The sequence below is a fragment of the Falco peregrinus genome, chromosome 11 (genome assembly GCF_023634155.1).
Source record: "Falco peregrinus isolate bFalPer1 chromosome 11, bFalPer1.pri, whole genome shotgun sequence".
In the NCBI taxonomy this organism is placed as follows: domain Eukaryota; kingdom Metazoa; phylum Chordata; class Aves; order Falconiformes; family Falconidae; genus Falco; species Falco peregrinus.
In genome coordinates this window covers 27382166-27521419 of record NC_073731.1, presented here as the reverse complement: position 1 = coordinate 27521419, position 139254 = coordinate 27382166, and the positions used below count along the sequence as shown (strand labels likewise).

Below are 139254 nucleotides of genomic sequence, written 5' to 3'. Positions count from 1 at the left end.
CGGGCCATGCTCCTGCCGACGTCGCTGCCTTACACCTGCCGGAGGGCGGAAGAGACGGGGGGGGGGGGGGGGGGCGGCCGCCCCGCTCAGCGCACGCCCCCCGCCGGCACCTGCCCCCAGCGGGCGGCCCCTGCCCCGCGCGAGCCGCCCCGACCCGTGGGGCCAGCTGTGTCGTGTGTCCGTCCGTCCCCCCCCCACCCCGCGGCCGCCGAACGCCTCCCAACCACCAACGAAAGGGGAAACGCGCAAATAAATAAATAAATAGGAATTAAACCTTCAGCCGGTCGCGGAATATTAAAAAATACAGGGTTTGGGGAGTGGGGGGTGATGGGTTTTTTTGCCCACGAATTCAATAGCGCGGCGGCTGCGAGAGAGCAACCTCCCGCCGGCAAGCGCCGAGAGCTGGCTGCCCCCCCCCGGCCGCCAGTCACCTGCCAAGTGTTTGCAAACCCCGGCCGGCAAACATCGGGGGGCTGGCACCCCCCGCGCCGCTGCCGCCCGGCGGGGACCCCCTCGGGACCTGCGGAGCGGGGGAAGCGGGAAGGCAGCCCCCGCCGCCCGCCTGCCCAGCCCTCGCCGCCGCCCGCCGGCGCTCCCCGACCCGCCGGCAGCCGCAGGCAAAGCGGCCTTTATCGTGCAAAAAGGAGAGCCCGGATAAAGTGCGAGAAAGCAACAAACTTTTTTTTTTTTTAGAGGGGGGTGTTTTTTTGGGTGCCGTCTTTCTCTTTCTGTGGAACTGCTTCCCCCAAAGCCGCCTCGCTCCCAAGCGCCTCTCACAGGCAAACTCATCTCCCAGACCCAGAACAAAATGGAAACAATCACGAAATGCAGCTCTAGTCCTTTTGCAAAGGAGGAAAAAATAAATTGCGAAAAATAACGCCGAAAAAATCGCAAGGAACTCCAAACCATGTGGGTGCAAACGAAGGGGGAGGCAGCGGAAAAGTTTGCACTCGAAAACCAAAAAATTGCGTTGGGTTTGGGTCGTTCCTTCGGCGAATTTCTTTCCCTTTTTATTGTTTTTTATGCAATAGGAAAAAAAAATATGGTCGGTGACCAGAGAAAAGAGACAAGATGGTGAAGCTGAGCAACAACTGTGGGGAGCAGGGGAAGGAAGGCAGGAGAGTTACCCTGGGCTGGCGAGCGGCTCCTCTTTGCGGCCGCTTCCCAGCCCCGATCCGGGGGATGTCGGGCTGAGGAGGCAGCTAAGGGGCTGGGGAGGCAGCTGGGGGGGGTCTGGAGCGGGGGCGAGGGGAGCAGAGGGGGGCAACGACCGCGCGAAGCGGAGCCGGGGGTGCCGGCGGAGGGAGCCGCTCCGGCTGCGCCGGGAAGGCGGCGCGGCGAAGGGGGACGCGAAGCACCGCCGCCTCCCGAGCCCCCCAAAAGTTTGTGGGGAGGGTCGGGGGAGGGCGGCGGGGTACGGCCGGGGGGCGGCGGGACGCGGGGGGCGGCGGGCGCGGCGCCAGACTTACCCCGTCCGCTGGGCGAGCGCGGCTGCCGTGCGGGAGGGAGGGCGGGAGGAGGGCGGGCGGGCGGGCGCGAGGAGGAGCCGGCGCTGCTGCCGCTGCTGCTGCTGCTGCTGCTGGCGGCGGCGGCTCGGAGCACAATTGAAAGATGGCTGCCCGGGGAGGGCCGGCCCGCCGCTCGGCCCCGCCCCCGCCCGCCCCGGGCCCGCCCCCCCACCAATGGAGCACAATGGAGGGAAGGCGCGGCCCCGCCCGCCGCCCCGCCCCCTCCCTCTGCGCCGTGTGTACAAACACAAAAGGCACGCCGCGCGCGCGAGGGGGATTCCCCCCCCCTCCCCCTCCCGGCGGGGGCGCGCGAGGCCACGGCGGGGCCAGCGGGCGCGGAGCGGGTTGGGCGGCATCGCAACCCCCCGGCCCCGCAGCCCCCCGCGGCCGGCACCCCCGCTCCCCCGTACCCACAGGGTGGGCGGCAGGCGCGGCGGGGGCACGGCGAACCCACCCCAGGGGAGAGGGGCAGGGGCCTGCCGGCACCCGGTTGGCGGGTGGGCTAGCGCTGCAGAGCAAGCTGGGCCTACCTCTCACCCCCACCAAAGCACAAGGGGCCTCGGCGGCGACCCCCTGAGTCCCTCTTACTGGTTCGGGGGGGCTTGGGGGGTTGGGGTTTGGGTTTTGTTTACGTAGAAGCAACGCCAAAATTCTCACTGGCAGCAGGCCCGTCGGAGCCAGCCCGGCAGGGGTCTGCCGTGGAAGTGCCATATTCCTCACTCTGCGAAATGAGAGCTGAGCATCAAGAGGGGACCACCGGGGTACTTCTGACTTGGAAACAACTGCAGGCACAATGGTTCACAAGGAAAACCCGATGCTTGGGGGCGAAGAGGAGTCTCGTTCGCTCTATCAGTGCTGTCAAACTATTTCAAGTTTGCAGTGCAGCTATTAGAAAAGCGACTATAACAAGTTTAGCACTGTCATCGCCAATGGATCCCGTCCAGTTGTATCAGCTGCCATGTTGTTTAATGGGAGGATTCACTCTTACTTCATTTTTTAACACCAGAAACAAAAAGCCCTATGGGGAAGTAACCTCTACTCTCACTGAAGAGTCACTTGCAATTTTCTTAACCATATTTCCACTACAGAGCCTAATTCTGTACTCACACAAACTGGTGCCACCATCTTGTCTGCCATTTAGGTATAAGAAGGAGCTGTACTTGATTTGCAAAACCTTTATTATGGATGATGATGTAATGCAGTTCTGTGCGGAGACATCCAAGCTACCTCCAGCAGCAGTAGTTTAGCTGTGTGAGCAGAGCAATTCACTTGGGGCTAATCAAACCTGATGAGGGAAGGAGTGTTGTCACGAGCAGAACACCCTGCTAAATTAGATATAGGCAGCTTTGGTCCTCAAACAAATACAACGGGCTGCACCACACAGACTACTGTAGACATATACCTCTGGCACTACAGTGAGTTTATGAGAGGTGACTGTCAGGAAAAAGAAACTGCAGAGGATTTTTGTTATACTTACAGAAGAATTAGTGGAGCCATCTATCTATTGGTAGCGTTTTATGAGAGAACAGCACCTTACTGGACAGCCAGAAAGGGAACTCAAAGCTGCACAGTATTATACAACAGAGGATTTGCAAATACTCTGTGAACTCCAAACGCTGGGCACCGAAATCGGCATCAATTCCCAACATAACACACGCATCCCATAATGAGCAGCTGGAAAAGTTAAAAGCTATTTCCCAGCTGCAGGCAGCTGCCCAGAGATTAATAATTCATAATTATCCCTGTTAGCTTTAACTCCGAACGCGCCGGGACGCCAAGCGGAAGCAGCCGTGCTCTCCCCGCTCCGCGCTTACCCCCCACGCCCCCCTCCCGCAGCCAGGCGCCGCTCCCGGCGGGACCCAGGCAAGGCGGGACGGAGCGCTGGGGTCACCGCCGCGACCCGGAGGCGGCGGGGCGCTCGCCGACACGCGCGGGCGGCACCCGATCGCGCCCCACTGGCGCGGCGCCCCCTGCCGCTGGCCCGGCGCCCGGCGCCGCCATTGGCGGGAGCGCCCTGGAATTCCATGACGTCGCGGAGGGGGCGGGGCGAGGGGCGGGGCGAGAGGGGCTGTCCCGGCCCCGCTCGCTGTCCCTTCCCCCGCGGGGAGCCCGGCGCGGCTGCCCGGCCCGCTGCCAGCCCGAGCCTTTTCCGCTGGGCCAGGGGGGACCCTGCTGCCCGTCTGTCCCCTCCAGGCCCCCCGCCGCTGCCTGCCCTACCGCTGGTAGTTCGGACCCATCTAAACGCTTAAGAAACACCACAGGCAGGACGGAGGCGTGCTGAACGGCCCTCGCTGAAACCCACCCAAGCCCAGCTACGGAAAACCGACTCCAGTGTTACCAACTTTCGCACCCTCGTTTCGCCCTGGCTGATTAACGCCATTAAAATCCTGCTTTTCCAGGACGACGGGAACAGCTACGACCCTGGGGCAGCCCTCGAAGCTTTACCACCAATGCTATTTGTGTGCCAACAGGACGCTGAAGGAAGAGCTGGCCCAAGACTTAAAAAGACTCCAGACGTTCTTCTTTCCCTGGCAGCGCTGATAAGGGTTGGCTCCTCCTTTCCAAAGGCCTTTATCTCTGCAGACCACAGGGATCTTCCACCCTTCAGTGTTTGTAAGTGGCCACGAAGAGATCTAACCTAATGAGATTCCACCGGTTTAATCAACAATAACATGCCAAGGACGACTGCAGTACCTCATCCTCACCCGGCGTAACCACCGCTGCTGCGAGCATGTCCAGACTGCTATGGGAAATAAGATTAGGATGGAAAACAGCTGGTCTGGATCAGAGCCAAAGACGGCTCAAATGATAATGGATAGAAAGAAGGAACATTCGAATCAGAAGTTGTCCAAGATGTTTTTAGCACCTTTCACAGAAAGTACGTAGCCCTCGCTCAGCAAAGAGAGGCAGATTTCCACAGCTCATACACAGTTCGGCTGCCCAGGTAGCATACATTTTCCAAAATACTCTCACCTTCATCTTGTTGGGAAACTCTCCCTCTTATCTTGCCCAGGAGACTCTGGGCAGAGGAAGGCAGCCATTTTTCCTATCAGACCGGATTAGTTGCAACTCACTGTATCAAGCTGAAAATAGTTTCAAAATTGTTACTGGGGAAAAAAATTTGTTGCTTAGAGCTAAGCCTTCAAGCTCAAGTCCTCCAAATAGTGGCTAGTCAGGTTCAAATGCCAGTGTAAGGCACTTGCTCGGTGGGCCCAAGAGCTAACAGATCAACCCCAGTAACATCACAGACTGCACGCAGATCTAGAAACAACTGCAGCAGCTGCTTCCCTTTGCAACAGCACAGATTACAAACCCCAGAATAAAAGACAGCAGAGCAGATTAAGTGTGACTTTTCTGAGGTTATCCGGACAAAGGAGAATAAGCGAGTCTAGCACATATGATTGTTTTTAAGCAATGTTGCAGGTATCTTTCAGAAATGTTTGGAAAAGGTTTTCCACTACAAGAGAGATTCACAGTTTGTCCCCAAACCCTAAATGCTCTCTGATCAAAGAAGTATTTCCTTCCTATCCTGCCCCAAAAGCACAAACTAAAAATCCAAACGACTTAGTCTAGTTTCAGCTCAACAAAGAAAGGTCCCAAGGTCCCCTTCTATTACCCAGGGGAAGCTGGGGTTGTTACTCATTTTATGCAAAAAGCTACTCAGATATTTAGTGAGGGAAGGAGTATAGAAGACTGGCTTTATGTACAATGCTCACTTGACTCCTACTTCCACATATCTCCTTCCAGGCCCAATTCTCCCTTCCTGTTCTTGAGATCCATCCCTCTTCTCTCACTCATCCAACCTCCCTTCAGACTCAAGCTCTGCATCCTCACTCCTATTCCCTGTCCCAGCTCCCAGCCTGCCAGCCATTTTACAATTTCATATTCCCTACACACCCTCCTTGATCCAATGTATTTGCTCCGGCAATTTGATTTTTCTTCCCTTTCTCTTTGTTCCTATCCCTATCTTTCCACCCTCTTGATTTTTACACCAAACCGTTCCCACCTTCCCCTAATTTTTTAGCCAGTCCCAGCCCCATAGCTGTGTTTCCTTCTGCAGCTCCCAGGCCAGACAGCCTTTCCTAGCCAATTCCAATTCCATCCTTAAAAGTCCAGTCCTGGCTAACCGGCCACCCAGTTTCTGGCTGTGGCTGCTTTACAGTTACAAATTCTCCTGGAAATTGAAGAAAAATAGCAATACAAAATGCTTCCAAGTTTTTAAACTGTCTTCCTTTTAAGATGATTTTTGGCAGAATGAAAAAATTTGTAACCTTAACTTTGTATTAACGGTATATTTTGGTGCAGTTTTAAATGTATTCCTAAATAATCATGTACATAAAAGATGAAAATACACTATTTCCAGTGATTTTACTAGGAAGTTACCAGGGGTAGGAATCACTGGCACTTAGGAAGGAAAGTATAAGTTGTTTAAAACCACAAAACAATTCACAATAATTTTGTCTCTGTGTAAATGGCTTTTTATTATTATTTGTTTTGATGCTTCTCTGTCATGGATTTGTATACCATGGAAGTTACAGCACTGTGATAGCAGCCATTGTAACACATGGTTGTTTGACATGCTGTATTGCCTATTACACCACACACTGCACATACCTATTGTTTGTATTATTTATACTGTCTGTTGATACATAGGCAAAAAATACACTGGCCAAACCTAGCAGCTGTATAGTACACTTACTTTATAGAGACTGGCACCTACTAAAAATACAGATAAGAAGTTGTGTCATAGTAGTAGGCACAGCTTTTTCCTCTCTTTCATCTATTTTCATTGTGTCTTTTAATCATGTATTTTGCCTTTTGCAGTTCTCTAGAATACTTCATATATATTAAACGCGATGGCCTCGCTGTTTAAAGAAAACTCTTAAACAGGTGTTTACTTTTAAGCACCTCTCAAGCTCCATGGACTTCAATGGAGGATACACACTTTTAAATTTACATGTGCTAAACTGTCTCCCTGAAGATTGATCCCTAAGGGAAGTCCTCCTGTTTAAATAATAAGGAGAGAGTACATGTGCCACATGAAAAAATTATTGGAGAGTCTGGGTTCTCTAGGAAAGCTTAAAAGAGACAGCTACTTTAAAATGCAAAATTATCAGTCCTATGAAATGTACTGCACACTTTGAGCATTACATATGTGCAGGAGTTTCAGAACAATCTATTTTGGAAACACTGCGTTTTTCTAACATCTCATAACCCAAGAGCAGTAAATCTGTTTGGGGTTTTTTTTCTCCTTTTTTTTTTTTTTTTTTTTTTAAATTTACAGTTTTAACGAAAAGTTTTTCCCAAAAGGAATTTCAAGGACAAAGTTCTAAGTGAAAATAAGGCTACAATAGCTCAGAGAATAGGATACAGATCTCCTGGATTTTGCTTCTCTTTTTGGAATACCGCTAATTTTTAGGAGGCTTGATGAGTTTGACCCTGCCTCTACCTTTGGGGTTCCTCTCCTGCAAAGGCTTACCAAGCGCTTTGTTTCACTGAGTACATGCCTGCTTTTATATATGGACTCCTGGCTCTAATTCCCTATGTATCATTCAGGATTCTCTTATTATAATCTCATTTGTACTGCTTATTATTAACATACATGCACTGCTGGAACTCATCTCTTATCCTTCTAATGAGGCCCTACAGAACATGAAAGAGTAAATAACATTACATAAAACAGCACCAGTTTTTTCTGTTCCGTGCTGTAGTGAGTTTCTTCTGGTGGAAAGAGTGCTACACAAAAAACCTGTAAGAGCACCCTGTAACGACATCCCAAGGCTCCACTCCAATTTCAATCTTGTTTGCTTATTTGGTTATAATAGCTTTTTTAATATGGTTAATATTTTAATATCCTTTTTATATATAAAAAAAATTAAGTCCATTGCCCCTTAAAGACTGGAAGTTAGAAAGATCTTTAATTGCCTGATACACAGCTAAGAAGAGTTCCAGGTACCCAAGATGGTTTTTTTCTTATCAGCTTTGAAGGGCTTGCACACAACAGTTCATTGTCTTAAGGTGGAAACAGGAGTTGAAATATTACACCAGAAATGCAGTATTCCTATTATACTGACACTATAAAAATCCTAAACAGAAACAGGGATAGCTTTTTAAACAGCTGTACTCTTTTTTATATCATGTTTTCATTTTGCATGACACACATGCTTAATAATGGATAATTATATTCTCATTTGTTTCAACGTATGTGGCTGATAAAGGAAAATGACAATAAAAATAGCACTACATGTTTACACAGTCACAGATACACCCCCTTGTCAAGAGAACTTACTGACTTCTTTAAGCTTCTGCCTCCTCTTCTTCCATTTCTCAGGACAGTATTATGCTACTTTTCTTAGACAGATACTATCAGTTTGGAGTGCACTAAAGGGTTAACTGAAACAGAAGCTGAGTCCTAGCACAAGATAGGGAACAGCATACAACGGATAATTGTGAGGTTATTGTACAGCCTTGCCAAAGACTAGAAATTATATGATATGACAAGGAGTATCTGTAATTTTTAGATAAAATAGGATCAAATGTCATAATGTATTTCAGAGATATGCTGTGAAATTTAATTATAAAAATATGTCTTAGGCATTGGGTGAAAGGACTGGTGGACAAGTAAAAAGAAAAGGGAGTTTATTCTATGTAATAACACAAGATTTTGAAATTTACCATACCTGCTTGAGTTCATTTGCATTGACAGACACATTTCATGTGGGCTTTTGCAAGATTTTCTGCAGTGTAAGGAAGTGCAATTGTTCTGGGGAATATTTCTTCCTAAAGTTACAGTATGATAAAATTATTAAACTCACTTTAGCTCTCCGGGCTCTTCACACATGGCTAAGTTATCGTAACAACCTCTTCTATCTTTTTGAAGCATTGTATTGTACTGTGGAAGGAACTGGATAGCCCGTGGGCTTCATTCTAATGGAGACTAGTGTAAAATCTTTTATTTCCAGTACTTCTGTGTTGATAGATTCATTAAAGCTGCTAAAGAGAAACAACCAGCACAAGCTCTAATTGGTTGCCAAATAAGATCCTTACTACTACAGTGATTTACTTGGAGCTCCTGTTGTAGAAGAATTTCAGCTTGCTTATTTGCCCCAAGACTCACACACGGTAGAAAATAAAACCCCTGCAGGCTTGCATTAGGGAGGGAAAAAAAAAAGGCTCACTGTTTTCCACCACCCATTAGGCTCACATTGGCCTCATTTTGCAGTGTTGTTCTTGTAAAGGATGTCTTTTTATGCACTGATGCAGTATCTAGCCCATGCTGACACTGCCTTGAAAGGCTCTATGAGCTACTATACTTGACAGAACTAAAAGAGTAATATTATTTATTTCATTTCTCTGCTCAGTGGGGTAATCTCATGAGATTATGAGTCTCTTCTTCATGAGGGCCCTGGGGATGGCAGTCAGAGCTGAGCTTCACTATAATTCAGTACAATGCAAACAGCACAGACCACAGTACTCTGGCTCCAACAGCAAACAGCAGCCAAAATACCAGGTATGATGTCCAGTATTGTAATTTATTTGGAACAATATTCTGTAGACTTGTTTTTAAAATAGGTCCACTTCTTCCTTGTAGAAGCACAAAGGCAAGATTGTCTTGAAATGGCATTAATGCTTCCCAGGCCTCATTTGTCAAAGCCAGCTGAGGAAGGGTCTCAGAAATGAAAATACTATTCTGAGGTCTGACCCTAGCAGTTGTGAAGTGTTCTGCCACATCCCATCTTTCTTAACAAGTACTCCCAAATCTCAAAACCCACTTTCTGGAGAACTAGACTCCTGAGAGCAGAAAAGGGAAAGAGAAGATAGAGTGGCAGACAGTATATCTTAAAGCGACAGCAAAGAACATTATTAAGTTATTTTCAGTCTTAGAAGACTACAGAATTTTGCAGTTTTTTAAAGAAATGAGAGCTTCCTATTTTCCCAACATTCTTCATAAACTCATACATTCTGAGGACTATACTTTAATATACCATATTGTTTATGTCCTCCTCCTCTTCTCAAATTTGCATCTCATAAGGCATCTCAATGTGAAAACTGCAGTTGCTATTAAGAATAGTGCTTAATATTAGTGCTGCTCATTAGTTTCCTAATGCTTAGAAACAATTCACATTCAAGCTTTCTAAAGAATAACTAATTTGCCCTGACTACTCATTGCTGAATATCTACAATCCCATCTGAGAATAAAAAGATTCACAGGTTTTTACCACTTCTGAAAATCAGGCCTTTGACTACATACACAGACATGGGCACCCCAATTAGAGGCTATTTTTTTAAAATCCTTTAAAAATGCCTGTATACCTGCTTTTACGTCACAAAGATGACAGTGCTAGAGGCAGAATTAGAAGTTCCTCGCTCCCAAACCTGTTCCGACCACACATCTCTTGTGACAGAGAAGAGAGGCGGAAGCAAGGGTGCAAAGGGACGATGTGGCAATAAGTAGTTCCTTCTGATCAAACAATGCCTGCCGAGCCTCACTCTCTTCGTGGGTACTGCAAAGCCACTTTCACGGGGCCCAGCTGCTTTAAAGGTGTCCAGCAATCCTTGCTGTGTGGGAAGAATGTCAGGCAGCACCAGTTCTTCCTATGTAACTTGTATGTCAGCTGCTGACAAAATTCCCTTGTAAGTTTTACAGTGAATTTGGGGAGTTCTAGTAAAAGCCCCAGATCCATGCAGACAGGTGATAATACCAAAATTTCATATTTTGTTTTTGAATTCTAAAGAAAGCGTCAGGCAGTTGCGCTTGCATAGACAAGCTTGATGCCCTAACATCTCAAAACCCAGCAAAACAAACAAACAAGCAGCAGAAGGTAAATGAGAATGCACAAATTTAGCATGTGCTAACATTGCACGATTCTGGCAAATCTCATATTCTGCCAGGACTCGCTACAATTTTTGCATACTAAGTTCTGGCACTACTACTGAAAGCATACAAGTGATTTTAAAATACAAGCCACAATCTAGGCAACTGAAGTAGAGAACATCAGTTGGGTTCAGTATGGACTGCAGGGCACGGATCTCAAAACAGGCAGAGAAGCAGCACCACTGGAAACCTCAGCATCAAAGAACTACAGGAAAGGTTGCCAGCCTGTTTCCACTGGACTACAAGGTTTTCAAGCACAGCTCCCTTGCTGGTACTCTGTCCCACATCCAATGGAGAGGCTGTTCTTACGGAGAATAAACCCCCACTGTGACAGGGAATAATTTATCAGATGCTACCGAAGTTGACATTACGCACTTCATTACATCTTGAAGTTACACCCTTCAGCCTAGCCCTGATCCACAATGGACAGCTAGCATTCCTGGGAGCCACTGTCACTTCCCACCTGCAAAAAGCACATAGTGCCCTTCCTCTTTGGTTCACTGAAGAACGAGCTGGCTGACTGGCAGTGCTAAATTTTGGTATGTGGCTCAGAGGGCCAGGAAGATCAGTAACACCACATCTGCAATATTTAAGATTCTTGGTTATGAGAATCACAAGACCACTTGTATGTAGAGCCTTTACAGGTAAAGGGCCACCCTCACAAACCATGCCGTGAACACACATCGGTGCCATGCCCTGTTCTGCAGATGTGAGACATAGTTTGAGTGGCATGAAGGCTCCTCCTGACAAACTTCAGTTCCTGTAACTTCCTGTAACTTCCTGCTGCAAAAGAGCAACAGGGAGAAAAAAACTCAACCGTCATCAACAAGGTTTTCCAACAGCGAATTTCACATACTGGCAAGACTTTTTCACAGCCATGCTTCCAGAAACAAGCAATCTGACATATTCTGACACCAGGATCACTTCTAGGCCAGAGCCCAAGTCAGACAGGAACATGAAGGAAGAAATTCACAGCTGTATCATTGCCATGTTGCTAATATTCAAATTAACCATGTGAGGACATGATTTTTCCAGGCGTCACATATATATGACTTAAGAAAGATCCTCAAGGGGCATAGTATACTGTATTAAAATTCCTTGTAGATGACACATAATTACCTCTATTTTGGAAAGGATTAGAAGAAACACTGGAGGGGAGTCCAAAATATACCAGTGACATTCCTTAAACATCATACTAACAATTTCATTTCAATTGGATGGGTGCAAAAAGATGTTGTATAAACAAAATGGCAAACCATTCCAATATCGAGCCAACAAGAAGCTACGCATGTCTGTAATGTTACAATGTCAGTATTATCCAACTCAAACTTACTGTATAAAACCACAAAAACCCAAGCACTTTCCATAAAAATTATTTGTATAATTTCTTTTAAAGAGAAACAAACAAAACCCTGTATCCATTATTATTTTCTAGGTCCTCTTTAAGCTAGCAGAACATTCCCTACAGAAGCAGACAAATATTACTATTTCAAGAGTTTGAATGTAAATTGGACTTATAATGATCCAGTCAAAAGGAAGCCATGTCAAACTCAGCACCCAAAGAATGAGGCCTCTCAGGGCTAGAGGCTGGATCTTTTAACTTGGGACATTTCACCCCCAAGCCAATGGAGCTCTGAAAATTTACATTAGGTGAGGATCTGACTCATAACATTTTATCAAGGATCAAATGATCAGTGACATGATCTACTTTAAACAGGATTTATGAACACCCATGGCCTGCCACAGACTGCTAACCATGTGTTATCTCTGCTGAACGTAACCCAAAATGAGGGTTTACCCAGCTTGAGGCACTCCGCTTTAAATTTCTGTCTTTTTGGACCTGTCCTGTGTGCTCTCCCTTTTGTTGCTGTCCTTTTCTCCAGTTTCTTTGTAGAACCTCCCCAGGTAAACCGAAAGCAAGCAGATGTGGGTGGGGTAATGTAATCTGGGAGCTCCTCCCAACTACTGGAAATGCAACTTTAGTTCTAGCAAAGAACATTTCCAAATCAACTTCCATCTCAGTTGAAAACCAAATGAAGATACCTGATTATTCCCACTACCACCCAACCCCTCTGGAGCTTCAGCTCATTGTTTTAGGGTGAGTACAACTTTGGTCTAGGAGCTTCAATTGTTGCAGGGTCACAATGAAAAACATTGCAAGGGCATGCAATGTTGGCTCTCTCCTGTTTCTTAAAAACTTTAAGGCATGGGGGTCTGATAGATAACAGAGCTCTACCACGTACATAATACACATCTCATACCATATGCTCACTCTCAGCTTTGGATTTTTGCAAAGTTGCCAAACATTCAGATGCCAATTAAGAAACTAGAATCCAGTCCTTACACAGAGATTAAGTAATTCAGCACAGTGTCTCTGCAAGCTATAATTAAAAGCAGTTAGCTTCATTAAAGGGAGAGCAAAAGTAAAGAGGCAGAGACCTATTTTTGGTATTGCTTTCCTATAAAATATACTGTACACTACAACCAACTCATTCACTGCTCTACAGCTGTATTCAGTTAAAATTAATCAAACAGACTAAATCTCAGTATTCAGGCCAGCAGATCAGAGGAAACACACACTTAAGGAAATCCTAGAATCTGAAGTATTAACTTCTATGGTACTATCTAGGTGACCAGTTAGCTAATTAATTTCAAATGATTGCTGCCAAATTTAAAATTGTTTTTAACAACACTAACAAGGCTGACTGTGCTGACGATACAGCCTAACAAAAAGGGACCTTTCTCAGGTTTGTTACATACACACCTGCAGAGCAATCCATGTTCCTTCCCTGAAAGGACTCACAGTTTAAACATCTGTGCATAGGACGGAGACAAAGATATTAAGCACAACAAAGGGACTAATGTGAGGGCAAAACCAGTTTTACAACTATTTAAAAATCTTGATTACATCTGAGTATCTGCACTACTACCAACTGTGTACTGTAAGAAGAATAAAATAGAAACCACAGACTTCTTAGGAGCTTGTTATCTAGGCATTCACTGTGAGACAGTAAGTATATTTAACAGTAGCTATTTTATTAATATAAGGATAATAAGTAATGTAACATTTGCATTTCTCCTCCACCTGCTCCCAACCCTGTATCAGGTATCTTAACACACTGTCTCTACCCATTGCACTGATGACACAGAAACTGAAGCAGATGACTATTGACATTTGGCAGGAAGCTGCACTTGCAAATATCAACTTAGATTCATTACGGTTAATTATATTTTTGTCAAACAGTATGATGTCACAGTATCTGAAGTAAAAAATGTTCCCTAATATCATACAGCATCTTAATTATTGTCCTAAGAACAAGCACACAAAGGTAATCCTATCACGATCCTCCATGCAAAAATAATATGAAAGAGTGTAAGACATTTAAGTTTTGCAGATATATTATCTGGAACTTACACTTTGGGATACCATTAAAATGTAAAAGAAAATATATCCAGATGAGCCAATCTCCATATATAGAGTAGTATGTGACCAACTGCCTAGCAGACAGAAAACCCATGCTTAAAAGACATGTTTTTAAATTCTTGAAGTGACTTTGGTGGAAAAAAATTACCTTTGTTACTATCTCTGCACACTTATAATATTCTAAAAGGAACATACACATCTGTTTCAAATTTTAAGTAGCATCTTTCACCCTCTCTCCTTTATGTCTAGCAACATTTTTACAGGTGAGAAACATTGAACTCTTATCAGAGCAACTTTTGACCCATCCTTTGTTAATCTGGGTACCTTGTGAACAACGGTTTTGTGTTCTTCACTCCCACAGGCATCTTTCACATACAGATTAAAGTCAAGGGCCGATGAGTACCTTACTCTCCTCTCAGTAGTCTTGCATAATTTGATCTTGGTCTTGACAGACCGTTAATAAGCACTATAAAGCACTGCTACTACTATTAAAATGGAATATACTGGAGGACACCATAAGGGTGAATGAATGAATGAATGAATGAATGAATGAATAGCAGCATTACGACAGTTACATGTCTGATGGTTCCAGATAAAGATACTGAAAAAACTGTCCTCCCTGTTAAATCAAGTAACAGATTTTAAGCAGAAAATATTCCAGTCTACCACACTGCATACTACAGGCCACAGCACCACACCTAATAATTCAGGCATCACACACATGGATATCATAATGAAATAAGAAAAGAACGGATAGTCTCATCTCTTAAATTATGTTAGGATAGCAGGAAGCTTTAAATTCTAGTCTTGGTCCTTCCACTGACTTGAGAAAGTAGTATAACCAGTGTGCCTGAGTGCCACTGTTTTAAAAAGTCAGAGTACTTACTTATCCCACAAGGATACCGTCAGGTTTAATTAATTATGTCTGTAAAATCCTTTCTAAATGAAAAGTGACAAGCATGATTTATTAACTAAGTCTAAAACACCACTGCAGAATCAGAGACTGATAATTGTTTTATCCAGAGAATAACATTTCTAATAAAATACATTTCAAATGGGAAATTATAGTAACAGCCTTTTTGACTTATTTAGACTTTTTTGTGGGGCTTGGGGGCACACTTTTGATAAATTCTAGGAACAGAAGTGTAATCAAGGACATGAGATACAGGAACACTCACCCACTGACATTAATGTGGCACCAGCTAAACAGCATTGCATAAATCACGAGAATGGGGCCTATATACCTAGCATTGCTGTAGGACCAAGCTGAAAGAAAACTCCTCTGCCTATTAGATGTCACTTGCTTGTAGCCTGACTGTGCGCAAGGATCTGCACAAGTCACCCAGGTATTGACACCCAGAAATGGAGAGAGTATGGCATTAGTAGACCAAAACTAGCTGTAAGGTGGCAATGTATGATCTACAAAGGGGCTGATTTATCTTGGTGTGACTCCACTGCTGTCAGCTCTCGTGCTCACAGGAGCATCACAGCTCTAGCATGTATCTGCAGGCAGAATCCAAGTGTCAAGAGTTATGAATGACAGGTAACTGTCATTGATGCACAGCCCTCGGGGTGCAGTGGGCCCTCCTTTTTGGTCCTGTTTTCCGTATGATGGCAGCTGTGTTAGCTAAGGTACTCCTCACTGGGAAATTACAATTCAGTCAGTGTTCACTAAGATCAGGAGTTCATTAGCACAGACAGAAGAGTAGTTCAAAACATTCAGAAAAGGTATGGATCAAACAACTTGTGAATTGCACTGATTCAGCACATCCACTGGACAGTCCCATGACCCAACTCTTTCCTGGACAGCTCCGCCTATTTGGCCTGTAGGGGCAAGCTCCACACCCTCAGCACCAATAGCAGGAGTTTCAGAGGAGGAAATGAATCATGCCCTCGGAATGCAACTGAAATCCCACAGACCTAAGAAAATACTTATTCATCTTCATATGTATATGTGCATACCTCATACACTGCCAATAACATTTCAATCAGATATTGCATATGAATAAAAAATTATCCCATATCTAGTGGAATTTAACATTAGGTGGTATTCCACAGATACAGCACGTGATTCCAAATGAAACAAGCAGCACCACGTGACTTAAAATACATAAATGAATTTGGGCACGATCCAGCACAAACCAAGCTTTTCCAGGCTACACAGGCATCAGGATTGAATGGTCGCACTGTGGTAATATGAAGCATAATTCAGAAATACTGACTTGTTATAGAAAGTAAAGACAGTAAGGTATTGCCTACATTGGGTCAAAATGCTTTGTGAAAATATTTTAGCTAAAATTAATATAGTTTAAAAAAGGGTGGGCGAAGTTTGGTTTGTGATCTGGCCAATACAAGGTCATGGGGAGATGCCCTTAATTAAATTATTACTAATTTATTTACATTTGCAAGTGAAGTCACTGCTTCTGGGTCAAGTCACCTCTCTGACTCTTTGTTTCCCAGCTTCCTCCTTTTTTAGCACATTGATTTAAGACAGCCAGGCACGAGAGCTACCTCTCCATGCACACACAGGCCTGGCCAAGCAGCATGGCTCTTTGGCAAGCAAAAAGAGTGGGACAGCCAAGCAGCTCAGACACCAGCCTCATCTTTTTAAAGCAGTGTCAATACTTAAGACCTGAATTTAGCTGTATGCTCTGACATAGGCATCTACCTCACTTGCCAACAGGGGATTTTCAGGGTACCAGATGCCACCCTGGCAGGGGAGTCCCCCCTGGGGCAGAGGGAAGAGCTGAAGTGGGCAGATTAAGCCATGAACAATAGTCCTTGCCCATGTTGCTACTGCACAAAAAGGCACTGCAGGTAACATCGTTATTTGGAAATAAGGTGACAGGTGTATGGGGCTGCAGATCTCGGGACAGCCCAACCACATCTTCACTAGCGTTTGCAACAGTTCCCATCAGAGACAGCTGGTAGTGACCTACCTTCAAATTATCTGCTACCTGGATGGTTATGCTGGAAGACATGGAGAAGATCTGAAGCCACCAAAGAATGCAATAGTTACATTGCCTGGATCACCATCATACCTCTGTATGTGCCTTTCCCTGGAGAGGTAAAGGTATGCATTTTCTTCTAACCAGTTCGTCTCCTGCTGACAGGTAGTTACTGCATGTCATGAAGAGTTGAGTGTGGACTCCTGTGCCAGCTCAACTTTCACCCCCGTTTAAAAATCTGTGTGGCTCTGTAACAGAATCCGCCCCAAATAACAGAGTTTGGGCTCTCTCTCTGTCCATACACTAAAATGCACGTAGGAGTAAGCAGGACAAAGAAGGCACAGAGTCCATCGTCCTGCAAGTCCTTACATGACATTTGCACCATATTGGATTGGACAATTAACAGCTGCATGTTTCCATTCCATTTCTTAGACTTGCAGTGCTTTGCAGTAGCAGCACTGCCCCTTTCCAGCTGCCTGAGATGGTATGATTATTCCCATTCTGCTGCTGCTGCTGCTGCTGCCACTACCACTAAAACAGCAAAGCAGGCAAGCATGTTGGGAGCCATGGTCCATTTTGCCTGCTGTTACGTCCTCACAGAGGCGATGTGACAGGTTGTAAAAAGCCTTTACAACCTGGTAGGCTGCACAAAGCGATCTGAATTAGAATGATAGGGCTCTCTTGTGTGGAAAAGGCAAAGGACAGAAGCTGCTTCCCAGGATGGCTCCTTCTATCACACTGGGAAGACAGGGACGTTTCTCTGAGCAGCACACTCCAGACAAAGAGTGCTCAGGGCCATTTCCTACAAGAAAATACCAGGACACGGTCATGCGCTACCATCCGACCTGTTCCCTCCTCCTAGGTGAGGGTGCTGTGCTGCGGTGTTTTCATTCCCAAAGACTGACCACGTGCCTGGATTCTCATTTACATGTTTAAAAATGACAAAACTGGGCCCTAAAAGGGCTGAAATGTCAGACTGGCTCCAACGAATAAAATATAAAAAAATACAGGCTGCAGGTGTAAAAACGATAAATTGGGTCCCTAAAAGGGCTGAAACGTCAGACTGACTCCAAAAGATAAAACATAAGAAACAGAGGTTGCAGGTGTAAAGGTGATAAACTGGGCCCCTGAAAGGGGTGAAAGATCAGGCTGACTGAAAGACCAGGAACACAAGGTACTGTGAGTCCAGTTTGAGCCTCCAGCAATTATGAAAAACGAAACAAAAAAACCCCAAAGGCAACAAACAAACAAAACCCACCCCAAAAGCAACAAACAAACAAGACGAACCCACAAACCCGGCCACCCGCCGCTCGGGAATCGGGACACAGCCCCAGGCCGGCGCTGCAGCCGCCAGCCCTGTCAGGCCGCCAGAGGGGAGAGGCCGCCGCCCCGCGCGCCGCCCGCCCTCCCGCCCGTCACGGGCTCGCGCCAGCCCCCGCCCACCCCCGCGTCACGTGACCGCGCGCCGCTGGCGTCACAGGCGCACGCGCGGCGGCGGGTGGAGGAGCGATGGCGCTGCTGGTGCGGGACCCGCTGGCTCCGCGGGCGCGGCCCTGGCCGCTGCCGCCCGGCGGGGGCTCCGTGCGCCGCCTCCGCCGCGACCGCGCTCGGGCGTTGGTGAGTGAGAGGCGGGAGTGAGGGCGCGGCCCGGCCCGGCCGGCCTGCGGCCTCGGGGCGCGACGCTGGGGGGTGCGGGGCTGGCGCTGGCGGCGGCCGCCGGTGGGCCGCGGTGGGCCCTCACCCCTTCCCCGCTCGGCCCGGGGCCTGGGGCGGCCTGGCCTCTGCCGCCTGCCCCTCAGCGAGCGGCAGCCGTCCCTGGGGGAGAGCTCTGGAGCGCCGTGTTTGTATTTTGCGTCTATATATATATATATGTATATATATATACACACACGTATACGAAAAGTATCAACCGTCAGCGTTCTACAGCTCAAAAACCGTGGGTTTTGCTTGTTTTTACCACACAGTGTTCGAATGCTTCGCATGAGTTTTCCCACAGCTCGGCTTTTCCCCATTCGTGTTGACAAGCAGATTTAGGCTATTTAATTCTTTGTTCAACAGGAACTTAAACAAGCACCATACAGAATGTTTATGCTTTTAAAATCGTCTGATTTTTGTTTCCCCTCTGATCCTTTAGGAAGGAAGGGAACGTTGCTCCTTAATGATTTTATTTATTAGAATGTTTCATTTTCAGTCAATATGACTCAGTTTTGCTGTTTTTTAGAATATTCCTGAAGAAAGCTTGTATGTGAAATGTAATGGACGACTGGTTAGTGATGAAGACGTATTGCAGAATGGAGCCGTTTACAGCCTGGAACCAAGACTTTGTGGTGGCAAAGGAGGTTTGTTGCTTAACTGCTTGCAATTGATTAGATTGTTAGGTTGAAAACCTTCTGTTATACTGTGGTCTACAGCGATAGCAGCAGTCCTGATATATTAGCAGATTTCTTGTCCTGTGGGTGACTGTGATGTATAATGTCTCTGACCTGAAACCCAGAGTCTGTGTGCAGAGTTGGGAGGGGACTGGGAGAGCTGCAGCTCAGCTAACAGCTTTGCTGGCATAGCTCTGCTTCACATCCCTGGTCAGCTTAGTTCTATTAGTAGGAATCTGTAACATGCATCAAAGTGACTGCAGAGTTGAAATTGTGTTTAAAAGCGCCTGGGTTCTTAGGCTTCTAGGTGTCATTTGTGGTTGCTTAGGACAAATATTGCAGGTACAACTAACTAGCCTGTAATTTGAGTATGTTACATGACCTAATTGATTTTGCCTTCTCCCATTTGGGAAAAAATGTAAATGACAAGATTTCAGTAGCCTAAGAACTAAAGAATTCAATGAAAGCTAGACTTCTTGTGTTGACAAAATATTGTTACTGAAGATGCATATTAATCGTGTAAAAGGATGCAGCCACCGACAACGTGGGCATTCCGTAGAATGTCCATGGAACAATGGAATGGTGAAGCAAGTTTAGCAGAGTATTTGAGTGCAGTTGTTTGTTTGTTTGCTTTTTGAATCCAGTTCTCAGAATTTTCCAGCTGTTGTGCTAAAATGCTGAATAACTGTGCTGCCTTGCATCAGACTGCAGCTCAGCTTACTTTGCCTTCTTCAGTTTTAGATAGAACTGGAAGTAAATAGTGTTCTTACAGCTCATTAAGTGGTATGGTTTCTTTAAGTGCTGTGAAAGTGGTGTGTATGGTAAAAGTTAATAGCATAGGATGCTTCTTCCTCACCTGTTGTCAATCAGCTTCAGTTATCCCGGGATGATACAGGATAGGTATTCTGGGATTCAGTTTGTGTTACTGATGTGCCATTGGGGTCAGTTTAACTTTTAAAAGCTTTGTCTGCTTTCTAAAGTGTTCCTTTTGTTTTGACTTCGTAACTTAAAAGCCTGATAAAAACAGGCAAACACACACAGGTCACAACTATTGAGACTGGCTGTATGATCTCAAGGGAGTACAGATCACGCAGGCTTAGAAGAGTACTAAGCATTTTATTATCAGACCTAATCCAGCACCTGTGACCTTAGTGAATGCATTGCTGTTGATTTTTGGGAATATACCTGGCTGGGTGTAGCAGCTAGGTCCACATTCTTCAGAATGTAAAATTCAATAGCATTTTCCATGAGCTGCAAAAATTCTCCTTGATAATGGGAGTAATTGGTTTCATTAGCTGAACACAGTACTTTTTCTGCCTCATGATACAGTAGGCTGGCTGGATTGGTTAGTTTCTAATGCTCCTTAAAGGTACCTTTTGGCGCACTGAAAAGTATAGATTTGTTCAGCTTCTAGTTAAAAAACAGTGCTTGGCACTTTCAAATTGCTTGAAGGATTATATTAATATTAATTCACATTGTGTTTCTTTGAGGTAATTAAACAAGTGTCTTTCTCCAGCTGGAGATGGTATAAGGTGGGACTGAGTGAGAGAAATGAGTGGTCTTGCCTATGAGTAATTGGTGGAAGAAGAGTGAATAGAAATCAGCATAACATCATGATCATCTTGATGAAGTGGCTAAGGCTATCTCCCAAACTTTATTTTTTGTTAAAATTTTTAAAAGGGTATTTTAAGTTTGGCAGGTGCTTAAGGGAGAGAAGAATCCAGGCTAAATGAGAAGGGATGTTATCCTGAGATGAAAAAGGTTTCAAATCACTTTGCTGGGGGAGTCCAGAAATAGGCTTTCGTGTTGAAGTGCTGCACAGGTTCTAGTAAGTCTGGAGTCAATCTGGTGTGGTATCAGGAGCACAAAACCAAACCAAACCAAAACCCAGAAAAAGATGGGTGGTAAATGCTGGATACTTTTTTTTTCACTTAGTGCTTCAGCATTTCACCCAATGACAATTCTGCAACATGTTGCAACTTTCAACTTGCCCTTTATTTCAGTTGCATTGAGAGAAAGTGTTGAATTTACAGTATTCTTTTTCCATAATTACTTGTTCTGTTGTGCTAGTTCATCTCCATTTGTTTCTGTTTAGCTAATTCTTGATTACTTTTTTTCTCAGGATTTGGATCTATGCTGCGAGCACTTGGTGCTCAGATTGAGAAGACAACAAATAGAGAGGCTTGCCGAGATCTCAGTGGAAGGAGACTTCGAGATGTCAATCATGAAAAAGCGTAAGGCATTTTCTTCAAAGCTGGAATTATAAAGTAAACTGACCATGTTAACTGTTAAGAAAAGAGGTCAAATGACAGGTTGTTGTAGCAGTGAAATTTTGAATACCAAAAAGAATAAAAGTGAAATCTTGAGCACAGATGGCCTCCCAGAATTCTTCTGACTATAATTATATTATTGTGAAATAGATGTGATTGTACTGCAGCCTGCTTCTGAGAGGCTGTTCTGTGCTTCTTGTATTTCTCATCTGCAATTCTCACAGTTCTCTCTGAAGCTGCAAGACTGTGATATTGGGGATGTGCGACATTACGCTGTTTCTGGCTTCCAAAATAAACTTTCCTTTCTTCTCTATGGCAGAATCTCTGTGTATTCCTTCAGTAATGCCCCTGGGTGCTGTTAGTTGTCTTTTCCCATTGTCTCCCACCCTAGCAGGTGGTAGAAGCATTCAGTAATAGCAAGGCAACAAACTGATATTGTATTATGTGCTGGAAGCACTCTCCTTTTCATGGTTCTGTCACCTGCAGGATGGCTGAATGGGTGAAGCAGCAAGCAGAACGGGAAGCAGAAAAAGAGCAAAGGCGCTTGGAAAGGCTGCAGCGGAAACTTGCCGAGCCAAAGCACTGTTTCACAAATCCGGACTACCAGCAGCAGTGCCATGAAATGGCTGAGCGACTGGAAGATTCTGTCCTTAAAGGTATTGCAGTTTAACCTCGCTCTCTCTCCTCACAAAATAAAGCAAACTAAGTCCTTATAGCCTCACTCCAGTATGACTTCTTTTTAAAAAAAAAAAAAAAAAAAATGCTGCCAATAGCTCTTTAATAGAACTTAAAATTTCATTCAGTTGAAAATTTCTTGGACTTAATTTTTCCTCTTTGCTGCTTCTCTTAAATTGCATTGAACAGCATAACACAGATAAAAGTGATGCTTCATCTTGCTCTGCTACAGTGTCATCTCATAATAAAAGCAGAATTCTGTGACAATAGTGTTGCTAGTTCAACTGGAAGTACATAATAATTCTCAGTGAAATGATAAATTATAAACAGGTCTTAATTTAAAAACTAGAAATCTAATCTAATTACAAAATACCTTGTTTCACTTGCTGTTCTTTGTAGCTATCCGTGGATTGTTCCCTTGCTGGCAGCTGGATAGTGAAACTTAAGGCTGAATGGGATGTAGAACCTGAGTGTTCAGTTCAGGAATCCAATTTTAATTGATTTTGTGCCTTAGGTAAAGTCACATAGGAAAGCTTTTGCTGCTACTCAGTTTATTTTGAAGCTTTGAATCTATGTAAATGTGCACCAATAGTTACTATTTTCAGTTTGTGTTTTAAATTGCATCTGAAATTAAAAGGTAAGTAGAATTAACAACATACGTGAATTGTGTACTGATGAAGTATACTTCTAACTTTCTTTTGAAGGATTGCAGGCTACTTCAAGCAAAATAGTGTCACCAGAAAGTGGTGATAGTAGGAAGCGTCCAGGTGAATCTGGAAAGAATGGAGCAAAACCTCGAAAAAGAAAGTGTTTTTGGTAAGCATTATGCCTTGTTTTTATACTCAAGTATTAAGCCTTGAATAGGATGAAAGGTTAGGTACATACAAGTAAACAACGTCTTATTTGACATGTAGACTTAAATAGGAATAAGAAAATTGAACTGATAAAATCAAAGAACTGAAAGTAAATGTTACTGTATTCATGTAATTCTGTCCCAGCTGGAGCAGACAAACTTTATTTGCAAAAATAGGCACACTTCTTTTGCCTGCCCCCCTTCTAATATGGTTATATTTTACTACTTCCTGCTACCCGTTTTATTTTTTCGTTAATTACATTTACAATTAACTTAAAAATTTTAATTTTTTTTTCCTCCTGGCATCTTTTACCTAATGTAACATAAAAGAGAAGTCTTAATGATTCCAGTGGTGTTTGGAGCAGCAATAGTAGCACACATTTCTGTATTGGGAATACTGTAAAAAGATCTCTCTTTTGGGGGAATGTTGGGTCCTGTTCAATGCTAGCGGCTCTTCCATTTACTAAACTATCCTAAATAGCTGCTGGAGTAGTTCACTATATCTCTCTGAAGTGATTTTGGAAGGAGAAATGTAACAATTTTTTTAACATTTTTTTTTTAAAAAAATTAATAGATTATTATTAATTTTTAACATACTGCTTGTGCCAGGCTGGGATTGGAAGGATTGGATGATTGTGACAGTTCAGACTGTGAAGATGAGAGTGAAGATGATTCCCCTCATGCATCTGATGGAAGTTGTCCATCAGGCAGCAGATACGATGAAAATGCTGGCAATACAAATGAATGTTCAGGCAGCTCTGTGGATTCGGTAGACGATAGTCCAGGTACCAGTGCAACTGAGAAACCACTAGAGCAGCCAGATGGTACTGGAAGAGATCTGCAAGGAGAAGCATGCACAGGTGGGCAAACCGAAATTCCAGCTGAAGAAAATGGTAAAATGGCAAAGCCCCCAAAGGAAGAGGCCCAAGAAAAGAATGAAGTAACCCAGGCTCTGAAAGAAGAGGAGCAAGAAAATGTTTCTTCTAAGGCACAGGAAACGAACCAGTTACAGAGCACAGTAAGTATGAGGTGGTACAAATTATGATACATCTTTGTCTTCAGCTGCTTTTACCCAATCACTTTTCCCTTTGTGGATTGCAGAAAAGGGGAGTGGGATTTGTGTCCTATGACTTCAGTGCATTAGATGTACATGCTTGGATTAGAATCATAATCTCCCCGAGAGGCTAACAGAATCTCCAAAGCTTGATTCAGAGCACAAAAAATCCCAGGGTTAAAAGGACAATCAGCCTAACTGAAGATGCACCATACAACTTAAGAAAATGCAATGTGGCAAGTTAGTAGAAACTGCAGCCAAAGAAGGCTCTCTGTTGACAGTGCCTCCATGGAAGAAGTTAAATTGTAGTATGGTAGAATTCTCCTGAGAGATGCTAAGTAGAATGAGTCAAGGAACAACTTTATGAGATAAAGATTTTAATAGTCTAGAGTTTCTGCTAAGATGCAGTTGCCCTTGGCTGTCTAGTATTGTGTTTCCTGAGATCCATGATTTTTCTCCTCCTACATAAATAGATACACTCTGGATCCAAAACTCTTCATTGGAAGGGGTGCGGGGAGGGAAAATAAACTTCTTCTGTAGCATGAAAGTTTCTTAGCAATACTTTTGGACACATTACCAAACACCGTTGAATTTGACTAATCTTATTTAGAACATAATTTGACCTTAACATTTATCATTTACCTCAATGTTTAAATTAGAAGTTGTTCAGAGTAGACACCCCCTAAACCAGTCGGCTGATCAATTTTACTTTTTATTATAAAAAGACTTGAGTTTAGTTCATAGAGAACCCTAGTAGTCTGGTGCAAATTTCAGCTCTTCATTGACCACCATTGAAAGCAGCAGCCCTGGAGAGACAGGATTAGTGTAAATGATGAGCTTCATCTTAACTGCAAAGGATGGACGGGTGGGCTTTAAATTGATCATCTGGTATATCCGTGGTGAAAACAGGTCTGTACTGCTGCCATGCTGTTACCTCTGCTGGCACTCTGTGTTGGTGTCACCAGCCCTCAGCCAGATCAGGAGCAGCGCTGACCCGCAAGGTTCCTTCTGTGGTGACTGAGAGGAGGATGGCTGGGATTTTTCTGTCGAAGAGGCTTTGGATCAGTCTTCCAGCCCAGAGGGAATGTAGCTTTTCCTACTGAATTGATGAAAGCCCAAGTCCTTCAGCGCTCCTTGTATAGTATTACTATTAAAAGTTTTTAGGGGTAATGAATCCAGGCTTATTCCAGCCACATTTTATATTATTGCTAGGTTTTTTTAGGGGGGGCTAGGGAGTTGCTTGGATTTTCTGCCTTTTCAGCGTGACCAGGAAGTCTGCCATCAGCTGCCAATGACTGAGTTCTGATGAGTGAAAATTTTGATACAGTTAAACGGGAAAAAAAAGTCCAAGGATATAATCTGATAAATTAGAACTTTGACATCTACTGTACTATTAGAGTTGGCAGATTTTGAACAGGATGTTTACCCTTCTTCACTGTTTACCTTTTACTCAGTATTTGTGAGACTCTATTCCTAGAACAGGAAACTCCACCAATGCTGTGGCAGATTGTTATTGCAGGTGGAAATATTTTTGTAATAGTCCTTGATGGATTTTTTTAAAGTTGGATGAGAATAATGAGGCAACCAGTCTTTTGTTTGCTTAGCAGGACAAAGGTTCTAATTCTGCTAGCATTAATTGTTTTTGCTGAGTGCATAACAGAGTGGTCTCATTCCCACTGTTGGTATTACTTGCTCTGAAGTCTCTTTAATAACTCCATCATGGTATGTACTGTAAGACTAACATGTGTGCTTAAGTATTGAAGGGAATGGGGTTAGGTTTTTGTGTCCTTTTTAGTGTGTTAGTAAATTCCGGCGTTTGAATGATCCAGTCTTTGTCCATGTTCTTTTGTGAACAAGGCCCTGGGCTTGGACTAGACAGTCTACAGGGGTACCTTTCACCCTTGATTATTTTGCGAATATACTAATTTCCTTTTAAGATGAGATTTTAATCCATTTTCTTGTGGCAGGATGAGATGTGAACTTCAGAACTTGCTTTTTTTGTCCATTTTACTAAAAAGAGGGTGCTTTTCTATAATTACAGCGTAACTGCATTAGGAATAACTATTCATCCTTCCTGCTGCTGTTGGGGGTGTATCGACTATATTCTACCTTGGGCTAAAAAGGGGCTGTTAGCTTTGCCGTGCCTCTGGAAGCCAAGGTTAAACTACTGAACTGCTAGGTGGGATGGTGGGCTGCTGGTTTTATTTCCATTTTCTTGGGAGTACTTCTCTGGGGATAAAAACAGTGTCAAGCATTTTGTCTCCAGAGAAATAGGATTAAATGCTGTGACTTACTTTATTTTACTTCTTTGGCACTCCGCTATTGCAAGTAGATTGTGTTAACTCTAGTAGAGTAACTTTGAAAGTTCAGCTGTGTTTATATCATTTAAAATGACCTGTGCTTCTGTCTTGGAGGCTGTGTACATGGCAAGCCGAAGCAGACCTGCAGCTTATCTGGACATGTTAGATTGAGCCTTTGACTAGCTAGCAGGGGCACTGTGAGGGGTAGAATTGTAAGACACAGGGTACGAAGCTCATGTGAGCATTCACGCCGCTCTTGTCTGTGTTGTCTCTGCTAAGATTTGCATGTTTCACAATGCCACTGCTGGCTAGCTTCAGTTCCCTTGTACGTGGTGCAATACTACTTTGTCTGGATAGCCTAAGTACTGCTAATAATGAGAATATCCAACATAATACATATTGAGACACTGCTCAATTTTATTAAGTAATGAGGAGTTTGAGATAATCCTGATTGAAGGTCTTCTGTTAGTTGAAGCATTCTGTCTCCACTTGTTCCTCCTGGCCTAATCAGGAGGAAAATAATAATAGTCTGATGGGATGTTTTTCTCTTTGCAGGAGGTGGAACCAATAGACCTACTGGCATTCAACTCCGCTGTTGAAATGGAAGCCCTGGGTTTAGATCAGCTGAAGATGCAATTGATGTCTTTAGGACTGAAATGTGGAGGCACTTTAAAGGAAAGAGCAGCAAGGCTTTTTTCAGTGAGAGGTCTGTCTAGAGACCAGATTGATCCTGCCTTATTTGCAAAGCCCTCTAAAGGGAAAAAAAAGTGATTAAAAAAAAAAAAAATCTATCCATGTTCTTTTAAATTTTTCTTACTTTGTGGTCATTCTGTACTGCCATATGTAGTTCTTTGGCATCCCTGGATAGCATTTGTGTCTGTTTGTAATGAAGTTTGATTATCGTAACAGGGAGTAAGTTGCTAGATAGTTATGCGTTTAATACGTTCAGTATCAAAGGAGTGAAACTACTATCTTTTGATAAGCTTTACAGGTGGTTATAATGACTCATAATGCGACAGGTAGAACAAACTCTGTACATGGAAAGAAATAACCTGATTGTTTTCTGGAAAATGGTTGTGTGACTGTCATCACCTATTTTAAGAAAAGTAGCAATTCTTTCTTAGCTTTATATTGAATCTCCTTCAATGTGCATTCCAGTTAGCACACAACTATCAAATGAGAAACATTGAACTTGTGATTCAGGCTTCAAATCTGAAGTTTCTTTAAATAAAAATAACACTTTTTTTGTTTTTTAATGGATGAGGTCTGCATAAATAAGTATGCTGTTCTGTAAGTGCCTGTGGGATGTTGGGTATCAGTATGACACAAATTATTAATGCGTGTAAATACTTCTTTTAGAAGTTAAATAAGGATATTTACTTATTTTGCTCTGGAAAAGTATCTGGGGGCTGGAGAAGAGACTATCACATCCTTAAATTATGAAAGAATAAAGTATGCTTGCTGGTGGCTGTAGGTTAGTAAGATAACAGTGACAATCTGAAGCTGAATGGGAAATTTAGGAGGTGGGTTTTAATTCTTTTTCTATGGTAAAAGCAATGGAATAGTCTCCCAGGGACCTAAATATCTCTAGTGCTGGTTTATCCTGGAGCAGTGTCGGACACCTCGGGCTTTGGAGTTGTCCTGTGAGATGGGGAGGGCAGCGTGCTGGCTGCCGCCTCTCCGGTTTGAGAGGCTTCTATAAGGTGTTTTCAGTGCCTTGGATTTTGGATTTTACCACCATATGTGGGAGATTAATATGTTTACGATCTGCTTATCAGATTTTCTTGTGGAGACCCTTGAAAAATAAAAAAAATTATCTTCTCTCCTGTTCTGGCACCATACAGTCTGTTGATCTGGTTTGGAGTTTGGCTCATGAAGTTTTGAAATGCTGTACTGGCAGGAAATGGTCTTCAGACGCGAGGGTGTCAGTTCGCTCGCGTAGCATTTTCTGGTGTGAGCAGTTTGGATCTGGCGTTTCAGTCGGTGCTGCCATCTCTTACCCTCTCTCTCCCGAGAAGCCGTTTTGTTTACGCTTGGGAGCTTTGGATGGAGAGCGGGTGTTACAGCTCGGGGCGGGTTTATTCCCGCCGGGCTCCGCAACCCTGCAGGGGCACCCCGGGCTCAGCCTGCCCCCCAGCCCTGCTGCTGCCTCCCGGGCACCGTGCTGCACAACGGGGCTCCGTGTCCCCTGCCCCTGTCCCCGCCGTGCGGGGTGGTGGCGCTCCCGTGCCGGCAGGTGGCGCTGCGGGCCCGGTGTGCCCGGTTCCACAGCCGCCCCCCCTCCCGGGTGCTGCGTACGGGGGAGCTGGGGCCTTACAGAGGACAGGGGTAGCAACTGGGGAGCGCGGAATTTATTTGTGATGCAGCAGCTTGATGTCCAGGCAAGTCAAAACCACTTCGTGTGCAATATTTCTTCTATCCACAAAATCGATATGAGGCAGTTTACCTATTTGCAAGTATATTCTTAATGTGGTTAAATAAAAGTCCTTGGTATCCTTTCAACTGAGTTCTAAATTCACACCCACCAGGTAAGCTTTGTTAGCATCCCAAGGAGGTAGGAAAAGGATGGGCAGGCGTTTGCAGCGGTGGCAATTACACTGTCATACACAAGCCTGGCACGGTGGATCCGTTTACACAGTATTCTGAAAACATTCATTACAGTTGAGGGCTTGAATTGTTGAAGCACATTTAAACTGTTCTCTGTTGCCTACATGTGGGATCCAAAAGTAATGAACTTAGCATTTTGCAGCTTACCACTAGCAAAATCTGGTTATATGACATGCAGTGGCTTAAATACAGCAAGTAATATTGTAGGTAAGAAGATGTTTGGTCTCAGTAAAATACTTGACATGTCTGACATTTTCCAAGATTCCGTTATAGATTAAAATTTGGGCACAAAAAAAAGGGTGGGGGGTGAGGATGGGAGAGAGCCATTAATTAAGGCTCTGCAAATCACATCTCACGGGGATTGTGACAGGACAAGCGGACCCTGGGTAGAAAGGAAATGGTTTTGTTTACTGAGCGTGTTTCATTAGGAAACAAATGGAGGGTACCTGGGACGTCACCTCAATGTAATGAAGTTTTGCTGGCGCAAAGGTGTCTGCTGGGAATGTTGCACGCTGGCAGCTGTCCCACTTGGGCGGCAAGCCTTCCGCCTGCTTACAGCCAGCTCTCGGGAAGGCACGGACAGCGGTTGGGTCAGGAGAGCCTGCAGCTATAGGAACACACTCAAGCTCCTCTGTCGCATGGCGAGGATGGTGTGGGCCAGGAGTGAATGGGCCAGTTTAATTACATGTTTTGGCAGCAACTTTTACCTAAGTTATCTCCCCTCGCTGCGACTGCACTGTTGCTTCGCTGATGTGGCCATTTCTAAGTCTATCCCATGCGTCACCTATTCACCTTGTTTTTTTAAAACCAGATCATTTCCCTGATGCAGCATACGATGTGGCTCTTAACGAATTTGTGCCAGTGCAACTGAAATAAGAGTTACAGAGGGTAGGGAGTAAATGCTGGTTGGTGAAGGGGAACTGAGATACTTTAAACCAGCAATAGTGCCAAACACTTTATTAATCAACTGTGTCTTCAGTAGTGCCAGAATTAAAATAAGTATCCCGCATCTGTGTTAGAGGGCAACAGCTTACCTGGACCTTGAGCCGGCTCCATGTTTTGGCACATTTATCTGGAAGTTGTTTAGCTCCTGCTGAGCTAAGCGGTAACAAGCACTTGCTCCGGGATATGCCCACATAAAGCGTTACCCCAGAGCCGTAATGTATCTGGAGAGCCAGACATAGGGACACTCGCTGGCAATGCTAGTTTCACATGTCTGTAGGGCATCCTTCAGAAGATAGCTGGATACCAAACAGGTCTTGGACTGATCCTTCAGCAGAACAGAAACAAATAGGTGAAGGGCTTGAAGCTTTCTGAAGAATTTGGGCAAAAAAAGAAGTCAACAAATACCAGTTAAAAAAAAAATAAACTGAAACCATTCCAATGTAGTATGGGCTATTTCCATAGGGCAGAATGGCCTCAGAATAGAGATGATCTTTCTAGTCCAGGACCAGAGGATAATGCAGTTTGCAGTACCCTGGCTGTATCTTCCTTTTTCCAAGGATTAATGCAGCTTTGGATTTCAAAAGTGTTTCTGGTTGCAAATGCACCAAAACTGTGAACATCTTTCCAGGGAAAAGGTTCATGCTCCCACACAAACGCTTCCCCAACACACAAGTGGTGTGACTTACAGAATTCTGAAGTGTCACTTCAAATACATTTAATATAAACATATAGAAGATCTAGAGCACTGCCTCGTGTTTCTCTTGCATTTCAGAGTTAGACTGAAAAAAAAATTAATTAGTGGAAACTGGCAGAAACCTGAGGGAGGGCTTTTCCTCACCTCATACAGATCCATCTATACCCTGGAAAGAAATATAATTACATATAACACAAAAAATAGCAGGGAACAAGGTAGGTCGTGGGGAGAAATGTGGAAGTTGGGAAAGATCATCGCCAGTAGACCCAGCAACAGCTGGCAGCCTTCAGCCACAAGGCTCCTTTCCCACACAGTCCTCTGCAGCACGGACAAGTAAACGAGGTACTAAAAAACCCACTTCAGTGTTTTGACCTAAACACTACTTTGCTCGAGTGTGCACGATTTTCCTTGGGTTTTCTGAGCCTGACAGCTTTTGCGCTTGCTGCTGTAGGTGGCACTGAGCAAACGGCGAGGATGTGTCCAGTTTCAGCAGCGCAGATGAAACCCTCAGCCCTCTGAACCAAACACCCGCCTGGAGATCCTGGCTCTGTCCCACAGTACGCAGGCACACAGCGCTGCTTATGTGATGTTTACATCATTCTACCTATTGCAGAAACAACCAAAATTAATCATTTTAATCCCCATGACATTCATTCTTATCCAAGGTTTTGCTTTCTGGACAATATGTACATTTTAAAGATCGGTTTGTAGCTATGCCTATTGTCAGGAAGATGCTATTGTTAAATCTTAAAAGTTCCTCCAAAACATTTAACCAGAGATGTTAAAGAGTGCACCCTACTTGGTTAACACAGCCACCTCAGCTGGCTTTGCTTTCAGTTACAGCTGAGCAATTAGGGTGGCTTTGCAGATTACCATACCTAATGGCACCTGAAGGTAGGGATGTGGTAATTAATCCGACCTCCTCCAGCTGTGAGGAGGGGCTGAGCAGGCACCGCTGCTTCCCAGCACTGCCAGAGGCTGGGCAGGGGCTGGCTGCTCCAGGGTGGTTAGTTTGGGATTAGTCCCAGCAGCTGTGCCTGCTTGGGAAGCATCCCGGTGGCCTGGACGCCTGTGCTGTGTGTCCTGCTTCTCCCCGCTTGGTTTGCCAAGTGTCTCTAACCAGGGCACAAGGAATCTGGAATTTGCAGGAAACTTGGAGCTCGAAAAGGAGCAAGATGCTCTTGAAAGACCTGTCTGGGATCTATGGAATGAAGAGCAGGGTTTACAAGGAGCCAGCCCGCTTGTGAAATATCTGCTGGAAATACTACAGATCACAGTGATCTGAGACAGTTGTCTGGTGGTTATAGATGGCACCTTATGGCCTGTGTCATTCTGCACCCAGCACCCAGTGACTAGCTGAAACCTCCTAAGGGTGACAACTATGGACCACTGGGCTGGAGGGTGGCAGTCATCTGAGACGTAGCGACTATGAACAGATTGCATTCATCTGCAGCAAACAGAACAACTTTTAAAGGGGATGCAGGTACTTGGATGTTCAAAGGGGTAGATTTATCATCACTGAGAAAATTAGAAGAAGGAAAAATCTAAACAGAAAACCACAAATAAACACCAGAACCTCTAACACAAAATTATTAAATAGGTGGGGGTTTTGGTTTTTTTTTTTAAAAAAAAAAGGTCCTGATTTAGCAATTGTCAACAAGGATACTGAGGGCTGTGGACTGATGATGTGACCTTACACTGCCCGGTATCTCCAGGTAACGTACCCTGCCATGGTTAAGAACTGTTCTTTGGCCATTCTGTACCTGCTGGTGTATCTGTAGGAGCCCCAGCACCCACGCAGCTCAGGAGTGCCCCGTACCCCCGGAGCACAGCCCAGAGGCAGCCTGGTGACCAGCTCTGTGTTTGGTTTTGCAGCGCGAGCACTGTGCACGCTGCTGTCCCGCACCCGCTCTGGGAGCCAGCGGAAGCCAGGTCCTGGCTGCAAACCCAGCGCTTTGCACAGCAGGTAATTGCACTTGAGTTAGTGGCAAAAACTAGATGGTGAGACTGTTAAAAGGCTCCTCTACAGTCCTGCAGGATCTCCACCCCCCCCTGGTCTGTTTGCCCCGGGTTCCCCTTTCCCAGACTCCAGCTGGTCCCAGCCACAGCCGGAGGACCTCCCCTGATGGCCACCTTGGCCGGGATGTGGATTGGGCATCTGCCTTCCCACTTACACCGGCAATTAGAAGGCTGCCCTGAAAGGCAAAGTGTCAGACACTCTTGGTAGGAGTTTGTGAAATCAAAAGAAGGGGGAGGAAAGAGAGGGAGAGGGAAAAGGGTCTCACCAGCAGGGTAAAGCCGCAACTTCTCGTGGGTTTTGAAAGAAAATGGGAGAGCGAGACTGGTTCAAATGAAACCGTGGAAGGATCAGCCAGAGCAATGTAACTCAGCTAGCAGTGGCATTTCATACGGCTTGACACTTGTTCTCTCTCCTGAAATGTAATGATAGTGGAGGGAGAAAGTGCTGTGTCCTGCCCGAGGCTCTCTCATAACAAAAGCTTCCATGAAACCAATAGATTTCCTTACATCCAGCTCCATTAAATACTGCAGGACGCCACGGATCACCCTGTGGGCTGTGCTCTGAGGGCAGGTCAGAGCTCACGCTCGTGATAAGCTTTAACTCAGATGTGCTGCCACTGCGGACACTTACACAGGAGTTTAACTTACGTGTGGGACCATCAGGGCTGTTGCAGCCTGGGTTTATCTAGATGATAAATCTACCCCTTTGAACATCCAAGTACCTGCATCCCCTTTAAAAGTTTTTCTGTTTGCTGCAGGTGAATGCAATCCGTTCATAGTCGCTACGTCTCAGATGACTGCCACCTTCCAGCCCGGTGGTCCATAACTGTCACCCTTAGGAGGTTTCAGCTATTCACTGGGTGCTGGGTGCAGGATGACACAGGCCATAAGCACACACCTCCCTGAGCACTGCCTGGGTGCTCTGCACTTGCAGTAGCGCAGGAGGATGCCTGATGTTTTAACGCTGGTTTTGCCTTAAAACTCCTTCCCAGCTTTTGAAATAATTTCTGATTATATGTGAGTCATTACACTGTTGCACTGCTTTTCCTTTTTTTTTTTCTTTTTTTTTTTACAGCACAACATAAAAGTTAATGCTGAACCGTGCTGCCGCCAGGTACGTAAGATTGTTCTGCCTTTCCTCAGAGATGGGTGCTGCTCAGACGGAAAGGATGACATGACAGCTTGACAGCCTTTATACGCGTTACAAGTTGTACCGGTACAAAAGCAGCGAGGTAACACACAGAAGCTATCATAGCAAGTGCAGCCTGGATTGAAGATGACAAGCTGGGAGATAATTACCTGCAGCACGGGGATGATGTCTGAAAAGGCCCCAGGTGAGGCAGTATTTCATCCACAGCCTTCTGCCTGAAGTTTGCACTGCAGAAATCTCTGGAGCCTTCCCCACATTGGCCCGACCTCTGAGCCTGCTGCATTTTCACTGCAAAGCCAGCTGGATTTCAAGGAGTAGTGTTCTGTGCCCCCAAAAGTTGGGTGTTTCAATGCAAATATGGGTTAAAAACTAGCCGCAGCATCTGTCATTGTCCTGGTTTCAGCTGCGATGGAGTTAATTTTCTTCTCAGTAGCTGGAACAGTGCTGTGTTCTGGATTTAGTGTGACAATAACGATAACACACTGATGTTTTTAGTTGTTGCTAAGTAGTGCTTACTCTAAATCAAAGACTCTTCAAGATTCCCATCCCTGCCAGTGAGCAGACGCACAAGCAGCCGGGAGGGAGCAGAGCCAGGACAGCTGACCCGAACTAGCCAGAGGGATATTCCACACCATAGAGCGTCGCGCTCAGTGTATAAACTGGGGGGAGTTGGCCGGGGGCTGCTGACCACTGCTCAGGGACTGGCTGGGCATCGGTCAGCGGGTCGTGAGCCGTTGCATCACTTATTTGCCTTGTGTTTTATTCCTCTCTCTCCTTCTCCTATTTATTAAAATTATTATTATTACTATTATTTTTACTTTATTTCAATTATTCAACCATTCTTATCACAACCCACAGTTTTACCTTTTTCCTGTGAGCGAGCAGCTGCGTGATACTTAGCTGCTGGCTGGGGTTAAACCACGACGATCATACTGAGACAACAGCACAACTGGTTCATTTTCAATTAAGAAGCTTAATTTTTCAGCCACTTTAAAAGATGACGGTGATGCTGTGCACAGCCAGGGTAGTGAGGGTCTCTGCGATACCAAGAGTCCCAATGGGCGGCTGCACAAGGGACGGGGGTACAACCTGTGGGGACAAAGAGATGGGGACGGGAGATGCCAGGTGTGGGTGCTAGTGATGCCCAGCCTGGCGTGCCGCCACCCAGGCTATCCATGGTTATAGCTTTCTATAAATCACCTCTTCCCCAGGACTCCGTTCTGTGCTGACCACCAGCCTCATGGCCCTGGCTGGGACCACGCACCGGGCTGGAGGGCTGTGAACACAGAGGGGCGGTAGGGCTGAGGTGAGGGGGGAGATGCTGTGACATCCATGAGGCTCCCCTAGCCATAAACAAGTGTCCATGCTGATGGCAGGGCTGCAGGGCTTGATCACTCACAGATCTGAGCCCTGTCCCTGCTCTGCAATACCCGCAGTTCTTTCTCCCAGCAGTAACGCTGGGTCTCCTTGGCCACTGCCTCCCCCTCCCCATCTCCCCCGGCTGTCACAGCCACACCGCCCCACCACTCGCTCTGATGTACCTTATATCCACAGGACAGCAGAGCAAAGGGAGCCAGAGACAAAGCAAGGGGAGCCAGACACAGTGCAGGATCCTGGCGGAGGGGAGCAGAAGTTGTCCACCCTTGTGGATGAGCAGCCCTTGTCCACCCAGCTGGTCCCACAGTCCGTCCCTGCTGTGGTGCTCTGCTCCCTGCTGCCTGCACCAGCCTGGCCCAGCTGCACAAGGTGGGATTCCTCCCACCTGGTGGATGGCGCCTGGAGTCCCAGTGGTGGAGGCTGGAGGGAAGCCGAAGGTTAATGTTCTTCATTCTCAAGCAGGAACCAGTTCAAACACTTTCTTCCCCAGGAGCTCCAGTGGGTAAATCGTTGGCTTTGTTCTTCCTGGCGATAGCTGAGCTCCTGGCCTTCAGGCTATGCCCTGCCTGAGCTGGGTGGAGAGGAACTGGGGCTGAATGTCGGTGACATTAAGAGAGATGCTACATAGTCATGAGAAGGAAATGGCCCGAGATTGATCCAGCTGATCCAATGCTGATTCCAGTAATCCATGGTGCCGCAGCCCTGTGCTGGTGACTGGTCAGTCTGTGCTTCTGCCTCGTTTTTCTCCCCTTAAAGCTCTTCTTTTGCCACAGGTGTCCACACACGTGAGAGGTGCCAGCCTACCCACAGGATGCCTGCCTGACCTCAGACCTGGCATCTCAGCCTTCCTGAGGAATGACCCAAAGCCACCGCAGAGCCCAGCGGGTCCTCCCTCTGGGCCGAGGCCCATGGCCACCGTGTCTGGCCAAGCTCATTTCGGAGTCCTCCCACCAGCAGCAGGTTCAGCCTGGGTTGGGGGACCACATCCCCCAGGGATGGAAGGCAGTGGCCACTTTCCCCCCAGAGCCACCAGTACCTCAGCAGGTTATGAACCGAGGAGAGGAGGCTGGCACGGAGTGTGGAAATCAGGAGCTGTCATCATGGGGGACACCCTGGCCTCCAGGTTTTCCCTTTCACAAAGTGTTGGCTTCAACTCTGCAGCAGCTCAGGGAGAAGCGCTGGCAGTGTGGGCTCTGCTCCACCTGCCCATTCAGCCCAGTCCCTGTCCCTGCACGAGCAGACAAGCTTTACCAGAAGCAGATGGGATCACACAGGTGCCTGAGAAGAGCTGTTACTGTGTGTATGTTTATAGGAACTGGGCACTGGGGTGCATTCAGAAATATGACAGATTTTTTCCCCTCCACTTCTAGTCCTAAGAATAAAATATAAGCGACCACATGGCTAATTTAATAATTGCATTTTATTGTTTCCTTCGAGTTTGGAAGCCTGCAACATTTGGAAAATATTCCTAAATTGAAATAACTGTAACAACCAGAAAAATAAGGGTCCAGTTCTACAAACTGTTACTCATGAGCAAACCTAAGTCCTAATATTCCCATTGACTAAGCCCACGGTGTAGGGACCAAAAATATAATCCTTTGAATTCCAGGTAATATTTTATGTATGTATATCTATGTATATATGCATATGATAGAAACAGATATTTGTATGCTTCTTTGAGATCTAGACAGCATTTTATGTACATATATGTGTATATGTAGACAATATGTATATATCCAATATGTATGTAGAAAATACATACATATATTCATATACTATATATATGTAGGGGGGTGTGTGTGTATACAATATATACATGTAAGTGCTTCTGCTCTCCAATTCACCATAAACATGACTTGGACAGACAAGGGCCAAACCAGGAGTCTAAGACTGAAAAGCTGAACCCATGTGTCACTTCTTCACCTGGTGATGGTCACTCCTCTCCTGCCTGTAGCTGTTTGCAATACTCTGGGGTGGGGACTGAGATGAATTGGATGCAGCTCCATCAAATTACATGAAATTTGGCTAGCATCGAGGGGGCCCCGAGAAGTGTTAGGCACTCCATAAGTACCCCTACATAGGTATATGCAAAGGTGGATGCTCCTCTGAGCCCATCTATATGGACAGTGCCTTTAAGTGCACCCTCTCCGCGGGGGTAGCGAGGCGCGTGGGAGATGCGCAGCCGCAGGTGCTGCTGAGCCTTGCAAGGTGGGTATCTGGGCCCCCCCCCAGGACCTTTATTGCTGGCACCAGTGCTGAGAACCGGGGTGGCTCTGGGCAAGCGAATCAAGGGACGGGGTGATAACCCCATCTGGCTGCCTGCATCTCACACCAGTGCCATGCCGTCCATGACGCAGCTGCACTTCTCAACGATCATGTTGGGAAACTCGGCTGCTTCGATCTCCGTGCGGTTGCCCCTCTTGACAAGGTACATCATGGGGAGCGGGGAGCTCTCCACCACGGCACAGGTGCGCTCCCCGTAGCCAAAGTGCCGCAGCGGGCTGGGGGGCTGCAGGCAACCCCCTGAGCACCGGTAAGCCTGGTACCCTGCGGGCTCAATGATCCAGTACTGCATCCAGGTGAGCTCACGGAAGTTGACATAGTGTTTCTGCCGGCAGCAGGTGGATTTTGCTGTCACCGCCTCCTCCTTGCAGTCCCCAGGGCCCCTGCGCCAAGAGAGAAACAAAAACTGATGCCGTAAACTGGAAACTGGGAAGGTGGGAGAAATAATCCTCTCCCTGTTAATAACAGAGGCGGGCCCCGAGACATGAAACCTGGGCCATGCCTGGGTTTCATTTGAACATTCAGACAACAAATACGGGAAGAGGAGAGGTGTGATTTGGCAACAACTTCCTAACTCCTCCGTTCACAGCGGTGTACTTGTGAGGGCAAGAATTGCACGCCCTGGGTCAGCACACACAGTATGATAACTCAGGAGCAAAGTTACAATGGGGACAGCACCAATTTAGGTTTCGTACGTACCCATAGTCTTCCAAGTTGAGGGTGTAAAGCACCAGTTCAGGTTTGCCTAGGGCTTTATCCTTGGGGTCCTGAGAGGTGAAACGCACGGCTTTGGCCATTTCCAAGGCATGGCTGCCTACCCTTTCTCCTTCAATCCAGACCTCCAGGAACATTGGCTCACGCCGCTTGTTTCTCAGCCAGTAATGCACGGCGGGCGTCACATCAAAGTTCTTCCAGCCCGACTCACGTATAGGAATCAGCCTGCGCGACAGGGGCTTGGCATTAGAGAAAAGCCGATCTGATAAAGCTCAGGCTCGCGGCACTGTTACTGCAGCAGAATAATTTGCTTGCTGTAGATTGTCATGTGCTTTGATTACATGATAATTTTTGCTGAGAGCTCTGGGCGAGCACCCACAGCAACTAACTCACACCTCAAAAAAGAAACACACAGATCTAACAGACACCGAAGGGCTAAATAAACCCCTTTGTGCATGCTCATGTTAAGGTATTCATTCATGCTCATACAGAAATATAGCGCTGCAGGACTATACACAGCCTCAGTATTAGTGACAACAGCCTGGTGAACCCCGCTACTCCCACCTGCTCCTCTCCTGGCTGTGTTAAAGCCATAAGTTTCTACCCACCCAGAGAATTGGTTTGATGTCTAATTCTGCCTTCAAGGGTTGTAAAACTTCCACAGAGCTCAAGGCTACAGAATCAGATGCTTTTTACATGATTTACTTATTTAAACCAGCTAATGAAATGGCCAATGGAAAGAATACGAGCAGTGAGTTAGAGAGAGAAGTGAACAAGGTGGAGGGTTTTAGAGGGGAAGACCTGGCAGTACACGGCATTGTTTGACACAGCAATAGATTATTTCGATGAATCATCATATATCACAGTCTTAACCTAATAACTGCTCTTAGGGACTCATTCTGGCTTTAAAAGCTATAGGGCCTGATTCTGTAGATGTCACCCCATCAGACCGACTGGAGGCACAAACACATGGCACCCGAACCTGGCCAGAGGACCCGTACCCATAACTAGAGTCCTGCCTCCAGGAGTGGTCCCTTTCTTACCTGGAGTCTATCAGGGAGGTCCTGTTGGTCCCATCGTGCTGCCGTTGCACCCAGTACACGCTGACTCTGGCGTTGGAGACGGGCCTGTGAGACTGCTTGGCAGGCAGGTTGGCTCTGTCCAGAGGCTTTTTGAAAAGTTTCAGTTCAGCCATTGCCACTTCGCTGTTTTCAGGTATTCTGCCCTCCATGTCAAAGATCAGGTTCTGGCGCATGGTGGTGTCAGAGGAGGGGACTTCTCCTGCCATGCCTTTGCAGGGGAACAAAAAAGACAGCCTGTCATTGCCATCCTGGTGAGCAAAGCCCCCACACTTTGTCCACAATTATCATCACAACACACCAACACAGCCTTCCAGGCTCCAACACCAAGCCCCCACCACTAAACACACCTTTTCTAATGCATGCTTGTACCAGTGTCTTGCAAATGCCCTAATTCTCCTATGCGTTGAGTCTCTGCAACCTGGAGGAAAGAAATCTCCTATATAATTTGGCCCCAAATTGAGCAAACCCCATGCATCTCTTTGTGGCATCTCTTTGTGCCAGCTCTGGGCATGAAAGCAGGAATCTGCACCACTTGCAATGAAAGAAGTGTTTTCATTTGCTGCCCAGGGTGCTATGTATGGCTTTTGAAAGTGAAACAAGCTCGAAGCATCCTTGCATAGACACTATAGTGTCTGTACAGCTGATATCCTCCTTGATATTTTTCCTAGACAAAAAGAGAAAAAAAAAAGATGGGGGAGAGTGAATCATTCTCAAAGAGTGTGATTCATATTAGAGAACTTTCTGGAGTTTTGACCCAAAACCTGCAAGGTCTGAACTTTCTACTGACTTTTTTTTAAAAAACATCATTCTTCCACCTGCCCAAAATGTTGCCTGGGTGCCAAGGCTTTTCTCTTCTATTGAGCTCCAGCAGCAGCCTGCCCTTCGCAAGGAGTGTGGGACTCCCTCTCCAGGTGCAAGGAGTTATTAGTGCGTGTTAATCTTTAAGATGCTGTAACATGCACCTCTTCTCCCCAGCTCAAGCTTGGAGCCAGACCCAAGCCTCATTCCTGCCGTGGGTTTGCTGCTGCGTGCCCTGTGTCAAGCCAGGCGAGCATGAGCATCTTCCCTTGGCAGGGCACGGTGCTTTGTGAGGTCCCAAGAGCGAGGGCAGAAACGTTACCTGCATTGCCAGGAATCCCCCTGAGGATGCCAGCCAGGCTCGGCAAAGCTCGCCGCTTCACCCTGTGGCGCTTCAGCATGGAGATGTATTTGTTCTTTACGTGGTCTGGGATAACCAGGTCCACCAAGTCTCTCTTATGAAGTTTAGGGACCTCGGAGAGCCCCAGCTGCTTCAGCAACACCTCCTTGAACCCTTCCTGGTTAAACGCTTGGACCGTGATGACCAGGCAGAGCATGCAGAGCATCCGGGCGAACCCCACGTCCATCCTCCTCCGTCAGCAGAGCAGCTGCCTGCCCGGCAGAGGTGAAGGGGAGATCTCGCCGGGGCTGTTCCCAGCAGAGGTGTGGTGGCAGGCTGCCTGAGCAGGACAGAGGTGCCCTGCGCTGGGGTTTTATAGCCATCCTCGTCCCACTGGCACAACAAATTCCACAAGTGGGGACGAAGCAGAGGACTTAAAAGGATCACTCCCCTGTTGGTAGACACATGCCAGTTTAACACCTTCATCTAATACAAACTTAATACAAGCAGGTTTAGGGGACCTTCCAGATTCCTTCACGGGGAAGAAGTTTCCATCCTTTCTTAATGCCCTGTAAACTTTTGCCTAGAAAACCCCTGAGTGATCAGTGTGTCATGTTCAGCCTAGGTCAGGGAGGAAACACATCTGCAGAGTACCTTGCTTTATGTACCGCACATATGATTCTTAAAGGAAGCATCAATCTTCACCACAGGGGACTTGCTACCTAAAATAGCCAATATCAATCAGGAGAATAATGCTTTAGCTGGAAGTCCATCTTTATGGCAAGCATTAAGAAATCATTTAAAAACTTTATTTTGGGGGTAGTACCACTTTGATCTCTGAATATTTGTATCAAGTGTGTGAATCAGGGCAGTGAATCACAGCAGTTAAATGGTTTATGGCCTTTTACGCCACTTCTGAATCACGGAAGGTGGAAGATGTACAGGCCTGACATTTTAGAAAAATGTCCCATCACTCTTTATGGATTCCTGTGGGTTTCATTATACTTGTGCTTAAAAGAAGGTGGCTTTATATAAAGGCAGATCACCTTTCAGTGAACACGAGAAACCACTCTGCTTTTCCAGCATATGGATGAAGAATATTGGTATTTTGAACACTATTAACCGCCACAATAGAGACCTGTCTCTGGAGAGTGAAGCTGACCTGGAGGCTGGTGGGGCTGTTGGATGTTTGCCTTGAAGTCAACCTTTAAATCTGCAGCTGACATCCTTTGCTTCCCTGGCCTTTGCTGGTGTAAGATGCAGAAGTCTATTTTTGAAACCAATCCCAGGAGAAGTAGATGGGAAAAAATAAAATGTGATCAATAAAAAAGTGTAGGAGCATGGCACCTGGGGCAGATTCTCATCCCCTCCAGCAGTAAGGCATCTGAGCATACACATACACGTCTTCAGCATCAAAAGTTCTTTGGATTTTATATGTCTCTGTAAATGATTTAAAATCGATTCGGTTTCATCCAACGTTCAGGCTGAACCGTGTGCCCCATGAGAGGTCTGGCTGGAGGACCCGGTGTAATGAACTTGTACAAAAGCATCCTGCTGCTGTTCATCCCTCATTAAAACACATGTCAGCCGAGGCAGACTGTTTTTTAGGCAAATGCAGGCAACAGAGCCTGACTAAGCCCTGCTGTTACTGCTCATTTTGTCTTTACAGCCTCTCAAGAAACTTGTCTCCTTAAACATGATAAAGCCTCCATTAGGTGTGGAAGGGGCACCTTGTTTAGTTGAATTGAGTTTTAAGGTTAAAACGGAAACATGGACTACAAGGTAACGGTTTGCGCATGACCCAGGGGAATACATCCTTTAATCTTTCCCCTCCTGGAGCATCTTTCTCTGAACAAATCAGTATTTTCTTGCTATATTCATTCCCAAGACACAAATAGGGAAAACTACCCACTTCATTGGACCACCTCAGCTTCAACTCATGTCAAAAAACTCCGCCTCTTGTGAATAAGAGGAGGGAAGCCTTTGTTTGCTGAAATCTTTGTGACCCTCTCGGTCCCTCAGGAAGGGTCCGTACCCCTGGCTGTTCCCTCTGGGCTGCCTCCCCAGTGGAATGGCACAGCACTGATTCTCATGGGGCGGGACAGATGCAGCCAGGTGATGAACTGCTTCGGAGGCTTGGGTTGCAAACTGCATCTAAGCAAAGTTTTCTTCAAATAGGCTCCGGAAGTGTTGGCTAACTCAGTTCCAGAAGTGAATTTGTTATGTTTATATAGTGACAGTCACTTGGATAAAATGGCAGCTCACAGATTTGTAATGGTCTCTCTCTCATGTGAAAAGACCCAACCCTGTAAAACTCTATCCATCCAATTAGTCTTCACTGCAGAGAGTGGTCCTACTTTGTAGTGAGGGCTCTTCAAAACAACATGATAACATGAAATGAAAATGCTTGATTGCTCCAGCAGCACCCAGCTTTCCTGGATCTGGCTGTGATTCCTCCTGTGGCTGATGTCTAATCGAAAACAGGACTCTTCACTGTTCAATGTGTATTGGAAAGTGATTTATGGGCTCCACACATAAAATTATTGATCAAACACAGTTGAAGCTCAGCTAAGAAGAAAACAGAGGATGTGGATTGTAGGCTTTTCACAGGAGAGTGATTATCTGGCCCAATTGGAGGATTTGCCATTCCTCCTTTGTCATGCAAACAAGAAAAAGTCAGGAATTTTATAATAGCTCTTTTTGTGTAATGTGTATTAGAACCTGCATGGCACATTCAAAATGTCAAAGAGAGTATATAAAGAGGCTGCAAGGGATGAAGTATCAGCAACTCCCAGTTTTAATAAAAGCCAGTACTGAATGAAGCGAGAATCTCTGTATTTAAGCTTTTAATTTAGTTACAAATGGTTCTCTAAGACATTTGCTGGGCATATCTATGCAATGATTTTTGGTAAATAAATCCAATGGGTTCAAAGAGAAAGTGTGAAAGGCTTAGCCTAATTATGTACCTACTATTCTGGGAAACAAGATTGTTTTTACAGAACACAAGAATGTATTACAGTCGGGCCCATATTACAACAGCCTTTGCTTAAATGATGTGAAGGGCAACAATTCCTGTGTGCTCCAAGAAATGCCCTGATTTCTGCAACAGTCTTACCTTACAGAGATGGGAGCACACCTCTGTGTAGATTTTGGTCTGGTTTTGCCCAGAGTCTGGGTCCTTTGAATCTAGGAATGTGGAAGTAAAAATAGTAGTGGTTATGATGCAGATATAAACTTGGCAAGTTAAAAAAAAAATCAAGTAGAAGTTCGGTTTCATACTCTTCTTGAGTCTTAAGCACACCGAGTCTTAAACAAAGCTTACAGAACACTGCAGAATAGGCTGTTTAGGTGAGGTTTCAAAAGTGGAAATAAACTGGAGGCTACGCATGAAGGCATGCCGTCCTCGCGCTGCCCCACCAGCACACCCCACCAGCCACCAGCCAGTGCTTCAAACTTCATACTCCCGCCCGCACTTTAAACCTAGGCTACACACCTTTAAGTGGGATTTCACAGGCATCTTTGGCTTCCTTCCTGACCGGCACAGCCTGTGCTGGTGGTGGGACCTCCCTGCAGGGATTGGCCCTGTATCAAAAAAGACAGCAACCGTGGAGCTCACCAAGCCCACCGCTGGAAAGCTGCCCCGCAGCCAGCGGCTCGATTGCACTCAATCTGGGTTTATACCAAATTTTGAAAGAGCGTCCGAGGCAAAAGGCATTTGCATTTCCCATCTCCCAGGCTGTGCAGCAGCTTCAGGGCAGGACGAGAGGGTGGTGTCACCCTGAGAGCAGGAGGCAGCCGCCGCCAGGCTTGTGGCTCAGCCTGCCCGGGGTGCAAGCATAGCTCGGGGTGCAGCACAGAGCAGTGCTTGCCCCCGCCAGAGGCAGCCCTGTGTGCTGGTGTTGCCTTTACGCAGGGAGAGAAGGGCAATGGATGCCTCACTCTGTCCGCCCTCTCTGAGTCCAGCGCTGATGCAGAATGAACGGTGGTAATTCCTCACTAAGACTCTACTATGCCCACAGAAGCAAGACCTTTGAGAAATTCCTCTGGCACAAAGAGCAAGTGAGCAGGCCACAGAGTTATTATCACATTTGTTTGCCACTTTAGCTACAAATGCTCCGATTTGTCTTTAGCTACAAATGCTCCGATTTGTACTGTATTTGTTCCTTGAAAATGGTGTATGCCTGCTGAAAGATACTGGGAAACTATCTTGCCAGGGCAGCGGCTTTCCATCCTCCTTTATCTCCAGAGACAGCTACTCTTTCATTAGGGTATGAATAGCTTGCTCAGTGTATAGAGCCAGAATAACAGCACCCAGGACATCTGTGGGGCTGGTATAGCTCCCTGGAGTTTGCATGCGTGCTCCCCATGGCCTCAGCCTGCTCTGCAAGAATTTGGCATGGAAAAGTTTCATAAGGTATGGTCTGATAAGACAAGACTTTCAGCTTTTATCTGGCTCTCAGGGCCAGACTGAAAACAGCAGCGCCACTCAGTGCAGACTGTTGATCTGCATTAAATCCTTTCTGCTTTGTTCCAAAAAATTAGCCCATTTAATTTTTGTGCCAAAAGGCTTTGTGATCGATCAGGTATCGCCTGACTTACCTGTCCTTACATACACATTTCCATGCGTCCCCCCTCAGTGAGCATGAAATCATAAAATGGACTTCACAACTGTATTGTGAACTCTGGCTAATCCAGCTCTGGGAAATATAACTGTGTCCCATGTCTGAGCCGAACCGTGTTTATTCTGAGCTGATGGCACACAGATTTCATGCCAAAGACACTCTAACCACAGACTCGGCCCCTAACGTTTGCTCTGCCTGCCAGTGAAGGAGCCAGTTTCAGCAGCCAGTTTTGTGGTGCAAGTAATGGTCTGTTTCATCTATACAGAAATTATCCAATTCATTTAATCTAGGCAAGGACAGGAGCCTGCTTTTCCTTGTTAGGTGTCTAGGCTAGGCTGAACTGGCTATCTCCAATGGAAATATCTCACAGTTCGTGTCCTGTTGGGTTCCTTTCACAAATACTGGTGGTGAAGCCCCAGGCAGCAATGGGGATAATGATCCCTTATGCATTTATCCCACAATGTATCCAGTATAGTAAACCCCCCATTTTATTTGAGAGAGATATTGCAAACCTGGTTTGATCTTGAGCTAGGTTCATGTGACTTCTGGTGTATCTTAGATTGCATCAACTTAGGCGTGACTTCCATAGGCACGCTTCTACTCACAGGCTTGTTTTGGTCAAACAGCTCAGACAAAAGGCCATCTGTTTAAAAAGGAATGGATAAAATGTCCAAAGTCCCACCATGTCCTTGGTCAGCTGATGTCAGCTGGCTTGCTCACAGGGTTTGTGTTGGCAGCATTTGCAAAGTGCCAGTGTTCTGGCAGAAAAGACATCTTCAAGATATATATATATATATATATTTTTTACAGAAAAGCAAACACAACTGTTTAAATATAGCTTTTTCTGTCCCCTCAGCAGTCTCCTCCCCACTGCCCTGGTCTGTGCCTTGTTTGTAGCTGGGGAAGCAGGATTTGTTATCACTCTGATGGCTACAGAAAAGGCTGCTAGCAAAGCCACTGACGTTTAGCAAATGCTGTTGTATCAGATAAATAAGAACATGGCCCTAACTCGCTTGCTTTACACCACAGTCCACTTCATTAAGGAATGCCCCCACTACTGAGAAATAGCTGTATTTTGTAGGAGCACCACTTAATTTTCTAATAAGACCCCATTTATCTGCCTGGTTAAAATGTGGCTTCCCCCCCACCCCTCCCTCCTTTGCAGCTGTGTGTTTCCACTGGAAAAGATTATCAGCTTTTTTTAAGGGTCTGGTTTTCCTGCCTTAGCGATGCGAGTGAGAGCCCCCGCCCAGGCTCTCCCTGCCCTTGGCCGGGCTTGCTGCCGAGTTGGGCTTTAACCAACGTGCACCAGCAAATGTCACCGTAAGAGCTCAATGTGGGACCCCCTCAGCTGTCTGCCCCACAGCACGTCCCTCTGGCAGAAGGGAACCTGTATGCGAGAGAGGTGCCAGGCACGCTGGAGCAAGTGTGCGAGCTGCAGGTTTTAGGCCACATGGTGCTATCAAGAGAGCTGGGCTCCAGGCTGACACAGCTTTCGGGCTGAACCGCTCTATGGGCTTCTGTATGGACTTGGTGCATGTCAGCTGATGAGCCCCCGCCGTGCCCGGGGGGCTGCGAAGGCCAGCAGCGCGTGGGTGGCTAGTGTCAGAGCCAGCGTGGCCAGCAGGCCCGGGGCAGCGGTCGTGCCCCCATGCCCGGCACCGGTGCGGCCGCCCCTCGAATGCTGGGCTCGGTGCTGGGCCCCTCACGGCCAGAGGGACGCTGAGGGGCTGGAGCGCGGCCAGAGCCGGGCAGGGGCTGGGGAAGGGGCTGGGGCACAATCCTGTGGGGAGCGGCGGGGGGAGCTGGGGGTGCTCAGCCTGGAGAGGAGGGGGCTCGGGGGGGCTGATGGCTCTCCACAGCTACCTGACACGAGAGGCTGTAGCGAGGCAGGGGTCAGTCTCTTCTCCCAGGTAACAGCCTACAGGACAAGAGGGAACGGCCTCAAGTTGTGCCAGGGGAGGCGTAGGTTGGATATTAGGAAAAATTTCTTCATCCAAAGGGTGGTCAGGCATTGGAACAGGCTGCCCAGGGAGGTGGTGGAGTCACCATCCCTGGGGGTCTTTAAAAGACACGTAGATGTGGTGCTTAGGACACGGTTTAGTGGTGGGCTTGGCAGTGCCAGGTCAATGGTTGGACTCAATCTTGAAGGTCTTTTCCAACTTAAACGATTCAATGTCCCATAGCTGTTACAGATTCTGTGCCAAGTTTGTGTGACAAGTGGCCTTCCAATAACTGTCAAATGCCCTCATTTTCCTGTCATGCTAATACACTTGGAATGCTATTCATATTGCATCTGTGGCAGTAAGTAGCCTGGCTTAAGTATGGATTGTATTTCCCCCAGTTAATTTATTAACTTTAACTCTAGTAACTTTTGCTTCACTGAACAGACTTTCCTCTTTTACTTAGAAAAAGAGAAAATGAATCACTTTTTCCCGACTCAGAGAAAGAATAACGCTATATCCTAGCAGCTTTATTTCTGTTACTAGAAGAAGCTGCAAAGGCAGAAAGATTATGAACTACATGTTAATGAAAGTTGAATAATTTGCATTGCTGACTTCGCTGGAAGATTTTTTTTTCTGCAGGCCAAAAATAAAGATGAAAGGCCAAGATGAGTGAGATCTAAAAGGAACCTCTTCTGCTAAGCATTGAGAGCTGTCATGCAAAATAGTGATTTGTTAGTGTAGTGCAATAAAGAAAAAGGGCTGTTCCTTGCAGAGAAAATTACAAAAAAAGGTGCAAGACTGCAGAAGACAAAATTAAGTCATAACATACACAGAGATGACAAGATAGAATCGATAAATACTTTAGATGTATCTAATTTGGTACATCAGATGGAGTGCAGAGTAACTGCCCTAAGGCTTCCGTTAGTCCTCACTGAGATATTTAAAATTACCTTGGGCAGTGCCTTAGCAAATACACTGATTGGAAAAAAGATACCTGCAACAGCAGGAAAATTAGCTAAACTACTTATATATTTGTTTTCCATCTGTAACATCTCCTGCTAAAGTGACTTTGGGACTATTGTGTGTCAGTAGGTTTTACACCATGGAACCTAGATGTATTCAGTTTCAAAATAATCACTTGCACATGGCTTTTTTCCTTGATGTTAGCAGCACACTAGTGCCATGATCAGGAGGATAATGAAGTGGAATTCTGAATGGGTCCAGCAGCACCACACCTGCCTGCCAGAGCTGTGGTGACCTGGGCTGATACTGGGGAAGGATGTCTGAGAGGCTTCCGGGGGCGGTGGGAGATTCAAGAGGTACAAAACAGTCTTCTTGGAAATGACGATCTGGATCAAACTATAAACCCTCATCCCGATGCTTAATATTCATTATTTTTAAACAGAAAGAGAAAGGCTTAACTGGCTGTAAATGTTGCATCAAACTTTGCAATTATCTTTTTTTGTCTTCACCGTTCTGCCGCCTCTTCTGAGAATGGTCTTAAAGGGCTATAGAGTATCTGAAAAGCATTTTAAAAGATTTTAGACCTGTTAATAAAATTTCAAATCATTAACTCATTTTTTAAAACTTAGTGAGCTATTTACTGTTTATGCTGATATATTATTTACTCTGTTCACTCCATTCCCCTTCTGTCTAGATTGGGTACCTTGTCACACCTGTGATAATTGCATAATAACAAATATTAAAATAGTCCTCCAATTTTCTTTTGCCTTCAAACAGTGCGGCAATGTTCAGAAAGGAGTGTGTGTGGATAGAATTCTACTCCAGCAGTTACTACAAAGCTGTTTTCACTTAAGTATTTATATTATCGTTGTATTGCTTTTGTAACTTTTTTGGTATGTTATTACTTTTTAATGAAAAAGGCTTCAGTAGGAAAGAACCGGAGAAAATACAGTTCCTTGTGTATTTGATTCCAAAACAGAACACAAAAGGGTATTTTACTTCATAGCAGAAGTTAAATTACGTAATTTCCTGCCATGTACTCGTATCTATGTAAACAAGGGGTATAAAGTCTTGGATTTAACATGGCCCTTGTAAAGAGTAAAATAAAGCTGTGTGACCTGACTAGTTTTAATCCTTTTAGCATTCATACTACAGGACCCTGGGAGATGCATCATAGTCATTTGATTTTAAAAGGGAATCCAGCCACACTTGGCCAGGTCACTTGAAGTGTGAAACACAAACTTCAGTTGTTTTTTCCTCCTTTTCTTACCTAGCCATTTGCTTATTCAAAAGCATTAATCCAGGAATGGCCAACATTTCCTTATAGCAACCAAATGCATTTCTGAAGCTTAATTTTGGATTCAACATGAGATTCTGCAGGGAGTGCCATGCATTTGAAACTGGTATCTGTCAGTTTTCCAGGCTGAAGAACTATAGTAAAGACATGGTGACTAAAACCTGTTTTATTTGTGCAGCATGGTGTTAGCTTCAGTTGCCAGTAAAGAATCTAGGGTCTCTTGAGAAACCATATATGTGAAGATTTTCAAAGGCACAAAAAACAATTCAGAATCCATTTTTCATTGATTTGAACAAAACTTGGGTGCCTAGTCCCTCTTCTCTGCTTTGATTCTAAAACAGAGCCAGGACTATTTCACCTCTGCGACAGCTACAATCGAAGCAGAGACATAGATGACCTGGGAATTAATTTGAGATACTTACTCAGTTTGACCAGATCTGTTAGAACATCCCCAAGGCAGGCTACAAGAAAATGGTGTTTTTGATGAAGTTCAGGTTCTGCAAATCCAATGGAAGGGATTTGAAAATCATGATGTGCAGCAGGCTTGGAAGACTGGCTCTTAAATCTCCTCGGAGGCTGCACTGCTTGATTTGCTCTCAGTCCCTTGTGGCAGGAAAGCTTACCTCTGGACTTCACCATGTTCCCAGGCTGGTAAGTTCTTAAACACATGCTGTCCTAAATAAGAAAATGCTCTGATTCATAATGGAACACGAAAATATGCTATTGCCTGGGCTTGCCTTGAAACTGATCCAGAAACCACGGCAATTACAGAACACAGTTGTCTTGTTTCCTAAGGAAAGTGGATGGGAACTGCTTTCTTAACACAATTGCATGTCCTCTGAGAAATGCTCTCACTGTGATAATTTGAATAATAAGTTCAAGGTCTTACATTGACATATGAAACTCCTCTAATCTTCACAGGAACTATACTGCAAAGGAACTGCCATCAGCCTGGCCCACTGTTCCCCAGAGCCGCTGGCAATGTGGGGCCTTAAACCTCTGGTCTGCTCGTCTCAGAGCTCTGCGGGTGGCAATGCCAGCTTACATCTGCTCTCAGCTGTGTCCTTACAGCCCCAGGAACTGATCCAGACAGGGTGTAAAAGACAAGGTGCACTGTGTTGGGAAGGCAGGAGGAGTGTGGCTAGCTGCTGCCAGTCAGTGGGGACCCTTTCTTCTGTCCTGGGGTCCATCTCACTCCAGAAACTCCCACAGAGTGCCAGTGCCACTTTACAGGACTGGCTTTTAACTCCTCCCAAATGAATTCTGATCACTCACTTAATTTTAATCTGGCACGTGATCTGAATATATAAACATCTGCTTTACTGAATCTGAGTATATAAACATCTGCTTTACTGAAACTGTACAGAATATCAATAGGAAGGGAAAGCTGAAAAGTTTGGGCTTCCTTCCCAGTTCTGTCCCTGAGTCAGGATAATGACCTTGAGCAAGTTGCCTGGCCAAAATTTTCAAGTCCATATTTAGACACCAAAATAAATAACCTGATTTTCAAAGGCACCAGCCGGCCACGGCTTCTATCAACAAAACCTTAATCACCAATCTAACAATTGCTGTACATAAAGTATCTTAGTAAAACAAAGAGATATGCCTCTTGCCATCTGTTACTGCTTACTTACAGGGGAGAAAGTTCTCCACTGATCCATGGAATGCCCATGTGTTTAATCTCAGCTTGCAGTGACTACTTTACTTTCCCTTTTTACACAGATCAGGCCACACTCTCACTCATGAGGCAACTCAAACATGCCAAGTCCAGCTGGAAATGATGCAAGGGAATACCTTTATACCCTTTATATACACTTGAAAGGAGAAAGATGGAATGGAAGGAAAACCCAGTGATTCAGAGAAAATAAAATCATCACAGAAAAGGAAATATGAGAAAGGATGAATGGGAGGAGGAACTAGACTACAATGGGAAGAGGAATGAAAGAGTGGATAGGGAGGGATAAGAATGGCAAAGTCAGAAGGTATGGCGATAATTCGTTCAGCAGGTGGTCACGTGCTAAGGCATGGGCAGTATTCAGGCAACTCTTCTGCTTCCCTGAAGTGGAGGTGCCAGCACGTGCCCAGGGAGGACCCACATCCACAGTCATGCACCTGGAGCTGCCTGGATGCTGCTGCACCCCACCACTTCCAGTCATGTTCTAGTAAGGCCAGGCCCTGGATGCAGGATCTTTCTCGCTGGAAAAAGCCATGCTGCCCTTGGTCGTGGCTGTTTGCCCTTGCAATAGCTCTTCACGGCTTCCTGCTTAAGCCACTTTGCATCCTGTCACCAATTCGCCCCAGACACTTGTGCCTCACGTACCTGGCACCTGACCCCCTGCTTAGGCTCACCAGGATCATCCTGCTGTCATTAGTGGCCCCCCGTGCTCGCCCACCACGGCGGCTACCTGCAAAGTAGCCAAGTCACTGCTGTAGCAGAAAACGTTACAGGGACCTTCTTGGCTCTTTGCAAAGCCAAAATCTGGATTTAACAGATCAGGTCTATTTCTAAAGGCTGAGACACACAAATCTACAGATATAATTATTGGGGCAAGCTCCTAGGCAGAACACAGAAGCTAATAAAGTGTAACTCTTAGTTCTGCTGCTTTGGGTTTTCTTTGAGCTAACCTAACCTGAGATTAAAATAAAATCAAAGTTCTCTGAAATCCTCATATTCTGCACTCAGATTTTTTTTTCATCTGTAAATCCAGAAGTGGGAAGGGGTAATTCTTGCCCAGTGGGAAAAAAGATTACTCATTTTAAAAGTACTTTAAAAATAATTTAATCCAGATTTCTATTCAAATATATTCTTATTTTCAAAAAATATACTTATTGAAACTATAACCATGTATATTAAGGCTTAAGCTTTTGACACGTTAAAAATATTGCAAATTACATTTATAAATGTTCAAGCAATGTGTTTGATGCTGACATTTTGAGGGAAGTTGGCCAGTGAACCAGGAAGGGTCATCACCAAGGCCTTGGAACCCAGTTTGTAAGTCTAAAAGCTGGGGATCTCACTGGGCTCTTTGCAGATAGAGAGTGGATAAAGCAGACCAACAGACTAGTGACTACTTTGCTCAAAGCTGTCAAACTGGGTAGTATTTGTGAAAAGAAAAAAAAAAAAAAAGGAAAATCTAGCTTTCCTTTTCTGATCTATTCTGATCAAAAACAGGTTTGAGAGGTTGGTTAACAAAAATTTACTTTCAATTCAAGGTTCCAGCAAACCCTGTTGACTTGACCCTCCAATGGTTTAAACTGCAAGATCTCCTGGAGTGTTTTGTGGCTCCTGCACAAGGAGTCGCCCAGCTTTCTGCTCCAGGGAGAGCAGAACCTAAGGAAAGACGTTCATGTCTGTCCAGGTCTTACCACAGTACTGTTGCAACAAGGGTTACTATGTACCGTCAGGGCAGCCACAGAGTACAGGAGGCTCCTGGGGACACTAGAGTTCTTCGCTAAAACTAAGGTATATTGTACCCAAGAACAGGAAAAGGTTACAAGCTCTAAGTGGCTTGGTATTTTACACCGGCGACAAATACACCTGCTCCTTGATTCACCTAAATCTGATGTGTCATGTGGCCAGGTGCTGTCCTCTTCCATGCAAGAGACCAGACTGTGACAGGCGGTTTCTCCATCTCCCTCTCTCTCTCAGGGAGCTGCCTTAATTATAGCCAAGTGCTACGCCACCCATGCATTAACTCCCTTCAGCTTCTATACACACAGGGTTAACGCACGAATAGGCATTAAGATAATACACATATTCAGAAAACAATGAAGTCATGCATGTTTCAGGTCACCTTGCACTAGTTTTGTACCGAAGTGTGTCACATCAACAGCAGCTGTGTTTCGACAAGCTTATGTTAAACCTAAAACTCCTATATATCAGCAAGAGTTTCTCCACTGCTGCAACTACCTGTAAAACAGAGGTTTAAAACCTCGCACTGCACACAGATGAGTGGTGAGGAAGTCCATGCATTGCCCCCTGGTAAGGCATAGGTTTGTTGCAGCCCAGGCTTGCCTGCAGCAAGGTTCAGCAGTTGCTGTGGCTGGGTTTGGCAGTGTTTATAGCTGGGCTATTGGTATAGAAGCCTAGGAGCACTCACAGGGACGCCTTCTTTAGACAATCAAAACCAATGAGCGCAGTGCACGAAGCAGGGACAGTAATTCACCATTTCAGAAATCAAGTTTAAATGCAAAATATGTTGTAATAAGCTCACTTTTTTTCTCCTGTAAGGTTCTCCTGTACTTTTCAGTATTGCTATTTTAGATTGCAAGTACTTGTGGATTTTCATAAAATTCCAGTTTTCATACAAATATAACTTGGTGGAGATAATGAGAAAAATTAATCAGGCTCAAGCATCAATACCAATGCCCCCTTCACCATTTCCTTTCTGACACGAAATGTAAAAGAAAAGCAAGGCAAATTTCTACCATATATTGTTAGATATATTTGGTTAAGTGTTTTGTATAAAAGTCAGTTTTCTTGATTAATAGAAATACATTCCAACTCTAATCCAAGGCTATTTCTGTCTTGAAAACCAGTATATTATCTATGAATAGGAAGCAGCACTACAAAAATTAATAAATACAGAGAGAAACCAAGCATAAATTATTAATTTAAATCAACACTTGCTGCTTGCTGATTTGTTTTATGATTAGAGTTCATTTACGTCTGTCTATCTGTCTAGATTTTTCTATTTGTTTGTTTTTAATATACACATATTAATGCTCAGGCCTTTCCAAGGAAGACTTCATAAGGCCCACACTAAGTCCTTTGGTATATTGAGGCTTGTAAACAGAATGCTAGATGAAGGCAAAGATTAACAGATAGCAAAGGGCTGCCAGGCTAGAAGCCTGAATTAAATCATTAAGATATATTTGAATAGGCAGATAAGTAAGGAACAGCAAGCTGGGCTGATGAGTTTCTTCAGAGAGAAGAAACCACGGCGAGAGTTGCCACGCATGGTAAAGCATCAGGCCACCTGCTACTCACGTCCAGAGACTATTGATGTCCTGTTGGGAGTTCACCCATCAAGGGAAGTCCTGCTGTGATAAATCAAACTAAAGTGACAGTGGTGTTCTTCAGCCATAAGGTCATTTAATAAAGTAAGGCAAGAGTCACACATGTAAGTGTAAATACACCGCACACTTGTTCAACTTGGTGCTAAAGAGCTGTTGAAGTGGATATGGAGCATGCAAAATACAAGAAAGATGGCAGGATTTTAAATTCTGTTGACTGCTCCTTAGGTCCTGAGGGTGGATTTCCATCTGCTCTAGCAACATAATTAAACGTTTGCTAACTAATGACAGTATGTGGCTTTTGTCACCAAAAGAAGAGACAGTGGTAAACAAAACCCTATTTACAAGAGGTAGGGAGGAGGGAAATGTGACTCTGCTGTTGAAATTAGAGATAAACAAAATCACACCACTTAGCTAAAGAGCCTGTCTAGACAGAGGAAGAAAAAAAACAAATGACAAAAGCTTGACATTACTCTTGTGAGAAAGAGAAGGGAAAATTATTTTGTAGCTGGGCAAAAGTCTTCAGAATGAAGAATGTCAAGACTACAGTGAAGATCACTGAATACCACCTATTTATGCTACAGAGTAAGATAGTCGAGCCAGAGCAAGGCCTTCTTCATTTTGAAAAATAAGGCAAGAATCAAAAGTACAAACAGCTTAGGAAATTGGTAAGGAAACTAACCAGACAGATTTTGGTCCTAGAAGTGTAAGAGCTGCAAGCATACACTGAGGCTTCACCTGCATAGTGGGTATACTCTGCTGCAGCTGCATTGGTAAAATTTAATTTGGAAGAAAGTGGTTATAACTATTCCACTTTGATTTCCTGTTTTGAAATAAACCATCCACAGGCTGAGTTATTGCAGAAAAGCCAGGGTGGAATGATTATTCTGCTATACTTGTGCCAGACAACTTTCCCACCAACATAGCCCTAAGTAGAAAAGAGTGCATTTATGAAGCTAAAATAATTAACATCATTCAACAACAGTGGAAGTTCTTTATTCCAGCAGTGAATATGAACCACTCGGCTTTGAGCTGAGAACTTTTATGCCATTTTCTAACATAATTGTTACAGTCAATTTTAAATCACAGGTTTTCTACAATGCAGCTGCTAGATAAATAATGAAATTCTATCTTGAAAAGACTCTCAGTCACTTTTCCCTTTTTGTGGGATGGAGTGGGGGAAGGCACATGGCACACACACAGCCAAATGCTGCTCTCCGCTGAGCAGCCATTCCTGAGAAGTGAAATGAGGATTTGATAGAGTGAAACAATTGTGGATTAATAAAATGGCAGGGAGTAGGGTAGAGGACATGCATGCAGGGCCCTAAGTAACACACACAGTTCTAATAGACAGTGGCATAAGGAGTTGAAGACGGAGAGGCAGGAGCAGGACTGTCAACTGGAGGAGACGCAGGCCTCTTGTCACCTGGGATGCTCATTTCCTTTAAGTATGGAAGTCCACAGATGCCTGAGACTTTGATCACTGTGACATCAGACTGAACCTTGCAATGCCCTGATGATTTTGGTTGTTTCTAGAGTGGCTCGCTGTTCTGAAACATCACCGCTGCTTCATCCACGAGACTGGAGGTAGGGTGCAAATCTTGGAAGGCAATCAGTCTCCCTGCCTCCCTCTGAGCCATTACATTTTCATCATTATCATAATCTTCTTCTTCCTCAGATGCCTGCTACTCATTGAGGTCAGTCATGCCAATTGGGGCAAAGGGTGAAGACACAGGAGGAGGAGGATGGCTGACAGTGCTGGGTATCAAGTGGCTGTTGAGGGAACACTAAAGGGTAGAGGAGAGGTGGATCGCAGCGCCTCACCCTGCCATGTTTCTGGCCTGTTGGCTGGAAGCAATTAACCTGCAAAGGGTAGGACATCTTTGTGGATGGGTGGGAATCGTCTCATCCCAGCTCTGTCATAGACACACGAAGTTAAACTCCCTAGGTCTTGGGCTTTTTCCAATTTACAACATTTGGATGCTCTTTCTCTCTTTATAGGTGCATGTAGACAAGGGGCTTTGAATATTTCATGGAATGTTCATATTACTATTACTTATTTCAGTTACCTGCCTTAATTATGGCCTGCTCCACTTGTAGTTGGCTATTTTACCAGATTGGGCATTGTGAAATCTTTCTTGAAATCTCACATATCTTTTTTTTTTTTTTTTGCTATAAAAAGCTCAGTTTGAATCTGTTTTTTTTTAATGTTAATGGATAATGTGAGTCATAGAGGCACAAAGGGGTTTCCTCCAAGTCAGAGCACTGTAAGCCCACAACAACATTAAACCTGAGAAACCACCAAGTAGTTTGGAAATCCTTCATGCTTCACCAGAGATCTTCTTTCCGGATCCAGCATAACATTTTCATAGATAAACTATGAACTTCTAAAATAACTTGTAAACCATTACGGATACAGTTTCAATGGTATTGCATGGAGGGAACCATCCCTGGAGGTGTTTGAGGCCAGGCTGGACGGGGCTTGGAGCAACCTGCTCTGGCGGAAGGTGACCCTGGCATGGCACGGGGTTGGGACTAGATGGTCCTTAAGGTCTCTCCCAACTCAACCCGTTCTATGGTTCTGTGAGGTGCTTTAAAGGTAGCTCTGCATAAGCAGGCCTGGGCTCAGAACCCGCTGCTGACCCGGCCCTGTGGGGATAAAACCAGCCCCGCTGGGTCGAACCAGGCACCCGCACAGCCAGGCCGGCGGCGGGAGAGGGGGGCGGCCGCAGGCAAGTGGCTGCAGGTTCTCTCGGTTGCCTTACGGGGGGTCCCTGCCCTGAGGGAAGCGCCTCAGGGTCTGGAGAAGGCGAGGCGAGGCGCGGCGCTGCCCGGGGGAGAGCGGCCGCCGGCGGCGGGCGCGGCAGGGCGGGAAGAAGGCGGGCCGCGCGCGCATGCGCGCCTCCCGGGACTTGTTGCTGCGGCCCGAAACTTCGGGGCCGGGCGGGGGAGCGGCGCCGCGCCCCGTGTGGTGACGGGGCGGTGGGGAGGGGAGGGGAGAGGCCGCGGCCGCCCCGGTGCAGGTAAGGGAGGGCGGGGGTGGCGGCGCTGTGCGGGGACGGGACGGGGCTGCGTGAGGCGGCCGCGGGGAGGGGAGGGGGCCAGGTGAGCCCTGAGGGGCGGCCGCGGGCTGTGCTGCCGGCTGGGGCCTCCCGCCGCCCTCCTGAGGAAACCGGGCCGCCTCCCCGTCCCCCGCCGGCGGCCGCAGCGGGACCCCGGCCCTCCGCGGGCTCGGGGCTGGGAGCGGGCGGCCGGGGCAGCCCGGGGGGTGTCCCCTTCTGGGGGAGTGTCCCCTCCTGGCGGGGTGTCCCCTCCCCGTGGAGGGGCGGCGCAGGGCCGGTGGCTACCGCGCTCTGCCCAGCCTCCTCGCCCGGAGCGAACGGGCCGGCTCCCTGCCCGAGTTACGGGGGGTGCCGGTGGGAAACCGGCCGCGCCAGCCCCAGCTCGGGGCCACCGCCGGGATCCCGGGCAGAGCAGGGCAGAGGGCTTCTCTCCGCAGCCCGCACCGGGGCTCGCCTCGCCTGGAAAGGTCGGGAAGCGCCGCTCCTTGCACGCTCGTGTGCTCCCTGCAGCAGCTCCACCCGTGGGAGGTCTTGCCTTTATCTTCCTCACGGCTGACTTCTTTAAAAATAATCGCTTTAAAGAGCTGGAAGCTGTGTCTGATAAGATCCAGCGTGTTACCTAAAACTTAGCGTGCAGTCCTTGCAGTTTTCCAAAGGGTGTTCAGAACGACTTTTCTGTCAGCACTAAATCTCAATCCTTGGAAAGCCAGGATAGATTCACATTACAAATTTTGTGTGGGTTGTTGTGGTGGTTTTTTGGTTTTTTTTCCTTCCTTGTGACGAAACACGTCAGTTGAGGCAAAATTTCTTCCCCACCTTGTCACACTCTCCAACGTTTAGTAAATGCTGTTTTGCGAGGAGTATTCTCCATGCTGTTTGCCTCCTGTTTACAGGGAGAACTTGTAGTTATTCATACTCTTGCTTTGCATTTGGTTTCTTTTTTTTCAGCATCCAGAATAGGGCTGCCGTCAGACATGTTTGTTCCTCTTACAGAGGCGTGATAGCCCAAAAGTAGTCTCCCTGAACCTGTGTGATGAGGACCTACAATACTTGCTTTCAAAGGATAGAGGTTTTTGGGGTATGCTTTCTTTATGAATTTATCAGTCAGATGTGTTTTCTGCATGAAGCGTGCTTTTGGCCAAAGTACTTGGAAATCATCAAGTTCGTAAGTCAAGAAAAACGTTTGAAGTGAAAAGCCCCAACATAAGTGAGCCATTGCTTGTTGGTAGATGGCTGTTCTCTTAGAACATTAGAAATACTCCTTTTTCTTTCTTGTTCATAATATGCTGTAATTGCTGTGCTGTTCTTTCAGCTGAATTCTATTAAAAAAGGGGCAGTCATGCAATATTTCAAGAGCAGAGAGCAGCACGTGTATTTTTGTAGTAGTTCTTTTCTGTTGAATTAGTGGCAAATTTGTTAATAATCTCAAGATCTTGACATTTGAATACAAAGTTCACAAGCTAGTATGTTCATACAAGCTCAACTAGGAGCAAAATCTTCAAACTGCTATTGTTGGACTATCTAATGCCCTGTGTTACTCCTAGAACTGGAATTCAGGCTTGTGTAAGTAGTTGGATGTTGCAGATGAGAAGACAGAGAAGTTTGTGTTGTGTGGGTCTTCTGTAGTCTTCCACAGATGTCTGTAGAGGACATGGTTGGTTAGAGGTCTGGAATTTTTGCTTGGGCACTGCTAGTAACTGAGCCTGGCGGTTATTGTGAAATATTTTACCGGTGAAGGAGAATAGATTGTCAAATATGACTTTACTTCTGAAGTAGTTTCATGGTTGAATCTTCCTGCACTCTTTATATTTGTAGTAGTATTAGTACATCTCACAAATACTAGGCAGACTTTTCTTTAACTTTATTTTACTTTTTTTTCTTGTGTGTTTTTTTTTTTTTTTTTTTAAGGGAAAGACAAAATGAACCCTTTCTTTTTTCTGGGTTTTGGACATTCTCATCTAGTCTACTTCTGGAATAGAAGCATACCTTTCAACTCAACGTTGAATGAGACGTACTGCTACAGCACTGCCCGGGGCAGCACAGTGCTCCAAGGAGTAACTTTTGGTGGAATCCCAACTGTCCTACTGCTTGATGTAACCTTCTTTTTTGTAAGCCCAATTTCTATTTCTTGTACTGAAAATACTTCTGACCTTCTCGGAAGTTAGATTGTTCAGAATTCTTTTATTGATCAGGTAGGGATTTGTTTCTGAGAATCTTCAGAATGAGAAATGTACTGAGGCCATCCTGGGAACATCAAAGCACTTTTCAAGTGTTGATAAAGGTTCAGATACGTGTGGGACAACAATGTCGCTGTATGTTGGATGTGTAGATCAAGAGTGAGTGCAGTGTCATAGGGTCTGTATGTGGGGTCATGGTGAGCTTTGTAGTCATAGCTCAAATTTCTATGCTTTGTCTTAACTGCAAGAACATTTTTTTCCTTACTCTGGGTTTAGGTACTGGGTACCTTTTGAGGAAGGGAGCACTATTACTAGACTTTTTCAAAAGGAACTACAATGTGGACAATCTGTCATTTCACAAACTCTTAAAATTAGGTTTCATGAAGCTGTGGAGGAAATAATGTGCTGATCAGCTCAGTCCTGATAAAATAAAGGGATCTGATTAGTTGCTGGTCAGGAGTCTCCAGAACATGCCTGAGACTCCAATAATACTTACGGTTATTTCTGTAAGTTTGGTCTAGGTGGTCTTAAGCCACCTAGCTTCCCCCCCCCCCCCCCCCCAAAGAAAAGAAAAAGAGCCGTAGACCTGCAAATTGGCCTAATAAGTGAGGTTTGAGGTAATAAAATGAGACTAAAGTGATGATATAGTTCCTGAGTTCTAGTTCTTTTGCAACTGTCAGTTGATGGGTTTGTGAGTACTATTTCTAGGCTGGTTTCCTAAGGAAGTGAGGTTTATCTATTGCATTGCCTTCCCATTTTTGTCTGGCAGTTACTCCTAATAATCATAGAATGTGTTAGTCACTTTCAACCAAAGTTGTCCGAGTTTAGAGAACTTTCCTGCTTGCAGGAAGTTTTAATGGCCCGATGAAGGAGGAATATCTAAATTAATATTCCCTGTTGCGAGGAAGGCTCTTATAAGAAAGTTATATTAATTGTGAAATGCGGATATTAGCTGTATAATCTTGACACATAGATAATCTTGACATGTATCCTGGCTGGCCAGTTGGTATTTGCATAGATCCAAACAAGTTACATCACTAGCACTGCTTTCTAGCCAAACTGGTACGGGATGTAGGAGGGACTAGAAAGTGAGGGCGTATGCTACATATGCATAGAAAACAGGCTTTGTTACTTCTGCTTCATTGCTGTGTACAGAGCAACTTGTTTCTTTAAAAAAAAAAAAAGAATTAAAAAGTGCATTTATGAAACACATAGGAGGGCGGTTTTTTCTTGTGTTCTTATACTCTTTCAAAAAGTGAAAATACGGGGGCAGGTAAAAAATACATTGCAGAGATCAAATATGTCTTAGTAGTTTATGATTTGTAATAATATATTACCTTTACTACTGACAATAAAAATAATTTTCATACTTGAGAGAATAGTCAAGCCCCCTACAGCCTGTTTACATCACTGTTCAAAAACAGAATTAAAACAAAATTGCAAGTCTTCCATCATAGTTCTAGTCATTAAGTACTGAATAAGAGTAAAGGTGTATTTATGAAAGTTTTGACTTCCTCTCAAGTACTGCTTGCTACTTTTCCTTTCACAAGCTTTTATACGCTTGCAGTCCAGAAGTACCTTAGCATGCAGTTCTCCGCCTTTATACAGTAGAACAGGAAGGCAGATGTTCCGGTAACCTTGGTCCCAGACAGATTGGTTTTGTAGCATGGCCACAAATTGGGATGGTTTGCATATGGCAGTTGGTTTAGGAGTTAGGACAGCATTTTTTGACAATTCCTACACACCTAGAAATAATTATGAAGTGGAAAAGTAAATATTCAAAATTCTTTATTTTTACTTTCTAGATTTTAATATTACTGTTTTCCGTTATAAGGAAGAGATTCTGGGACTATGGCCGTGTTGCTTTGGTGTCAGAAGCTGAAAGGTAAAAAAGATATGCAATCAGACTGATTTGTTGAAACCATTTGGGGAGTGTGGAAGTAAGTACAGTAAATACAAATGCACTTAATTTAAGCCATAACGGCTAGATATTTTACGTGCACGCATTTGTTAAAAATATCCTCATGCTGCTTTGTGTGAAATACGTCCCACTCACAGAGTTACTTTTTGTGGTTTCAGTAATGAAGTTGTATGTTTGGCATTGTCATTAATTTCATTCTGCAGTTATGGGTTAAGGAAGTGGAGGTAAGAAAACACGCTGCTTGTCTGCTAACATGTCACATAACTCCAGGCTGATGTTGGCAGTGTGTTACTGTGATAGAAGGATATTAACTATTTTGTTTATCTTGGCTCAAGCCCAGTAACTTCACTGAGCTCCCTGTGTAGCCTGTGCCATAAAATTTCTGAAGGGTTTAAAAAAAATAATAACAAAAAAAATATTGTTGCAGGTTTCTAAAATTCTTCACTGATTTTTAGTAATTCTGCAAATGAGCTTGCTTGCTTGTTTGTTTGTTTGGTTTTTTAAATGTTAGTTCTACAGGATGATGTCTTGGGATGTTTAAAAGTTATCTGTCTATTTATGAAGTGGGTAAACTTTAACAGTGAGCCTCTTCCTGATATTAGTGGTGTAACTAAGTTGTAAATTCACAGCTCAGCAATGTGAAAGAACTAAAAATGTGGTTTTAGGTGTAATCCATGTACAGGTGTGAAGTATAGATGGGGGGACGGGGAGAGATGGGCAATAACTGAGCCTGCTTTAATCCAGCTAGCTCAGGCAGCAAGAATGAAGATGCTCTGCTACAGGCTCGCATGTAGGCTGGAGAAACTTGCATGGGACAAACAGGTCCTTGAGCAGTCAGACACCTGGGAGCCTATGTTATTGTCCCTGCTGGAGTGTGACCAGAGCCAGCTACGTGAAAATTATCATAGATACACCTTTGAATATACTGTAATTACAGGCACATCAACATTGCAGTATTTCTTTTTAGCAACAAACTAAAAACAGGTACTCTGCTATTTTTGAGGGTTACAGGGTGTCTAAATGTTTCTGGCCTTGCTATAGAACTGTTTGTGTGAGGAGGTGGCTCTACAGGTAAGGGATTTGATTGTGAGGAGAAATTCTGTGTAGTGGCTTTAAGATGAAGGAAGGAAGGTGGAGAGGTGATGTCTTGTAAAGAGGAATATCTGAACAGGAAGCTAGCTTGCAAATCTGATCCTCACTAGGCTTTCAAATCTGTGTTGCATTCTCTTATGTTACTGTGGTTTTAATATCCCAATAAAACATTGCATTTTTTTCTAGTTTAGGTATCTGCTCTCACATTAAGAGCACACATGTCCTTCCTTTTCAGCATGAGGCATAGCACAAGTTTCTATAATTAAGCATATGCTACAAGGTGAAAGCCACAGCTTTCTTAAGTGAAAATGTTGGTTTTTACTACTTCCCTTGGTTACTGTAGAATTGTTAAAGTTGAAATAATTCTGTGGAATTCCATCATCTGTTATTAAAGATACTTTAAAACATCATTAATGTATTTTAGTGAATCAAGATACAACCGATTGTCAACATCTTCATCAGTACCTGAAGATCTTGAATATGATAGCGTAAGTATCCTGGAGTTTTGGTATGTTTTTTCAGATGCGAACTACTTAATGGAATCTGTTGTAATTTGCCATTCCACCTAGCCTAATGAACCAGTCTTTAACCTGGAAGACCATCTATATGCAAAAACTAGTGATGCATTTTTTACTATGTTTTTAGAGAACCATACTTAATCCCTCTCTGTTCCCTGACAAACGATTTGCCATATCATAAACTAATACCTTGTCATCATTTTTAAGTAACTTTTTTAAGTAGGAGAGGGATTATATGTTAGAGTTTTGAAGCGGCGGGAGGGGGACTAGTAAATAGTTTGTACTTAAATAACAGTTCAAAAAAATTACATTACATTCACATTGCAAGTAACACCTAGTTGGCCTTTATAGGAGATTGTTTTCCTTGCAAAATTGAGAAAACTGGATGCAAATGTGAGGCTACTAATAGTGCTGTGTACTCTTAATATTAAAACTGCTTTGGAGTGGAAAATAATTTTTGGCCAGACTTTTAGCTGGTTCCCTTCATGGTCTCTCTGGAGTCTTTGAATTTTGTGTTGCAGCACCAGAATGAACTGTGTGTGCAAGAGTTGTCCGGTGGCGGCAGCCTACTTTTTTATATATGCATCAACTTAATATCTAGCCTTGCAACTAAATAATTGTGTGAGCATCAAAAGCGTACTGCTGTTTGATCAGGATTCATCTGCCATTTGTGGTGTTTTCTTCATCTCTTTTAAAACCCTAAAGCAACTTTACTATTGAAGCTGTTGAATGTGTCGTTTGTTGGATATTATTCACTTGAAAGAAGAGGCCTTTTGAGAGAGAAGGGTTTTTGAACTCTCCTGGAACATTGTGAGATGTGATCTCTGCTGTACAGTTTCATAGGAGGATTTGTAAACCTATATTAGAAGCCTTTCTGTTAATGTAATCACAGTGTTGTTTCTAATTAATGTTTAACTGATTAGCTTGTATTAAGATTTTCATGGAGCTTATCCTTGAAATTGGAGAGGCTCTGGAAATGGTTTTGGAAAAAATAATCACCTTTTCTGCTCTAAAGCAATCCATTGAAAAAAAAATAATTCCTGGGAAATCTCAATATTGACTTCTGTTCACTGGGATTTGGGCACACTTGTTTAAGAATCCCAAGCTTTCTGCATGTCTCTAAATAGTGATTTCAGAGCAACAGACTTGTCAGCTTTTTAGCTAAGAGGTTAGCTTAATAGAAACACTTCTCGTTGTACAGTTTAAAGACTTTTTTTTTTGTATGTTAGTTCCTAAAAACTTCCTTCTTTATTTATAGGGGTTTTGTTCTTGGATGACAGCTGCTTTTCGGATGCAGTAAGTATATGAAACAGAAATAGTGAGCTGTGGTTTGCTCTGTTCTTTTTTTTTTTTTTTTTAATTAAAGAAGGGATATTGCATTCTTCCCCTCGCCTCGAGTAGACACTGTAAGACAAACAGTGATACAGGTGCCTCTGGTGGGGTGGAAAAAGAATATGAAAACAAGGTCAGTTTACGGGAATATTGCAGGATACAGTCATCCTTCTACTGGCAGTGTGGGGACTTACTGATCTTAAGACAGCGTGTGACCCTAAGTGAATCTATGGCATTTATGTGGATGTTGAGCTAGTAACTAGGCTCTAGGCTCTTACTCTTCAAAGAGCCCTGTGTGGGTGTGCCCCTGTTTGAAGCCAGGAGGGGCCTGGGGCAGGAAACGCAGTTTCCCTGCAAGGGTTTCTGTGGAGAACTGGTAGTTTCGTTGGGGCTGGAATTGACTAGCTAGGAAAAGCCCATTCCACTGTTTCCCAGAAACTAAGCATTAGACATGTGATGTTCGTTCTTTGTATCTCTTGGGGCTTAGTAATGATTTTTAAAAATCAGTTTCTAGCTTAGGTCCATTGAAACAAAAAAAAGGTGTGGGGATTGAGCCTGTCTTTTTCCATTTTTGCTAGTTCAGTTCCTTCCTTTTCCCTCCTATTTTAATGATCTGTCCTGCTGAACAATGGATAGATGATGAGAGTTCTTTCCAAAGCCTATTATTATCTTTTGTTAATTGGGTGTCACGAGAGTAAGGTGATTCTGTTGTAATTTTCCTCATGGAGAGCCTTTATGGAGATGAGCAAACACTGTCACAGTGTGATCTTGAAGTTTGAGAGCTAGACTTAACACCTTGTGACTGTCATAAAGCAGGAGGTCACAGCAGATTACTTTCTTCTCTTTTAGGCTGATGAAAAATAGCCTGAATTTATATTTGCTTTTCAAATTACTTGTTTCTATCTTAAATTCCCTCATGTGAATGTATGTGTGGTGATACTGCATAAGAAAAAGATACTTTTGGAACCTAAATTTACACAAGGAAGGACACAACCCCATTGAAAACTGATAGTGATTGATGGAGATGTCAGTGGGTAGACTGAGAAATTAGTGTATGTTCAAAAACCACTGCCAAACCCCCAAAGAGACTAAGAAGACTGACCATGTGTTTTTCTGTCTATGATGCAGTGATGACGAGATTCATGAGAGGTGTGGTGAAGATGCCATCCATTACCTTGCCTTCCAGCGTCACATCATCTGTTTGTTGATTGCTGTCAGCATTTTGTCTGTGTGTGTCATATTACCTGTCAACCTATCAGGTGATCTACTTGGTAAGAATTTTTTTTGTATTCTGAGAAGAATTTTGTGGTTTATGTCACTCAAAAAGTTTTCAGGATTTTTGTTTTGGTAAACTTCTGTAAGGTTGGGGGTTTTTGTTTGTTTTGTTTGTCGTGTCATGTGTCATCCCGTCTGTGTTGTGCTTCCCCCCTAGTCTGACGTGTGTCATTTCATGTGAAATTTGTGAGAGTAGAGGGTTCCTTAAATGTCTGGCAAAAACTGTTGTTGGAAACATGATGGCAGACCACATGCAGACAAAGATGACTGGACCTAGAAAGCTCAAGGCAGCGTTCACTTTACCTATGCCCTCTTAACTGGTGTTTATCTAGGCACTTTTTATGATATTTATTGGTGGTGGTTGTCAATAGGACCTGTCTTCACAGCTGAGGAATCTTTTTCTAGTGTCCAGTCTGAATCTCTTTTGCTGCAATTTAAGGCCATTATTTTTTGACCTGTCACTGTGGAGAATAGATTATTCTTTTCCTCTTTGCAACATCATTTTAGCTGCTTGAGGATTATCAGTTAATCTGTCCTTTTCTCTCGTTTTGATAAACCGCACCAGTTAACTCCATCATTATAAGAAATGTTTTCCATTTTGCTGATCATAAAATCATCACCCATCCTTTGCACTTCTTTTAATCTAGCTGGACTGTCTCCTGTTGTTTGTTTCTGCCTTGGTTTGTGGCTCAAAACTGGACAAATCTTCCTGCTGAGACTGTGTCAGTGCTGATTAGACAAAGAATTATTTAATGTTTCTTGCAGCCTAGTCCTGATTATGTCTGCCAGTATGACACCTACCTCTTTGCTTTATTAACTCACACTCAACAAATACAGCGAGTGTGTCCTAGTCTGCCACTCAGGTTGCTAATAAGAATGCTGGTGGACAGAGCTCTGCTAAACCCTGTTTAAACGTTCTTCCATTTTTGATAATGAGCCCTTATAAGCCCATTTTATGCCTGGCTTTGTATTGCTCTTGTCAAGATCATGTTCATGATCTAGTTCAAGATCCTGTTGATCACCTCGGTGAATAGTGATGCAAAGAAAGCAAGAATTCATCTGGTTTTCCCAGGAGCTCTCAGACAGAGTGCTTGCTTGTGTTTTGTTTTGTTTGTTCTTATACCACGACAATTGCATGTTATTTTGTGTACTGATCTTGCTGATCTTCGTCCCTATAATTTATTCTCTTCTGTTGTCTCTAATAATGTGGCCTAGTTTTTGTTTTCAGTTTACTCCTACCTGTGTTTTAAAAAGCCTTGTGGCTTTAGCCCTAGACTGTGATGGGGTACATTGTACCTGTGCCTTTAATATTGTTTCTTTGTGGAACTGCCATCTCTGACTTTGCTTTTATGGACTCTTCCTTAGCAATTCCCTGTTTATATTAATACCAGCTTTCTTAAAGATCATTGCTGTTCTTTTTTTCTTTTTTACATTTCTTTTTTTTTGTTCTTTCAAAGGACCCTCTATCACTTCACAGATGCTTCTCCTTCCTCACGTCCCATCTCTTATGTTCTCAGCCAGCATCCCTAGTTTTACAGAATCAAATCAAACACAATTAGCACCCTAGGATCTCCTTCATAAAGTAGAGAGATGCTGGTGCCTTCAAAGAACTTGTAGAATGTATATTCCTCTTCTGGATTAGTTACTACCTGTTTTAGTTACTACCTACTATTTATACCAGATTTTGCAATGCGCATCAATTTGTGTGCACTGTCGTTCTCTAACTGCAATTTGATAAAAGTTTTAGTATCTTGGATACTAATTGAAATGGTAGAGTATGGCTGGCTGCCTAAAGCAGGAGAATACAGCTTCTGTTTTCTTGCATTTTGTGAGGCTAGGAAATGCAGGTGAAAAACAAATATGAAGTTTTAGCGTCTCTCCCCCTCTTCCTTCCCTTTCACTGTATGTTGATTTTGTACATTTCCAGTTCTTTCCTGTTGTAATGACTTAACTTGCAATGTGGTTTAACAGTCTGTGTTAGAAGATTGTTTGGCTTTCCAGATACTTAGCTCTTTTTCCTTTGTAAACATGTACTCGATTTTTGCTGACTTGCATTACCATTTTTTAAAAATACTTGATAGTCTAGAGAAACAATGTCATATAAACTCTTACATTTTTTACCTTAGTAAGGTTATCGGTACTGTTTTGCCAATGCTGAATTAATGCAGTTTTAAGAAACTGAGGTAAGAAATCAGTGAAGACAAAATAAAAATGTGAAGGAAGTATGTTCAGATCCCTAAACAGTGTTGTTAATGGACATGAATGGAGATGGGGGGGGAAAGGGAACTGCTACAACGACCTAGTATCCAGATTATATTTTAAAAATCTACTATTTCTTTTGGTGGGTTGAAGGTGGTATAATCCTGGAGCTTTTTTTCCAACTTTAAAATGCAATACAGTGTAAAATAGCATTGATTATGGTTCTGAATCTTTTTAACAATGAATATGCTCAGCAATAAAAAAAGTATATCAGCTGGTTGGTTTTTTTTTCCAAAAAAAACCAGAATAAAAGCTGTCTGATAGTTTGCATGTGAATGTTACACCTGTTAATTGTGCTACTTGGTTTTGTTCTTCTCAGATAAAGATCCCTATAGTTTTGGAAGAACAACTATAGTAAACTTACAAACTGGGTAAGTAAATCTTGCAGAGTGTGTTTATGTTTATGTCTGTTTCCTGCCATAGTCTCTAAACACATGAATTGGTACTTGCTCATGGGGTAGGAATTACTTATTCATGCTTCATCAACTGAAATTGGGATACAGTCTGCTTCAGGCTATGTAGTTACAGTGCTGATAAGAAATCTAGAGGCTTGGCTTCTACTCTCAGCACTTCTTAACCCATGTATTTTTCTTGGCTAATGACTGCACATCTAGTGATACTATTTTCAGAAAATTCCACATTAAAAGAAACTCTACTTCAGAAGGAAAATAAAGCTGACAGCTTTACTAGAATGCATAGCTCAGATTATTTAAATTCCCTTACATTAGATTTATGTGTCTGCATACTCTCCCATCTGAGATGATGATTAAAATTGCTTCTATTAAAAGAGTTTGTAAAATAGCTGAAATACAAAGTTGTGCAACTTTTCTGTTGTATTAGTTGACCAGTCCACATCAGTCTGTGATACTGTGTCCCACAGAATTTCTGCCTATTCTGCCAAACCGAATTTGATTTTTTTAACCACATTTTGAATCCTAGTAACTAGTGGGTTTTTTTTGCTTGGTTGCTGTTTTATCTGTAAAATAGGTTACTGTGGTTTAGGTTAATAGAAATTATTAGTGCTCTGCAAAACTGGGGAACTGTTCGCAGAACAAAACTTCTGTAAGCTTTGAGGAAGGAGCTATCAGAGTAGTAGAACTTGCTCCCTGTATTAGGCTGTTTTCAATTTTGAGTGGGGACTGTGTTCAAGGAGGGTTCAGTTATGCACTCAACACAGTAAATAGTAAGGCCGATAAAAAGCATTTTAGCAAATAGCATGGTGTGTGCTGTTGGCCTGAATGAGAAGGTGCACACCAAATGCTGCCCAAAAATGTCCATGTCATAGAATATCTGTTTTCTTTGTAGGTCTGTTACCCATTAATTTTATGATAAGCATGTAACCTTAATGGCTATCCGTGGCATCTGCATAGGTGTGACTTACTACCAGCAACTACTTTTTTTCTTGTTTTGTGTTTAATGAGAGGCTCTGATCTGATTAGCATTTTGATGGCTATTTGTATTAGTTGGACAATTAATTCTTCCCGATTCTCATATTCATAACATTTTGTCTGACAGTAACAATCTTCTTTGGCTGCACACGGTTTTTGCTGTTGTTTACCTGATTCTGACCGTTGTCTTCATGAGACATCACATGAAGTATGTCACATACAGAGAAGAAAACATAGTAAGTTTCTGCGCTGGGGTGAGAAAAACCATACAGCATGTTTGCAAGTGGATAATGTAAAAAAAAGTAAATCACTAAGGTGACTTCTGCTTGCTAGCATGTGACGTCAGTGAACTCCTTCACACTTAAAGCAAAGCTCCACTGAGTGAATTGTAAAAGTGGATGGAGAAAAGGGGACTGGGGAGGGATTTCTGACATTTTGGTGTAACCTACTACCAATGTAAAAGGTGAACATGGTACTGTCTTGAATAGATACAGCTCCCATCAAAATCAAAATTTCCTACTTTTTTTTCCCCCTCTTCGATGGAGCTACTCGTGCTATGTCGCTGCCTTCCTCATATTTTTATTTTCTCTTTTGTGATGTGGCTTTTCAAAGGGGTTGCATTTTTCTCTTGCAGGTTAAATGCACATTGTTTATAACTGGTCTTCCAAAAAATGCAAAAGAAGAGACGATACAGGGCCATTTTACGTAAGTTCTGTACTTGAGTAGTATTCTTAGGAACAGATTTTAAATTGTCCTAGTCGTTTTACCTGCCCAAGCAGACATGCTTTTTGAATTTTGCACTGTTTAAAATTCATTATAGGATCTGTCTTCTAAAAGCATATCTTACTCCTTAGACAGAATTGAGAAAACGCCGTATTTCAATAAAGACAGTTAGCTGGTCTTAAAATTAGAAACTAAGAAGGTGGCTGTGTATCCGCACCTTGCATTCATGTTCCCACATGGCCTTTACTTGGGAGTAATGCTGTGCATCTGGTGTTAAAGGAACTTTCAGCAACGCTCTACCATACCTCATTCAGAAATGACATGGGTGATTGAGATGTCAGTTAGACATCAGTGATACTCTTTGAAGCAGTTTCTTTGTTGTATTTTCTGCAGTTTGTTCTCATGCTCTCATGTACTGCTTCCTTTTCAGTGCTGCCTACCCAACTTGCACTGTGCTGGAGGTCCAGCTGTGTTATGATGTAGCCAAGCTTATTCACCTATTCAAAAAAAGGTACATGTTTTTGTAATCTACAGGAGTTTACCGTAGTTTTTATGAATGCTTTGCCAGTCTTTAATCAGCATATATCAATAGTACTAAGCTTGCCCATACTAGAAATGAATTCTGCTCTTAAAGTCCTGGTCTGGACTTCAGTTAGATTCAGCAGTGTTTGGAGGTGAGTTGTGGGGTTCAGCCTGTGTCTTGTAGGTGTGATGTGTTGTGTGCTGCGTAAAATAAGCTTTGACTCGCTGATTATGTATGTATGTATTTGGTTATTGTCAGGCAGTGCAAAGTGGAAAACCCAGCTATTGAATTAATAGCTCTGTGACCCTGCTGCTTTGGCCAGACGTGCTGGTCACAGGACAGAAAAGTGTTGCCTTCTGGTCTATACAAGAGTAGCATTGTTGGTTTGGTTTTTTCCTGGAATCTCACTAGAAGCGTAGGCTGTATAACGCTACTACAGACTTGAAAATAAATTATGCTAAGTAGCCAAAGTAAGGTGTGTGTGAGTATCTTTGGTGACCGATTAAATGGCTATCGGTCCTTGACATAACTTTTTATCTTGGGGATTATATTCTTACTAAGCTTGATGTTGGTACTGTTTTCTTGCAAAATGTTATGGATGTATTTTTCTGTCCAGAAAACAGGCAGAAAAAAGCCTGACCTACTATGAACACCTGCATCAAAAGTATGGCAAGCGGGTCCAGATCAACCCTAAGCCGTGTGGTCAGTTCTGCTGTTGTGAAATGAGAGGATGTGAAAGGGTAAGAGATTGTGTTTGCTTTTAGTTTTGGCTAGGTAGATTGTTAGAAGAGTAGAGAATAGTTTTTGCGTGACATCTCATTGAGTTTCAGAAAATTCTTTGTTCGTTTATCGCAGATAGCTCATCCTTCATGTTCTTGCACTGTACAGAAGGAATTCCCCAAAACATTTGAAATGTAATCTTGGTGCAAAAATTGAAGCGCAAGAAAAACTTCCTGTTTGTTTGTCTTCACGTTGTGATGTGATTTGTAATTTGTGGAAGTAGTATGAGGAAGAGGGACTCTGGTTTGCGCAAGCTGTATTTTGGATGTAACAGTCATCAATTTCCCAACAGGAGGATGCTGTAGATTATTATACCAAAGTTAAAAATGAACTGATGGAAGAATATGCAAAAGAGGAACAAGCTGTTCATAATAACCCACTGGGAATGGCTTTTGTAACATTTCAAGAGAAATCCATGGCAACCTAGTAAGTTTTGTCTGCTGTCTTGTTTGTTCTTTTTTCATTATAATAGCACAACTGATCTCCTGTTTGTGTTGCTTGTTTGCTTATGTTGGTTCTTCTTCCTTTCTTCTTCTTCTTCACTGTCCTGTGGATTTGGTCTGCTTTGCTTTCCGGTAAGTTTTCCTGGAAGTGTGCATTTAGCCTCTATACTTCAGGTGAAGAAAATGTCACGGGAACGAAATGGCTGTGGACATTTACTGGGATAAGGAGCCTTTCTCTTCTGTGTGGGATGCAGTACATCAGTGTATGTTAATAGTAGGCTGGACTAACTGGCTTTTGCCTTACTGATTTCTCCATTTTCTACTGTGCAAATGGTCCAGATGGGTGCAAATTACACTGCTAGTTAGTCATCTCAACAAAGTAGAGGCAGTGACTGACCTGGCCATAGGTGATAGATGCACCTTATGTGTATCTTTTAACTGTTATTGTAGATATATATGTAGGCGTAATATCAGTTGTTTAGTGCTTTTCACTCGGTCATCTGGAGAGAAAATGCATATAGCCCCTCATTTTCTGTTGGTACTTTGTAAACATCTTTAACAAACACAAAGTGGTTAAAGGGAAGCAGAATACTATTTGTACGACAAAAATAAGAGATCATGTGGGTTTTTTCTTTCTTTTCTTCATAGCCCCTCTGATTTAAATTGTCTGCATTCCTTTGGCCTTGAAGTCATGTTAGAGAGCCAGTCTTTCAGGGTTTTTTTTTCAAGGAAGCCCAGGATATAGAAAAAAACTTTCTCCAACATCTCAAATTCTTGCAAGGGATTCTATCCGCTCTTTAACTGAGTAGTGATGATGTGTTGAAATCTGCCCCCATCATTTTGTGAGTTACACACCATATTTAGAGAATCTAGAGCATGAAATAACATTTTAAGATGTGAAACTGAAAGAAGAAATAAGCATTTTCATAAGAATGAAGTTCATTCTCTAGCTGCTGATTTGTTGTATACAATTTTGATGGGATAGTCTCTCCTTGGGCATGTGTTCTGAGTTGCACTACAGGCGGTTCTGAGTTGAATTATCAAGAACTGAAAAGACTTTAGTTTGTTTAGCTTGGAATTGATGTGATGGATTCCATTCCCTGGAAAATTAGATTAGATTACACGTGAAGCTACCATCAAATTGGGAAGTTACTTGGTGCCCTTAGCCTACTAAGGCATTCTGCTCCACAATGTTCTGAAATAGCATGGGAGAAACAGGAAGCCAGACCAAGGTTCATGTAGTTGGGTGGTTGTAGATGCTTGTTAATGATTGTGCTGGGCGGTACGGCTGGTAGTCCTAAAGCTTGCTCTCTATGTATTTTTAAAGATAAGCTGTCAAAGTGTAATTAACTTTCTTAAATACTTACTGCTGCAAGATGCTGGCAATTTGACATCGCTACTTGAATTCCGGTAAGGTAAAGATCTGGGGGTTATTTTTGTTTGTTTGATGTTTGTGTGTGTGGTTCTGTGTTTTCTTTATGTTAAGAGCACAACAGAGAAACAAGCGTGTTCAGGAATTTTAGAGTCTACCCATTCAAATATAATACGTACTGTTTCCGTGCTAGCGTAACAGAGCTTATCTGGAGTGGAACTTCTTTTACACAATGGTGCACACGGTTGTACTGTCTCTGAATATATGCCTAGCACTTCTATTGCTGTGTTTTGAGAAGTTTGTGAAAGCATTTATTCTGGACACGTTTAAATGTGGTGATTGTCAATCAGCTCATATTAGAAGATAAAATTAAGTATTGTGATTGTTTTAGGAGTGGGTGAAAAAGGGTAATATTTTGAATTGTGAGAATACCAGCATAGTGAAAAACTTTGAGAATTCATACTCAAGGCAAAACTGTCTAGTTTTGATATTTGTGTAATGAAACGAGTGTGCAGACTAATCCTTTAGTCTGATTTGAAAACAGCTGTAATTACGTAGAGGTGTTTGGGGAACAGGCTGTCTTTAAATTGTTCCAATGCTCTCAGGTTTTGATTTATTTTATTTTTATACATTAATATGAGTAATTGCTGTTCATGTTGGTAGAAGCACTGAACAGTTCAAACCAAGACTGCTTTTTGTTTCCAACTTTGTCAGATCTCAAAGACCTGTGGTACTAACTGTTTATATGGTGGTCACTACATGCATAATGTAATGTTACATTTTTGTCTTAAGTACTATCTTGATCTCTGGTTATTAAAAGCAAAAAAAGCTTTATCACTATTCCTGGTCTTTCTCATTACATATGCACCCTTTCAAGTGTAAAAATTTGCAAAATCCTCCTCCTTTTTTTATTTCCTTACAGTATCCTTAAGGACTTCAATGCTTGCAAATGTCAGAGTATTAAGTGTAAAGGAGAACCCCAGCCATCATCCTACAGCAGGGAGCTGTGCATATCAAACTGGGAGGTTACATATGCTCCCTATCCTGAGAATATTTGTTGGTAAGATTCCTGTCTTGCATCCATTTATGATAGCGTAGGTTTAGAAGGGAGCTGAGTGTGTTTTTCTTTAACCCTAAACTAAGATTTTATGTAGCATTTGGATGTGGCTGATCTGCATCTTTATTTCCATTACTTTTGTTCTCCATTGACCTTGGGAATGGCCTCTCAGAGGCTGACTAGAGTTTTGCCACCCCAAAGTTCTGGTACCTGCAGCTCCTGTTAACTAACTAAGAAAAAAAAAAAAGAAAAAGACTTTGTGCCTCAGTGTTTTCATTTTTTGAGGTTAATGCATGCCTACTGTTAAGATCTGAGGAAAGCAACTTGGTGTCAACGCTGAGAGTTCTTCAAGTATGTATTAATGTTTTTGAGTTGCTACATGGCGAGTATAACCTGATCTACTCTGTGAAGTATTGTCTGTCTTCTGACATCTCTTTATTGACCCAATAAATTTTAGACTTTACTTATCGCTTACAGGAGAGTGTCAAAAAATAGATAAATGCTTTTTGAGTTAAAAGTGTTGCTGTGATGCCTTCTGTCATGCTTATAGGCTAAAAATCCCTAAACGTTTTCCAATTGCTTTGCAAATAACTTTAGGGTTGGGCCGATACAATCCCCTGTTCATATAACTGTAAATTTGTTGTGACGTTACCATTGCCCTAAGCAAAAGTGCAGGCGAGACACAAGCATGCACAAATTACTGTATTTCACCTGTATATAACTTTTTTAAGGTACTTTTTCTCCGAATGATTTTAATAGATGGCATAGTCACGTTAAAATTAATTTTCTATTTCTAATAATTGAGAGGTTTTGTCTACAGCTAGTTCTGCAGTTAGGAATAAAGTACAGAATCTTTAACCATAAAATGAACAACCGTGATTCTTAGCCGCGTCTTTTGCAGCTGTGTTATTTTGAGACATGAATTAAAAATCTCTTGCAAGCTGCTTTCCAGGTAGGGTCAGTTTAATCTGCCTTTTTCATGAAAGGGTTCGTGCATGCATGTGTGCTGCACTTGCTCTTCCTTTCTTCAAGCACTGTCCTATGGACACAAGGAACGATTGTTGAGGTTTGGTGGGTTGAAGCATGTATAAATCTTTTCTAAACTCTGAGAGGGAAAGATGGTGGGGTTTTGTTGAATTTTTTTTTTTTGGGCGGGGGGGGTGTTTGGTTTTTTCTTTTCTCGGCTCCCCCTTGAATAAGAGGTGGCACAGGGATTTGCCTAGTTACTTACCTAGGTTCGCTTAAGAGTTGTCATAATTGGAGATGTTACTGACCCTCTGTATCCCTGTTTTGTCTGGTCTAAAGACTTGGCTTTGGCTGGCGTTTTAATCATTCCAGTCCTTTTGGGAACCATTTTAGATAACATTTAAAAACTTCACCTGTTTAAGACCTGTGGTTGCTGTTTTAATATGGCAGAAAGGGATGCAGGGGTTTTCTTAATTATTTTTCAAATCACAGTTTCTTGGTAGGTTCTGCCTCTTGATAGTTAGTCTCCTTGCAGAAATTCTCTGTATCATCTTCTGTCTCTCTATTCTTGTTCTAACTTCGTTTAGTACTTCGGTATTAAACTGTGGAATTGTTTCATCCCAAACCTTAACTACATTAGACATTGTGTTTGTGTTATGGAAGACTAAATATGTTCTTCTGCAAGTGCAGTTTATGTTATCATTCTTTATTTCTAATAGCAACTGGATCTTGTCTAGTGCTTTGTATGTAACTTTAAGGCTATAAACCTCAGTTTAGAAAAACCAGGGCCACCTGTTACTTGACAGATAGTATGTATTTTTTTTAATAGCAAATGCTTATGTACTGCTTGTTTTTACAAGCTTCTTTTTTTTTTTATTTCCTCTCCCCCCAGGAAAAATCTTTCAGTGCGTGGACTGAAATGGTGGTTTAGATGGGCTTGCATTAATTTGCTTCTTTTTATTGTGTTGTTTTTTCTTACTACTCCTTCCATAATCATCTCAACCATGGACAAGTTCAATGTCACTAAACCTATTCACTACCTTAACGTGAGTATCGCCATATGTTTGGATCATGCTGTGTATCAGAGCAAAATGTTAATAAACTGATTAAGTGTGTAGTAAGAAAATGAAACGATATCTGTAAGCTAAATTCAGTTGAAATTCTCAGGATCGTTTTATGTAACTGCTGATTTAAAAGCATACATCCAGAATTGGGACTCTAGTCCTCTTCTGTTCCTTGATAGTAGGCTGAAGTAACTTCATTTGAAATGTTGTATTATTATAAATATCTTATTTGTAGTAAAAGTATGTGTTCCCAATTTACATAATTCTAAATCAAAAACCTTTGCCAAAAGCGGAATTTTAAGTCCAACTTGTATGTTGATTTTTTTTTTTATGGTGTGAAGGGGGAATTCAGATTTTAAAATCTGAAGTAAAATGCCGTGATTTTTATTTTGCATATTTGACCTGAAACAGGATAGCATATATATCTGGTCCTAGTTTGACTGCAGCTAAAGTCTCTTGCAAACTATTAAGTACTTGCCCAAGCTAGTGTAAACTACATAAAAACTGCTTGTGAGACTTCACTCTCATAGAATGTAATTCCCAATCCTACTCGTTTTTTGTTTTGCACACCAGTGCAGAGCACTCACTCATTTTAAGACTGTATCTGAATAAAATTTCTACAGTCGAACCTGCTGTAACTTAAGAAAAGCAAAATATTGCAGCCTCTGTTCTACCACAGCTGCATTTAAAATGTTTTTAATACTTATTCTTACTTTTTTTTCCCCCCTACTAGAATCCCATCGTCAGTCAGTTTTTCCCAACGCTCTTGCTCTGGTCATTCTCAGCTTTGCTACCAACAATTGTCTATTACTCAACTTTGCTGGAGTCCCACTGGACAAAGTAAGCAAGGTTTTCCTTTATTTGGCCTTATCAACTGAATTACTGAAATATATGGAGAAAGTGCTTATTTTTCATGGGGCTGTGTCGTGGTTTAACCCCAGCCAGCAGGCAAGTACCATGCTGCTGCTCACTCATTCCCTGCCCACCCCCTGGTGAGATAGGGAGGAGAACTGGAAAAAGAGAAAACCTATGGGTTGCGGTAAGAATGGTTTAATAATATAAATAATGTAAAAAATAAGGAAAAAAAGTAGGAATAATAATTGTAATGAAGAGAGGAGGGAGATAAAGGAATAAAATACAAGGGGGAAACAAACAAGTGATGCACAGTACAGTCGCTCACCACCCGCTGACCGATGCCCAGCCAGTCCCTGTGCAGTGGTCAGCAGCCCCCGGCCAACTCCCCCCAGTTTATACACTGAGCGCGACGCTCTATGGTGTGGAATATCCCTCTGGCTAGTTCAGGTCAGCTGTCCTGGCTCTGCTCCCTCCCGGCTGCTTGTGCGTCTGCTCACTGGCAGGGATGGGAAACTTGAAGAGTCCTTGATTTGCAGTAAGCACTACTTAACACACTGATGTTTTAGTTGTTGCTATCGACATTGTTCTCATGCTAAATCCAAAATGCACCGTTGAAGAAGGAAAATTAACTCCATCGCAGCCGAAACCAGGACAATGATGGCATAACTAGGTGTAACTTCATCCCCAGTTTACCTAGTCAGATAAAAGCATGATACTGCATGCTGAATCACAGCTTCATTTTTTCATCATGCCTGCAGCCGTTTTTTGGTTTTGTATTGTAAGGCCAAATTTTTTTGACTTTTAAAATTTTTTGTACTATTCCCTTGTAAGACATCGTGTCCAGATTCTGCTGTTTATTCATCAGTTAAATGCTTTTTATCACCTGGGGTTTTTTTTCTTAGTGGTTGCACTAGGCATGTGAACTTTGAGCCTTTGTCAATCAGCTGAAGTAGTGTTCTAGTCACTAGCGATCGCAGATCTGATTTCAAGCCTTGGTGTAGTTATATTGATATGCCCCACAGTGCCCAAGGGCTACATGATCCTATAACAAAACCTCTGTCGTTTTAATGCCCTATCAGATAGCACCTTTAACAGTCTGAATTGTTTATAGCAATTGCTGTGCTTTTTCTGGCAACAGTGTGTCACTGGATAGATGTTCCTGCTACTGCAGTAGGGTTATAGGATTAGTAGTGTCATGTTGTTCCCAAAGATGACACTTGGTAAAGACAGTCAAGTACCTTGTTTAAGTGTCTGGTTTCTTGGCAGTGGTGCCCTTTTACGAACTGCCTAGTCCCTCTTGGCATAACACTTGAAGAGCTGTTTGTTTACAAGCTGTTGTGAGATGTGAGTATCATTGGATACAATCACCAGCTGTGATTGTCACACATCCCCTTGCTTATGGTGCAGACCTGTAGTGATACTAATCCAGAGTCTGGATTAATGTTCATAAATGTTTTCTTTGCCCAAGAAGACACCGAGAGCCTGCTTGGTCCAAATTAGTGAATACCTCAAAGATGCTTGTGTTACGAGTATCTTGTAGCAATGTGATACTGTAGGGGAAGCTGAAAGTCTGGCAGGTGCTGACATTCTCTGGGCAAGATCTTTCATGTGTGGAAGTCTTTTGCGTGAGTTTCTTACTTGGTGACTTTTTCTGTTGGTAGATCTGCAGAGAATAGAATAATGATGCATAAAGTCTACATATTTTTGATCTTCATGGTATTGATTCTGCCCTCCCTCGGTTTGACCAGGTAAAGAATAATAGTTTAACAGTGTTTTGTTTGAGTATTTCCATTATATGAGGCAAATTACTTCTGTTTTCTAGTTGCTAGTTGAGGTATAGTTGGCGTACCTCCACTCCCACCAGCTGTGTATGGTTATGTTGTCATTCCGTGTTGGATTTCAGTGTTCTTCTTTCATCTGAGGACCTCATAGCCCTTCAAGTTTCCAAAGGCTGACTTTTCGTTTAGCAGAGAAATTTAAGACCTTGTAAGATCAATGACTAATTAAAAGTTGCCCATACTCACAGTCAATAGCTGAGAACCCAGTTTCCTGACTGTCTTACAGTTTCCCTGGCTAACCAGGTAACATGTATTTGGCCTATCTAGATAATAACTGCTAAAAATGAATCTTTAAAACTTTAGTATAAGTGGATGTTTCTGTTTTGGTTGGTTCTGTATCTTTTTTTCCAATTTCTGACTATTAAGAACTGTGATAAAGCTAAAGTAGTGTTCAGATTATCTGATTAAATTTTCTCTATCTGCTGTCCTGATCTGAACTGCTTGAAAAGAGAAGCAATTTTACACAGTGACATAAACCATCTTTCTTTCAGCCTGGATTTTTTTTTCCGTTGGCTGTTTGACAGAGAATCGTCTGATTCTGCAGTTAGGCTGGAGTAAGTATTAGCAACTCTTTGCTACAGGAATACTTGGGATTATTTTTTTTTCTTGCTGTTGATTAGTGCTTGTTAAAATTTGCTAGGGGTTGATGTTGAGTTGATGCCCAGTTGATTTGCTGTGCGTTGATGTTGAGCTTCTGAATAAGGGAAGGAGAATGCAAGTTACTTTGCTGTGAAGAAATCCAAACTGTTTTCCTGCTAGCTAATCTATGCATTCAATAAAGAGACAATTATTTTCCCAAAACCTTACAAATTTTGTAGAAGATAAAGGCCAGGGCGAGATGCAGGTGAGAGGGGACCAGAAAACATACTGAGGATTGTTGTGTGTCATGGGCGGGTGATTTTCCCAAGGATTACAGTGAGACCAAATAGCTGCAGCAGTTCGCTTTCTGAAAATCCATTGACTCTTAATTTTAAGGAACGTGAAAGTTTTTTACACGAGCATTGCAGATTTGCAGATACTGATTATTATAAATTCTTGTGACTGGCTGGAGGGAAAGAACAGAACACAATTATTAGGACATAGTTAGGTTTCCAAATGCTGTTTCAAAATCCGTAACAGGGAGACAATTAGGAGTTACTGAGCTAGGAGAGACAATTATTCTATTACAGTCTTATCTCGTCTTGGGTTGCTGTTGCAGACATCAAATGATGCTCTTGTCTGCTATCAGCCACCCATCAGACTGCTGTGTCTTTTCCTGAGCAGTTGATTCCTCATCAGAACTGCAACTCGCTCAGCCAGGCTCTTACAGTGTACTCCACTTACTGCGCTTATAGCTATGTAGTACTCTTTCTTTTCTTTTTTTTTCTTTTTTTTTTTTTTTTCTCCAACGAGATTTTCAGAAGTCTCGTGGTGTCCAGTGATTATCCTTATGGTAAGAGATTTCCAAAGGCAGTAGGGATCCTTTGTATGTGTGCTGTGTTTGCTTGTCTGCTTTATAGTCAGTGTCTGCTGTCTGTCCTTGCAGGTGTGTCTTTTTGCCTGACCAGGGAGCCTTCTTTGTGAACTATGTGATTGCCTCTGCTTTTGTTGGCAACGGGATGGAGCTGCTGCGCCTGCCTGGCCTCATTCTTTACACCATACGGATGATAATGGCCAAGTCCACAGCAGAAAGGAAAAATATTAAACAGGTATTAGAACCCCTCCTTAGCAAGAGGCAATTAAATGACTGATCGTTATCAGAAACATCGGGAGCCCCCATCAGTTGTACCATAAATTATCATCTCCTCTCATCCTTTTTGGCCTTTGTTTCACTCATCTGTGACAGGTTCGCATTCCCTTCATTTGCAGCACAGGTAATGGGGAGGTATTTATTAAAGTCAGAAACAGAAGTCAAAACCCAAGCTCTGAGCTTCAGGTAGTATTCTGTTCATAGCTCCAAGTCAGAGTTTTATGATTCGGATTTTATGGGATAATTCTGATTTTTATCTTATAGACTATAACTTCAGGCTTTTTAAAATTGAAATCTGTCTGTAGTTAATTTCTTCTGTCGGCCCTCGGGTGTATACAACTTACTTTAATATGAACAGACACCTAGCAAAATACATCCTTATTGTCTGTATTCCATTTTGTGGCGGACTTTCACTTCCAGATGTCATCTTGCTGGAAATGTCAGGTGTTACAGTGGGAACTTAAGCCTGTGTACAGCTGTCCTGTTCTTTTTTTTTTTTATTTCTTTTTTTTTTTTTTCTTAATGGGTGGGTGCGTTCCATTTTAAAAGATGCTTTTAAACATTCACTTCTGTTAACTGTTGCGTATTACCCCTTGCTCTGGTTGAAATGATTTATACTGCTTTCCTCATCCCAAGAGGAGAAAGTGGAAATACTGACCCCAACAAAGCTTTGTTATCTTGAGCTTTCCCTACTGAAAAAGCTGACACAAGGAACAGTAGAGATTGAGTGGAATCTGCAGTGAGGTGAAGGTTCTTGAGTTTGGCACAGTTATTTTCTGCCTTGTGGTTTTAAATTGTTGCTTCTTGTAGATGAAAACAGGTTCCCTGAGAAATTACTTTAAGGCTGTGAAAGAAGCAGTATATTTTCTGTAAGTACAGATGCTTAAAACGCATAATACTTCATCTCTAGTTATGTCACTTGTGCCTCTTAGGGAAATAAAATTTATCTTTCATAGGGAGAGAATAAAGAAGGTGAATTGTTGCTTTAGTGAATCTATTTATAACTCCTGACGTGTTGATAGATGACATGAGTGTTTTGGGTGTTTTGTTTTTGTTCCTAGCAACAAGCATTTGAATATGAATTTGGAGCAATGTATGCCTGGATGTTGTGTGTGTTCACTGTCATCATGGCCTATAGCATTACGTGTCCCATCATTGTCCCGTTCGGTAAGTTTTCTGATGAGCTGTGGGCACGGTGTGAGCGAGATGGGGTCACGTGGGAGGATTTGCAAGGCCCAGTTCTGCATTCTTATTCCAGTTCAAATGCTGATAAACCTTAGGACTTGGATCCAAGTGTCCTTTCCTTCTTGTGGAAAAACAGGGCAGAACATGGTAAATTATCATAGAATCATAAAATGGTTTGGGTTTGAAGGAGCTGCAGTCTTACCGGACCCTGGGAGGGTCTCCAGATCGCTGAGTCACAGACCTCCTTTTTCTCGGATGTTTCTCTTACTCAGTTGGTTTATCTCTGTCCTGTGAACAAAACTTAACATTTCTGCCTTAAGTTGACTAAGTATCTAGCTTTGATTACTCTCATCTTCCTGTACTGGCCATTAAATGCCGTATGGGTGTGCAAGAAACTTAGCAATCTGTCTAGAACTCATGACGGTTGTCTGTCTTTAGTAACTGACAGGAACTAAGTCTTATTTTATTGCATCTTTCGTTCACAGAGATTCTGGACTGTCGTAAGAATTATACATAAAGAATCATTTCAGCAGCTACAGATATTTCCACTCTGGAAACCTGTTTATCAGGCATAAGTAGTACTAAATTATTTTATATAGTCGGTGTTTTCCTTTTCCAGTCCAAAACTTTAGAGAGCTAGATAGAACATATATAATTAGCTAAATTAGATACTGTTCTGAACTGGTTTTAATCAACAACCTTATTATTAGGAGAATGTGTCCAATTTATTTTTTTTTACAATGTACTTTATATTTATTTGTATTTTGTGTGTAGTTGTAAATATCCGAATGTGCTGCTGCATGCCAGAGCTGTTGCAATTCATAGCCTTCACAGCAGTAACTGGCTTTTTTTTGGGATAAGAAATAGCTGACTTGAAATTGTCATGAATCTGTTGAAGGCTGAGAGGGAGGCGTTAAGCCCTGCTAGACCTTTCTTCCTTGCCAGTACGGTGGTAGAGCGGTTACCAGGTCTTCCCTGTTGGCTTGTCCTCATGTGCCAGTGCTAGGAGGGAGCTCGGGGTTCTCTCAGGGAGCACGGGTGGTGCTGCAAAGAAGTGTGTGGAGAGGGGGAGGGATGGGAAGACCCCAGGGGTCTTGGGCTGGGGATGCAACAACCTTAGGAGCAGGCTGCTGTCACGGAGCTGTACCCTGTTCATATTTTTCATATTTGGGCTGTATCCACCATTGGTGTCTAAATTTTCAGTCACTTGGTTAGTGTAGATCTCGCAGAATTGCTGCTTTTTATCGAGTTTTCAACAAACTGTCCTTGGCTCTCCCATTTTTTCCTTCCAGGTTTAATATACATACTCCTGAAGCACATGGTTGACCGTTACAACCTTTACTATGCGTATCTCCCTGCCAAGCTGGAGAAGAAGATGCACTTTGCAGCTGTGAATCAGGCCCTCGCAGCTCCAATTCTCTGCCTTTTCTGGCTCTATTTTTTCTCATTTCTGCGGCTAGGTAAGTATTGCCTTTTTCCACCTAGAAGCTGCTCCAAGCTCTCTTGCCAACTTACTTAAATGATGAGTTTCATAGGCTCTGTGGGCTTTTAGTTTTGCTTCCATAGATGGGCAGTCATCGTAGTTACCTGTGGCAGTGAATTATACACCATTTGCAGCGTACTCAAGTTTGCATAAGATACTCTGATGGAGACAGCTGATACATTAACTTAAAACTGCCAGCATGGAGCTTCATATTTTTAATTTTACAGATTGTGTGTTCCCTAAATCTGTAGAGTTTGAATTGACCACTTGGACTGTGGAGTGACAAGACAGTAAAGATCATTAAATAAAACAAAAATCTATTCAGAATTAGCTCTTCCTAGTAAGATGGTTTCTGGCTTCAGTACCTGCATTTGTGTAGTCTGTGCATAAGTTTAATTTGCCTGGATGAGTTGGCTCCTGCCTCTGTTGTACAGCTGTCATTTAGAAAAAAACTTAATGTTGGCTAATGCTAGTAAGACCTGTGTTCTGCATCATCTGTCAGACTTTACATGGAAGGCTGCGGTGAGGTGGTGACTCTCCTCCCCATATTGTGATTTAAAAACTCGGGGTTTGTGTGTAATCTATTTTAAGAATAGCGATGTTCTGTATTTTGCAAATCCTTAGTATTGATAGTATTGGCTGTGGTGTACTGACAGCTTTGACATCAGAGGAGGTAGGCGATAGCTTATGGCTTTTTATCTGTGGAGGAGGAAGCATTTGGCACGGAACAGGGATACTGGCGATGCTGGAAGTAGTCGAGCTTCCCTTCTTGGGAAGGAAGCCCTTGGTATCTAACTGTATTTTGCCCTCTTCTCTGCTTTTGCAGCGCTGATGACAAATTGCATTGTGTTTTTCTAGCATACCAGTAGTAAAAAAGATGTTGGCAGACTGTCATCTAACTTTAGCGGTAGTTTCCCGTGGAGGTAAGAGGCACTTGGAACTGTTGCTTCAGGCTGTCGTTGGATTTGAGCAGATGTCCCTGCATTACTTGTGTGTTCGAGAGCTTGGGTTTTTTCTTGTGTTTGGAGAGCTGTCTTTACAACCAACAAATCTATGTCCTCTAAAATAACAGCAGAATTTCTAGAGCGCGCTTTAGAAGAATCGACTCCAAACACACAGCAATTGATACGCCTCTTTAAAAAACATTCTGAAGGAAAATCTGGTGCAGTAAAAACTAAATCTTTATAGTAATGTTTTCTGGTTCTGCATCTGTGGCAAAACCATCATTTGTCACAGACCTCAGTAATGGAAATACCGGCTGGATTGCCGTGGTTGGCTCTGTCAGTGTAGATGATCCTCTGGGGTCCTCGCCGGCTGGTGTTCAGTGATTTGTCGGTGCACAGGGCAGTCTAGCCAAGTGGTAGGAGCCCGAGAGCTAGGAACTTGAGGTTTTGATTTCATTGCCATTGATTTCATTGCTGCTTCTTGTTCCAAAGAGAAGGAAGAAGGCGGCAGCGTGCTCTGCTTCCTTATCTGCAAAATAAATCAGTTTATGGCGTGTATAACTCAATTGCTTAGTCATTGGTTTGTATAGTTTGCCTGGTATGGATATTTCAGTCTGGTTGCAGAGTACAGTGATAATTTGCTCTTTTCTCATTCGTTATATTAATGTAAGGCTGGAAGGACCACTACCCCTGTTCTCAGGGGCTTTTTCCCTCATTAATGGATCTGTGCAGGGCTTGCTGCCAAAAAGTAAAACTTCTCTGTTCTGTGCCACTGCATGTGCTGGGGTTACCACAAAAATATTTGAGGATCAGTGTTGCCTCTTTTGACTGAAGAAGCTTGGAAATGGCTAGGTTTTGTGGTTTTTTTGCTCTGCGCGCCCCCTCCCCCCCAATCTTATTTACAGCATCTTTGATGTGAGATTATTTTTTCCAGAATATTTCCCAGTAGACCTGGAGAATAAGTCACTGTAATCATTATAACTTTTTCCATACTAGAGGCTGCTACTGTATCCTTTCCTATAGTTCTCGCTTTCCCCCCGCGTTACCTTTCAGCTTAGTTCATCTTTACTAGGTTTCTTCTCTTGTTCCTTTCCCTTGAATTCCCCCCAATTCTGTCCACGTTTTATTGTGATGTCCTACACAGACAAGGCTGCTCAAGTTGAAGGCTCAGTAGCACCAAATTATTTGGTGTAGGTACCAGAGACTTGCCTTTTTTCTTTCTCTTCCCGTGTTTTGTGATAGCATCACACTATTGACTGCTTTGCAGCTTGTACTCGTCACTTGTATTCTGTAGTGCAACAGGCTTGTTATCTCTCATACCTACAATTTGTTTTTCCTTCCAAATTGTAGTTATTTACAGTTTTCTAAATACAATTTCATCTTACTGTTTATTTCTCGGGTTTTGTTTTTCTCTTGAAAAAGGGTGGGGTCACCTAATCTGTCAAGATAATTTTGACTATTTAATTTTTTTTTTTTTTTACCCTTTGGGTTGTTTGCAAGCCATCTAGTTTGGTGCCATCATCATAATTAATAGATGCACTCTCTGTGTTAAATTTCACAGATAGTTAATGGAAGTATTTTAGAAGTGGGTCCAAAACAGGTGATGGAGGGAGGAGGCGAAGCATCCCTCTGAGTCTTGTGTATCTGCAGCCGCCCTTCTTGGCCTTTCAGGAAGCTAGGAAAACAGCTTCTTCAGCAGTTTTACCAGTCAAGGAGCTTTGTGCATCATGAAGTTCTCCAGTTTGTAGCATGCCCAGTCCTCTAAGGACAAAAAAACCCAACAACCCACAGGCTTCTGAAAATGGGAAAGATAAATAAAAATTTGGGGTTTTTTTCCTGCTATGTATTTTTATATTGTATTCTCTGGATATTTTTCTAGGCTTTAAAGCACCTACAACCATGTTTACCTTCCTAGTTGTCAACATCACAATTATTATTTGCTTGGCTTACACTTGTTTTGGCTGTTTCAAGTACCTGAGTCCACTGAATTACAAGGTAAGCGATGGATACCCAACACCTTTCAGCACCTACCTGTGTGCTTGATGTAGCACCAGCTATTCCTGGCGGGTTGTTGGTGCCTTCTCGCTAGCAACGTCTGCTCACAGAGGTTCGTTCTGGGTGAGACAGCTGGAGAGGGCTGATGGCAGAGGTGGACTGCCTGGCACAGTGGGAAGTCTGTCAGTGTTAGCAGGAGCTGAATTTGAGAGGAGGAAGTATGGAAGAGGATTGGAGGAGAGAGTACCGGCACTGCACAGAGATCTGTCTCTGCAGGTTTTTGGGTGCTTACAGTCTCCGTGTATTGTTTTGACTTACCAATTTGATATCGTCTCTTCTCCTTTCCCCACCTGTTACTGCTTACAGGTAGAAGACACGCAAGGTGAAAGAGGAAATGACACTGATGTACCAGCCATCCCAACATCTTCTGTAAGAAGTTAAGAGTTACTAATATTCTCTTACATTTCCTAGAAAAAACTTGGTTTCTCACCCTGCTTACCAAAGAGCTTGTGTAGGACATATTAGTTTGGATGAACCTGTGGGGCTTCCTGTATGCGCGTGGGACCAGAGTTCTGCAGCTGGGCTCCCTGACCGTCCCAGGTGGTGTTCCAGAAGTACCTCCAGCTGATGTTTTGGGAGTAGTTGAGATGCGCTACTTCTAGCAGCTCTGTACAACTGTGTTCTGGGGTTTACACCAGGCACATCCTCACATCTGGACAGCTGCCAAATGCAGTCAGTTGCCACTGCTTTGTGACTTTGAAAGTTGTGATGTGTGTAGCAGGTCTTACCTGCCGCGTCACTGGAAGGGACGTAGGAGTAAGAGACAAATAGAGGCCTTTGTGCCACAGTCTGCAAGTACAGGCGAGTGAATGTTGCACCAGAAGGCCTCTGTGAGGGTGTAAAAGGCCTTAGGTGTTAAGGTGAAGAACGGGAAATGGATGAAAAGAAGAGTGGCAAGGGGAAAAATTATCCTGGGTGAATTATCCCAACGTTATACTTTGACAGACCAGTAAAATCCTTAACGCTTGTGATTTCAGATGTACGTCCCCCGAGTTTTGCGTTCTCCTTCTACAGAAAGGACGGTGCTTGCCCACAAGGAGCAGCAGTCATACGGCACCATGGACACCGCTTGCTCCCCGGCAGAAGGAATCGTAAGCTATTCTGCGGGACCTGCCGTTATCGAGCAGGCAGCGGGAGGCTCGCTTTGAACGCCAAGGACTAACACAAGGTGGAGCGCTTGGTTCGGGATTAGGAGAACGAATTCCCCTCACCACCACCTGAGTATTCTGTTTTATTTCCATGTTCCTGCCTACAGGAGAGGTACAGAAATAATTCATTGTGTGGTCTGCAGCTGTGCTCGGAGATTAAAAAGCAGATGCCTTGGGACCGGTTGTTTTCCGGGCTGTCTACACACGTTGTGAAGCAAACATGTTGAACACAGAGATGCTGATCCTCAGGGACTTTACTTATGCTATCTCATCACTTGCCTTATGAAGATAACTTATGCTGCATATAGGTAACTGGTAACCAAAGCACATGGAGCTATTACAGCTGTCATTTATTTATTCAAAATAAATATTTAAAAAAAAAACCAAACAAAAAACCCCCAAACCAGCAAACCCTTTAGTATTTATCAATCACTTGATGTGTTAAATCCTGAAGCAATGTCACTTTAGATGAAAATGCTGTTTGCGTGGGCGCTGAGACTGGTGTGTGGGACTCTATACTGACTACTTTGGGTGACAAGAGCAGAGACTTGGTCATGTTACTTTTTTCTTTAAAAGAGGTGAAGGAGTTACTGTGCACTTGGGTACTAAAAGTACCAAAGCAAAAAGGCTGGGGTAAAGAAGGGAATGATTAATTTAATACTGTTTTTATATATTTTTTGGAGGGCGTTTATAGGTTGCTAGTTTCTGTTCACTATTTTTAAGGGCCTTCCACAATGAAAGTTCACCTGCCAACAATAAAGGATACAAACATTTTATCTTTCTTTTAATCTTGGGTCAAAACGCCAGATCTCTGGGTTTTCTCTACAGATGATATGAGCTGTAAGATAGTTAAGTTTTTAAATTCTGTAGTAGGTGCCAATTTATTCAAAGGTACATCATGTCAAAGTGTAACTAATGATCATGAAGCAATAAAACACTGAGTTTGGAGAAATTTTGGGCTGTCTTGATTGATTTTATTTTTTTCTTTATATTGAAACAGTTCCTTTGCTAGCTGCCTCACAGCATGGTCAGTGTCATGAGCTGTTCATAAGAGCACTGCCATGAGGCTTGGAATGACAGTACATCCCACAAGAGATTTGAATACTTGTATATTTCCCTAGGGGATGAATCTTGGTGAACTTTGGGTAGGGAAGGTTTTGGCCCTCCCAAGCCCTCTGTTTGCCTGTTAGTAGTTAAATTGTTAATTCCTGATTTTTGGCTGTTTCTAGCATGTCTGTGAAGCAGCAACATCTTGGGACTGGAGTAGAATTTGCGCCATAAAAAAGTGTGTGCAGATGTTCAGTGTCTTGCAGGCCTGCGTCCAGCTTCCTAAGACCAGCACTCTGGAAGAACGTTGAGTGGGAGACCTGCCCCGCTGCGTGAAGGAGCCTGCAGCGCTCTGATAACCCCGAGGAGGAGCCTGTCCTGTTGGCTGGAAGTGCACCTAACTCCTGGCTCTTAGGAGGCAAGTGAGGAGCCTTGTCTAGTGGGGGGGCATGGATTTGTGTCAGGCTTCTTTTATACTATCGCATCAGTGTTACGGTTTAGTCAGAGGGTTGGGGCGGGGGGGGGGGGGGGAAGTATTTTGATTTTAGCAATTGTGGTATTACTAGAGGTGGTATGTACATTGTAATTTTTTTAGTAATCATGGTATTACTAGAGTTGTACTCTAAAAAAAAAAAATATTACTAGGTGCGTACACTGAATACAAACTGCCATTTAAGATTGCTATTCAAACCAAGAGAAAACAACACCCAGCAGACTCCACAGTTTATACTCTCTCCTGAGGGTCTCACGTGGATGTGAGGACAAGGGGAGGAGGTGGAGCCTGTTGTATTAATTGGATCAGAAGTCTATGATCGTTCTAACTCATTTCTCGCTGCTGTACCCCACCTTGTACAGTTTTCTGCAGAAATAGTGGACACTTACGTATACTAATTGAGGAATCAAATGATTCAGCTACCACCACACCTGAGCTGCTTATAGTGGTTGGCACTGCAGAATTTTTATGCTCTGTGGTGTAACATTTTTGAGTGAGTGACTTTGGGTATTCACTGTGAGGTTCTGTATGTTGATATCTCAAAGACAAAACCTCTTGGTGATTGGATTTCCTTTTTGTGCTGGGAAGGCTGCCGAACCTTGGTAATGAAGCTCCTTGTGGCTGGCACAGGTTCGTTACAGATAGGGCCAGCTCTTCAATAAACGCCCCTCCAGTCATGCCAACGTGCTTCAGATACAGAATATGGAAAACCTGGCAGGTAATGGAAAGTTGCACCTTGCTACATAGCCATTGCTGGCATTTGAGGAACCACTTCGTATGTCTAATGGGGAAACCACCTGCATATTTCACTTATGTGGCAGCTGTTCTCGTTTGCTGCTGTCCTTTGTTGCAGTTAAACTCGTAGAAATGTCTGATACTAGGACATGCACTAGTTTGAGTAGAGGCTGGAATCACCCATTAGGAAAATGTCGCAAGACCTCCATATATAGCCACACACCAATTAAAAGCTGGTTTATCAGCTTTGCTATGTTGTGCTTGCTGCCCTAGTATCTTTTGGGTCTGTCTCTGAGAGCTGGAAGTAATTAGGAAACGGCACTGGCTCTAATTCATTCCTTCATGCTGGTGGATATCTCTGAGAGGATAAAATTAGATCAGCGGGAGAAACTCCTTGCATTCCTCGCTGAGCCTTAGAGAAAAGCTGGGGGATGGAAGCCTCAACAAATGTGGATATTGGCTACACTGTATTTGAAATTCATATTTAAAGTCATTGCACATTCTTTACTGTTCTTTTTATAAATCTTCTGGCAGGAAGCCTAAGCAAATGGCCCAGCTGGAGTTACTGATTGTAGCTCCCAGAAGCCATATTTGTTGAGATCCAGCGCCTGCTGCTTGCCTTGCATTGCTCAGTTGGAACAACTCCTCCTCCCCACCTCGCTCTTTGCTAGGTCCTTGCTTGCATTCTAGCAGCCGCCACCAGCAGTGCTTTGGTGGAACGTGAATCCTGGACAAGTCTGACACTCGGGCATGAGTAAGCCCTGCAGCGCGGTCTGTGACGGGATTCTCTGACTCATCCGAGGGGACAACCTCGGAAAAGTCAAAGAACAGCGCCCATTCGATATTGTACAATTTCATACACTTCTGCAAAGACTTCACTATACATTGTTTTCTCCTACGGTGAAGAAAATGCTATATGGTATGCTGAGACAACAAGAAAAAAAAAGCCCAACCAAAAAACCCCACCCAACCTCCCCAAACCTGGCTTGTTTAGATAGACCTAGCTCTGTGCCAGTTAGAGCTTATTCTATGCCCAATCCGTTTTACCTCCTGCCCTATTACAACACATCCTCAACACCCAACTGATTTCTCATTTGTATCAGGCACACACATTCACGCTTTGTTTTCCTTTGGGCTTTTCCCGTGTGAGTCCTGAGCCAAAGCAGATCTCACCGCTGGCCAAGTTTGTAAATGCTTCAGTGTAGCACTGGACCACGTTCTTTCTGTCTTACAGAAATCCAGTTCCCCACTGTGCTTACCCACACAGCTTCCAGCTGTTAGCATTTCTCGTGTGTGATACAGAGATACACATTTATTAGTGTTTGGAAGCCTTTCACTTTTATGCATTTGAAGAAGGTGGGCTTGTCCTAGAAGCAGCAGACCACAGCGTTGTTCTCCTGGCTCTTGGCGAAAGTGAGGTAAGAGGCCCAGGAAGATGTGGGGCTGAGGGGTCTTTTTCTGTCACTAACACAAACCCAAGTCCCTTGAGTACAACGAAAAGACACGCTTTGTTGTCTCCAAACTGCAACAATGCAAGGAAATACATACTTTTAATTCCAAATGATGGCCAGGGTCATAACTTGCAAAGAGGACGTGTGTCTTTTTAAAGTCATCTTGCAAATTCCTTCTCTGTCTAATCTGGACAAGACTTCTTGAATGGTTCTGCTTGTCACCTGTCTGTAACAGCTGCAAGTGCCTGTTTCAGAGATTTCAGAGGTACAGAAGTTGTTCGTTCTTTCTGAGGACAGCTGTCTGGCAGATCAAAGCAGAAAGGAAATGACTAAATGTAGAGACACAGAAGACTGGGTCATTAAAACAGAACATGCTTCCCTTTTAATTTTTCAGTTCTTGGGTTAACTTCTGGCTCTTGCTTGGTATCAGACATCCTATTGGTTAGGCTGTAGCATCTCCAGCTGCAGCAAGTGCAACTTCCCAGTTTTTGTGTGCTCGGACGCAGAGCTCCAGTGTTATCTTCACTTGTTCTTTATCAGCAGTCTGTAAGCATTTGTTGCTTGGAGAGAACGTGGATCAAGAACAGCTGTCTTTTCTGTTGCATGTACCATAATTAGCTTTTAATTCTTACGATGAAACGGCTGATGTGGCCCCATGAATTAACTGGGGTAGTATACAAAGCTGCTGCTCCCTACTTGGTGTGCCTCTGCTACCAGTCTCTTCCAGCAGGGAGCCTGCGGTCTCCGTTACGGGGTGGCTGGACTCCTGGTTGAAGGCAAACGTTGCTTTCCTGGGGGAGGGTTTGTTCCCTTCTGTAGCACCTTGTTTCCTGCCTTCCTAGGTGAGTTCAGGTGTAATGTGTATTGGATCTTCTCTCTTGAATGGATTTTAAAAGTCCCACCTTAAGACCAACTTTTATGGCTAGTGGAAAGTAATACTCTGTGTGTTAAATAAGAATTTCACTAGCTTAACAAGCCAGATATGTGTCCAGCTTCAGTTCTGGATGGAGATCTCTTTCCACTACAGTCTGGTTTGGAAATGTCTACTGATACAAAGCTGGTGGTCTTCAGCCCATCTTACCGTTTCCCTGAGATGTGATAGATACGTGACACACGGGATATAACACAGATACGATAGTGTCATTTTGGGGCCTTAAAGCACTTGAGGCTGTAAACTGATGGGTAGATGTAGATGTTGCAGTAAGATAGCTTTTTCCGAGAAGTCACAAGGACAGCAGTTGCAAGATCTGATATCCTGGCACGCTCTCTAGTAGATCTGCACGTGATATTCAGGTGGGAATGGGTGGGACTGTAAATATCAAGAAGAAGAGAGGGAAGTTTTCATATCTGTTTCTAGAATCAGTGGTTAATGTGGTTCAATGTAATTTAAAGTGCTGGTTAATAGTTAATGAAGACACTCTTTAAAGAGTGATGTTTAAAATAGAGTTCTAGAAATCTAATGTATGTCATAAGGTACTCCTGAATAAAACAGGAGCCAGATTTTGTTGCTGTCTCACTACTGCTTGTGTTGTGAACCTCCAGTTTTTATGTAGTGGCACAAAAGGGTGAAAGTTTGTGACTGTAGTGGGCGACTGTTTTTGAAAGGTATCTCTCTGTTGCACGTCTCAGATGTTTATTAAAAAAAAAAAAAGTTCCAGCACAGGAGGAAGACTGAGAGCAGAGGGAATGTAAGATGTATTTTTGTGTACAGCTCCCCTTCCTCCTGTAAGAAAATCTTTTGTGCGTTCAGTGGTGGTTTATGCTTGGCTTTTCAGATCAATTGGCTTTATTACAGCCAGCTCTCCTGAAACGTGAAGGACAAAGTTGCTTCTTTCAAGTGAGGATGTTCCATGTCAAAACTTATTTTTGAATTCTACATATTTTTTTTCCTAAGGCGAATTATCAGTATTTTTTCCCCCGCTCCGTCTACAGACATAGAGAAATAAAACCAGCAGCAATCTCCACAGAGGAAAATTAAAAAGGAAGCAATTTAAAGAATTGCTAATAAGTACTGTAATTTGGTTGCAGGCATTTAATTTTTTTTTATGACAGGGTTCTAGCTTTAGAGAATGGAGTAGCGTTTTCTTACTTTTTTATATTTGACATCTGTAACTTCAGAATTGTTCCTAAAATAGAAAGGATTTATTCCCTTCTGAGACCAGGAAACAGAATCTGCTAGGAAGAAAGGGGCAAACATTGAGGAACAAATCGGTTGTGCACCTCTAAGAGGAATCATTTAAGCCATTAGTTCTGTTATTTGGCTTCAAAAGGGAAAATACATAGTGGTGAAGTTAGGAGAATTGTCTCTGTGTTCTGTAGTGCTCTTCCTCTGCTTTGTGTGAGATTAGTACTTAATCCCTCTTTGTGTCTGTTTCTCTGAAACTTTTAAGAATGCCTTCTGATAGCTATCAGCTACAAAAGACTGGGGATGATGCAAAAAAAAAAATAATTTCCATTGAGACAAAAATGCAGGGGTGGACCTTAGTTTCCTGGAAGCTGGGCAAGAATTCCTAGAACTCAAGATAAAAGCGTATTTACATAAAAAAAACACCCCAGCAATGCAGGGTTGGTTGCAGAAGAGCTTAAGAACCGCTGGCCACAAAGCTGCTCTTAGGCTGTGCTCCATGTGGGGAAGCTGAAAGGTTAGTGGGCGCACTGGGAGCAGCAATGAGATCCTACAAGGCAGCGATGGCCGTAGTGCAAAAGCGAGGGGGGGACCGCTTGGGCTGGGCGGGAGCAGCGCTGCAGCCTGAGCTCTCGACATGGCAGTGAGTGAGGGGGGCCGTGCAGACATGGTGGGCAGGACGTGGCTGAGCCTTTCCCCTCTGCAGAGGAAGGCTGAAGGCCGTGGACATCCACCGCTTACCTGAACAGCTCGGGGTGGGACATACCCGTGGGCTCTTGTGCAGTGGACAACTGGGAATGAAGCAACAGCAGGTGGGTGGTGCCGAGAAGGAAGGATGGAGTGTTTGCCGGGAAGCCAGTATCAGCAGGATGGGCAAAAGCTGGTTTCACATTGGATGTGGGATACCAGTGGGGGCAGGAATTTCTGAGCTGAGGGTGCAGTTTCACATTTCCCTGGGCCCAGAGCAGGCTGCAGCCACTGCAGATGCAACCAGCGCCCCTGGCTCAGCCTTGCCTGCGGAGGGCTCTGCGGGGGGGGGGGCTGCGGGCAGCAGGCTGGGCCCCTTGTGGCTGCTGGGGCAGGCAGCACGGGCAAGGTGAAGCAGCTGGTTTCCCTCCTTGCACCTCTTTTGTGCTGTTGAGACAGTCGTGAGTCAGTCTTCACGTACGGTGAAGTTTGTCACGTTGGTTGGTTGGTAGCTGGGTAGTTGAGTCTAGTTCTGGCGTCCCGTGTTTCCGTTCCCCTGTTCTCTGTGCCGTACTCCCTCTGCGCTCATCACCTGCACTGGTTTGAACCATTGCTGCAAAGGGGGATTATCCCTCATTTAAGAAGATGGCAACTCATCACTTAAATCTCATTTATCGTTTGTCCTACCCTCAAAACGGCATACTCGGTTATTAAACACGGGGAGAGCATGAGCATCCTTAACACCTTAAAATCCAGTTAGGAAGGTATTTTGAAGACTGGTGTTTGGACTACATCTAGCAAGGGGAAAGAGCTGTCACTCAGCACAGCTCTGTTTATAAATACTGCTCTCCAGAAGACAACTGACAATTGTAATGGGGCTAATTCTTCTAGCAGCATTGCCATAACACCATCAGGGCTGTCTGGCACTGCACAGGGTATTTCTTCCACGAAAGAAAACTAATCCTAAGCAAAACGGTTTTAGTGTGAGTTATGTTCCATAAAGTGCTATTACAGCAAGTAAAACAAGTGGCATCGTTTCTCAGTGTTTTTAAAATAAGCTACCCTGAAATCAATATGGATTTATTCCTTGTCTCTTCCCACGGTATCCAGAAGGATCTTTCCATTCCTCTTTCAGAAAGACAAAAATGTCTTCGTTTAATGCATGTTATGTATTGCACCTGCTGTAAAGCGGAATGTACATTTGACTGACTGTCTTGAGCATATCAGTCCTTGCTCCCAAGCAATTCTAGCTGATTCAGTGGTGATGAATAGTGCCCCTTAAGGATCTAGATCTGTGATGCTAGACTTAACAGATTCTATTTTGCACTAAATGATGGTTTAACTTCCTTCTTTTTGTATGAAAGTGTGATTTCTATTCGGTTTTTTTCCCCCATTCATAATCTGAGTAATGCCTGACTCTTCCTGTTTAATGTATGTGAAGTCTTGCCTTGTTTAGTCATGCGAGATGTCCAAAGGCTACATCTAGTGGCTTGGATTTTTCAGGACATTATGGTTTGTAGTTTAAAAATCAGAAGTCAAAGTTGGTTGTAGCTGGGAGTTAGTTGAGCTGGAGGCGTATGAGAAGTTGATGACCTTACTAGTGTTTTTCCATAGCAGAAGCAGATGCTTTCCAAAGCAGTTCAGCTGGGGGAGGGGGGGGGGGGGGGGGGGTCGCAGAATGTCAGTTCTGCTTATTTTCAGTGGCATCGCCGTGGTTCTGAACCTCTTATCCAGGCTCTTCATGGGCTGTAAGTGGCTAATTACAAAGCAGGATTTAGGTCAGCTGCTTCTGGTTTCGGAGTGGGATGAATGCATGTTTTGGAGCAACTTAAGGAGGAATGGCTTTAAGACAGCAGCTGCTTTGAGCAGAGGCTTTGGGGCAACTTTGAAACTTCACCAAGAAATGGCTCTGAAGCAAAACAAAGTGTTCTGAGTGTCAAAGCACTGCCAGATTCTGGGTTCTCCTGAAGGCCGTAGCTACTCTTTCAGAGCCTTATTCCCAAGAAACAGCTCTGCCAGCCTGACAGCAGCGCGTTTGGCCTTGTTAGAGGAGACTTACTGGCCCGCGTAAATGAGAACAAGTATAACGGAGCATGGAGTCCTTTCTTACTGCTTATGCCTATTGCAATAACATGATATGCAGTTACTTGCTGACAGAAGCGTTAAAACTATTCCTTGATTATCTGACGGAATCTTGTACTGCTTGCTGTAGTACTGTACCAAAGAATTGCCCATTAGCTGATACTAGAGTGCATCAGGAGTGAGTCTGGATTCACTCAAGCTGGTTATCAAATCCAAAGCCCAGGCTCGTGGGAGAGTTGCTCCTTGCAGGAAGAGGTGCAGATACTGTCACTGGCCCACAAACACTTCGTTAGCATTAAACTTTGCACTACAGGCAGTGGGATTGGCTCCATTTTGCTAAAAACACATGATTATTTTGAAAAAGGGGAGGGAACTGATGGCTGGCTTTACAGCTGGCACATAGATGAATTTTATATTCTTTCACATTGTCATAGTATTTTACTGAATCGTTGTATCCATGTGTGCAGAAGCAGGTGATGAACAACAGCTGCTCATAGCTGTGGGCTTAAGGTTTGAGAAGTGTGACAACAGAATTCAGAACACCTTTGCTATAGAACAAGTGTTTAATTATAATTTTTAAGCTTCTGAAGTTACACCTTTTAGGTCCAGATTTTTTTCCCTTTCAGACAGTAGCTAATGAAACCCATTTTTGTGCTGCATTTAGGGTCTCAGCGCCTATCGTCTGTACTCAGTAGAACTGACAGTGTGGACAGCTCGTGCTTGTAGCAGGCTGAAGTGCACTTCCCTGGTGTGCAGAGCAGGGCAAGGACATGCTCGTTTACTGCCTCTGTTCGTTATCATTGTCTCAGATTGCAGAGCACTGTGATGCATATTTTAAAATAATAAGGTTCTACAGGCAGTTGTTTTTCACCCAGCTCTCACAGGTGACTGAGCCTGGATGAGCTGCTGTAACATAAGATCACAAAACGGAGTCGCGATGCACTGCGTTTCATCGAGGCTGGGCCCCTTCAAGCAGATCCGCTCCGGAAGGGAGAGAGAAAACACTTTGAGCCTTCTACTCGCATCTGAGAATGGGTTCGGCAGGTATCATATAGCAAACTGCCTTCCCACTTATTTATCTGCGTGGTGCCTGACCAGCCCCTGGGGAGGGTTTGGTCAGATCAGCCCGGCGGTGTTCCCTAGCACCGCAGCAGATGTCCGCATGTGCATTAAAGATGAGAGAGGATGAGCTCCAGCTCTGAAATACAAGGCCACACAGGGGAGAGAGGTAAAGCAAACCCAAATGGCCAGAGATCAAGACTTGTGCAAGAGGGAGCACAGTGGTGCCTGTGAACAGCTGGCGTTTTCAGAGGTGAGCTGATTCCTCCTGAATAAACCACCTTTCGTCAATATACTGCACCTGAAACAAGCTTGGGGATGGTCTTCTCTGGGAAGAGTCTGGTTTTGACTCATTCTGTGTTTGTTTTCTTCCTGTCTGCTCAAAACAGACTGGGCTGAACGACACAATATTTTTCAAATGAGCACATGAAAGCACTTAAAAGTAAATGTAGAATTAGCACTCACTACTGATCTGGAAGCAGTTAGCTGTTTTAAAAAAATTAAAGTACAGGTTTTCTGAATTGTCTCGGTCCGAGACAGCACTGCAGTCATATCTTGCAGGGTGGCCTGAGTACTATTGCGCCTTCCTCTACTGCAGCCCGGTGCAGAAGCAGAGAAGGAAGAGGAATGGTAGTGAGAGGTCTCCTGCCTGCCCTGAAAGCTGATCCTGGCTGGTCCACAACCCATCTGCCCTAATGATCTTCTGTCATTGCGTATCAGGTCGCTTTGAGCACTAAGATTCAAATGTGCCTGGCAGGAGTGCTGACTTGCCTTCTGTGAAACAAGCTACGTGGTATTTGTGAGTCTAAAGCCCTGTGGGATGGAGTGGGTCTCTGCTGGAGTGACTTAGTTAACAGCTTCCATTTCCATTAATATTGTGAAATAATACCAATCCATGCAAGTGTTACTGGTGGATTATATTTCCATGTGCTTGCAGGGGTAGGGAAGTATAGCAGAAGTGACTGGAGAACAAAACCATACTGAAACCAGTCATCTGGATACAGTTTAAGAATGTTTGAAGCTCAACTGCACACACTAGGGACTGTTGCTGGCAAAAACATACAGCCCTTCAAATAAAATTTTTGTTGAGCAGTTTGCCTTCAATCTGACCTTTGTAACAGATGCAGTACAGAATCAATAGGTTCTGAATTGATGCTTCTCTTTGCTGTCACCAAGCAAAAATCTCAGTTATAAAAAAAATTTTGAAGAAACACACAGGTAATTATTCAAAATTTTAATGCACGTTTGCAAGTTTCTTTTGATTTTGAATTAATCTATTTTTTATTCTTTTATATGAGGCATTTACAATACCCTGCAGAAGCAGTGGTGCAAAGCCGCAGCGTCTCAAGCCTATCTAGGGCTATGTTCAGTTAAGAGTACAAATTCAGGGCAGAGGCAGCCTGGGCTTTTAATTGCTCCTACCCAACCCCTCCTGGTCCGAGCTACAGCTGCCTGTGTCTTTCAGTTGCTCAAGCCTCCCCCCAGCCGGGGAGCTGCTTCACAGCCCAGGCTGGCAGAGAAAGGCAGCCAGCTGGCGAGTTTAAAGGTACTGTGGATTGTCAATGCCAATTAACCAATGCACTCATGCAAGTTAGGTCTTGCTAGGCTGTTCGCTATTTTTTGTGTGCACAATCTCACATCTACACCAACTCAAGTTTTACTGCTGCTGCGGGGAAAAAAAAGCCTTTCGTAAGTAATAACAGTATAATTGTTACTAGTTGTAAGGTCCACTTATCAATTTCAAAGCAAGAGCTGGGGTACTACAGAACAGATTTTTACAAGTCGGTGCTTAGGGGAAAAGATAACCAAGTAATCTTCATGCTACTTTCTCAGCCTAGTTAAATGCAAAAAAACCAAAACGCCAACCCAAAATCAGGTCCCCACAGCAGTATCTCATCATATACTGCATTTTTCTTGCTGTCCTCTCACAACTGGTCAAGAATAAGATCTAATTAACATGGATTACAGTAGACTTAGTAAGGCCGGTACATATGCTAGGCTGTAAGCAGTTACCTTGCTGTTTGTTAGGGGAGTTATTCTTTCTTTCTCCAAAGTTGCTCTTTCTCTACTTTCCCAACAAATTGCAAAATATCTTCAGCAAGAAGTTCAGGTTCCTCCAAAGCTGCGAAGTGGCCACCTCGAGGCATGAAATGGAAGGAAACTATGTTGGTGTATTTCTTCTGGGCCCAAGCCTGGGGCGTGTGCATGACTTCATTAGGGAAGGAGGCAATGCCAGTAGGTACTTGTACTGTGAGCCTGAGCGAGGAGAAAAAATAATTTTAGTCTTTCAAACACTTACAGTTGGGTATGCTGTTGTTAGGCAATTAACATTTGACTTCCAGCTTCTCACTTTGAAGGCTAGACAACACTCCCCTACCCAGGAAAAAAATAAAGAAATAATATTTTGCATAAATTGATATTAAGGCAATTTTGCAAGGAATCCAGGGCATGAGAGTGAGAAGCATGGAAACTGAGAAGGAGGTGGCGGGGATCAAGTATTCCTCCTGCTGCATTCAGCGCTTGAGAGTCATATATTGAGGGAAAGCACACAATTTGACAGGGGCCAGAGAGAGATTTACAGTGAAGATTACAACTAGAACTTGTCGAGCCTGGCAGAACGACTGGAGGGAAAGGGGAAGAATTATCTTGATCTGCTGCAAAAGGGAAGGAGAGGAGAGGAATAATGGAGAGTAAATCTAGACTAGCTCAGAGGAAACATTTCCCAATTTGAGACTTTTACCCTGTAAAGTAGCTCTTGCTTTTAACTGGCAGGCATGCACACAACAGAACATTTTGCACCATAGTAAGTGTAGGGAAGCAACTGGATTTGAGGGGAAAAGTATCTTTGAAAGTGGAATGATCAGTGCTTGTTACAAACAGGGCAACATTTTCTAGGTTTAACTGTCCAATACACATAAGCCACCTTGTCAGAAGTGACAGATGTTAAGATACAGATACAAACACTGTTGGGCATATAACTACTGGAAGTCTGAAAACAGGGTGCCTAATTTTACATAGGACTTTAGGACTCTCCTCTAGGCACACAGAAGCTCGTAGAGCTCATCTCATGTAGGCAGAACCAGAGCAGGATACTGCCCACAGTGTAGCCACAGCAGCTTCAAGAACTGAGTCACCTTCCTCAGAGCATCATTTCACAGCTAAATAAATACCATAGCAGTGAGCTGTGGTTGCAGATACCTCAGGGCAGGTTTAAGCCCTTGCTAAGACTCAAGCTGACACAAGTACATGCAGCCAAGCTGCTGTCTTAAGTGTCTGCGCAGCAGGAACATCAGTCTTACTTTCAAATTACGCAGTTTGTCAGTATACTTAAGTTTCTTCCAAAAGCAAGGCTTAAATCTTTTGCAAAACTAGGCAAACTGTGTCCAGAAAAGTACTAGAATTACAAACCAAATAAACTACAAACAAAACTGACTGCATGACTCACAGGCTAATTTAGTAACTGCAGTAAAATCTGGAATACTTGGATGTGCTTTTCCCTAGTTGGATACACCATGGATGGGTGTCCTCAAGCAGTGCCTCCAGTCAGTTCTCCTTACTGATGGTTCAGGATTCTTGCCTAATTACCGTGTTTTCCAAGCACAACACAGTACATCAACTAAGAGACCTGTCCCGCAGAAGAACAACGTAGTACAGTGTTGCTTTTTCTCAGCTTTCCGAAACTTGCAGCAGCTCTAAGACATAAGCAACTTGCCTGCGACCATGAAATTAAGTTCAGGGCAAAATATTTAAAGAAAAAAAACCACTTACCTTTCATGTTTCTGTGTGCCTATCCCCTTCTTCAAATTTTCTTTGTAGAAACGCATTGAGGAGACTATACAGCCTGACACCCAGTAGATCATGATATTGGTGAGCAGATCATCCAGGTTAAACTTCCTGAAAGGGTAAGCCTAGAGTTGCTTAGTTAGAACTGAATACATTTTGTATTACTTTAGCAGGGACTTGACTTTGGTTTGGTTGTAAGAAAAAAAAGTTACAGGAAAAACCAGTTAACTTGGTTAAGAAGAGAGTTGAGAGGTGAAGCCTGCTACTCCCCCTCTGTCTGTCAGTGACCAATTAAGCACATTAAAGGCTTGTGGACACAAACTGGGAAGTGACATTTTAACCTCTACACGGAAGGCAGACTCCAGGAGCATCTTATGCTCCAGCATAGCTGTCGTACTGTCTGTGGATGGGGAGGGTAGGTGCAGAAGAGCTTGTGCCATTTATCATCTGTGATTTGAAATGCTACCATGAGCTTTCAATAGAGCCATCACACCAACGTGCTGTTAACAGCGCATGTTTCATACCAAATTTTAGCTGTATGCAGCGCAAACATTATATTCAAATCCACTGTCACTGGGCCTTTTCATAACGTGCCCATTCACTCCTTTGCTACCAGGAACCTCAGCAATTTTCAAAGGGCATTTTTATCTCAGATTTCTGCCACACACTAATGTTAGCAAATGGTAGGTATATGAAACAATACCAATCAACCTAAAGCAAATTCATAGAGTTATGTATTAGTATTAAAATGAATCATGAGTTCTGTTTCCCAGCATCTTTAATGTAGTTAAACTTTTTTCTGTCCTAATGAAATTCTCCCACCTAAGCCACTATTTATTACCCAAAAGTTGTAGGGTGTATCTCTCTTCTAGGAGATCAAAGTGGGAAGGGAGTACATTAGCCTTCGTGGCCTGTTCGCTTCTGTGCACGCTGTAGTACAGCGCTGCACCATTTGTGGCCGCTACGGGCAGGCTCCCTGTGAGTTGTGAGGCGATCCATTCAGACAAACTTCTTTTGCTGGGACTCTGGCCTTAGTCACCTCATCCAGAATGGTGTAAGAGGAAACGCTTACCTTTCTAGTCCTCCATCCTCTAAATTCTGGAATTCCAGATCAGTCCATGTAGAAAACTTCTCCAAGATGTATGCAGCCAGTCCTACAGGAGAGTCGTTCAAACCACAGCCTGAAAAGGAGGAGAAAAATGTAACCAAAATTGCAATATCCAACTACTGAACTCAGACTGGTAGAGAAGCAGCCCATTACAACATGGCATAGATAACTTTACAAAGCTGTTCCAGCAGCTGCATTCTTAAATAAATAAATAAAATAATAGAATCAGTTGGAGCCATTTATTGTTGGGTCATAAACTGATAGTATCTGCAAACCAACAGGCTCTGCATTAGCTCACACTCTATGTTTTTTGAACTGATGTAACAGTATTGGATTTCTTCTTTTTTTTTTTTCCTTGTAAGCTAATAAGATCAAGCTTTATGTGCCAAGTAGGGTTTTGCTTCCATTAATCTGGAAGTTGTCATGTATTAAACAGCATTACAGGGCCAAACCCCACATGCCTACACATGACTAGGAGAATTTGCACCATTCTGTAACAGCAAAAAACATTTTAAGCATTATTAGAAAGTCATTAAGGAAAAGCAAGGCTTTACTAAAAGGTCCATCTTTGGAATTAGCAATAGGCAGCTGCCTTCATGCAGAACAAGGCTTAATATACTTTCTATAGTTTGTTTTGCTTGGACAGAAAAAACACACCTGCACCTGGAACTCTGCTAATACATCCTAATGCTGTGAAATAACAGGGACCATAAACTGTCTCGACTGCTCAGAAAAACCTTAGAAAATTTTTTTCCTGAGGAACAGCAGTATATTTGAAGTTCCACCCATGCAACCCAACCTTCCTGAAAGATGCTTAACACTACAGCTAGCACAATTTCATCAGTAATTGCTACTTAAACATGATAGTTGTTTCAAACAACTAATACTGATAACTGAAATACCAAGTGTTTGAAAAAGTTCTATTGAGCATGCTTTCCAGATCTGCAGAAGCAGACAAGCAACAGCCTGTTCTCATATACTTACTGAACAAAGAGTACATTGGTTTACCTAATAGGAAAATTTGATATTGATCCTAACATTACTTTGAATATAGGCACTGCCTGTTTCAGTCGGTTGAAAATGAACCCACACTCCATGCAGGTTTCCCAAATAATAAGTGTAAAATCAAATCCATGCAAGCCAGTTGGATCGAAAGCCAGCTCTGAAAGAGTATATTAGAAAGCAGTGTGTGTGCATATATATATATATATATAAAAAGATCCAGAGACAACTTTCTTGCTTAAGACGGCTTGCAAGGTAGCCACCCTGTACCACCAGAAGTCTCAGGAGGACTGTGGAAGCCTCCATGGCTGTGCTTCCAGCTACGCTACATTCCCATCTTCAGAGGGTTTTTCTCCCTATGGGAACCTGCCACACTCCTCTGTCTTTGAAATTGCAGGAATGCTCCTGCCCCAGCTCCCAAGACTGGCTGCAGGTTCCCAGGCTGCGCAGTCCGCTCTGACAGACCAACACACTACTGGGAGGGACAAGAATCAGCCAGAAAACCACAGCAGAAGGAGCATGGCTAGGCATCTTTCAGCTCCCCCATCTTTTCTTAAAGCACAAAAAGAACTAGAGACTAGTAATTTTTAGAAACCAAAACTCAAAAGGAAGCAAACTATTTTAAATCTGTAAAATTATCATTTTGCCTACACGTTTCAAGAATATACCTGCTTCTGTAGGTAAGCTTATGGAAAATCGTTACAAAATAGTTTCCTTAGGTACATTTTTAATAAAACCCATGAGTGAACTGCCGCTGCACTGAACTAAAATATATTCAGTATTCTTGACTCAGTTGTTCAGTTGCAAAAGATGTTTTTAATAGAAATACTTAATACTCAAATACTTAAAGTAGTTAAGCAATCTGACTAGCTCACCTAGAAAGAACATTCACAGGTACACTTTCTTTGGAAGTCTGCAAATGATTCAAACAGTGAGAATGAAATTTGATTTTACTTTTCAGGTATTACTTATCTCTATAAATAAGCTATATTGCATGCTAAGACAGCTAAAAAAGTTTCTTGTAGTTGACCTGACTTGAATGTGAACCATTCTCTGTGAAGAAACTACCTTTTGCTCTCAGCATAGCTGCATTAGAAATAGAATTACAGTCCCCAGTGATGGCAAAAGTGGAAAAGTATTAAAAAAACTATTTTATTTACAAAAACCGAAAATTAGGTCAGTGGCACTTCAGAGTATGCTCAATTTTGACGTGCACATTTACTGCTTCTGATGTAACCTTTTCTGACTTGGATACAGAAAAGGAGCCCACCTTTTAGGACTTCTAACTTTCCTACTTCAGTTTCCCTGAAAAAAAACCCTGATTTTATGCATATTTTAAGCAATACATTTTGTTTCTATGAAAGTACAACTAAAATGAACAAACTAAATATTCTGAGCTCAAAAGGTTTTTTGTTTGTTTTACCAACAGTATCAGGCTTTGTAGCCTGTATGTGAGCGTAGCCAGACTCCAGCAAGATCCTGTAGAGCCCTTTTTTCAAGAAGGGAAACATCCGCCTCACATCTTCATCCTGGAAACCGAAAAGCCTCGGAAGATAGCAGCCCAGCAGAATGGAGAGCAGGTGAGTGAAACCCACGTTCGTGACTGAGGCTAGATTTAAATGGAGACCTTTCATATGGCTAAAAATAAGAACAGAAAAAGCCCCAAGTTAACACAGATAAAACATGATTCAAAGTTGTTATATTTAAAATCTTATTAACAAAAATGGACATACTTAAATTCCGACCTGCCAATGACATCATGACCTTCACTGTACTTCGTAGTGTGGCTTTTCACACAAAAATTACAAGTCGATGGGGCAACTGGCAGTAATCAGCACGCACTCCTGGGTGCTAAGCCACAAATCCTCCTTTTGTTACCAGTACTTATCCCGCTCTAGACCCCAGTGAGGTCATTATAAAACTACTGCACAACTGTTTGATAGAAGAGGTATATAGTATGAACTAAAGTATGTTATTTTGGATCACTGCTTAACACTGAGCACTGAAGAGAGAAACTACACAGCGCTCTTGTAAGGACTTGGACAGGAGCTCTCAAATGCACAAAAGAAACAACTATTCAAAGAATAAATCAGTTTTGCGTGCCAATCATGTCTAGCAAAGGGCTACTCACGTGGGAGCAATCTGGGCCAGATTGGTGCAGATGAGCCAGCCCCAGTCGCCACCTTGTGCATAGAACTCGTTGAATCCCAGTCTGAGCATCAATTCGTAAAAAACAGAAGCGGCACTTACAGAATTAAAGTCTGCATTAAAAAAAAGAAAAAGAAAAAACGCTGTTGCATTAAATCTAGCTACACTTCCAACCATGCAGCATTTATTCTCCCCATAAAGGCAATATTAAAGTTCCTAAAAAGCTACAAATCCATTTTTCCTTGCCTATCTGACGGACTACATGCAAGCCCTTGTCACATCATCTAGACAAGGTCTAGAGAGCAAGCAGAAACCATGAGGACAATGTCCAGCCTTTGCTGCAGACTAGTGTTCTCCCAACCCCACCAGTTGCCCATGTACTTGTGCCACCAAGGGGTTGCCAGACTCCCTGTAAACTTCGGTCATACTCCTGAGCCCTGCTGGGGCCACTGAGCACTGCCCAGGGAATGTGTTTCCATTTTGTCTGCTGTGAGCACAGTCTCATCTTACTGAAAGTTGGAAACTGCAAGTTTCCACTTAGTAACGCACTTCTCCACTGAACGCTGACCACGTAAATCAAACCCAGGGAAGTAGAGAAAAGCAAAACCAGCCCTACCCACATCATTCACCTGCACACATAACTTGAATACTAAACTCAGTATCACTTTAAATACTACCTCGCTCCAATTTGTTACAGCTTGTGTCTGTGTAATTCAAGAGCACAAGCTGAAGGAGCAGGTATTTGGCTGCAGCCTGCCAGTGGATACATGGGTGGATTTGTTCCACCTGTTGCTGCTCACCTACCTGTATAATGTTGTTGAATATGGATTCAAAACACCCAAAAGCAACAGTACCAAATTAACTTTACTCTTCCTGCTCACCTACACACAATTCATTGACTCAGTTACAATTTATGAGTTGTCACTTCATAACTTTTTATAGTCCTTTGTAAATTATCTATACATTGTTCCTGAAACTAATTAATGATGTCACCTGAAGTCACACTCTATCTCCCACTCTCCACATGACACACAGGACCTTTGTTTCTACACTGGCAAAACATGAAGTGCCAGGAGTTACCATTCTGCTAACGGGCTATCTCACTGCAAGACTAGGCTTGTGTTAGTTCAGTTTCTTTTCATCGTACCTTTTTTGTGAGGTGCTTCTGAGAAACCATAACCGGGGATAGATGGGCAAATGACTTCAAAAATGTGCTCATCACTGAGGCCATGGCTTGCAGGATCCGTCAGGAGAGGGATAATTTTGTAAAATTCGTAAAATGAGCCAGGCCAACCATGAACCATTAATAATGGCTTTGCAGACTGGCCTTCAGGCAAACAAGGAGGCTTTACGTGAACAAAATGGATATCAATGCCTGTAAAAATAAAATAATTAATTTACATGCCCAAATTTACCATGACACTGAAACTAATCACAGAACCTCTTATGAATAAATCTTTTCTGAAGTCCTTTTTTGGTGAGCATGCAAACACCCAGCACTTTTCTCTGGCTCCATTTACCCAAGGACCTTAAAGTACTTCATAATGGGCAATTAAGCATCACAGCAGCCAAATGAGGTCGGCATATTTCTGTTTTGAAATAAATTGGCAAATTAAGACATAGAAGTGAAGCAATCTACTAACGGTAACACAGTGACTCAAACAGCTTAAAGGCAGAAGCGATGATTACATCATTTAGTCCAAGTGCCCTTAAATTTTACCCAAATGTCCCTATATGGCACCGGCTAGGCTTCAGCCAGCCACAGCTTTTTCCTCTTGGAAGGCATACAACTGCAACTTGAAGTTGATAGGGAGATAGGGAATCCATCATAGCTAGCAGCTGTTTGGGGGTGTTAATCACTTCCCTTGTTTTATGCATGCCTTACTTTCCATTTGAGTATGTCTGCCTTGTGTCTCCAGCCCTCGATCCCAATGTTACAGCAAAAGGAATTTTAAAAGCCTTCAGTAAGTATTCTATGGCCTCGGAGGCCTCCTGTAATCAAGTCACACATCTTAACTGCTGAAAAACCAATCATGCTGAATCAAGGATTTGAAAAAATGCCTTACTAAAAAAAAAAAAAGTGTTCCATTTAGTAGGTTTTTTCTACCTTTTGTCCAAAGCTTTCAGTATCTCTTTGAGTAAATCAGAACAGGAAACTATGTTCTAGTACCAGTCTCCTCATTGTTAAAAAGGTAAAAATTGCAGTCCTGTTTCCTTTGTGACCCTTTCAATATGCAAGCAGTGAGCTTCACACACAGCTTGCACTATTTGCTTCAAGTGAACCACTTTTCCTCAAACCCATCCAGGGCTCTGCTTTCCGGGAAACAATAATTTGCTTTTAGTATAGTCTGAATGCCTCATTTCTTGATGCATTTAAGCACATTTTACTCACCATCAACTCCAGCTCACCAGCAATCCCACCCTTTTTCACTGAGATTTCCCCATCCTTGACAATTCTGTGCACTTCTGTATTCTTGGAAAAGCTGTCAAGTGATGACAGAAGCTAGGAATCTGATACACAGCATGTTTTATCTTGTCTTTTCATGTCTCATCTCTGTAATTATCCCTAACATTGAAATTTCTCTTCCTATTGTTATACATAGTGCATCTTCCTTAGCTTCTTTTCCCTTTCTTGTCCAAGATTATTATTTTTTTCTTTTTTAAGGGAAGGCATTTTGCTTTTATCTTTCTGAGCATCAATCATGTTGTATACATTCAAATAAAATCTTTATGTTCTAACCACTATGTAACAACTGTTTATTGTCCCAAATCCATTTAAAATATTACAGTGAACTGCCCCATTTGAAATAATGCACAATTATGGGTGCAAGTAAAAACATAATGGCATAATCTCAAGCTTGAATTTTGCCATCATGAGACAATTGCCTGCTGTGCTCTAAATCTGCAACTGTACCCCCAAGTGACTCAAACACAACCCTAATTCAAGCATTTAAAATGTCCAGTTTGACCAAGCTCCAGCACCAGAAGACCTTAGCTGAATGGCGTCTTTCCAGAGGTGCCTGTGCTTGGAATGAAAAGACAAAGCATTCACTCACACCTGGCAGCATGTCAGCCCCAAGGGAAAGGCACCCTGCATTTCTAGGCCTATGAATGCTTGAAATGGCGCAGCAGAGTGCATCTGCCCTGCCAAGCAGGGACAACCTGAGCAGCCAGCACGCCCAGCTGAGGAGGGCTGCCAGACCCATGGCATCACCTTGACAGCAGCAGCTGGGGAACTATGTGGAGCAAGGAGACATCAGCGGGTATTTTTGCATGATTGCATGCAAGTCAGGGAACATGTGTACATCTTAAGATCCAGTGCTGTTTCCAAATGCTTGTGCTCGGCTCCAGTTAACACCAACTGACAACGCATCCATGCACAAGGGAATTCCATTTGTCATTCCTTGTCCTAAAGGCTTCAGTTACAACGCAGGAGTTTCTTGCTGCTTCAGCAGCAATGCCAATCATCCACGCCATGGTAGCCAGGAAGGGACAGCTTGTGCAAGACAACCATGGCATTCGTACAACCACAATCCCTTGCAGACAAGATTATGTGTTACTGTTTATTTTAAGGGAAAGAGCCACATACCTTGAATCTTAGTTTTGAACTGTGGGTACTTGTTGAGGATTTCCACTTGTTTCTTCCAATTGAACTCATTTTTCCAGTAGGAGACAACCTTCCTGAGATACACCGAGTTAGTCCCATAATGGAAACAGCTGTTCTCGAGTGGCTCAGTCAGTCGAGCCTGGTCAAGTCTCCTAAATAAGTCCTACAGGGAAAAAGAAAGAACAGATATTACAGGCACTTGCGTCTGCCATCTTCGGCTCTACTGTGCATAGCTTCTAGTTATTCCCAAATGAAACAAGAACAATGAAAATAACATCTCTAATGACACCTGTGCATTTTACTGATGCTCCATCAGCTGTTCCAATTCTTTTTCTCCTCCAGATGGCCTCCTTCCTCTTCTATTTGCAGCTGTTCTTAACACTCACTCGTCTTTGTTTTGCAGGGCTGGTTAACCTCTTTGCCAGGCTGATAACCTCAGAGGACAACACACTCTTCTGGCAGTACTGCAGCTTCACAGTTTAAATCTTGTTGCCTTTTCACGATATGTTGTTCACTAGGTTACCTGCGAGCCCAACCTCACGATCAGCGCTAGGGTCTGGCCCAAACCTTTTGCTCTCCTTCCCAAACCAAGGGTCTGGATGTTTTCACTGGGAAACACTCTGAGGGATTTTGCATGGCCATAAAGCTGGTGAAACTAGACTGGAATTAGTTTTCCAATCTAGAGTAACTGTGAAAGTGACCTTCCCACTGCACTTCAAGGTTACAGGGGATGCTGACAATACTGCAAAATCAGTCCAAAATCACTCAGCAGGGAAGGACAGCCAAAAGCCCCTTCCTACTCTGAACAGAACCACGGAAGAGTTGAGGGTGGAGGGCAGGTCTGGAAATCTAATGCTGCTCAAACCTCTGTGGGGTTTAAACCTGAACAGCACTTTCTAATACAGCGATAGAGATAGCTCTCAACTCTAAGATGAGTGAGGTGTATGCACTGGCTCGTGCCTCACACTGAACAGGCAGTCTCAGTCTAGGCAAGACAGTCGTATGTAAGCTCACTGCTTTGGCTTTTAACACGTGTACAGAAAACAGGGATTTTTAAATAAAGTTTTTAACATGTCTTTTTGTCCAGGATTGACACCTTTTAAAAAAATGTTTGAGTACTGTATACTAGCATAATAGCATAACTTTAACTCCTTGTTTATGGAAGAATATATTTAGAAATAGAATTTTCTACCAATGCATTATGTTGCAATGGCTGTCATAATACAGCATTGCATGTTTCAAAAACCTCTGTAAGTTAGAAATTACCTAGTTTTATGTCAGCAGTGTAAGACAGATATTGGACATCAATGACCATTGATATTACTAAGGAGGGCAAACAAAGTGTTAAAAAAAACCCAGGCTTTACTGAGTAAACAGGAATCCATTGTAAATGAATAATACGAGCAATCCATGAATACTGTTTGAACCACTACTCTGCATAGATCTATGAAATTATGCAGTCCCTGGCATACACAATCAAAACCTTGCTATCTAACAAATTCTGCAATGGACATGTTTACTGCAATTACCACTGTGGTATTAGTGTTGACCGAAGTAGATCATTAATTACAGAAGACTCGGCACCCAGCACAGCTGCAAACATAAAGCAGTCAGGAAAATGAGATATTCTTAATTGCTTTTGAAAGAAAAGAAGGGGAAAAAAAAAAAAAAGACATTGTTCTTATTCTGGTTGACACAAACTAAGGAAAGTACACAAACAGAAACATAGAGTTGAGTAATCTGTATATGATTTTTTTTGTTTATTATGTATTTACAGAATAGGTCTATTTACTAGCAATCTTGCAACAGCCATCTGAGAACAAAATTGTGTAGCAGGATGTGAAACCTGCCTATCCATACCTACGTTCTCAAGTACTGAAAAATCCCTTCCCCCAAGTCCTGGACACCGTTGCTCAGTCTCATAAATACAACTATTAGTTCAATTTAAAAATAACTTCAAAACAAGTTCTACATTTATTTGTACATTTCTTACTTATCTCTCCCCGATATAGAGATTTGCTTACGCTCAGCTCTCCTTCTGTAGTTTCCACCTTAAATGGCCAAATAGTTCTATCTTCTTCAGTGTCAGGCTTTGGTCCCTTGCCCCACCATCCGTCTTTGAAGGGTAATGTCTCTTCTTTCTTCTTGGAAAGTAATAAGTAGATGATGACTGTCCCCAGAACCAGGAACACTTCGAGCAGCATAATGCCTGCAAGAGAAGAACAGAATGCCGGTGAGCCCAACCAGATAGTTCAGAGACATGTGATGTACTTCATAAAGACTGTAGAGATTTTCTTGCTTTTTAAGATAGGATTCGAGCTATGTGATATTCTGCCACACACAGGACACCAACACTTCTGTAAAATTTCAGAAATAGGATGTTTTATCCTATGCAACTCAAATGGGGCAGAATTAAATGTTTTACATAAAAACCATTTAGTAAAAACTGAACTCAAAGCAAGTCAAGAGATCACATGGATTGGTAATTAAACAGTCCTCTGATAAAACACATCACGTTGGCTTTCTCAGTGTCTGCTGACTCTTGCCAAACTTCAACAGTAAAGGAGGTGACTGTGGATATAATTCAAATTTAATGCTTTCTCTTCCTCTGAAGCTCTAAATTTCCCACAAATTCCAAAGCAGAGCATCTCTTCAGTAAGGCTCACGTATCTATTGTTATGAGATTCAGAGGAAAAAACAACAACCCAGACATATATATAGAATAAAAAGTGAAGAGCATGAGGGCAGCCACCTTGTACCTCCCAATCAGCGTGGGGGAGTGTGGCAGGGATATATTTGCATAACCTTTGAACTGCAGCACAAAGGGTAGAAGGACCTTCCCTTTCTTCCTCCTTCTAAACTGTTTTAAAGAGAAAACAAAAGACCACGTGCATGCTGTCCTGGCTCTGAAACACCATTCCCCAAGTGATAAGATTCTGTCAAAGTGAAGAACTATCCAATTTTGCAGCATATCTGTGTGACTGACTGCAGAGCTGTTGTGCTTTAGTCAGAAGACCTTGAAAAAAAATATTTTGAATAATTTGAATTGTTTCATGCTGCATAGAAAAAAATAATTACTCAGACTCCAATAATGTTTTCAAGCATCCCTTTCAGTATAAGAAACTTTTGTAAGATGCTTTGGGGAACAGTACTGTTATGATTTTAATGTGTATTTTTAAAGAACGTTATGTTTCAAACACTTATTGGAAATTGGTAAGACGTGAGGTATTTCAAAACTTCTGTAAAGCAAGCATTGCTTATGGCACAGGAAAGTCTTCATTTTCTCCAGAGCCAGAAGGTTTTGTTGATTTTACTGCTGCAGAGTAAATCTGATGGTCTGAAAGTGCTCAGAGTCAACAGAATAGACCAAATTTATTCCTGGATCAAAATAGGAATTTTAACACAAGTTAATGGGAGTTTATAACAGGAGTAAAATTGATCAGTCTTGTAAGTGCCTTTATGTGACAGGACACATTTTGAGTTCAAGTTTCTAATGGCTGACAATAAATAAATAAATAAAATGGTCAAAATAAGCACCCACTAAACATTTTTACAGAAGTCGGGCACTATGCAGATAGGACACCAAGCTGGAAAAATCTATTGCTTACACATGCAAGTGCTACAGCCCTGAAAAGCGCCTTAATTCCCAGAGGCTGGAGGAACAGGAATGATAGGCACTGAAAGATCTTGATCTGTTTATTTTTTTCACTGGTCCTTCCATATTTTCTGTTGTTTGAGAAGGTGCCAGTTTTTCTCCACAACATTCTCTGGAGTACAAAACAACAACCTTTTCCCACCTCCACCATACTCAGTCCATAATTTACCCCAGAATTAAAAAGTTTATCCAATTTCAGCTTGCCTCAACACGTAAACCAATGCAGTCTAGGAGCCTCCAGAGCACAATCAAATTTTACTGCAGAGCAGAACTGGAGGGGCTTTTAGAAACCTCAAAGCACTTTACATAGAAATAATATCTACCACAGTATTTAACAGCATTTCTATTACTAAGCCTTCACAGAGAACAACAGCCACTTCCCTGAATTCACAGCACAACTCCAGCCACGGCTAGACTACAAAGGTTCACCAGCATAACTATGTAAACACCATGTATAAAAAATTCAAACTCTTGCCAACCTCAGTATGTTTACAAAGCCCCACGACAAACAGCCATGCCAAGAGAAAAGAGAGCTGCTGTCAGTGCCAGCCCCATTGTTCAGGCAGGATGGCTGGGGTACCTAGAAAAACAGAGGCCTCTTTCTCCTGGCTTACACTGCAGCAGCACCACGGCCTCTGCCAGCACGAGGGAGGCACAGCACCTAACACTGAACTGCTTTGCCCAGGAACAGAATCTCAGCTCCTTCTCTAGCAAGAAACTCTGATGTTCTAAGTCGCTGGAGTACAGAGAGCTACAAATATATTTCTGCTTCCCCATCTGCTCTCAAGGAAACTTGAGAAATCAGAATTTTTTGCAGCAGAAGCCATGGGAGGGATTGTGTACAAACATGCGTATTTTGCATTCACCCTGGACTGCGTATACAAAGGACTTGCTATGTGAAAAGATACCCATTTTTGCAATTAATTCCAAACAGACTAGAGGATGAGCTTGTTTACAATCCAGCAGTAAGCATCAAAATCACCTTCAGGTGTCACGTAGTTCTGTCTTCTATTGCAGAGAATTGGTGCTGGTTGACAAATCAATTTGCATGAGATGTCATTTTGACTGGGAGGAAGCCACCTCTGATACCTCTGGATATTTTTTGCTAATAGAGATCCCAAGTTGCTCTCTATATTAAGACCCCCTCAGTTCCCTTGAAAGTGCCTGTAAAATTCCTGATTACAATGAATACAGGGGCCTACAGCTCTAACCATGCTACATTTTTTTCCCAAGTGCACAGGAAGAAGAGAAAGGGCAAAGCGCGTCAGCAGAATTGTAACTCGCGCTTGTTCATAGCACACTCAAAGGGATTGTTTTGCTATTGACGAGTTACTGGAACGCAGCACGCTCCTACCAACCTGTGCTGAGAGGAGACCACTTGGAGCAAATGCACTCAGTGATTTCCCAAGTTTGCTATTCAAGCTAGTTCTCTAGAACTCCCGTGTGTTATTTGTACAGCATAAAGCAACTTCAGTCATGACACATCTGCACCAGAATTTCCTCTGCTAATCACTACTGAGATCTATTGTGAGATGGAAGTTATTAGTCCCTTACACTTGTTCCATGATACAGCAATACAGCATCACGAATGTGGAAGGAGAAACAGGTATAATAAAACTTTTCTATACTTGCAGTTTTCAGAGATCTAAAAAACAAGGTGCCGGTGCTTTTATTCTCTTGAAGTCTCTTGATGCAACCATGCTGGCATGTTGCCTTTACAAATGACTACTTCAAAGGGAGTTCATGTTTTGGTTTGGCTTTTTCCTCTTTTTATGCGACCAAAGGCAAGACCTTAGAAGGAAATATTTCCATTTATTACATCAAGTACTTAGGCTCCAAGACTTTGCTGTACCCCAGGGTGAATATTGTTTGTAGACAGCACTTAAATACCTTAGACAGTACTTTTATCCTAAAGAGTTCAAGGAAGAATGTTTTTGTTTTGCTACTTTAAAAACATGTTTTGAAAGAAAAATGTTGGAGTGTGATGGATCCAGTAAATAGCCCCAAAACTAGCTCCTCTTGAAGAAGGTCAAGTGTATCTTAAGAAATATGTTGTTTGCAAGAAAACCCCAAAACCTTCTTACATGTGCTCCTTATTAAAAACACTCCTGTTTTTCAGCATTTTTTTTTGCATTTTGCTTTGCATTGTTCTCTGTTTGTGCATTAACACCAGAGCTAATAGTTCCACAGGAACAAAGCAATTATTGACATCAAAGCTACTGACCCTACTCCTGCCTTGTCTTCATCAGTATCCAGTAACAGATGCCCCAGAGAACAGTGCTATTTATATTTTAGAGAGATCATCTATGAAAGAGCTTAATGGCAAAAACCCCCAAACCCGCACCTTGTTCTAGTGGTAATCATTCACCTTTGCCTTGCAGCGTTAGAATCCATCTGAAACATGTTACTGGAGAAATACGCAACTGGAAAGACTTTCAGCCTAACATCTGGAAATCCATTTTGGCCCAAATGCTATGCAACCCAGCAACTATGGCTTGAATGATGCACAATATCCCCAGCTCCAAGTGGTGCTATTAAACCCTATCAGTGCAAAACTGCTAGCACGTGGGTGAAGCAGAAGCTGTGAGAGACCATGCTGCTTTCAGACACATGCCAGAGGTGATCGTGGTTTAGAGTTAATAACGTTTTCTCTCCAAGGTTGGTTTACTAGCAGACTGCAAGGTAGCTCAGACCAGTTAACACACTCTGATGCTGTCAGATACAAGGTTTATTGATTAATAATTACTCTGCAGGAGAAATAACAGCTCAATTGAGAAGTGATGTTTCCATTTATTTTTGTTCTGTAACATAAACTCGCGCATTAGGTTTTACTGAAAAGGCACTCCTCTGCTGCAGCGTCTTTGTTTACAGATCAGTTTGCCTGAAGAGCAGAGATTGCAGGTTGCTCTTCCCAACGGATCTGAAGGAAGAATGACCCACTGAACGACTTAAACTCACGGCACCTGTAGCAGGGTCCCTTAGCACTAACAGCCTAGAAGGGACTAAGACATGGCACAGTCCCAGAAGCTTCACCCTCAGTCTACACCCTACCATCTCCAGGCATCACATTTTTGTCATTATATAGCACCAGAAACAGGGAGAAACCGCAGAGTCAAGACATTTGTGTAAGAAAAGCGTACTACTTATGTCGTTTATGGAGCATTATGACAAGCTTCAAAATAGCTTATCAACACAGAAATTGCTTTGCATACGATTGATAACATCTCCCAGGTGAGCATAAAAGGATACATTAACATTGTAGGAAAGGAGGAGAGGTAGGCATCGGATGAAATAAAGCACCCTACGCAGGGAAGCAAATCAAAGACAGGGAATACAAATCCAACAGAGTTTCTGGCTTGTCTCGATAAGAAATTTAGCATTTACATTTTTTATTGCCATAGGGAGGTAGCACATAATGCTATCTCCAAAACAGCAGGAAAAGATGATATCATTCTGTTCCACAATCTTTTTCTAGACTGTTCGCAATCAGAAATTAGCCAGTACAGCAGGAACCCAATTAGAAAACCACAAGCAAGGACAGAGGTCACCTTAAAGAAGGAGAAACCCCAGTCTCTTCCCCAGGGGCACAGCAAAGCCTCTCCCAGTAGTGCAGCAAGCTGCACCCAAGACAGTGTCAGAGGTAGCCTCCATCACCGCTGAGGAATGCCCCACACCTGTAGCCATGCGGCACTGCTCCCTTGAAGTTGTCCATTTGCTATGCCCCTCGGACAACAGTAACAATCAACTGAGAGACAATTTAAGGCTCTGGAGGTACCCTGTATGCATCACCCAAAACGTGTACTTACCTTACGGCAGTTATTTCCTCAGGCACTTCACTCCAGGGGAGTAGCTGAGCACCTTACACAACACATTCCCACCTAACTTCTCTTACAATACTGCGACAGTCAAGTGTTACCAACTCTTCAGTACTACACTGAAATCCAATAGGGATGGAGCCCCAAGCCTAGCTAAGCATAAAAGAGAAGTAGTATGGGGCTAAGTTCAGTTACCCACTTCGCCTCACCCAGAGGTGACATATTTATGCAACTACTGGCCAAGTCAAAGCTCATATCACAATCATAAATTTAAAGTACTGCAAGCCACATTTTTAAGAGGAAGATACTCAATTTACAAGAACACGTATGTAAGCAACATTACTTGCTCTTTCAAATCTATGCCCAAGACATTCTTATGTGCTGCTTAAAAACATGCCTTGTTTATCTCAGTTTTCCTTATATTTCTTCTATTGTGCTTGAAAAAAACCCACTTCCTTCAAAGAGTCTAAAAAAAGCCTCTGAGCTACATAAATGCAAACTGGCAGAACCCGACCTAGAATCCGTGTGATGCCCTTTATTGTGACCTAATGACTATGTGCACGACTCAGGGGAAAGGAGATCTCTCCATCTGCAATAATTTCTGTTTAGGACTCTACAGACAGAAAAGATGCTAAAGGATTCTTACATCAGCACTGCTCAGTCACACTAATTAAGGGTGAAACAAATGTTTAAACTTTCACAGTCATGCATTTGATAGCTACAACATTAAGGTTAGATCGTGCAAAGATTTTATCCTATTTATCCTATCCAGCCTTTAGAGAGATCTTCTTTGCAGGCATGCAGAGAACTAAATGACACAGTCCAGTAAAACAGACTCTAAAGAACATCTCGAGCTTTACTTCAACATTTAATTTCTAATGTCTGAAAAGAAATTATGACTAGCGCATCATTCTGTTTTGCTTTCCACCACAGTTTCTAGCAATAATGAGGTTAACCTCCTCACCCTGTGCCAGTATCTGCATTTTATGGAGCGGGTGGAAAAAAATGCAGATGTACCAAGAGTCTGATATTACAGATAAGGAAAAGAGATCACGGTAATTGTTCCTCAGGCATTAAGGGAAATTCATGCTCTATTTTTAGCTTCACTAAATCCTTCAGTACTGAAGAGTAAAAGGTTGCCTTCCTACCCTGCCATGGTATAATTGCCAATGTTTTGCCTGGTCTGATCTCTAGATAAGACTCAGATTCATCCCGTACTGCTTGGTACAGCACAGCATGTGTCTTTCTGTTTACTGTGGGCTTTTCCTTTAGTCTAATTCCCTTTAAGATTCTTACATGAAATCAGAGGGGGAAAGATCTTCTTTAACCAACAGCTTCACAAGCTTTTTTTATCAGCACTGTTAGAAAACTGTGTTACTAAAACCTTTAATTATTAACACACACAGAATTGACGTGTACATAGTGCCTTAGAGGGGAAAAAAAAGTGTGCCAACAGTTTGAAATCTTGCACTCTAAAGTATGTAAGAACAAAGTACATGACAATCTTTCAGTTAGAAGGAGGTGTGGAGATGGAAATGATGAATATAAAGACTGCCAGAGGAAATTTCTGGCAATCTGCAAGACAGTAAGATGAGGTGCATACTCTTAAATTTAAATTAGGATCATGACTCCAAGTATAAGGGCAGCATGAACAAAAACATGTATGAGTGTGTAATAAGGAAAAAGTATTTTTTCTAGTAAATTGTGACTATGGAAACAGGAAGAGATAGAAAGTTGTTATCTCTCTATGAAGACTTCATTCTCAAAGAGAAAAGGAACTTTGAATGATGAGAGAGGAGGGGAACAGATGGTAGTCATCATTTTCTGTCAAATAACTGCAACACCAAAAGGATGTGCCAGAGTAAACATGTAACAAGAACAATTCTTGCTACTTCATATCTCTCTTAATAACAACTAAATATTTAAATTCTCTGTAGATTCAAGGGCTTCATCTAGAGAAGTGCACTACCTGTACCCACCAGATTAGAGCAATTAACACTCATGATGAAGTAGCCAAGAGGACTAAGTCCTTCGACAGAGCTTTATTTTTGATTCACAAAACATAGCCATTGAATTTGAAAGAAAGACTTGTCTTCTATTAGATGGCAAAACACATCCAGGGTACAGATGCAGTGGGCATACAGAACAAACCAGTAGAGCAATAGTTACATGTCTTCATTGGAAAGTTCAAAAGAAGAAAAAAAAATTGACTGCTGGGTGCAATAAATACAAGACGAATTGCTTGAGGTAGGAAAAGAACGGAAAAAAAAAGTTTGCTGAGCCTTTACTTGTCTTGTGGATTACACCCAATAATCTCCAACAGAGATGTTTCCAAAAAAAAAAAAAAAAAAAAGCTGGAGGAATGTTGGAGAACAGCTCACTTTTCAGAGAAGAAACCTAGAAAATGGCTCCTGTTCTTTACCCCAGTAGGATCCCTCCATAAACATGATCACAGACAATTTCCTCAGTCTGGCAAATGCATTAGAAGGCAGCACCACACACTACTGAAAAATGTAACTAACAAAGCATGGCTACCATGATTCCTACAAAAATATCCCAGCCCTGCTGATCAGAAAGCATTTAATCAACAACAATATGCTTAAATATATATCAAAGCTGATAATGCTGCTCTAAAAAACAACAAACCAACCATAAAACCAAGGGTATATTCAAATCATTGTGTTAGCCATCCAGCTATGTCTAGCATGACCAAGGTATTAAAGCAAATACCATTTCAGAAGTAGATTTTTGTGCTTTACTATTTAAGTAAATACCCATTTACACACACAATTGTGCTTTTAATTAAAAATAATGTGTTCAGAGGAAGAATCCAGGACTTCGTCAGTAGCAGCACTCAGAAGGGAAAAAAGTATTTTCAGCATTAATTACCAGCAGACCAAATCTCTTCAGAGAGAAGCAAGATGCTCTACTTTTCAAGTGACTTTTCTTTAGGGACTTACACAGTAATTAGAGAACTATTTACCACATTTGGAACTTGCACATTAAAGAAGACTGCCCTGGTTATGGGATTGTGTGTTGCATGAAGAAAACACTTTGCAGGCTCAACGAAGCAGTGCACACACTACCACAAAGGTGAGGCTTACCTTTGCCCATCTGGCCACAAAATTTGAATACTCCAACTACAGTACAAGAAATGTACATAGGAATATGCAAGATAATCAATTCATTTTGCCTAGAGCTATAAGCTATACTTCACCTACCATCCCCATCCCTGCTTTCCTACTTCTTCACTGACAAATTACTTGACAAACAGTTACTGAAGAAACAAGAATTTCTAGGAGTGTTACCATTCTGGAATTATTACCCCAAACCTTCTTATTTACCTGTCGTAATTACTTAAGAACAAATTAGCCATGTATATTCTACTAAGAAGCCTGAACTGTTTCACAGTGCTTACCATACTAAAACACCGTAGTTCTATGTCTAAACATAATAGGTAGGTCTGAAAGATTCACTGAAACCCTAGACAGACAGACAGGCTGAAACCATGGTATTATCCTACAGAATGACCAAATACAAGAAGTGCGGTAGATCAGCTGCAGGGGGGAAAAGGGCTTTTAAAACACCCAGTAATCCCAAACCTATTCTGGGCAATTCATATAGACAAATTGCATCTGGATTCTGGCTGCACTGGTTATTACCAACTGTGCTCTATTTCAAATTATTTACTTCACACCATGATTGCCCCTACAAAAAAGCCAATAAAATTCTGAAGAAATACCAAACAAGCAGAGGTTAAACAAATAATTCACAAGTTTTTATATATTAATTATATATAAAAAAAGAGGCAGAACAAAGAGTCACAAACTTGACACTGTGCCTGGAACTTCCCCACAAAGGCTTCAGCTCTGACAAAGATCTAATCCCTGTCCTTGGACAACTTCAACTATGGATTGATTTTCAAAGCTGCCTAATTGCTTTTTGTGCCTATCTTCCATCGATTTTCAGTGAGCATTAGCAATCTGTGCACTCAAGTCTGTTTTAGCTTACTTCAGACAGGAGTAATACCCGTTCCAGAGGAGAAGTGCAGCATCTCAAAATAATAGGGCCATCCAAAATATTAACCCCACATTTGTGGCTGCGTAAGTGAATTTGAGACCGTGGCTTCTAAGACTGATCCTGTCTTGCAGGTTCGCCTAAAATAACTAGGCAAGTTGCCTTATTTTAGATAAAGCTATGCTATAAAAATAAGGGAAGAGAAAGCAGCCTAATTCAACAGAATTGAAAAATTAAGCAATGTACTTGATTATGATTATGTTTTAACTCCAGGGCAAAGTCAAAATCTCAACTGAATTCTGACAAACTGAGCCAGACTTGAGGAGGGAGTGTGTCATTTGTAGTCTTTGCGGATTGCTTGGTTTATGCAACAAAATATGGTCATTAAACTTAAAAGGTATTCTTCTCATCCCTAAAATGCTTGTTCAGCAAAGGGAACTATGTATATGGTACGCATTCAAACAATTTTCAGGTTTTGCAAACGACCCACAAACAAAACAAAAACAAAAAGTCTCATTCCATATGCCCATTTAGACATGAGTAAAACAACAGACCAAAACCAGATTAAACCACTTCTATACCAACTGTTAAAGCTACTTGTAACTAAACCAGGAAAGCTGGGCAGGTTTCCAACAAACGCTAAATAAAATCGTTGTTTCCATAAGTATTTTTCAGCAGGTTATCCGGGACCTTAACCTGGACAAACAACCCCGCTCCAGCAAGCCCTCAGGGAACGTCCTGTCTGCTTTCCCTTAGGATTTTCCAAAAATCAACCCAGCACCCCGCCTCGGCCCACTGCTGTTATTCACCCTGCCGTAACACCCGCTGTGAACAATATTTTGATACTACAAGCTGGCAGAGGGGCACACACTCTTTAAACAACGGTATTTTAAGGCAGGTAGGCAGAGAGCCCACTTCCACCGGTCCCCGCTCCCTCTCTCCCGGTGTTCAGCGTCTGCAGCGCTCCGGCAGGCGACGCCGCCCGCCGAATAACCTGTAAAAGTGATTTAATTCACTGCACGGAACGTTGTGGCCGACGTTCGCCCGCCGCTCCCTCAGCTTCGTGCCGCCGCGGCTGCGAGCGCAGAGGCGCCGCCTCACCCGCCGGCGGGAAACTCCTCAGGCGCGGCGCGGGGCTTCCCTCAGCGCCGGGGAAGGGGGAACGGCCGCCGACCAGGACCTCACCGGCGAGGCGAGGCGAGGCGCTGCTCTCACCGCACGTTACGCGCCGCGGAGGGCGCCCCGCCGTGCAGGGGGCTTCGCGCCTGCCGCTGAGGCGAGGCAGGGAGCAGCCCGCGGGCTCCCGCCGCACCGCGCCCGCTGTTACCTGCCGCGTCCGGAGCACGCCGGGCCTCGCCGCGCCGGGGCCGCCCACCGGCGTGCCGGGAGCGGGGCACGGTACCGGCCGGGCCTCTCCCGCCGCGGCCCGCTGGGAGATGTAGTTCCCGCCGCGGGGGCGGGGAGAGCCGGGCCGCGTCCCAGCCGCTGCGGGGGCCTTGCCCCGGCCGGCCCCGAGCTGAGCGGGGCGGCTACGGCGGCCGAAGCGGGAGGAGGAGCGGCCGCCAAGGGATTTCCTGCCCGTGGGCCGGCTCCAGCCGCGGGGCGTCAGCGCCCGCTGTCCCCGGGACGGGCAGGGCTGGCGGCTCCCGTCCGGCGCCGGCCAAAGGCGCGGCAGCTACCGGGTTCGGCCGGGCTGCGACGCACAGGCGGGCACGGAGCGGGACAGCCTGACGGCGATTCCCGGCTGTAACGCCAGAGTCAGGGCACAGCCAGGCAGCAGCTGTGGGCGCCACGGGTGAGCTTCCCAGGTGGCTTCCCGGTCGCTGCCACCGGCGCTTCCCGCACGGAACACCGGCGGCTACACCCCAGGTACGGCCCGGGGCAGCACAGCTGAGCCCGACAGCAGGACCGCGCCGGGAACGCACGGAACAGGGCTGCGGTCTCCCTGATCCAACACAGCACCGTGCAATGGATACAGTTCTCCAAGGCCTGTCTTCTAGCTCAGAGCCAGCCTCAGCCGGCCAAGCTATACCAACAAATCCCATCAACAAGAACAAAACAAGCAACTTACATTCTTTATCAGCTCTTTGAGGTTTTTCCATTTGAACTCAGTCATCGATCTCTTCACCCCCAAGTTCCAGTCTTACTTTTTTCGTCACCTCCACACCATCTCAATTCTCTCGTTTGGATTGTTGAAGAGAAGTCTCAACAGAGACTCGTGATCACAGATAACCATTCCTTTCACATCTTGCAACCTCTTCTGCCCAGCCACCCCAGCCTGCTCAAGCTGTCCCTTTGCCCAAAGAATATTGGGTGCAGTTCTCATGCTGTTTTGCTATGAGCAGCAACAGTAGCTAAATTTAAAAAGGTAATCTTTTAAAGCAACATGTGCTTAAACCGCTCTGTAAGTCAGGCTTGCCTTTTTTTGTTCATTTCTTTTTCCACACTAAACATGCTCGCTGAGTGTCTTGCCCCTTCTGGGGCATCTATATATCTATCTACCTACCTACCAACAGCTCCATACTACTTTTCTTGAGACTCCAAAAGTGTTAGTAGCAACCCATCTTTCTTCTGTAGGACTACAGGGATTTCACAAACATACAAATAAGACTGTTGAATTTCGTAGTAAAACGTAACTTTTATAGGATGATAAAAATGCAACTGTATTATGTCCCACTATCACAATGCTTTATTATAGGTACCATATACTGTATTTGACTATTTTAGTTAATGAAAAATTGCATTTCTTCTATCCCCTATTTGTAATAAAAATGCCAACTCAGATCTCTACTTAGCCAGTAACTCCAGCCTCTGTAACTTCTATAAAGAAGCAGTTTCATACTTTACCCAGGTTGTCCCGTGTTCTCAAAATGGGTGTCTTCAGTCATCCAGGAAGGCACCCTGTTACCTCCTTAGGCCCTTCCAGTTCTTGTCATGAAGTGGCCAGGGTAGTTTAAAGCTCCTGCTGTGGAGATATCACTCTTACGTATGCGTCTTCCTGTGGATAACCCTCTTAAATTGCCAATTCATTAAATATTATATTTCTCTGTGCTTTAACAGTACTGAACATATGCTGCTTCTGGTTCAGGAGCAGAACTCTTAGGTCCTGTGGCAGCAGTAAGTAGCAATGAGCAAAGTTGTTACCTCAAACATAGAGAGGGCAGAGGAACATTACATGTGGTTTCGTTCTTTACATGCATTCCTCCTAACTGGAACCATTTTGGCTGTTTATTGTGAATATCGTACAAGTCCCACAGCCTATCAAAGGAACACGGGGCGATGCAAATACCGCTAAAGCCCAAAGGGCCAGCCGTGCCCTGGGGTACACCAAGCGCAGCACAGCTAGCTGGTCGAGGGAGGTGGTCCCACTCTGCACCACCTCACGACTGTGTGCAGTTTTGGGTGCTTCAGCATAACAACATAAAACTACAAAGAAGGGCAACTAAGATGGTGAAAGGCCTCAGGGGCAAGACTTACAAGGAGCAGCTGAGGTCACTTGGAGAAGGCTGAGGGGTGCCCCCACCACAGTCTACAACTTCCTCACGGCAGGGGGGCAGCGGAGGAGAGGTGCTGATCACTTCTCTCTGGTGACCACTGATAGGACACGAGGAAATGGAATGAAGCTGCCGGGGGAAGTTCAGGTTGGACATCAGGAAAAGGTTCTTCACTGAGAGGGTGGTCAGTCACTGGAAGACTCCCTGGGGAAGTGGTCATGGCACCAGGCTTGTCAGAATTCAAGGAGCATCTGGATGACACTCTTAGTCGCATGGTTTAGTTTTATGTAGCCCTGCAAGGAGCAGGGACTTGAGATAGTCTATGATTCTAAATAAGAGAAATGGCAAACATTAGCAACTCCATAGTCTGGCATTTCTTGAAATTATTTTTGCTTTAGAGTCTTGAGCTGAGGTAGAGGAACATTACGCCGCATTATACTCACCTTTAGAGCAGCTGGAGTTTGTTACAGCAAACAGAAATTAGGGGGAAGATATGCCATGACAGAAACTTAAGGGACTGCTGGTGTGAGGGGAACTGCAGCGAGTTTGACAAAGATCCGTATAAGCACAGAGAAACGGACAGCAGATGTGGTTGGAGAACAGCTTTTATCTTACAATTAAGGAATGATTTTTTTAAAAACAAGATATTTATGACAAATTATTATGGAAAATTGCTGATATCTAATCATTACGAGTTGTAGACCAGCGAAGAGTCATCAGCCAAATCAAACAATGTCAAGTAGTATGCAAACCAAATTACAGGAAAGTAAATGAATTGCTACAATCTAGGTACATCCTCCAACACAGAGCTTGAGCTGAAGGATCTTCTAATTACGTAAACCCTAAGCGCTCTTTTTGATATCCAGAAAAACTATTTTCTTATCCAATAATAGTATAAGGAAGTCAGGCATGCAGTTTATAACTAATGCCTCTGTGACACCTACACACATACTCTTTGCAAGTGTGACAACGCAGGATCTCCCTGTACTGAAGCTCAGATTTGAGAATGAAATCCTCTATTAACACCCACAAGTAGAAGGTGGTAAAAGCGCAACTATGTAAAAACCCTCTTTCCCCAAGCCAACCAAAAAGTCACCATGATCAACTATACAGGGGAAAATAAGAGGAACACAAAGATCTGAAGAGAAAGAGTAAGTTTAAAACAAATGAAAAACAAGAAAGGACTGCAGAGTCAGAAAAGAAGGAAGCTTAATACACAGAAGAATAAGGAAGGAAAACACTCTTCTCTGACTGTGAAATCAATAGTCCATTCTCACCACCAGTGAAAACACATCCAGAAGTGTTTCAGTATTTGTGTTTCAAGGGTTGGCCACCTGGATGTATTCTGGAGGCACCTTAAATTCTTATTTATTGGATTGGAGCTGCTGCACACTGAACCATTATGATTGCAGTCACATGCCTTTCCACATGCTGATTCCTTCTTAAGCCCCTGCCCCAACATCAAGACAAGAATTACAACCCAGTTCTATACATTCATGATATAATCCTCACCTCGTACCATGTGCTCAGTTCCAGTTGCTCCACTGGAGAGGCTTATCATTGTTACAGGCCTTTAATGAAAGTACCACCTTCAGTCTTTGTTTCCAGACTTTCAGCACTATCCACATGAATTAGAACGATACAGAAACAAATTCAGACATATCTAGTTTTTAGGTAAATATTGCATGGCATGTACATTACAGAGCATTTAATGGGACAGACAGGAGGTTTTTACAAGCAAGTCAGGGAAATTACAAGGTGCAAGTTATTTAGGCTGTGGTTCCATGGCAGCCTAAGCCTGCTGTCTCTTTAGCTTCCATCATTATCCTTACCCTTCTTGGGAGCTCTCAACCCTTCCATTTCTCTCCCTGTAGCACACATTTGACATTTTATGAAGCCATCTCAGCACATGAACTAGGCAGGATACCAAACCACCAGCTCTCCAGAACATTTCAGGGGTTTTCTGGTGTGCTGGTAAATTGAACTGGTTCAGCTGAGGCTCCGAGGCACGCTGGAATCAGTGCAACAGAGACAACAGGGATCAGGCAGCCAGCTGTTACACTGACCAAAGGCAGTACTGACTCTCAGTCTTTGCACACTTACTAGATGATTAACAGGGAATATTGCTGCAGTGGTTAAGAAGCTATCTGCAAAGCAGCTGTTTGCTCTGTTAAAAACATGGGTAGTTATTTGCCTGTTTAAATACAGTCAGGTGTTACGTGGGTCTGCTGCGTGACCAACACAGAGGAGGTTTGCCTCTGGGCACAAACGTACAATCCCTGGTGAATCTTGTTTATTTCTTTGGTTACTGCCCGCTGCCATACGGTAGCACTGCCACAGCAAATGTGTTTTAAAAAATTAAATAAAAAAACCCCAACCGTCAATCACTCACCGAAAAGGTCAGTTTTCCTCCTGCCCCCAAATTTAAAAGGTATATTTTATGGCAATTTAAAGACACTGACTTTCAGACTGAGATGTCTGAGGCATTAGTTCATCCTCCTGCCTGCTAACTCCTTAGAGGAGCAGATGCCTTTGGGAGGGAACATCTTTAAGCCACACAGTTAGCTTGCCAGAGCTCATTTGTCAGTGCCCTGAGGCAAGCCTTTCATCTTTTAGCCACATAATGATAGCAGAACTGTATTATAGATGGCTGTATTTACATGCATGAGCAATCCAGTTAAAATATGTATTTTTGCTAGCCAATGCGAGCAGCAAATTCACGTTTGCTCACTATCAGCCAGTAAAGCCATTCAGTAAGTGTCCCAAAAACTCAACCCCCTCTCCAAGAAACCGGTCTTGGAAATCTTGCTGTAAACACATGCCTATTCTCAGAAAGATTCTGCTCAGTAGAAGCAGAACAATGTAGACTAGTCCTTTTACGAACAGATACCACTTCTAGACAAAAAACAAACTCAACATGCAGACACAACTTCAAAAGAAATAAAAAACCCAATCTCTTCCAGACCTCTCGGTATGACTGATGTTTCAAGTTCTAACAAAATGACTAAGAATTGCCACAGCAAAGGGGACAGAAGAATGAGAGCACAGAATTAAAATTTGCTACAAAAACAAAGCAAAACATCCTCAGAGCTGGTCTTGATTTAAATAAAACCCACTTTCATAAATAACAACACTGCAGTTTAAAAGAAACACTATACTCTTAGAATGTCAACATTCACAACATCTAGGCACTATCTGTACGAGGAATACCAACAGGCTGAGCACACTGGTTCTTGCCAGACTGGGCATTTCCACGGAAGAGCACTCAGAGGTGGCACTCATGACTGAAGAGGTTTTTAGAATGGCAAAAGTAATTGCATTCCCATTACAGGACTCCAAGAACACATACCTGTAACTTACTTTGCCACAACGTAAGAAAAAAAGCATGTAGCTTCACCAGAAACAAAGACTATGTTCAACAGCAGGGCCTGTACTTGCATGAAGGCAGTTAACTCTGCTATCATGCTGTGACCATTTTTTTTATTTGCTTAGTTCCCACACATTTCAGTTTTACATGGTCCGGTTTAAGCCCACATTCTCCTGAGAGCATTTACTCTGTTAGAACAGTTACAGGACCTACACAAGCTTGCATAATAAGCAGGATTTAGCAAGCTACCATGCTTTGTATTCTGCTGAGTAACAAATTTGCTTCTAAAATATGTAATTCTCAGCTCAAAAATAACATTTCCACAGACCAAAAAGCCCACATCTGCCTTTAGCGCGTAGTAATTCACATGTAATACTTGAGCCCAGCACAGAAGTGGTGAGGTTTTATCCGGAAGCCAGTCTAAAGATTGTACTTATTGTAAAAGTAATGAGAGATGAGAGGCATGTTTTTATGTCACTCCAGCAACAAAGACAATTCCAACTTTTGGTTATATTTAAATACCAGTCCTTGAACTCTCAAAGCCTTTGTAAAAGATAAACTCTTTGTAAACAAACATTTGTTCTGAGTCATGTAGTATCTACCTTTAAAGTGGTATCAGCTTTTCAGACTAGACACCCCCACATCTTGAGAAGCAAATCACTAATAACTTCAGCAAGAAAGCAGATGCAGTTTCTTCAGTTTCCTTTAAAAAAAAAAAAAAAAAAGTGAAGATCCTTTAAGAAAGTTATCTAACAAGAAGGCTCCTTAGACAGGCTTGACCAAAAGAGCTTTGTTTCAGTCTATTAGATTTAAAAGTTACCCAGCGCAGAGCACTGTACAAAGAATAATAGTTTTCAGCTAAGCTCCTGTTGCCTAAGGTCACCCAGTAACGCTCAGACTCTTGATGGAAATTTGATTGTGCAGAAGCTGCAGTTTAGGCAAGTTATACAGAAAGCTCCCACTTATTTGTTAATATATTAAATTTTTCCACTTTAGATCTCAAACTTCATTTACAAGGCAGTTACAGTATTGTTTCTGTTAGTTTTATCTTCCCATAAGCCAGAAGTGAAAAAAGCTAAGGTGCATTGCGGGGTTAATGGTGTGTTACTAACACAAAGGAGGTGAGATTTGTTCTGCCTAGAGCGGGAGGGCTAACACACCTTCCAGATGATGCAATCCTTTAAGATCAATCTATGGTAATAAGCGATCAATCTAAGTGACTGAACACATCTGGCAGAACCTGGGGTTTCTTCGCATTTGTTACAGCAAAATGTTGAATATTACCCACATTTGTACTGCAGGAAGGAACTTACCAAGATGAAGTACAATTATTTTGACAAGTTAAAACATTTTGTAGAGCACCTGCTTGGCTTCAGTTATGTTTCCCATTTTGACAGACTCAGGCACCAAAGCATCCAATTTTACAGAACAAATCTGTCACTCTTTAAAGCGGTAGGTCAGGACTTTAGAGGAAACAAAGGCCTCTTTCATAAGGATCTCTAAAACAAAGACCTGTGACCATAATTCTCACTTCTACAGATAATTCAAGGATCTTCCTGTAATCCAGAACACACTTACAGAATGGACTACACACAGGGAAGCTCAGGGTTAAAACCCCTAAAAGAAAACAGAAGTGATGCAGTTGCATGTAAGAGAGCTCAGACACAAAGCCAGCTTCAGTGCTGTGCACAAGGAAGAACCATAATCAAGACACTCTGAGCATTCAGGAAGAACACCAGAAAAACCAGAATAAATTCCATGGGTAAACCAATTCAATTTCTTTGTGCTATAACAAGACCCATATTCTTTATTAAACTATTATCACAAAACAGAACAATTACTGAAGATAACTAACATGCAGCAACAACATTAGATATATAGCAAGGGAAAATGTCTTTTTTCCACCCCACCCCACCCCCCCCGCCCCCCAAGCATTCCACTTCTGCCAAAGTTACCCATCTACAGCTGCACAGGTTGCCTACCCGCTCCGGCACTGCCTGTTTGCAGCCTGTAACTGGCAGGAACTCCCAGCTGGTGATTAGAAGCATTTGCTGACATGCTGGGCTGCCAAGCGCAGAGCTTCACATGCAACGCATTCAACCGCCCCTTTGGTGCGGCAGCCACATTAAGCCGATTTTTTCATCACATACCAGTGGACACATTCAAGTAGTTGGCAACGTGAGGGACTAACGCGCTAAAATTCTATTAGGAAACTGGTCAGTGTACATACCTACACATGCACACTCCCAACAAGAGTATAAGCACAGAAAGCAAGAGCTGAGTTCACAGCTTTTCTACCACCCCATGAACACAGTATTGAAGTTGCTGAAAATTCCAGGACAAAGTTGAGAAGTACCTGTCCAAAAGCTTTTTTTTTAAGCAGTAGCTTTATCAATATTCTTGCGCGTTACGACTGCACAGAACCGCCCTAGTTTTTCTGTGAGTATACGGAAAACAAGCTTCACAACACTTACTCTTACAAAAGCAGCATTAATATTTCCTTATGGTTTCACAGAAATAATTTCTGAATGTAGAAAAAAAAAATCCATTTCCCTGCCTCTTTTGCTTAACAACTGCTACTCTAATATATAGTACTGTAATTGCCTCCTTCTAAAACCTGCTTAAGTATATTGCTTAAGCCATTCAGCCACTTAGTACACCAAGTCTGTCTGGTCTTCCCTCTACTTTTATCCTCCATGAACAAGAAAATACCACTGAGGCCTTCCTGTACCTCAGCTCACAGAAGACATCTACATGCCAAACCAGTTTATGAGATGTCCAAAAATCACATTAAAATAGCTGCAGCCTTTTCACCTGCCAATTTAAGAGCTTAAATCTTCATTTGTATGACACTGTGCAGCAGCAATTCATCCTGCAGAAGAGTGCTTTAGACAAAAATGGTTTAACTACTTAATATACTATTGCAAATATTAAGAAAATAAATCAGAGCACCAAGGAAAATTTTCAACATTACAGTACCTTATTAAAGTTTAACTAAGAACAAAGTTTGGCCTTCTCTCTGCATTTATTTGTATTTCAAAAGCCAATTCAAAATGCAAAGTGTTACATGCATACCAGTCACTCCAGTAGACCAGAATATGAATAGTCACTGGGAATTTAGCACTGCATTTTCCAACAACACGCAACACTATATTTAGCTGAAAGGGACTCTAATGCAATATTCAAGCCCGGGTTTTCTTCCAAGCCTTTGGCAGACACGGGAACTCCACTGTTCAGAGTAGCTCAATTGTTTTTATGTAAGTGACAGCAGGTAGCTATTTAAGTAGATTGTTTTGTTACATAAAAATGCCGTTACTGACAAGTCCTTCTATGGCCCTGCTTTACTTCCATGGCTTGGTTTAACACAAAACACTAGTCCTGGAAAAGCCCAGTATAATAGATAATTACATTAAAATATTCATCTGGTTTTATGTATGGAAGATCTAGTCAAAGCAAGTATTAATTTGAGCTACTGAGTTTTCAAGTAAAGAGCCTTTGCAAAAGACAGTTAAGGCTTCCATCACCCTACTGGAGGTAACAATGAGAAACAAATCTAAGCCACAGGAGCACTGGTCTCTTCTTGACAGTGGTATTTAAGTATTTATTAAGCTGGTTTTCATCCATTTATTCAGTTGGCTGACATTCATCTGCCACATGTAACATTTGAAAATGCACAGTTAGCAAGCTGCTAAGATAAGGAATCTGGATACTGTTTGGTTGCATTTTTGCTATTAACATAATAGGCAAGAGCTTCTAGAATTTGTCTTGCTGACATACTTCAACTCTGCCTGAAGCAAGGATGGGAAAAGGTCTCCCTGCTAGTATAAAAGGGTTCAAGTACAGAAAAAAGCCACCAACTGTTTTTTAACATCAATATTTGCATAAACAGAAAATAAACTCCCAGTTTCTCACTGATCTCTAGCAATATTTAAGCAAAGTTTCACTTTAATTTTTAAAATACAGAATTTCAATTATTTAGCCAATATAACAGTTCTATAAACTGCATCACAGATAATGTTGCACAGCTTATGACCAAAATCAATACTAAAAGCTAAAATCTTTCTAGTGACAATGGTAATACAAACTGGCAGTTTTAAACATTTAAGTTCAGAAAACACCCATTCTTCTAAAGCCCACTGATATATATCATTTATGTAAATATTATTAGATCCAGTCACCATGCTACAGTATTAGTCAGTTTAATAAACCTTCTCACTGTGAGAATACACCAGCATAAGGTATGAAACACAATGAAATCTATATGAAATTTTATAGTAACTTTCCAGAAATATGCTTACAGCCTATCAAATTCAGACTAAATATTTACTTGTCTTCTTAGCATACCTAATGTGTAAGAATAGTTTCTTGTTCAATTCCCAAAAATAAATATAAGCTTTCAATTGAAAGCATGTATTTTCCTAGTTTTCCAAAGTGGAGCCTGGCAGGGTCAGAGGGAAATGCTTCAGGCTTGTCGTCAGTCCACTTCAGTACAAAAAAGCATCTCCTGTCCCAGTATTCGTTCAAATCCAAGAGATATTTTCTTCCAGTGAAATATGACCGGAGCACTCATTTTATTTTCAGCAATTCAGTCTGTTTCCATGGCAGCACTGCGGGATTCCTTAGCCACCATGAGTCGCATTAGCTGACTGTGGAATTTCTCGATCTTCTTTACGTCTTGTGCCTGGTCTGTTCTATACAGCAAACACTGTAAGAGAAAGTTGCTTAATATCAGATTTCACTTGAACTGTTTTTATCCTGTTTATAGTTGCAATAAATTTGTGCTCGGAACACACAAAACAAGGTAAGTACTTAAATGTTTATTTGTGGCACGCTGCTTCCATGAGGCAACACCAACATACATCTACCCTGTTTTAAAATACATGCACATATCTGTGTTTACATTTAAGTTTCTCTGGAAGGCTCATGCCTTCCGTTTTGAAAAATAGGGAAGCTCACGATTTATTCTGTTTTCTCCTCTCTCAGAAAAAGTGTTAGAACTTGGGGTTAAAGCTGTCTGTAAAGGCACTCCTCTGTGTTGTCTGAAAGTAGAACCAGATTTTAAACCTGAACTTACCTTCCTACTCTCTATATTATGAAAGTAAGTTTATTTTGCCTTTTGCAGTCCTTAATATTACACTGCCAGTGACATATCAGTTCAGTATTTCCCACTGAAGGGGATTCCCTCCTCCAAGCAAAATGTTTCTAAGACAATCCTACCTGATTAAGGAACTCCTTTATGTGACAAGCCTGTAAACACAAAAGGAGCAAGAGTAATATGCCAGTGACTTATCACAGTGTCCTGTTTCAGCTGGAATAGTTAATCTTCTAGTAGCTGGAAGAGTGCTGTGGGTGCTGTGTTTCAAATTTAGTGTGAGAGTAACACTGATAACACACTGATGTTTTTAGTTGTTGCTAAGTAGTGCTTACTCTAAATTAAGGACTTTTCAAGTTTCCCATGCCCGGCCAGTAGGCAGATGCACAAGCCGCCAGGAGGGAGCAGAGCCAGGACAGCTGACCCGAACTAGCCAGAGGGATATTCCATACCATAGAGCGTCATGCTCAGTGTATAAACTGAGGAGGGGTTGGCCAGGGGCCACCGATCACTGCTCAGGGACTGGCTGGGCATCGGTCCGCAGGTGGTGAGCGACTGTACTGTGCAACACTTGTTTGTTTTCCCCTTGGGTTTTATTCCTCTCTCTCCTTTTCATCACAATCGTATTACATTCTATTTTATTTCATTTATTACATCTTCTTATCTTAACCCACAAGTTTTACCTTTTTCCAATTCTCCTTCCCATTCCACTGGGGGAAGGGAGCAGGTGGAGCAAGCAAGCAGCTGCACAGTACTTAGTTGCCAGCTGGAGTTAAACCACAACACATAGAAAGACCCCTTAGGTTGGGTTTTTTGCAGACTAAGTAATTTCTTACACCTGTACAGCATGAGTAAAATCAGCCTGGGCAGTTAAACAATGGAAAAAAACACCCCAGAGTGCTCCATTCTTCAGTGCTGTCAACACAACAACTTTCGCCAGTGTTAAATTCCTATTTTAATTCAGAAACAAACAGTACAAAACAGTCTGTTTTTTCCTTCAGCTGTATTAGTTCTACAGATTAAGCATCAAGGAAAACTTCCCTTCCAGCCTTTAGAAAAAAAAAAACGAAAACACCAAAACACAGAGAACCCAAACCAAACCTAATCCCCTGCCCTTGTACTGGTGTAACAGCTTTCTGTGACTGGAAGCAGGCAAGGCGGCCTGTAACTGAAAAGATTTCATGTTTGTGAATCACCAGACTCCAGCTTCCCCACGGAAGACTTCAACTAAGTTGCCCTTCACTTCCCCCTGTTATCAATGCCCCATACTCAACATCTCACCTGTATTAAGCCCTATTTATCCTATCAAGAAGCGTCATTACTGGCGTTTCACATCGCTCCCAGGTTATTGGGAACACCAATGCCACACTACTTTTCCTGGAAAGAAATTGGATTTTTTCCAAGTCTGAGGATAAGAGAAGGGCAGACTGCTGTTGCAACTCGGCTATAACATCACTAGCACCGAGAACTTGGTGCCAGCATGCATATCAGCACGTATGCCAGTGCATTTCTACCTGCTGCCCATCACCTCACATTCTAACCCCTCCCACACTTCTAAACACCCTCCCAGACTATTCAGAACAAGGGCAACCTGTAAGCACAGCTGCTCCATCTCCTTGTACAGCAACCCTTGGAAGGGCACTGCAGAATTCCATGTTAGTTCCGGAAGTTTTACTGAATGCATAACTGACACCGTAACAGTATCTCAGAAAATAGGGTCTCTGAACTGCAAGCGAATCTTGTCACTCAGTCCATCATCACCAAGGAGCTTAACCTACAGCTGGAAGTTGCCACCACTGTGAGCAAATAAAAAGGACCGCACTCACATTAGTAAACACATCTGTTTGAAGATGCTCCTAAAATGCTTCAGCAGAAACTACTGATGTCGTGCCACAGAGCATTTTCAGACAGAGAGATAGTCCAAGATTTTTGCAGTGCTTGTTTTCGTTGAATTCTAAAGTAATTCTGTTTTCACCCATAAAAAACACTGGAGGTGCTAGAATTTTTCCTAAGCCACACAGAGTTGAACCACAGGTCAGCATCAGTCACAGACACATCAACTAGGCAAGGCGGAGCACAATGAGTTTTGAGAATACTGTGAGGTCCTCTGAAGGCAGTGGCTAAGAGCTCCCAAGTTGACTGACAGAAAAAGGCAAGTCTGAGAGAGGTACTATAAGCCCTGAAAGAGGAATATATTCTGTACTTACCGCTACATCATCGGTTACTTTGATACAGAGGTTCCCATCACAATGTCGGTATTTGAGAACAACCCGCACCTGAAATGACAAACATGTTAACTATAGATGTTAATTCTTAAAAAGTCTCAGAACATATCTGAGAGAAATCTGCCCAACTTCACAATACCTTTTACTACTATTACATACTGCTCTGGTGGCCACTAGTCCTACAGCTAGGATGGTGTGGAAGTTGAATTATCACATTTCCCTGTCTAACATGTTAAACTGGTATTACAGCAGCATCAGGAAGCTTAGTATTTGGCATGTTCAAAACCACTGTAAATACAGCAATGACATAGAGAGGGGATCTTATCAATGCAAACAGACACCTTAAGTGCAAGTGTCAAGAGGTTGGGACCAGGCTCTGTTCAGTGGTGCCCAGCAACAGGACAAGGGGTAAAGGGCACAAACTGCAGCACAGGAGGTTCCTTCTGAACACAAGGAAGACCATCAGTGTGAGGGTGACAGAGCGCTGGAACAAGCTGCCCAGAGAAGCTGTGGAGTCTCCTTCTCTGGAGACATCTGCCTGGACATGACTGTGCAACCTGCTTTAGCAAGGAGTTGGACAAGATAATCTCCAGAGGTCCCTCCCAACCCTGAGCATTCTGTAACAGCTGCAGAGACCTCAGTGACAGGCAAGATAAAGCTATGATTCACGTCAATACAAGACATCCACTTGCTATATATCACACAGAAAAACTAACTGGAAGCTTGTGTTCATAAGCTTGAAACACTTAAAAAACCTGTAGTTCTATATGAAGACTTGACAGGGATTAACTGAGTGGGATAAACTCAACATTACTACTTCTTCTTCTACAGTAGCTAAACAATCATGTAAAACAGTTGTATTTCCAGCCACTGCAGTTACTTCAATAGTTGCACTACAGCCTGCAGAGAGATTTTAAGTGTTCTAATATTTTTGCAAGTGGAAAAGGAAAATAAAAAAGAATAACACTTTTAGAATAATTAAAATCAGAAGACTGAAGAGAGCTCTTTCAAATTAAATTGTTTTCAAAATTCAGTAAGGCTCAATTTGAAGTCTGAAAGCAAGCATTCAACCTCTCAATAAAACAGTTACTACTATAATCACCTGCCCTGAGCTTTAAGCTATCCTCAGTCCCTCTGGACCCTCAAACCACCAAAGCTTTCAAAGCCATGGAGATAAAAATCGACATCCTCAGCAACTGACTGAGCATTAAATGCTTCCTCCTGAATGCAGAACTGGCCAACAGTGACTTTGTATCTATGGTTTCTAGCCTCAGCTAGCATCAGTAACTAGAAACAAAGCAAGATGTCCTTTTGAGAGCATTCTGAACTCACACTATAAACAGGTTATCTGTTGTGGAGAGTGACCCATGCTAATGTTCAACAACCTCCTTGATTGGAAAACATTTCTTGCAATTCCTTCTCCAAGATGCATCTCATCACAGATTTATCCTTCTTGTTTAAGAACTGTCACCTTCTGACCACAGCAGCTGTGTAACAACAGCACATCTCTCGACTGAGCAGGCCCAAAAGGATGAGAGGCTGCCACAAGCAGCAGGCATGGACTTGATAGATAACCTGCTCCTGCAAAAGGTAAGATCACTCACTACCTAGCTTCACTAGCTCACAAAGACTGCATGCTCATCTCCCATAATTCTTGTCCTTCCTTAAGTTTCTTGACAAGCCCAACTACATACAGAAGCTCCTCAGGCTAGTTCTCTGGCAAATTAAAAGGAGGGTGCTTGTGCTGTGACTCTGGGGTCTATATAAACTCCTTCATAAAAAGACTAGTTTATTGCCACAGATGGGAAGAGATTGCCTTTGGAGACAACACACACACACACCCCTTAAAGAAAGGGGAAGAGCAACACCCGACTGCACTGACTTCACTCCTCTTTAATTTAATTGAATATTACAGAGCATAAAAAGGTAAACCAGGACAATTTTATTATCAGTAGATATGAAGTGGTCAGCTATGCTAATTAAAGGTAGACATTAAAATACTACTTCAGAAGGTTTCCCCATGTCTCCTATTTTTGGTGAAGGAAACTAGGCCTTTTTTTACTTAAGTTTTCTTAGGCATACCAGTCCCACATTACCTTTTGTGCTGCCTTTTAGCTGAATCATAATGCTTTTTCTGAAGACTTAAGTTACTTTTAAGATGTGCATAAACTGTCCTGCTGAAAAAGTTACCAAAACCAAAAAGCAATCATTTACCAAGAAGTTAATTCCTAGAGCAATTACTTTTTAGGAGGCTAACACTTTCCAGTCTGAAATGACACTGCAGGCAACAATGCAGTGTAAGACCTAATGAATGCTTTCTTTTCATTATTTAGGAAAAAAAATTCAAATGACATTGACTTCAATCTTGTAAACTCATAAAATCAACCAATTCTCGGGGCGCTCTTCATTCAGCGGAACCCTTCATCCCTGTTTCTAACACACACGTACACTGTAAACAAGCACAAAGTCTCTGAAGTTCGATCCCCGAGGTTCACACCTGCCGCTGGTAACACCTGGGACACAGTCCCCTATGTTCGTTTTTAGGGCGCTAAATAAGAACTTCCTTCTGCTTCGTGGAAGAAGGTCAGGTGGGGCACCCGCGAGCGTCTCCTTCCTTGCTGCTGTTTCTAGAACTAACTACACCTCGAAAAACCCTTCCAACCGCCGGCCGCCCCCGCCAGCTGCGCGCAGCCGGGGCCGCCCCCACCAGCACCGCTCCCGGCGACTGCGGGGCTCCACGGCCCGGCTGGGACACGCATCCTCACCGGGAGGTCTCACGGCCCGGCAAGGGCGGCCCGGGGGGGCTCAGGGGATCGCCCGCCTCCCCGGACGGCCACAGGACACAGAGCGAGAGCGCCGGAGCCGCCGGCGCCCACCGCCTCAGCCCAGAGCCGCTCCTCCCGGGCCTAGCGCGCAGGGCGGGCGGACGCCCGCCCGCCCGCGGGGCCCCTCAGCGCGGCCCCCGCCTCACCTTCATGGGGTCGGCGAGGTAGAGCTTCTCGGCAGCGCGTGTGAACTCCTCCCAGGCCTGGTAGTGCGGCATGGCGGGGCCGGCCCAGCACGGCGCTCCGCTTACCCGGCCGCCGACAAGATGGCGCCGAAGGCGGGCGCCGCGTCACTGCAAGCCAGTACCTCCCATTGGCCGGCGGGAAACTGCCGCCCAATCACGAACCGCGTGACTCGGAGTTTGTGGGCCCGCCAACGGAGCGCGGCCCGCTGGGCGCAGAGAGGGCAGCGCGGCGGGCGGCGCGGCTACCACAGCGCCCCCGCCAGGCGCGGCGGGATGGCGGCAGGCACCTCCCCGCCCATCGCGGAGGTGAAGGTACCTATTGGTGGGAGCGGCGCGAGTGCCGCCCGGGGCTTACGGGTTCGAGGCCCGCCGCCGGCGTTGGGGCAGCCGGGCGCTCCCGGCTGCGGGGTTCTGCCAAGCCAGGTGCGGGCCGCCTCCGCTTCAGGCTCCCGGCCTGAGGCCTACGGGGCGTGGGCCGCAATGCTGGGGCAGCGTGGGGACGAGGGGCCCGCCCCAGCCCGGCGGGAGGTGAGGGCCGTGCCCTGGGGGCAGGGCGGCTCGGCCGGCTTCCACAGCCGAACCTCTCCCCGGTGTTGCCGGGCTGGAGGGCCCCTTGTTCAGCGGGAGGTTGGCTCCACCTTGTACAAAAAGGACATTTAGGAGCCACTCATTGGCTTCTGGTCGCAGCCAGGGCAGCCACAGGTGGGGGGGGCCGGGGCAGCGCTTGGCGCTGGGTGACAGCTGCTGGCTTCAGAAAGGCTGGGAATTATAAAATTATATTTGAGAAAGAGGCTGAAAGTTATAAAACCGTTATTTCAGAGAGAGGCTGAACTTTATTATAAAGATCTTGGGGAACTCAGTTTTTCAAACGTATGTGTTCGTAAAGCATTTACGTCAAACTGGCTAAAATTCACGAAGAAATGAGAAAAGAAGGAGGAATAAAAAAAATCCACGCTTTCTTTTGGTACATCTTAACCCCCCTTTTCCCGAAGTGACCTGTGATTTTGGTCCCTGAACCACCCCAAGCGTGTGGGCGGCCGCCAATGGGCCCGCGCAGCCGCCGCCATAACAGCAAACGCGTGAACACCTCAGTCCCCGGCTCCTTTTTGTGGCGTCCCATGGAAACCCAGGAGCTCCTGACAGCCACTCCACTTCCCCTCGTTTTACTGAACGGAGCGAACCTCAGCGGTGTGGCTGAACAAATAACCCGGGAAGTTTAGGGCAGATCTGCGCGTGAGGGGACGAATCACGCAGGCCCCGCCGTGGGGAAATACGTGGGGTTTTTGACCACAAAAGGCACAATAGGCGCGAGGGAGAATGAAGAAACATGGCATAGAAATAAAAGGGTGGATGGGAGGTAAGGGGAGAAAAACGAGAATTAATTTCCCTGAGTCAGTAAAGCAGAAAATAATTGTTACTGTGGGGATCGGCTCTGAAAAAGTCTGTGGTGATTAGGCTGCCAAACTTTCATAAATTGTGAGTTTTAGGTGTTGTGTGGTCTAAACAATTCTGTTAAAGGACTTTGCACCAATGAGTGGGGCTATGAATAGTGGAAAGACTTTAGACTTCTTTTTTCTTCTTCTTCTTTCCAGAACTGCTTACAGAGTTTGGATGCTGCTGTGCCTGAGAACCCAGCTTCAGAAACATGAAGAGTTGCCTTTCAGAGAGGCTGATAATCAACAGCTCTGATTAAAGGGGAGAGATGTATTGACAGAGCCTAAAGCAATTATCCCAAGCACAGAAGGTAACCTGGAGGGAGTGCTTCTCCACTATTTTAGGTTTTGGGTAGCCATTTGTAACAGCAGAGTAGGAATTATTTTTGCTGGTGTTTTACAGACAAGTGGGGGATGTAAATGCATGAAAACGAAAGGTGTGGGGAGCACAAGCCCTTTAACATGCATTTCACAGAACCATTGCTCACCAAAATTGGATAC

The 139254-nt window shown here is 43.4% G+C and overlaps 6 protein-coding genes and 2 long non-coding RNA genes across 19 annotated transcripts in view; 2 read left to right on the top strand and 6 right to left on the bottom strand.

Annotated features, from left to right (window-relative positions):
- The window catches only part of LOC101918753 (histone H3.3A), a 6604-nt gene extending 5008 nt beyond the window's left edge, over positions 1–1596 (bottom strand). The window contains exons 1-2 of the mRNA XM_055815954.1: positions 1470–1596; positions 1–35 (exon numbers count right to left, since the gene is read on the bottom strand). The exon at positions 1–35 is cut by the window's left edge and continues 120 nt beyond it. Of these exons, the coding sequence (XP_055671929.1) occupies positions 1–8 (8 nt within the window). The 5' untranslated portion in view covers positions 9–35; positions 1470–1596. The remainder of the gene's footprint in view (positions 36–1469) is intronic.
- An 11802-nt stretch (positions 1597–13398) lies between these two features.
- On the bottom strand, positions 13399–18136 carry LOC129785298 (uncharacterized). Its single transcript, XR_008749122.1, has 2 exons — positions 18043–18136; positions 13399–16866 (listed from the first exon to the last, which is right to left on the bottom strand). It is a non-coding gene; the product is annotated as an uncharacterized LOC129785298 (long non-coding RNA).
- Positions 18137–18214: 78 nt separating this feature from the next.
- Positions 18215–27536, top strand: SDE2 (SDE2 telomere maintenance homolog). The gene is made up of 7 exons (XM_055815952.1): positions 18215–18372; positions 18977–19094; positions 21247–21358; positions 21881–22050; positions 22774–22885; positions 23532–23940; positions 26832–27536. The coding sequence occupies exons 1-7, from the start codon at positions 18265–18267 to the stop codon at positions 27045–27047; spliced, it is 1245 nt and encodes a 414-aa protein (XP_055671927.1). The 5' UTR covers positions 18215–18264; the 3' UTR covers positions 27048–27536.
- A 9364-nt stretch (positions 27537–36900) lies between these two features.
- LOC101919098 (left-right determination factor 2) lies at positions 36901–42403 on the bottom strand. Its single transcript, XM_005241865.3, has 4 exons — positions 40268–42403; positions 39109–39343; positions 38051–38290; positions 36901–37734 (listed from the first exon to the last, which is right to left on the bottom strand). Exons 1-4 carry the CDS (start codon positions 40530–40532, stop codon positions 37395–37397), a joined length of 1080 nt encoding a protein of 359 aa, XP_005241922.2. The 5' UTR covers positions 40533–42403; the 3' UTR covers positions 36901–37394.
- Positions 42404–57033: 14630 nt separating this feature from the next.
- On the top strand, positions 57034–88270 carry TMEM63A (transmembrane protein 63A). 4 transcript variants are annotated; one of them, XM_055816595.1, is made up of 25 exons: positions 57034–57152; positions 58140–58269; positions 59100–59299; positions 61174–61253; positions 62806–62869; positions 64158–64195; positions 65360–65502; positions 68085–68136; positions 69281–69389; positions 69788–69858; positions 70307–70387; positions 71016–71139; positions 71472–71605; positions 73917–74054; positions 75910–76063; positions 76815–76921; positions 78598–78684; positions 79266–79328; positions 80300–80462; positions 81565–81670; positions 82981–83148; positions 85995–86110; positions 86477–86539; positions 87148–87338; positions 87426–88270. In XM_055816595.1, exons 3-24 carry the CDS (start codon positions 59111–59113, stop codon positions 87316–87318), a joined length of 2421 nt encoding a protein of 806 aa, XP_055672570.1. In that variant the 5' UTR covers positions 57034–57152; positions 58140–58269; positions 59100–59110; the 3' UTR covers positions 87319–87338; positions 87426–88270. The 4 variants fall into 4 exon arrangements, with proteins under 4 accessions (XP_055672570.1, XP_055672568.1, XP_055672569.1 ...); XM_055816593.1 differs by having other exon boundaries at positions 87148–88270; XM_055816594.1 differs by lacking the exon at positions 58140–58269 and having other exon boundaries at positions 57035–57152; positions 87148–88270.
- LOC106112765 (uncharacterized) lies at positions 83906–86538 on the bottom strand. Its single transcript, XR_001227264.3, has 3 exons — positions 86429–86538; positions 86147–86309; positions 83906–84644 (listed from the first exon to the last, which is right to left on the bottom strand). It is a non-coding gene; the product is annotated as an uncharacterized LOC106112765 (long non-coding RNA).
- Positions 87982–122449, bottom strand: EPHX1 (epoxide hydrolase 1). 8 transcript variants are annotated; one of them, XR_003556322.2, is made up of 11 exons: positions 122204–122449; positions 110670–110854; positions 108628–108808; positions 106186–106413; positions 105022–105151; positions 104314–104528; positions 101853–101961; positions 100766–100891; positions 99011–99253; positions 93911–94469; positions 87982–92353 (listed from the first exon to the last, which is right to left on the bottom strand). XR_003556322.2 is itself a non-coding variant. In XM_027793102.2 (10 exons), exons 1-9 carry the CDS (start codon positions 122232–122234, stop codon positions 99031–99033), a joined length of 1428 nt encoding a protein of 475 aa, XP_027648903.2. In that variant the 5' UTR covers positions 122235–122449; the 3' UTR covers positions 87982–92353; positions 99011–99030. The 8 variants fall into 8 exon arrangements, 6 of the variants coding, with proteins under 6 accessions (XP_027648903.2, XP_055672572.1, XP_027648901.2 ...); XR_008749287.1 differs by lacking the exon at positions 93911–94469 and having other exon boundaries at positions 87982–90403; positions 91142–92353; XM_027793102.2 differs by lacking the exon at positions 93911–94469.
- Positions 122450–124215: 1766 nt separating this feature from the next.
- On the bottom strand, positions 124216–137439 carry SRP9 (signal recognition particle 9). Of its 2 annotated transcripts, XR_008749288.1 has the most exons (5): positions 137282–137439; positions 134293–134361; positions 131338–131698; positions 127596–127696; positions 124216–125637 (listed from the first exon to the last, which is right to left on the bottom strand). XR_008749288.1 is itself a non-coding variant. In XM_055816600.1 (3 exons), exons 1-3 carry the CDS (start codon positions 137351–137353, stop codon positions 131579–131581), a joined length of 261 nt encoding a protein of 86 aa, XP_055672575.1. In that variant the 5' UTR covers positions 137354–137439; the 3' UTR covers positions 128765–131578. The 2 variants fall into 2 exon arrangements, 1 of the variants encoding a protein (XP_055672575.1); XM_055816600.1 differs by lacking the exons at positions 124216–125637; positions 127596–127696 and having other exon boundaries at positions 128765–131698.
- Positions 137440–139254: the final 1815 nt, after the last annotated feature.

Coding starts and splice junctions, on each gene's coding strand:
- SRP9 (XM_055816600.1), bottom strand. CDS start 137,353: ATGCCGCACTACCAGGCCTGGGAGGAGTTCACACGCGCTGCCGAGAAG. Junction 134,362..137,281: donor ACCTCGCCGACCCCATGAAG/GTGAGGCGGGGG, acceptor TTGTCATTTCAG/GTGCGGGTTGTTCTCAAATA. Junction 131,699..134,292: donor AAGTAACCGATGATGTAGCG/GTAAGTACAGAA, acceptor TTTCTCTTACAG/TGTTTGCTGTATAGAACAGA.
- SDE2 (XM_055815952.1), top strand. CDS start 18,265: ATGGCGCTGCTGGTGCGGGACCCGCTGGCTCCGCGGGCGCGGCCCTGG. Junction 18,373..18,976: donor GCGACCGCGCTCGGGCGTTG/GTGAGTGAGAGG, acceptor GCTGTTTTTTAG/AATATTCCTGAAGAAAGCTT. Junction 22,051..22,773: donor GGAAGATTCTGTCCTTAAAG/GTATTGCAGTTT, acceptor TTTCTTTTGAAG/GATTGCAGGCTACTTCAAGC.
- TMEM63A (XM_055816595.1), top strand. CDS start 59,111: ATGAACCCTTTCTTTTTTCTGGGTTTTGGACATTCTCATCTAGTCTAC. Junction 69,859..70,306: donor ACGATACAGGGCCATTTTAC/GTAAGTTCTGTA, acceptor CTTCCTTTTCAG/TGCTGCCTACCCAACTTGCA. Junction 74,055..75,909: donor TATCCTGAGAATATTTGTTG/GTAAGATTCCTG, acceptor CTCTCCCCCCAG/GAAAAATCTTTCAGTGCGTG.
- LOC101919098 (XM_005241865.3), bottom strand. CDS start 40,532: ATGGACGTGGGGTTCGCCCGGATGCTCTGCATGCTCTGCCTGGTCATC. Junction 39,344..40,267: donor GGGGATTCCTGGCAATGCAG/GTAACGTTTCTG, acceptor GCATGGCAGGAG/AAGTCCCCTCCTCTGACACC. Junction 38,291..39,108: donor ACCTCCCTGATAGACTCCAG/GTAAGAAAGGGA, acceptor CCTGTCGCGCAG/GCTGATTCCTATACGTGAGT.
- EPHX1 (XM_027793102.2), bottom strand. CDS start 122,234: ATGGAAAAACCTCAAAGAGCTGATAAAGAAT. Junction 110,855..122,203: donor TCAAAGAGCTGATAAAGAAT/GTAAGTTGCTTG, acceptor CTTCTCTTGCAG/GCATTATGCTGCTCGAAGTG. Junction 105,152..106,185: donor AGAAGCACCTCACAAAAAAG/GTACGATGAAAA, acceptor TTTTTAATGCAG/ACTTTAATTCTGTAAGTGCC.